The sequence below is a fragment of the Salmo trutta genome, chromosome 19 (assembly GCF_901001165.1).
Source record: "Salmo trutta chromosome 19, fSalTru1.1, whole genome shotgun sequence".
NCBI classification, from domain to species: domain Eukaryota; kingdom Metazoa; phylum Chordata; class Actinopteri; order Salmoniformes; family Salmonidae; genus Salmo; species Salmo trutta.
In genome coordinates, this window is record NC_042975.1 from 45,829,460 (window position 1) to 45,942,487 (window position 113,028).

The following is a 113,028-nucleotide window of genomic DNA, read 5'->3' on the forward strand; positions in this document are numbered from 1 at the left end:
CATATTGTGCTGTTTGCGTATTGTCTCGCTTGTGCGTAGAACCTGAATGGCCAATTCTCAGGTAACAATTTTAAGAGGACGCCACTGGATAGGTTTGAACATGAGAAAATCATACAGGTCCATTGTCTTTCACCATCATTAGCCCCTCTGTGACCTCTGCCTGTGAATTTTCTCAGTCCAGCATGTATACATGGATCGGATCTGGAACTCAAACAGAGTATGCAGGGTTGGGGAGTAAATGACATGTAATCTGATTACAAACAAACCAGATACTTACCAGCTAAAATATTGTAGTTCGATTAGATACTTTTGAAAAACTAGATTACTTGATTACTTTCTGTTCTCTCAATGACATTCAATTCAGCATTGAAAAAAGGTGCAAGTTTAAGTTTATTCCACCTGAGCGAGTCTGACCACTGACACGCCAAATGTGTTTATTGTATCATTTTTGTCTTCTAAAGCCTCTTAAGGGGAAAGTCCTCTAAAAGTAATCAGATTGTTTGGGTATGGAGAAGTTACATTACTGATATTCAGACAGGTGATTAGATTACATTTAGAAAGTAACCTACCCAACCCGAAGAGTATGTAGTGGTGTGTTGCAACACTTTTGTAACCTACCTGTTTATTGTCATGTTACTGGATATAGCTCTTCCTAGCTACTGATGCGCGGGTAAGGAATTGCCACAAGAATGACTCAGGTTTGATGGAAATTTACTGAAGGAACTTCTCAGATAATACAGGTATGATGATGATGGGAATTCACATGAAGATACTGGCATTCAGTAGATATTATTATACAATTGGAAATAACACAGGCTATGTCTATGTCCTCTTGCTCGGGCACAGAACGATGACCATGCGATGAGCAAACCTTCAACTACAGTGGAAAATACTAGACAACTGGCTGACTTAAACATGGCACGCCCATTAACCAATGAGCGGCTATCAATGCATACAAAACGTGCAGCATAGAAGACATGGGGACAAGGGCTATGCCATCTGTACTACACTAACCCCCTCCAGGAGTACCGAGTTCCTTCGGTACAGGTGACTAAGTTACCGGCTTAAACAATAAAGATTAATAAACAAAGTCCACAGTCTCTCTGACTTATAACTTGACTGGAAACTACACAGTCCACGTTCTTTCTTTTCCTTATTTAACTACTGTTGTATCTCACAGGTTTGTGAACCTTTTGTACATGCAGTGTCGTCTTCACTGTCTTGTTTTCCGTCGGGTCTTCGTCCGTGACTGACGTTTCCACTTTTTTGTGTTTTGTACTGTCGACGACAGCGTGCAGCAGGTTACCGCTTCTTTTCTTTGTTTTCCTGTTTGGCTCCTGTTCAGGAGTCTGAAGCTGTGTCGCTGCCATCTGGTGGTGGCTAAGGTAGTTGCTGAGGTTCCAGGTGTGTGGGTATCTCAGTGCAGACTACACTGCTGTAGGACCTGATTCATTTGTCGCCTGACCCACGCCTGGATAACCTCACTATCATAGGGCTTGAGGCGGTCGTGGTGCATTATTCCTCTGTGTCGTTTTCCTTGCATCTCATACAGCACAGGGCCACGACATGCAGAGACCACGTAGGAGGCCTTCCAGGGTGCTTGGAGTATATTTTCTTTTGACGCTGCTCAGAGATGCTCCTTTGAAGTTCTGTGTGCTTCCGTTAGACCTTCTTCCAGGTTGTAGAGGAACGCTGGGACTTCCATCCTGTCAGACCTGTCCTCTGCTGCATCAGACCAGATATCCCGAGGTTGATGGGCCTCTTGTTTCCGGAAATACACGACCGATCAAAAGTTTTAGAACACTTACACATTCAAGGGTTTTTCTTCATTTTTACTATTTTCTACATTGTAGAATAATAGTGAAGACATCAAAACTATGAAATAACACATATAGAATCATGTAGTAACCCAAAAAGTGTTAAACAAATCAAAATATATTTTATATTTGAGATTCTTCAAATAGCTGCTCTTTGCCTTGATGACTGCTTTGCACACTCTTGGCATTCTCTCAACCAGCTTCATGAGGTAGTCACCTGGAATGCATTTCAATTAACAGGTGTGTCTTCTTAAAAGTACATTTATGGAATTTCTTTCCTTCTTAATGTGTTTGAGCCAATCAGTTGTGTTGTGACTAGGTAGGAGTGGTATACAGAAGACAGCCCTATTTGGTAAAAGACCAAGTCCGTATTATGACAAGAACAGCTCAAATAAGCAAAGAGAAACGACAGTCCATCATTACCTTAAGACATGAAAGTCAGTCAATCTTGAAAATCTCAAGAACTTTGAATGTTTCTTCAAGTGCAGACACAAAAACCATCAAGCGCTATGATGAAACTGGCTCTCATGAGGATCGCCAAAGGAATGGAAGACCTAAAGTTACCTCTGCTGCAGAGGATAAGTTCATCAGAGCTACTAAAGGACACCAATAAGAAAAAGAGACTTGCTTGGGCCAAGAAACATGAGCAATGGACATTAGAACGGTGGAAATTTGTCCTTTGGTCTGGAGTCCAAATTGGAGATTTTTGGTTCCACCCGCCATGTCTTTGCGTGGGTGAATGGATGATCTCTGCATGTGTATTTCCCACCGTAAAGCATGGAGGAGGTGTTATGGTGTGGGGTGCTTTGCTGGTGACACAGTCTGTGATTTATTTAGAATTCAAGTCACACTTAACCAGCATGGCTACCACAGCATTCTGCAGCGATACGCCATCCTGTCTGGTTTGGGCTTAGTAGGACTATCATTTGTTTTTCAGCAGGACAATGACCCAACACACCTCCAGGCTGTGTAAGGGATATTTTACCAAGAAGGAGAGTGATTGAGTGCTGCATCAGATGACCTGGCCTCCACAATCCCCCGACCTCAACCAAATTGAGATGGTTTGCGATGAATCGGACTGCAGAGTGAAGGAAAATCAGCCGACAAGTGCTCAGCATATGTGGGAACTCTTTCAAGACTGTTGGAAAAGCATTCCTCATGAAGCTGGTTGAGAGAATGTCAAGAGTGTGCAAAGTTGTATTCAAAGCAAAGGGTGGCTATTTGAAGAATCTCAAATATAAAATATATTTTGATTTGTTTAACGCTTTTTTGGTTACTACATGATTCCATGTGTTATTTAATAGTTTTGATGTCTTCACTATCATTCTACAATGTAGAAATTAGTAAAAATAAAGAAAGAGTATGTATTCTAAAACTTTTGACTGGTAGTGTAGAACACCAGAAAAGGGCCTAGTATGTCCACATGGAGACGATCCAGAGGTGCTCCAACCTGGTAGTTTTGAAGCTTCACTCTTTCAGTGGGACCTGCAGCTTTCTGAGAATTGCAGTGCTGACATCTCTGTATAAACAGGTTGACATCTCCTCCCATCCCATACCAGCGGTAGCCAGTTCCTCACTGTAAAGTGGCTGTAGCCAGTTTACAGTTGGAGCTTCTAGCGTTGTAGCATCTGGCTGGCCGTCTTCCTGTGTTTGGTGGTTACTGGCTCTGTTGGGCTCCTTGGTCTCAGTCTCTCCAAGTCCAATGCACCTCAGCGCCAGCGGCACTACATCGTCTACATCAACCTTGAACCTTGCCAACGGTTCATGCAGTCTCTGGCAGTGTTTACAACCTTGGCATGGTAGGTCCGTTACATCCTTTGCTGCTTGATACCAGTCACATGCTCTGGAGCCGTCCCGTCTTGACATCGCATCGTCTTGACAGCCTGCTTGCTGTTCATTGTCAAAGTCATACTGGCTGAGCTCTTCCAAACATCGAGGTAGATGGCCTTCTGGGTGTTTGAACCGAAACAACTAAGTCAGGCAGCAGAGGTAATGAAGGAATTGGCGCGTGTAGCGGACAATGGCCAGTAACTCTCCTAGTGACACAGTACCTCTGCTGAGCTGGCATGAGCTGGGTGCTTGCATAGGTGATAACTCTCTTCTCCCCAATGTAGTTGCGACAGCACTGCTCCAATGTTGTGATTGGAGGCATCCGTGTCAAGGATGTACTTCCATTCTGCAGCTGGATACCCTAGTACTGAGGCTGTTATCAGTTTCTCCTTAAGCTGAGTGAAGGAATTCTGGTGCTCCTCGCCACAGGAACATAACTTCTTGAAGAGAATGTTGAGGGGGCTGGCCCGTTCTGCAAAGGCTGTAACAAACTTGCGGTAGTACTTGCATAAGCTTATGAAGGCTTGCACAGGGATGCAAACTAGTCACTTTACATCGCAGTTTTTAATCCGAAATAGGTGAACTACGTGATTCGTGTAGATCAGATAAAAACGGTTTCGGTGGCGGGGGACTTTGGATCACTACTGGCTGTAAGCGAACAAGTGATGCGCGTTTGGCGCAATACTGGCTGTATCCAAGGCTCAGCCAATCGTTCACATAACAGAATGCAGCGCTTGACTGAAGAGAGTATAGACAACCAATTTGCTAGTTACAGGATCAGCGCGCACTCTGGAAAGACAGCAGAGACTAGAAGGGCAGTTTGCCAGTTACAGCAGCTCGTCCCCTGAACGATAAGGACGAGAGGTAGGTGACAAGCCTGAACCAAGGAGATGGGGGTGAGGAAGTGTACTTCATGAGCTGTCACCGAAAAACAACTGGCATTTGGAAAGTTTGAGGTGAGGGAGAAAGTGTGGTGGAACAAGTATTGTTCGTATTTTTAAGTAACGTTATCTTGCTTGCTATTTGGATCGAGTCCTCCGTTAGCTATCCAGAGAAATGTTGAGTAACGTTAGCCAATTTAACTGATCAAATAATTTAGCATATGGTGTGGAAATGAACTGGCTAATTAACTCAGACAGATAGCGTTACAACATCAGATGAGCTAACATTAGTAAACGAACCAATTCGCTGTAGTATTAACTGGTATACGACTCCTTGCTGTTCCTCAAGTTATAATGCGTTACTTGCTTACTGGACCCTGGCAAAGCTAATGAACTAACTACTACCTGTGAACTAACGTTTTCTCACTAAAGTATGTGGTTAATTTTCACAATGAGAGAATTAGGTGAAAGGAGGCTTTGCTTGTTAATTTGACAAGTGGATTCAGGGATCAAGTGTAGCTGGAGCTGGGCCTGGCTTAAGCTGGATGCCACTATAGAGGTGAAAGGAACACCACACACTTTACCTTTTTCTCACTTTTTCAAGACAGTGGATAAAAAGGGGTATGCCAGGTGTACTCTCTGCCTGAAAGAGATCAATTATGCCAACAAAGGGTATCATGCTTTGCTGGCACATTGTAGAACAGACATCCACAGGCAGAAAGTGTACAATGTAATAATGTGCAGTGTAGCCCAAATATATTGCTTTTGTTGTGTTGAACTTGACAGTAACACTTGTGTGTGAGTGAGGGGGGATTATTACTTTTGCACACATGTAGCCTTGTGCACTTGATCGGTATCTACTATAGTGGCCAAATATTTTGAGCAAAAATAGAATTCCTGTTTGTGTCATTCAATTTCTACTTTAAGATGTTTTTTTCTCTAGTGCAATATTTAGATGTGTGGTCACAAGCGTTCTATTATAAAGGCTGTCATGGCTAACTGCAATATTAGTGTAGTGTTTTTTTTCTCAAGACTTGAATGTCATTTGCAGTAAAGTCTAGGCAACAAATAACATTGGATTGCTTTCTTGTTTAGCTGTGAGTTAGGTTCACATTAACCACGTTTTATTTTACTCAAGAGACTGATCATGTAGATCATATTGTTTGTTGTTTAATTAGTTGAAACCTGCATTTCCCACTAGCAGGGATTTTTGTTTGTTTGTTGCATTTTCGGTGCAAAAAAAGGTGTCAACTTTTTAGGCCCTCTCCAGTCCCTGCTTGCAGTTCTTGCACATTACTAGGAGGTTTCCAGGCTTGCATATCCTTGATCAGAGCAGGGTTGGGACATGCCTTCACAACTCATGACTTGGCCTAATAACAGGACTTCTTCCGTGAGCAGGTGACCCTTGGACGGCTTCAGCTTCAGTCCATAGCTGTGAAAACATTGGAAGACATGTGCAAGCCATTCTAGGCTCTCATCAACTCCTCTCCCCAGGATGATGATGTTATCTAGATAGATCAGTAGTGTTTCCCATTGGAGTTCATGGAGGACGCGCTCCATGGCCCTCTGAAACGTACTTGGGGTGTTGCAAAGGCCGAATGGCATACAGGTATACTCATAGAGCCGATATCTAGTGATAAACACCGTCTTCTCCCGGTCCTTTTCATCCACTTCTATCTTCCAGCAGCCAAATTGAAGATCTAATATGAAGAAGACATTGGCTCCTCCAAGGACATCAAGACTCTTCAATCTTGGGCAAGGGGTATGCATTCTTGGCTGTCAGGCTGTTGAGGCGGCAGTAATCGACACACCGGCGGACTCTACCATCCTCCCTATGAAACTAAGACGACATGGGATGCCCACTCTGAGGAGGACGGTGTGACGACACCTGCTTCCATCATGCCTTGAGGTGCATTTCCTCTTCTCCTTGGAACCCAAGAGGTGTCTGTCAAACCTGTTGACGTACTGGCCTAGCTGCTACAGTATCTATATTGTGGGTGACAGCAGACATGTAGCCTAAATCAGTGTTGGTTGTTGCAAAAAGGGACTTGCATGGATAGTTGCATTTGCAGCTCTCAACAGGTCCAGGCCGTGGAGGATGGAATCATGTATAGGGGCCACGTACACCTCCCATTCAAAGCTCCTGGTGCCGATCTGAAATGTAACTTTTAGTCCACCCATGGCAGTCATGTCTTTCCCTGAATCAGCATTCCGAAGGCGTGTCTTTGATAAAGGAATTTACAAGTTTAAAGTAATGACTAAAGAATTCCACCCTGAAACGTATTTAACTGTGTGAAATGTATTAGAATTGTAAGACTATAATCCAATAATGTGTGTGTAAGACAAGTTAAGACAAAAAACATTGTGTTACTCTGTAGCAATGTGAGAAATGTATAGTTGAGACAACAAAGGACAACTGAACTACAGATGACCTAGTTATAACTCTGTAAACTGACAACAGGAAAGAGGCCCCTTCCAAGGCCCCTCTAATCTAGAGAGGAGAGGAATGGCTAGAAATGGCTAGGCTTGAAGAAGATAATGAGAAACTATGTGTTAGTATTGTGGAAAAATACAGGCCACCTAAAGAGAGGTGGAGTTTCTACTGATGTGAGTTCATGTGTGTGTGTGTGGGTGTTATAAAAAGACTGTGTTTTCATTTTGAAGTCAGAGTACTCTCTGAATAAAGTATTGATCTATTGCAGACTGGGTCTTTGAATAATCCTTTATTAACCAGGGCATTACAATATCTGGGAATTATTTAAAGCTTGAGTGATAGTTGAGTTGGGATAAAAATGCTCGTGACAGTCTTCTTAAGAGCTGTCTTCTCACTCACAGGGAACTGCTGTTAAAGGCAGGGTAGCCTAGTGGTTAGAGCGTTGGACTAGTAACCGAAAGGTTGCAAGTTCGAATCCCCGAGCTGACAAGGTACACATCTGTTGTTCTGCACCTGAATTAACCCACTGTTCCTAGGCCATCATTGAAAATAAGAATTTGTTCTTAACCCACTTGCCTAGTTAAATAAAGGTGAACAAATAAATACAAATTCAATTAAAATGTCAGTGGTGTACCAGCTTAAATTGCAGTGGTCTGAAGGGATATGTCTGTTCTATGAATTATGATTGAAATGACACCCACCACCTTAATTTGTATTCAAGCGAATGCTGTGTCACAACCAATGATGGGCACAACACAAACACCTCAGACAATGTAAAATAGGGTCTAAGCTACAACATATGTGAAAATGAGTTCAATCAGAGCTTAAGTATTTTTTAATAAATATTTGATGTTAAAGGTAATTTTTTGTGCTTTTTAATAAAAACTGTATTTTTCAAGAAATGATCAAATAGTTTGAAAACCCTGTTTGTAAGCTTTCAAATTATATCAAACTCAATCATTTATATTTTTCAATGACATGGATGTCTCATGGTAGGGTGGGGTATGCAAAATAGGTAAACTTTGAACACTTCTTATCGCCTGAATGTTTTGGCATTCCGGTCCAAAAAGTCACTTTCTGACCACTTCTACCAAGAGCAAACATGTTTGGGAGGCTTCGTTCATTTGTAAAGGGGTGTAGTCAGAAAGTGATTGAATTCATATGGAACGACCAAGTTGTGAAGTATCCCTGCTATTCACAAATGGGGGGAAATTGGGGGGAGATTTCCAAATTGGAAATTGGGGGGAGATTTTCAAATGGGGGGAGATTTTCAGGAAAACGAACAATTTCTCTGCATAATTCATGTCAGAATGCTATTCCCTGCATACTGCTGCTTCTTTTACAGCTGTGGCTCTGAAGTTCTTAACATGTCATAAGTACTGTAATCTCTCATGCTGGCTGAGCCCTTGATTGATGTGAAAGCAATGCAGCCTCTCCCTGCCTCACAGGTGAGTAAACGTTGTGCAATGGACACTGGAAACTTTATCACAACCAATGAGGACCGTCGATGTGGTGGGGGCGTGTTCTATCTGCTGTCTCCTGAAGTCCACGGTCAGCTCCTTCGTTTTGTTGACATTGAGGGAGAGGTTATTTTCCTGGCACCACTCTGCCAGGGCCCTCACCTCCTCCCTGTAAGCTGTCGTTGCAAACTTAATGATTGAATGTGAGATGTGCACGGCCACGCAGTCATGGGTGAACGGGCGAGTACAGGAGGGGGCTGAGCGTGCAACTCCATGGGGCCCTCGTGTTGAGGATCAGCGTAGCAGAGGTGTTGTTGCCTACCTTCACCACCTGGGGTCGGCCCGTCAAGAAGTCCAAGACCCAGTTGCACAGGGCGCGGTTCAGAACCATGTCCCCGAGCTTAGTGATGAGCTTGGAGGCCACTATGGCGTTAAAGGCTGTGCTGTAGTCGATGAACAGCATTCTTACATAGGGTCAGTTGATTCATTGGGTTATTACTTACAGCTTTGTTGACCTGAGTATTAGATGGTTCATATTTCGGACAGCTCTAAAACAGTATGTATACAGTAGAATAATAAGCACAATACTGTAATATCAGAGAATTGTGCCAATTAATTAAAATTGAAAAACACAACCAGGAAAATAGTGACCAGACACAGGTTCTGCAGTTGAGGTATGAAAATAAAGACATGTGAGCTGAGGACAGGTGGGTAAATGTTTACCAACAGGTAGTAGACCATGTCAGAGAACAACAAGACAAATGTCAGGACCGGGAACACAGGTGTGGTATGTGAGCAGAGAAAGACTCTAGGTGAGTCAGAGGTGGGTTCCCTCTCAAAACGTTGTCAAGCAGGTGCATAGCGTGACAGGAATGATGCATGTCCAACTCTGAACGTATCCCCCTCTGACGTAGCAACAGCTCTCACGTCAGAGGAGGCTGGTGGGGGGAGCTATAGGGGGACGGGCTCAGTGTAATGACTGGAGTAAATGGAACGATATCAAACATATGGAAATCACGTTTGACTCCGGTCCATTTTATCACTCCATTACAATGAACCCGTCTTCCTATAGCTCCCCCCACCAGCCTCCTCTGCCGCACATATGTTCAACATCATACTAAACTTTATTTCAAGTGCATTTAAAGTTTGATTTGATTTAGTCCTATTCTTAAAATGGTATTTGTGGTTGAGATGAATCCGACGTGAATCCAACATATCAATTATTAATTTGTAGACAAACTGGATTTAAAGCCAGACTAAGTCAGTGGTACAGATGGAACTATCCAAGCAGTAGATACGTCTTTTAAATGTTGATATTTGGTTGTGTTACCAACCAAACACAATTCAATATTACTTTTGTAATATAACGTAAATTGCCTAAAGTTAAGTCTATCTTACAAACGTATGTAACATTAAACTTTAAAACAAGTACCAGATCCATGAACACATTTTGATTTTAGTCTAACTATATAATCCTTATTATTTAATCATATAAAGAATGCATGTTTAAGATGACATGCCTAGGTTGTCGCAGGTCTGTGGAGATTTTCACAATTGCTGTAATAATCTGTACAGAATGTCAAACGGCATTGATAACTTGCACAATGTACTTTTTAATGTAATCTCAACTACAATACAGGTCATTTGATTCTGCTATTAGATGAAGCACAGTGATAACACGTCATTAATCGGTTGTATACATCAAACAAAACATCTGACCTTGTATTCCAATTTGAACTTTACTGTGCTTTTAAATGTTTGAAAATTCAACAAACGTTTGGCTGTCTTTTTGAGTGGGTGATTATAGGTTATAATCTCATTGATCAATGTCTCAACCAAATACTACCCAATTATCCATGCTGAAATTACATAGTGTGCCCAGTGAGTTGGGTCTAACTCTACATTACTTAGATCCTGTACTTACTTTCAACTCCATTAATATAGAAATAAAATTGAATACCATATAATATTCAAATTTAACAGGCTAGTTAGTAATATGAGAACTGAAAAGATGTTAAGGGTCAGATTCACTAAGCAGTTACAACCTGCAAACTTTAACACCTGTTATATTCCAGAAATAATTATACATTTAAGTTAAAACAATATCATAAAAAGTTGAAAAAGTAAGCAGATTGACAATATGTAGGCTAACTTTTCTTTCTTAAAAGTTTTGTTTCCGTCTTAGTCCGGTACATATTTCAGAACAGGCTTTGACGTTTTAGGGGCGTGTCCCACCTGTCACCTAACGATGGTGAGAAAGTCACAGAAACTTCCCGTTGGCTAACAGCCTGTACATTTTCCTCAATAACAGTTGGGAAACATTTGTGATTTTATTTGTGCTGTATATGCTTATTTAAGGACCATTGTTGATATTATATTGGTCTGAAAGGGGAAGGACAATCGTAAACTTGCTTTATTTAATTATTCTCTCAGGGGGTCAGTGCTGAAAGTAGCTTAAATCTGGATTGTTGAATTGCCGATGAGAAACAAATGTTTTATGGAGATGAGGACAATCCCGACAAGGTTCCAGCTATGCGGTGTGGTGGAGTACGCTGTGTCTGTATGCAGTGCTTTACCAGGTAAAATCTATTCCTCACAGAATCTTTCTCTTCTGTTCAGAACATAGACCTACAGTAGGCTACCTATAAGTCCAGGGGTCACTGACTTGATATTGACTGTTCAATTAACACTGAGGATGAATAGCTTTTCTTGTTGTCCTTTATGGCAGTTTTTTTACAAGGATAATTAAATGTGGATATGAAAATGATATTAGATTGAGGTAGCCAGGATGAGATTACAGTGTTGTTGGTTTTTTCTATCAATTTGGTGCAATTTCCACGGCTATATGGTACATTTTCACAACTGTAAGCACAACAATCAAAATAGATCATCAAAATGGTTTAAAAACTCTAAGCACATTTTCAATTGACTGAGTACAACAAACCAAATCACTTAAGTAACTTGTTGCCAGTGTGATTCAATTGGAAAATGTGGTAAAATTCACTCTATATGCCACCATTTGGAATTATAGTATAGTCTACAATGCACTGCTGAAATACCTGGGTTGTATTTAAAAATATATTCCACTCATTATTTGTATTTCATTGATACACTGAGCTGATGAATTTCAAGCACAGACAGGCGATACTGTATCAGTTGACAAGTCACGTAGAAAAGGTGATTTTGTACAATGTTTCATGGGGCAGAAATGGCATACAACATTGTGCTATGCTTTTACAGTAGCCATCTGCTTTAAAATACCCCTATTTCTGATTATTTGTCTTGTGTACTGTATAAAGATAATGAAACTGTTAGACTGACATATTTCTCAAATAAAATAGATGTTGCATGTCAAGTTATAGTCAAATACTTTATGGAAGATGATATTCAGCACTTCAAAAAGAACAGTGTTGAAATGTGTATCTTGTATTTTTTGCTATTTGATTAAATGGTAGGTAAAATTACTAAATGGTGAGCTTATTATTTAGCAACAAAACCGACACGTGCGCAACTATACAAACTGAGTTGGCTTAGACTTGACATGTAAAATGTTGTTAGTCTCCTAATGTTTATTGAAAACATAAATACATTTGCACAATGAGCACTTGTCTCTCAAATACATAGTTACAGTTGTTGGTTAGCGAGCTAGCAAATGTTTTGCCATATTAGCATAGACATGACATCAGTCAAAACACTAAAAAACAAGACATGTTATCAATAACAAGATACAACAATCTGAAACGAGTCACCTACGATTACCCACCATGCAGATTGTCATTGTTGCTAGCCATCTGACCGTTCAGAATCATAACCAACGCATCATTTGTGACGTTGTCAGCCAACCCGTCTATATGTGACTAAACAAAATCTCAGAAAATATACAATGCCAGGGAAAAGAGAACGACAATTACCAGGAACTAATCTAATCGTACAAATTACAGCTTGTGGCATTGTAGATTTGAATGTGTGTGTGCTTGCGTGCATGTGAGAGATTGTGTGATCAGAGTAATTGTCACATCCTGACCATAGTAAGTTGTTATTTTCTATGGTAGAATAGGTCAGGGCGTGACAGGGGGGTTTTCTAGGTTAGTTTGTCTATGTTGTTATGTTCTAGTTTTGTATTTCTATGTTGGGTTGTTCTAGTTTTTGTATTTCTATGTTGGGCTTTGTTTGAGATGATCTCCAATTAGAGGCAGCTGGTCATCGTTGTCTCTAATTGGAGGTCATATTTAAGTTGGTGTTTGTCCCACCTGGGTTTGTGGGAGATTAATTTTGAGTACTGATGTTTCACCTCTGCGTCACGGTTTATTGTTTTTTTGTCATTCAGTTTATTTATGTATTGCATAGTTTCACAGTATAAATAAAATGTGGAACGACACACGCTGCACTTTGGTCCGCTTCTCCTTACGACAACCGTGACAGTAATTGTATTATTGTTTCGGGACACTTTTGATAGTGTAAATTCAGGTGTGTCAGAACAGGCATACAGTAATGCGTTTGCTTTAGAATTATTTACAACTTATGTTACGTAACATATTAGATTAAGGCTTCCCCTATTGTGTTAAATATTCATTTGTAACTGACACAGAAATAGCTACAAAGATATCACAGGTATTAAAAACAACATTTGTTTAATGTTTTTAGAGATTTGATTTGATTTGATTTGGATCTCTTTTAGTCCCCATTTGGACTAATCTTCCAAGAGTCCTTAAATATTAAAATACAATTAATATACGAACACATTTTCACATATAACACACTATTACAAACATACATAATATACTAACGTAATAAACCAATAAATAATCAATCTAAAATATATGAATTCTTCATCTACTGTAATCCCACAACATTTCTGTGTATTATATTTAAATTGTTTTAAAATAATGTTTAAATTTATATATTGAAAGGTTTCTGGTTTGCTCAGTTAATTTATTCAATTTCTTTATTGCTCTAAATCGAAATGTTCTTTTGCCTATTTCTCTTTTCTGTCTGGATAACGCATAGATGGTGGACAATCTATTCCTAGTATTTACGGAATGTCTGTCTCTTACCAACTGATTACCGTTGTGAATTGTACTTGGCCGTTTTAAATGATGTATATTATGAAATAAAATAAGCATGTTTTTTTCAATTATCTTGTCGATTGATGACCAACCAAGAACATTGCGTATGACTGCAACAGAAAAACCATATCTCCACCGCAAAACAATCCTTGCTGCTTTGTTCTGTGCAATCTGCAGCCTCCTAACTTCACTTGATGATGCATTTCCCCAGACCACAGAACAGTAGTTCACTTGACTCTCAATTAAAGCTTGTGTTATTTGCTTAAGAATTTTTCCTGGTAAATATTTAGCTATCCTTCTGATTATGCATGCTGTTTTAATAATTTTTTTACATAGATGAGTTATTTGAGATGACCATGATAAGCAGTTGTCTAGCTGCACTCCTAATAGTTTGGTTTCTGCCACTTCTTCAATTTGTACTCCTCCCATACTTAATTGTATCCCATGCTGTTTTGGCCTTTTCCTAGTGGAACAGACCAACATAACTTTGGTTTTCTTGGTGTTTAAAACAAGTTTATTCTGGCAAACCCACTCCCTAATATTCTCCAAATCTCCTTGTAAAGCTTGCTGTACCTGTTGAACCGATTGTCCTGCTGCATAAATTGTAGTATCATCTGCAAATATATTTAGAGATCATGTCACAGTTTAGCGTGAACCCCTTTTTACTCTACCCAACACAGGGTTTAATGTTCTCCAGCACACAACACAAGACCAGGACAGGTAAGTAAACTCAAGTAACCTCCCCTCAGGTAGGTTACCCTCCCTGACTACCTCAGGTAAATAGCGGGAAAAAGTGACATTGTATTTGGATACGGCACTGCAACAAGATAGTTATTCTAAGGGAAGGCACTGCAAACAATATGGTTAAAGGCACTACAATCTCGCTCTGGTGCTGCACACAATATGGGACCCACCCTTGGCCCTGCTCTACTCTACTCTGCCAACCCCTCTAATGGATTCTACTGCTATGGGACAAAATAGGGAGGGGGAAAGACAGACAAGACAACATATCGGGTAGAAAGGGTGGGGATAGGTTCTCGATTTCTAGGGCCCGACGAGAACCATATCCCCACAAAATACAATAAACGTCTCTGTATGGCGTTATCCAGATCCGCACAGCTCCCTGTCCTGGAATTCACCCGGTCTGAGACTGCATGGTGACGTCAACAATGGACCCGGCTCCGCTGCAAAATGAGGGGAAGACAGACGGCAGGGAAACCTGCCAACAATAGTGGCCTTCAGTGGCGTGGCAAAACTGCCCAGAAGAGAAAGAGTGGTGTAAGGGGAACACAGGAAAAATCATGTCCCTTACTTGGCGGAGCTAAAGCTCCTTGATGTGCGTTGTACCAATGCCTCTCTTGGTCCTCTGCTCTTGGATTACCACTCAGCTCCACAGCCCCAGTTTATTGTCAGCGCAGCTGCCCTCTTCCTCACTTGAATTTGCAAATAAGACTTTTCGTCCAGTGCGATCACAGCAAACACCTAAACAGACAAGACATGGAAACTTGCATAGGAGACCGATCCCCACAGAGAGAAATTTTCTGCTCAACTCCCAGCCCCAAATGCCACAAAACACAGGGCTTTTAAAGGAAATTACAGCCAATCTCCAGCTACCTGTCTGATTAGCCAACTCGCTGGAGGTGAGCCTGATCCCCCCAGCCCCGCCACAGGTCTGTGGAGTTGCATCTGGGCGCGGTCTGAAGGTCGGGTAGGGGCAAGGCCGCACATGGTTCCGATGAATTGTCCGCATTGGTCCCCCTTCCTCTGGGTGGATACGAATGACTGGCAGGCAGTCCAGGCCGAAAGGGGCCTAGAATGACAAAAGGCTGCAGTTGCTATCGGGTGGCTAGTTTACCCTGATCACATTGTCGGAAGTCCCCCAGTAACACCCGTTCACTAGCCATCAATGGAAGGTCCTTGTCGTACCGCTATTTGTCTCGCCCCTGCGGATAGAGAGTCCTTGCCTCGACCTGACTGTAGGCCCGTCATAGCTGGTCATGATGGTGCCTCACCCATCCATCTAGGTCAATCCAATCGGGGCCTCCACACCTGAAATCACATCAACAGGAAGATGGGCATGCCTACCACACATTACAAAGAATGGGGTAAGTCTGGTGCTGCTATGTTCAGTGTTGTTGTATGCCTGCAGAAGCATGGGTTACTGCTCTGGCCAGCGCATCTGCTCATCTTGCCCAAGGGACCCAAGGAGAGATAACAATGTTTGATTAAACCCCTCACAGGCCCCATTGCCCTGAGGGTGGTACAACATGGTTCAGATCTCCTTGATGCAGGGGAGAGGATATACATCCTTGTGGGTCAGTGCATTGAGTCGCTGGTAGTCTACACAGAACCTTCAGTTCCCATCCTTTTTCTTCACCAGTACCACTGGTGCAGCCCAGAGACTTGAGCTTTCTGTGATTACCCCAGAATAGCATCCCTGCCATTAGGAGTCTCCGCGTACAGGCTTGGTGGAATTGGTTGGTGTCACACTCGCTATGGATGGCAGTACCTGTGGGAATGTGATGTAGGACCGAATCAGACTTACCAAAATCTTCCTCATGGGCAGAGAACACACTTGACCAATGGGCTAGGTGTGCATTGAGCCTTTGTTGCAGTGTTGGCTCCAGTCCCTCTACCAGTGGGATGTTTACAGGGCTTGGCCATCAGGCTGTAGCTGGACTGTCTGCACATCCACCTCAATATTACCTGGTGTCTGGGTGTGTAGCACCAGGTCTCGCTCTCCACAGATCTGAGAAGGCTCCAAGAGGGAGCTGTGGCCAGTGGGCATCACCTTGGTATCTCAAGGCGGTAAGGTTATAAGTTTAGCAGTCGTAAGGGTAGCCTTCCTCCTTGTACTCAACACTGTGCGAGCAATTCGCCTCTCAACTCCATCACCAGGATCCTCCACGACATGACAGTCTTTGGAGGAGCTCCCTCCGAAAACTCTGGCCCACAGCAACTTCTCACTGCTAGCTGAGGTCCCATTGGGGTCCCCATTGGACAGGCGTTCAATAAATGGTCCCCCCTCAGGCTCATCGGTCTGCATGACTCATCTGCATGACTCATCTGCAGACAGTAAAAGCATTCTGCCACTCCTTCCTGGCAGCTGCCCCCAAGGTGGTGTTGAACCCAGTGACGCCCTGGGAGACTCCTTGGAATAACTCCTTCCAGTATTGGGCTATAACATTCATCCCAAGGATTCCTTGGTCTGCCCCCAGACAGTCATCCTTGACAATCACAACCCCCTTGACTGGAACTTTCACTCCTCCCACAACAAAATCATTGACCGCATAGCTGACATAAGGGATGTGTAGGCCATTGACTGCCTTCAACATGAGCCAGCGGAGGTCTGACAAATCCTGCATGGAGAGATGGCCAAACCACTTCTGAAAAAACTGAGACTGAACATCGTTACTTGGGATCCCTTATCCAACATACATGGTATTTTTATTCTGCTGTCTCCACTTCCACGTGAGGGCAGTTTCCCAGCAGACTTCTTTCCTAACAGACCTCGCAGGGCTTTCCGCTTGCTAGGTGGCTGCAGCACTGACCGCTCGCCCTACAACGGCCGGGGATTCCTGTTTTAAAAGGGCCTGTTCATCTCTCTGGGTGAAGCAGAAGCACTGGATGTGGCCAGGCTGTCCACACCCGAAACAGATGGGTCTGCCCTGCCGGTCCTACTGCAATGTGGCTCTCCTTCTATCAGAGAAAGGAACATGCTGCCCGTCTGTACATGCCCCCTTGGCTACTCACTCAGCCATGGCGGCGCAGTTGAATGAGTCTTCTGACGTCTGATTTCTCTCACTAGGGTCTCTGTCAGGTTGCTCAGCTGCTCCTTCATCTTCTGCAGTAGCTCAGTACGCATGTTCTCCTTCCATTGCTCCTAGTCTGCATTGGTCACAGCAGCTGGGGCGCCACCTGTAGGGGGAACAGTACGGCAAACCTGGCAGTCCTTTTCCGCCATCTCTCTGGCCAGCGACTCAGACTCCTGACTAACCTGAGTGAATGTCATCCCTTACTGTCGCCGTGCATACTTTTGGAGCTCCTGTTTCAGAGGGCCCTCCTTTAGACCTTTAACAAATTGGTTCCGAAGAGTTGATTCATCCTTGGCAGATCCGTCCGGTTCTGATTGGAGCCATCAGCTAAACAGCTCCTGTGTGTGCAGGAGGTAGTCTCCCATAGGCTCATCTCCCCTCTGGTTACAATCAAAGAAGCGGCACAGGAGAGTGATTGTAGGGGTGAGGCTGCCAAACTAGTCTTATAATGCAGCCCACGAAGAAGGTGAGATCCTCTGGGCTTGACTAAACATGGTTTGTCTTTGCACTGCCGTCTAGAGCCCCCATGATGAAATAAACATGCTGTTATTCTGCCAGTCCTTGCGACCTCAAAATGGCTTCGATTTGTGCCCCCCACTCCCAAAATCGAACTCCATTACTCTCAGAAGAACCTTTGGGAATCCAGGGTGAACACATGAACCAAGGCATTGCTACAGGAGTATACTGAGGTAGTGGGCCTGCCCCTGAAGGACTAGAGCCTTCTGCCCCCTGTGCTCCATCCCCTAGCTGATCCATAGCCCCCTGTGCAAGAGAAGTGCTCATGGAGAAATCCTGATGACAACGCCACTTTAAGAGGTGTCACAGTTTAGTGTGAACCCCTTTTTACTCCACCCAACACAATATTTAATGTTCTCCTACACACAACCCCAACACAGAAGACCAGGACAGGTAGTAAGTATGATCAAGGTAGGTTTTATTTTAAATTCATGGGTTAACATAGATTGGATCGCGTTTTCTGACCTCCCACAGCAGACTGTACGATTTCCCCAGACTGTTTCGACACAATAGCCTCCCCTCAGGTAGGTTACCCTCCTTCAGTTAAATAAGCGGGCATGCAGAAGTTACACTGCAACACACTGCACACTGAATTATTTTGATCTGGCACTGCAACAATATGGTAGAAGCCACTACAAATCTCACTCCACTGCACACTGAATTATTCTATGGCACTGCAACAAGATAGGATTGGTGGGTCCCCCATGGGACGGTTGAGCTAACGTAGGCTAATGTGATTAGCATGAGGTAAGTAACAAAACATTTCCCAGGACATAGACATATCTGATATTGGCAGAAAGGTTAAATTCTTGTTAATCTAACTGCACTGTCCAATTTACAGTAGCTATTACAATGGAAGAATACCATGCTATTGTTTGAGGAGAGTTCACAGTTATGAACTTGAACATGTATTAATAAACCAATTAGGCACATTTGGGCAGTCGACACAATTTTGAACAGAAATGCAATGGTTCATTGGATCAGTCTAAAACTTTGCACATACACTGCTGCCATTTAGTGGCCAAAATATAAATTGTGCTTGGGCTGGAATAATACAGTATGGCCTTTCTCTTGCATTTCAAAGATAGTACAAAAAAAATACACGTTTTTTTCTTTGTATGATCTATTACCAGATCTAATGTGTTATATTCTCCTACAATAATTTACCATTTCCACAAACTTCAAAGTGTTTCCTTTCAAATGGTATCAAGAATATGCATATCCTTGCTTCAGGTCCTGAGCTACAGGCAGTTAGATTTGGGTACGTCATTTTAGGCAAAAATTGTGAAAAAAAGGGCAGATCCTTAAGAGGTTGGGAAGGCACTGCAAGCAATATGGTGAAAGGCACAATGGTACAATGCCTCTCTCGGTCTTCTGCTCTCAGATCACCACTCAGGTCCACAGCCCCAGTTCGTTGTCAGCACATCTTAACAATCAGTTTGGTTTCACCACACCACTACTATCTCAGTAGTGCAGTCAAAGTAGTGTGATCAAACTCAAAGTATTTTCTTTCATTTGTGGTAAAGGATTGTCTCATCAGAGTTAATACAGAGTTTCTTTAACAATGAAGCCTCTGTATTACAGTCTTGATTTTTATGAGTCGTTAACATTGATCCTGTGATCTGTCGTTCTACAGAAAGATGACCAGAGCCACAGAACTCCTACACATGGGAACTAGGACACATCCAAGGCTCCTCCGGGTATCCTTCCTAGTCCTTCTTCTTCATGCAGCCATAGGTGAGGTCTTATTATAGGGTAAATCCGTTAGAATTCAATCACTTTTTGACAGCATCCCTTTTGATTTTTACAAAAGTTTCCAAACATGTCTGCCCATTGAAAAAGTGGCCAGAAAGTGACTTTTTGGACCTGAAGTTGACCCAATTTGCATACCCCATCATACCATGAGACATCCATCACTCGAAAAGATAAACGGTTAAGTTTAATATAATTTAAAAGCTTACAAACAGTTTTAAATTATTTTATAATTTATTTTATCTAAAAATACGCAAACTCCGTTTTTTTAAATATTTGCTTATGTTGTAGTTTAAACCCTATTTCACATAAATCTGAGGTTTTTCTGTTGTGCCCGCCATTGGTTGAGCCACAATATGCCCTTGGATACGGGGGTGTCATTTCAAAAATCAATGTAGAATTCATATTCCTTCAGACCACTGTAATTTAGCTGGTACACCATTGACATTTTAATTTAATTGACATTTTAACTTCTAATTACGAACACCAAGATGACCGCCGGTCCACCCACTGTCGAATTTGAACTTCAATGGTCATGTCTATTCTATTAGCTATATTTATATGATTTCAATAGGTTGCCTATGGAGGATTGACAGTATAATTTAAAACAACAGATATTCACATTCAAGTCAACATTCTCTGATGTGTGGACCTCCAACCATCTTTGTGGTACCATTTGTAAGTTTACATTTCAATTGTATTCTCATTTTAGTACATTTATCAGCCAAAACATGACACCCACCCTGTATTCAAGAACATGCTGTGGCTCAACTGATGGTGGGCACAACACAAAGACCTCAGATCATTTCAAATGCAAGTTAAGCTACAACCTATGCAATGTTTCAAAAAATCTATGTTTACAAGTTTTTAGATAATTCAAGTTCAAGGTTAAAAAAAATACATTTACATTTTTTTTTTTTTTTTTCAGAAATTGTAAAATCGTTTGACAACCCTGTTTGTAAGCTTTTAAATTGTATCCATCTCAACTGTTTTTCTTTTCCACTGATTAAGACATGGATGTCTCATGGTATGGTGGGGTACACAAAATGGGTCAACTTTGAGCACCTTTATCTCCTGAATGATTTGGCATTCAGGTCCAAAAAGTCCCCCTTCTAGTAGCATAGTTTCTTATGTTGTCATTAGGTTTCATGCGGAGAGATGTTGAATTATCTGTGTCTGTTGTCAGGACATTCGTTTGCACAAAGTTTTCCATCTTCACCCTCTCAATCCATCATTAACACATCCTTCACTCTCTGCAGCCTCTGCCCCACCTCCTCCACCCTCTGCCCCACCCCCTTCCCTATCTGCCCTGCCATCTTTGTCCTCACCGCCACCAAATGCACAGCTTAAAACAACAACCATACCAACTACACCAAATATTACCATGTCAACTAAAACTACCGCACTTTCTACACCAAATACAACCACAACAATTACTTCAACCACGACAACCACACCAACTACATCCACACCAACCACAACCATGTCAGCTACAACAACCACATCTACTACAACATCTACCACCCATTGTATTGTAGCATCAACCATGTCCCATACTGACACAGCAACTACACCCTATCCAACCACATCAGCTATAACCATGACACCTGCAGCTCCATCAACCATACCATCCACAGCTCCATTAACCATACCATCCACAGCTCCATTAACCATACCATCCACAGCTCCATCAACCATACCATCCACAGCTCCATCAACCATACCATCCACAGCTCCATCAACCATACCATCCACAGCTCCATCAACCATACCATCCACAGCTCCATCAACCACCACTTACATTCCTTCATCTAACACTCTAAACGCATCAACAGTCATGGTGCCCACCACCCCACCCCCCACATCACTTACAACCCCTCACCCATCCCCACTGCACACTGCCTCATCCAACATGACTCGGGGACCAATGACGTCCACTGTGCCATCTCCATCCACTACCTCTACGCTGCACTCAACCTCGCCCACCATGCTGTCCACTGCTAACAGTAAGTTAGATCATCCTACAGTAGCCTTTGTTAAAATCGGATATTTCAGTTACACGCATTGTATTGTACAGACTCAGCAAGCTTATCGGCTCCTGGCTCTCCATTTCAGTGACCTCTAAAAATGACACATTTCCGGGACACTCCACGCCTTTACCAACAACAGTCACCTCTAACGTCACTACAGGTAAGTCAACAGCCTGAGTAATGGTGGAGGGGTGTATCACAATGAGTAATCATATGATTTATGTCAGATGATGTCTTAGTATAATAGAGGTGTTTGTGTGGAGCTACGGTGTTTTCAGAAAGTATTCACACCTTTTGACTTATTCCACATGTTGTTGTTACAGCCTGAATTCAAAATGGATTAAATAGATTTTTTCCTAACCCATCTACACCCAATACCTGTAATGACAGTGAAAACATGTTTTTAGACACATTTGAAAATATATTCAAATACAGAAATATCACATTTTATATAAATATTACCCCTGAGTCAATACTTTTGTAGAAGCACCTTTGGCAGTGATTACAGCTGTGAGCCTTTCTGCGTAAGTCTATAAGAGCTTCCCACACCTGGATTGCGCAACATTTGCCCATTATTCTTTTCAGAATTATTCAAGCTCTGTCAAATTGGTTGTTGACTGTGCTTAATTTGAGCCGGATCCTGCCATAACAGGATCCGGCACCTCTCAGATTTGACTTTTGTTTGTTCCGGCACCTATTTTCCCAGACCCGGTACCTCTTGGAGCGGCAGGTAGCCTAGTGGTTGGGCCAATAACCAAAAGGTTATTGGCCCAAGCTGACAAGGTGAAAAACTGTCGTTCTGCCCCTGAACAAGGCAGGTAACCCACTGTTCCCTGGTAGGCCGTCATTATAAATAAGAATTTGCCTAGTTAAATAAAAAAACACTATTGTGGCTTCATTTATTAATTGTTTCACTATTTATTCTAATAAAAGCAATCAGTGTTAAATGAAGTTGCCTCCTCATTATTTCTCCCGCCCCCCCAGAAAGACCATCACGTTAAAGCGTGGTGATCCTTCTGTGTAATCATCCTATCCTGCCACACTGATTCCAGACCTGCTCTCTTACTTGTACATAGAGGTTATGGGGAGGGCCAGTGGGGTAAGTAACTGATCTTGACACAGGTCTTGGTAGTGGTGGTCAGCGAGTGAAGAGGTCCCTACGTAATCATGCCATGTAGCCGAGTCTAGTCCTCTCCCTACTGATTTTGAAACGTGGGAAAGCCAAATAAAAAACGTATAAGAAAAAGCAATTGAGTTTGATTACATTTTTTAAGTCCAAATGTCCAGAGAAAGATTGTGGATCGTGTTCCGATATTGTGATATGTGTTCTACTGCTACGTTGATGTCTAGAAAATTAGGCTATAATAAATTGGGACTTGTGTAAGCCCCAAAGCTATACTCAAGTATGTGGGCATACTGCAGTGACGTCTAAAATGCTTTGAATGAATCAGCACCTTGGAGAGTGCTGTCCGTTTCACCACCATAGATTGTAGGCTACTTATTGGAAAACCTCCCTGGTCTTTGTGGTTGAATCTGTGTTTGAAATTCACTGCTCGACTGAGGGACCTTACAGATAATTGTATGTGCGGGGTACAGGGAAGAGGTAGTCATTAAAAATTAATTGTTAACACTATTATTACACACAGAGAGAGTCCATGCAACTTATTATGTGACTGGTTAAGCACATTTTTACTACTGAACTTATTTAGGCTTGTCATAACAAAGGGGTTGAATACTTATTGACTCAAGACGTTTCAGCTTTACATTTTTAATTAAGTTGTAAAAAAACAACATCATTTCACTTTGACATTATGGGGTATTGTGTGTAGGCCAGTGACATCAATGTAAATTTAATCCATTTATAATTCAGGCCGTAACACCATTTTTTGGGGAAAAAGTCAAGGGTTGTGAATACTTTCTGAAGGCACTGTAAATGTTGCATCATGGTTACGCACTGATCCTCACCTATCTCCTCTCCCATCTCTGTTTCAGAGCCAGCAAAGGTGCATTGCAACTTCTCACAGCTCTGTGCCAATCAGTGTAAGTTTAATGAATCATGCTTATAATATGAATATATGATATTGCTGCAATAGTCTCCCATGTCCACTGTTATTGAAGTCTTTTTAAATGTTTTAATTTATCTCTTAATTTTATTATTGTCTATCTAAATGTTTTATTTGTCTAGAAAAGTGTCTCTTTTTTTGTAAGAGATGTGCTATATAAATAAAGTTTGATTGATTGATTATACACCGAACAAAAATATAAACTGTCACATACGATGACGCTAGAGAAACGAAGCAGGTACAGGGAGTCAAACATTTTATAAGGAACGGACATGGAACGAGACAGGAACAGCGTCAGCAAACGAGTAACACAGACAAAAACAATCAATGCAGCAGCGGAGAACAGAGCAGGGGAAATATAAGGGAGGTAATAAACAGGTGATGAGTGAGTCCAGGTGAGTCCAATATCATTGATGCGCGTGACGAGGGAAGGCAGGTGTGCGTAATAGAGGGCAGGAGTGAATGATGCAGGGTAGCCTGGCGCCCTCAAGCACCGGGGGGAGGGCAGACGTGACATAAACACAACATGTAAAGTGTTGGTCCCATGTTTCATGAGCTGATATAAAAGATCCCAAAAATGTTCCATACGCACAAAAAGCTTATTTCTCAAAAATTGTTTGCACAAATTTGTTTACATCCCAGTTAGTGAACATTTCTCCTTTGCCAACATAATCCATCCACCTGACAGGTGTGGCATATCATGAAGCTGATTGAACAGCATGATCATTACACAGGTGCACCTTGTGCTGGAGAAGTGTGCTCTTCACGGATGAGTCCCGGTTTCAACTGTACCGGGTAGATGTCATACAGCGTGTATGGCTTCGTGTGGGTGAGCGGTTTGCTGATGTCAGCGTGTGAACAGAGTGTCCTATGGTGGCGGTGGGGTTATGGTATGAGCAGGCAGAAGCTACAGACAATGAACACAATTGCATTTTATCGATGGCAATTTGAACTAACAGAGATACCGTGACAATATCAGGCCCATTGTTGTGCCATTCATCCACCACCATCACCTCATGTTTCAGCATGATAATGCATGGCCCCATGACGCAAGGATCTGTACACAATTCCTGGAAGCTGAAAATGTCCCAGTTCTTCCATGGCCTGCATACTTACCAGACATGTCACCATTGAGCATGTTTGGGATGCTCTGGATACATTTGTACAACAGCATTTTCCAATTCCAGCAACTTCGCACAGCCATTGAAGAGGAGTGCGACAACATTCCACAGGCCACAAGCAACAGCCTGATCAACTCTATGCGAAGGAGATGTGTCGCGCTGCATGAGGCAAATGGTGGTCACACCAGATACTGACTGATTTTCAGGACTACCTGGCATGATGACTCCTTGCAGTCCCCAGTCCACCTGGCCGTGCTGCTGCTCCAGTTCCAACTGTTCTGCCTGTGGCTATGGAACCCTAACCTGTTCACCGGACGTGCTACCTGTCCCAGACCTGCTGTCCCAGACCTGCTGGAACCCTGACCTGTTCACCGGACATGCTACCTGTCCCAGACCTGCTGTTTTCAACTCTCTAGAGACAGCAGGAGCGGTAGAGATACTCTCAAAGATCGGCTATGAAAAAGCCAACTGACACTTACTCTTGTGTTGCTGACTTGTTGCACCCTCGACAACTACTATGATTATTATTATTTGACCATGCTGGTCATTTATGAACATTTGAACATCTTGGCCATGTGCTGTTATAATCTCCACCCGGCACAGCCAGAAGAGGACTGGCCACCCCTCATAGCCTGGTTCCTCTCTAGGTTTCTTCCTAGGTTTTGGCCTTTCTAGGGAGTTTTTCCTAGCCACCGTGCTTCTACACCTGCATTGCTTGCTGTTTGGGGTTTTAGGCTGAGTTTCTGTACAGCACTTTGAGATATCAGCTGATGTAAGAAGGGCTATATAAATACATTTGATTTGATTTGATCCACACCCCTACCTTTTCTTTAAGGTATCTGTGACTTACAGATTAGGGCCTAATTCTTTTTTTTAAATTGACTGATTTCCTTGTATGAACTGTAACTCATTAAAATCTTTGAAATTGTTGCATGTTGCGTTGATATTCAGTGTATAATATGAATTTGACATGTGCTATAATCTAATTGAATGTGTATGTCTTACAGCTGTTTACTACTGGATGGTCCTTGCTGTGGACGTGACTGGAGACCTGAAGAGTGAAACGGACATCAGTGACTGGGTAGGTCACAGGATTGTGAATGATTCTTGACTGACTCATGTGTGATGAATTGTGTTGAATTTGTACATTTGCTTAGTAATACATCAAAAGTGACAGCACTGTTTTCCTTTTTCAGTTGTGGGATCTATTTCATACTCACTTGGACACCTGCGAGCCCTACCGACCTGAACAATCAAATGGCACAAACTCGACAGACACACTGCGAACCACCTCAGTCAGTCCAGCATATCCCACCCCCTACAACATGACAACACGGTTATACAACTTCACCATAACAACACCATCCCAGAACTTCACCACGACAACACAAACGCTGAACTACAGCTCGACCCCCTCGCACAACTTCAGCATGGCGGCCTTGACAACAAACATGACAACCATGCTTTACAATCACAGTATTACTACTCCTTCACACAATCACAGTATTACTACTCCTTCACACAACCATAGCACGACTACTCATTCTCCCAGCTGTACCATGTCTGCCACCACTAGGTAAAGTATTCAGTCACGTGTCATAATTGTTCATTAATATCTATATAAAGTAGATATATAAATATACATACAGTAGATATATTCAGTAGATGTGCAGAATATGAACTAACATCTCTGTTCTAAGCTAACTCTGTTCATGAATTGTCTGTTCTGCAGTGAAGAGCACGAAGGTGGAAACATGACTGCCGCCAGCCTGTTTCAAGTAAGACTACATCTCTCTCCAGACAAACCTGCCTTAATGTGCATGTGAACCTAAAGGGGGTACTTTTGCTTTTTCTGTGAAAGCATGTGAGTTGAATCAAAACTCGTATCTTTACAGGACATTGAAGTGACATGCGTCAATAAAACGAGGATCAGGTTAGTTGAAATACTAATTTCAATACTACAGGTCAGCATCCTCTGTCTCGCTCCACGTCTTAATACTGCCCCCTATACCTCCAGGAGGACTAACTGCACTGTGCTGCTGAAGCTGAGGAAGCCCACATTTCCCTGCTGTGTTCAGCGGGCCATTTGGTTGGCTGCGGAGAACAGCCCCATACGAGCCTATATTGTGGGAAATAGAGTGGGTGAGTGACACTGACCTGAATGTAAATCTGAAATCTCTCTCAGAAATGTAAATATCCTTATAAGAGGCTCACGTCTGTTCCTTGTTGATTGTAGGTATGGGTCTGTCTCATTGCGCAGGCCAACTGCCTCCAAGTAATGGTTCTGCGAAGTGCAATGGCTCCCTCAATGGGACCCTCCCTCTCCCAAACACTTGTCAATCTCCAGGGCCTGTTAATATCTCATGGTAAGCTGGACAAGTACATACTATGCTGTTGTTTTTGTGTTTGTAGAATTTCTATAGAGTAAATAGGGTATCCATCTTCTCATACGAACATGTTTTATCTTACAGTGGACATTGCGGGACTGTTTATGTTCCTCTTGGGAATCAAACCCAAATGGACGATGGCAAGCCCCCTTTATTTACCCATGTGATAATACTCGTTATCCACATTTACACTGGCAAACAAATTCATTTGCCGTTTCAACATTCGGTGGGGTTTTAAAACACATATGTGTCTGTATCTTGATAAGTACCGTATTCCTGCTTTTCAGAGGCGAAGACTTTCTGCAACTGCTCTGCTTATTGCGATGGTACAGGTAAGATAAATATTTAAGAAATCAACTGATAAGTTCGCTGATACTGTGATGGACCCACTTTTTCATCTCCCACCATGTGATAACTCTCTCTCCCTCCCTCTCTTTTTAGCTGCATGCTACACCTTGGACATACAGATCACAGATTCTGCTAGGCACATTTCAAACATCTTCTCTCTGGTGAGTTAGTGCAGATATGCATATACAGGTAACTGCCAAAATAATGGACGCTTGAGTAAATGAGGGATACAAAGTATATTGAAAGTGGGTGCTGCCACACAGGTGTGGTTCCTGAGTTAATTAAGGAATCAACATCCCATCATGCTTAGGGTCATGTATAAAATGCTGGGCAGGTCATTATTTTGGCTACCATGGTTATGCCCCCATAGGATGACAATACCCCCATCCACAGGGCACAAGTGGTCCCTGAATCTTTGTCGAGAATGAAACGATGTAAACCATATGCCATAGCCATCTGTCACCAGATCTCAACCCAATTGAACACTCATGGGAGATTCTGGAGTGGTGCCTGAGACAGTGTTTTCCACCACCATCAACAAAACACCAAATTATGGAATTTCTTGTTGGAAGAATGGTGTCACATCCCTCCAATATAGTTCCAGAAACTTGTGGAATCTATACCAAGGTCCATTGAAGCTGTGCTGGCTCGTGGTGGCCCAACGCCATATTAAGACACGATGATGCTATTTCCTTTTTTTTATCAGTTACCTGTATGTGTATATATGTGTGTGTGTGTATGTGTGTGTGTGTGTGTGTGTGTGTGTGTGTGTGTGTGTGTGTGTGTGTGTGTGTGTGTGTGTGTGTGTGTGTGTGTGTGTGTGTGTGCGTGCTTGCGCACTGTCTGTGTGCATGCATATACACTGAGTGTACAAAACATTAGGAACCCCTTCCTAATACTGAGTTGCACCCCATTTTGCCCTCAAGAACAGCCTCAATTCGTTGGGGCATGGATTCTACAATATGTTGAAAGCATTCCACAGGGAAGCTGACTCATGTTGACGCCAATGCTTCCCACAGTTGTGTGAAGTTGGCTGGATATTCTTTAGGTTGTGGACCATTCTTACGAAACACACACGGGAAACTATTTTTGAGTGAAAAACCCAGCAGCGTTGCAGTTCTTGACACACTCAAACTGGTGCGCCTGGCACCTGCTACCATACCCCCTTCAACGGCACTTAAATCTTTTGTCTTATTCATTCGCCCTCTGAATGGCACACCTACGCAATCCATGCCTCAATTGTCTCAAGGCTTAAAAATCCTTCTTTAACCTGTCTCCTCCCCTTCATCTAGACTGATTGAAGTGGATTTAACAAGTGACATTGTGTAACGGTCGTCGTACATCATGGACCAAGGCGCAGCGGGTTGAGTGCTCATCTTAATTTTATTAGAACACGTAACAAACAAAACAAGAAAACGATCGAACGAACAGTGTTGCAGGCTAACACACAGCAGTACAACAACAACTTCCCACAAAGGGACAGGTGAAACAGGGCTACCTAAGTATGACTCTCAATCAGCAACAACGATGTTCCTGATTGAGAGCCATACCAGGCTAACAAAGAAATACACAACATAGAAAACCATAGAAATACAGAACAAGAACATTACCCAAAAACCCCGGAACACATAAATCAAACACCCCTCTTACATAAATACATATCCCATTAAACCCCGAACCACATAAAACAAATACTCCCTGCCACGTCCTGACCAAACTACAATAACCAATAACCCATTATACTGGTCAGGACGTGACACATTGATAAGGGCTCATAGCTTTAACCTGGATTCACCTGGTCAGTCTGTCATGGAAAGAGCAGCTGTCCCTAATGATTTGTCCACTCAGTGTATATGTGTGTGTGTTTAAAACCTACCAGCCTGTATTAATTGCTTCTTCATTCATACCTTCCCCAGGTTAAACAGCTAAGACATCCACCACCCTGTCACAACACCTCAGCGACAGAGTATGTCCTAATTTCTTCATTCGTTTTAATACAGTTTTCTCTCTGCTTAACGGCAAATATTCTCCCACTTTCTAGTTCGGTCATTACAGCCTTAATGAACCCCATCAGTGCCTATAGCACCATACCTCCCACACCACGCTTGGTATTTTCCTGACATAATTCTCTGTTACAGTCCCCCTTGTCCTCTGCTCATCATATCGACTATCTTTCAGGTAATTGTGCATTTGGATAATAGCCCAACACCACAATGAACTCTCATTGTTTAATGTTGCTCTGTAAATAAACCATATGCTAACTTATTGTCACACGCTCTTGGTGTGACATCATTTGTAACCTTAAGACCTGTTCTGTGTTCTTTTCACACAGCATGCTTATGTGAAATGCTTTAGCATGGAGACAAAGTGAGTTCCCATAAATCCTTGCAGGCCCAAAACCTTTACAGTACATTCAAGACAGCTGCCCTCGATGTGCAGTGACGGTGGTCTTAATACTTATTAATAACTATACTGTTACTGTTTTCTTACCAGTCTCCAAAGCTGCAGGGTTATCGTGGGCCTTGGCCATTCAATGCCTATAAGTGCAGTTAGTACTGCATTGATGACTGTGTTCAATGATGAGCATGGCATTGACTATGATGGAAAGGTGACACGAGCAGGTGAGTAGCCCTACCATGGAAAGTGGAGGCAGAGAGCATCTGTATAGTTATTCATATACATTATACAGTATGTGTCTGGCTGCTTGTTTGTGTTCATATATCTCACACAGGAACTTGTAGCTGGCCAGGATCCAGTGGAGATCTATTGAATTCGACCTTCAGCTCGGCGGAGAGCAGCCTCAACCACTCGGAGTTCTGGATGACTGTAGAGGAGAGCCATGGAAAATTTGTCTGGTCAGTCCAATCTGGCGTTGTGTGCTTCAAAGATGGCAAAACCCTTGGTACACATTTTGTAATCATGTAAAACACTGTAAATGATGGAGAGTAAGCACGTCGCACATTGTTATTTGTACATTTAAGTTGTAACACTTCATCAATTACTGTATATGCACTAAAGATGTACATTTATCTGTTCTTTTCTCTTTTTAGCAAACAAGGAGAAATTGTGTGTGTGCTCCCGGATGAAATGTGTGACAGATACCCCACACCTCCTCTCACTTCACCCAGCCCAATAGCCAACATTACTTTACCTGCAACAACAACACTGTCTCCTCCACCCAACAACACTCTACAACAAAACAACACCTCCCTCCCATTGAACACAACATTACCTCCACCAAACACCACCTCTACAGCTCCAAATACTACAACATCCGCTCCAAATACTACAACATCAGCTCCAAATACTACATCAGCAGCTCCTAATACTACAACATCAGCTCCTAATACTACAACATCAGCTCCAAATACTACAACATCAGCTCCAAATACTACAACGTCAGCTCCAAATACTACAACGTCAGCTCCTAATACTACAACATCAGCTCCAAATACTACAACATCAGCTCCAAATACTACAACGTCAGCTCCAAATACTACAACATCAGCTCCTAATACTATAACATCATCTCCAAATACTACAACATCAGCTCCTAGCACCATAGTCACAACACAAACCAACACAACGACAAGCATCCACCCCATTCATCCATCGCTAAACACCTCCACAACCAGGACCATTGCCACAACTACCCTGGGTAATACCACTGCAAACTCATCAACACCCATCCTTCCACCAGTAAACACCACAGCAGCCTCCCCAAAGACCACCACGACAGCTGTGATAACAACCACCGCAGGTAACCACTGGGATCCTAACCCACTCTGATCTTTGATCTATACTTGTCATAGCTGCTGCTGTTACATTCATTTCCAATGAACATTTAGACCCATAGCCAAAGTTTCCCTCTGATAACATACTTATTTTTATTATGGATCCTTTTTCCCACAGCACAAAACACCACAGAAGCCAGTAGTGAAGAGCAGGCCAACCATTTGCTGGATCTGACAAGTGACGTGTCCAAGCTCAACTCCTCCCAGGTGGACCAGCTGGTGTCCCAGCTAGAGGCTCTGCTGGCTGGGCCCAACGTCAGCCTGGCTCTGGGGAAAACCTCTGTCACGGTCGTTAGCAACCTGCTGGGTGCCTCCTCTGACACCCTGGCCTCCTCCTCCACCAAGTGAGCTGACTGGAGCTAAACAATGTACAGTTGTTCAGTTGTGCTGCCTGTTGAGCTGCCTGTTGTGCTGCCAGTTGAGCTGCCTGTTGTGCTGCCTGTTGAGCTGCCTGTTGAGCTGCCTGTTGTGCTGCCTGTTGAGCTGCCTGTTGAGCTGCCTGTTGTGCTGCCTGTTGTGCTGCCTGTTGAGCTGCCTGTTGTGCTGCCTGTTGAGCGGCCTGTTGAGCTGTACCTGAAATAATTACTTATGCAAAGCCTGTAAAGAGACTGTGGCTAAATTTTCTTGAAACTGAAAGAAAACTTAGCAATGGCTTTGCTAGGCTGCACATCAGTAACAGTTCATTTTTCTACCAGGATCATTGGGATTGTTGATACTGTGGGCCTGAAGTTGGTCGTTCAGGAAGATTCTACGATTTTAACCGAATCGGTCGCTCTCGCTGTCAAAACGGTGGACGGCACTAATTTCCAGCGAACATCTTTCTCCATCCGAGACCCCAACAGTGTGCAGGTATGACCTAAACCTTCTAGTAAGGAAACACTGAATAGGAAATACTGTAACCTTGGTTGCCCTCAAAATGCATGCAAATCTAATGTAAGACATCCTTCACTCTGCATGTATTATCTTTGCACAGTACAGTATGATCTGGTATGGTCTGGTATGTAAACTCATAACCCCTGTTTATTGCTATGTTTTAACCATAGAGCAATGTGTCCCCTGTAGATCCGTGGAGACAACAGAGCCAGGAGGAGTGTGAGAGCAGAGGCGTCCTCCCTCCCTCAGGGGTCTGTCACGTTCCCCTCTTCCCTCACAGCGAACCTCTCCCCTGAGCAGCAGCTACAGGCCTCCAGACTCCAGTTCAACTTCTACCAGAAGAGCACTGTGTTCCAGGTACCCCAAACCATACCATATTCAACTGTACGATCTGCTAGAGTAGAATTAAAGCCTAACACAGTTGAAAAACCCCTACACCCTAGAGGACTAGTATAGTAACTGTCAGATTCTTTCCATACGGTTTCTCAGGACCGAGCCCTGGGAGACAGCAAGCTGAATAGTGGAATCCTGGGAGCCAGTGTGGCCAACCTGTCAATCAAGTCTCTGCAGGAGGACGTGGTCATCACCCTGAGAAACACTGAACCTGTCTCAGTGAGTCAAGCAAACACACACTGTACATCTGAGTCAAAACCGTATTACCTACGCCCTGGATGTGACATCTTTGAGAAAGTATTTCATGTCTGTCACCTTGTTCTCAATGAATCTCAATGAATCCTTGACACACTGTCTTCTATTGATCATTTGTCCACACAGGCACATTTCGTGGTGTCATGTGTTTTCTGGGACTTTGGCATGAATGGTAAGTGTTCCGCTTGTGTCAAATCAAAATCAAATGTTATTGTAAACAACAGCTGTAGACAGTGAACAGTGAAATGCTTCCTTGCGGGTCCTTTTCCACCAATGCAGAGATAAACATACAAAATATAACTTAGAAATTGTCAGACGTGAATCAAATACACAGTGAATAATGAATAACAATAAAGACTTAAAATGACATGGCTATATACAGGGAGTACCAGTTAGTACCGAGTCGATGTGCAGGGGTACAAGGTGATTGAGGTAGCTATGTACATATAGGTAGGGGTAAAGTGACTGGGCAACAGGATAGATAATAGACTGAGCTGTAGCAGCAGCATATGTGGTGAGTGTGAATGTGTATATGTGTGTGAGTGTGTGTGTGGCGTCAGTATGCATGTGTGTGTTGGTGTGTGTTGGGGTGTTAGTGTAAGTATGTGTGAGCATGTGGGTAGAGGCCAGTGTTTGTGCATAGAGTCAGTTCAAGAGAGTTAGTTAAAAAAGGGTCAATGCAGGTAGTCCGGGTTGCCATTTGATTAGCTATTTAGCGGCCTTGTTTAGCAGTCTTATGGCTTGGGGGTAGAAGCTGTTCAGGGTCCTGTTGGTTCCAAACTTGGTGCACTGGTACCGCTTGTCTTGCGCTAGCAGAGAGAACAGTATGACTTGGGTGACTGGAGTCTTTGCAAATTTTTTGGCCTTCCTCTGACACCGCCTGGTATAGAGGTCCTGGATGGCAGGGAGCTCGATCCCAGTGATGCATGAAACGAAGGCTACCTCTTAAAATGTAATAGACTTGTTTTTTTAAAATCTGATAGATGGCTCAGGAGGCTGGAACCGAGATGGCTGCTCTGTCAGGAACAGCACAGATAATGAGACTGTCTGTGTCTGCAACCATCTCACCTGCTTTGGTGTTCTACTGGTGAGTCCATTCTGAGACAGGGTTGTAATGGGATCTCTCCCATTCAGTCTTTGTCAACAGAATGATTTAATGTGTATAACATGTTTTTGGTGTTTCTTCTCACAGGACATGTCCAGAAAGGGCATAACCAGTTGTCTCCAGGCCACAATCCTCACCTACATCACCTACATTGGCTGTGGTATCTCCGCCATCTTCCTCTCCATCACTCTGCTCACCTACCTGGCCTTTGGGTGAGTCTGAGCACAGGATATCCATGATGACACCCACCTGGAGGGCTGCTCTAAACACAAAGACATATAAACAAGCTCGAATCAATGTAATATCAATCTTAATACGTTTCAATGTGTCCCTGTAGGAAACTGCGTAAGGACATCCCATCTAAGATCCTGATCCAGCTGTGTGTGGCTCTGTTGTTTTTGAACCTGGTGTTCCTGGTGGATGGTTGGCTGGCCCTCTACCCTGACGCTGTGGGCCTCTGCATCTCCACCGCCTGGTTCCTGCACTACTTCCTGCTGGCTTCCTTCACCTGGATGGGTCTGGAGGCCGTCCACATGTACCTGGCCCTCGTCAAGGTCTTCAACACATACATACCACGTTACATGCTCAAGTTCTCGCTCCTTGGCTGGGGTAGGTGGGAAAAGAAATCTGTCTTTTTTTTGTCTCATTATGGTGAAGGACAGCCACCATGTAAAAGTAACAGTTTCTTACAGTTCAATGTAGTCTGTTGTCTCTCAACCTAGGAACTCCACTCCTTGTGGTCATTGTCGTTATTGCTGTTGATGAGGACAACTACGGACTAGTTGGCTATGGAAAGTACGTAAATGGCTCCCGTACAGATGACTTGTGAGTCCCATGCTTTTTGTTCACTATTTAACATGCCGATTTACAGTTGGAGTCTTTGTATGAAGCATCATGAAATGTATACTCACATTTGCGTAATAGGATAGCTGATACGTCTACACCTTATTATCCATATATATATGATTTATATATATTATATATATGTTATACTGTATTGTAAGCCATATATCTTCTCTCCATTCTTCTCCCACAGCTGCTGGCTGAAGAACGACATTGCCTTCTACGTAACCGTTGTGGCTTATTTCTGTGTCATCTTCCTGATGAACCTCGTCATGTTTGTGGTAGTGATGGTTCAGCTGTGTCGGATAAAGAAGCAGAACCCCGACAACATGAGGCACCGTAACGGGCTGCAGGACCTGCGCAGTGCGGTTGGGGTCACAGTACTCCTGGGCCTCACCTGGGGCTTTGCCTTCTTCGCCTGGGGGCCCGTCAACCTGCCCTTCATGTACCTCTTTTGCATCTTCAACTCCTTTCAAGGTGAGATTTAGAGCTCCTCCAGATTTGCCTAAATGCCGTGTTGTCAGAGAGGACAGACGACGTGTGGGGTTTCATGGGGAAGTGTGTAACCAGTTGGTACTTCATCTGGAGCTTGTGTTCTTTTGCAGGGTTCTTCATCTTTGTGTTCCACTGCGCTGTGAAGGAGAATGTGAGGAGGCAGTGGAGGACTTATCTCTGCTGTGGTAAACTGAGACTGGCAGAGAACTCAGGTAAGACCTGTTGACCTACACCTTGCAATAAAACAGTGACCCACGTGTGGTTTGTTTATGAAATCACAGTGCTCTAGGGTAAAAGAGCAGAACGTTTCCATGTGAACCTAAATTGAGATATTTTGTGTAATTTAACTGACATATGAGGTTTTCATCTCATTCTTCTTTTCTCATCACAGAGTGGAGCCGCACCGCAACACAGAAGACGGGGAAGAAGTCATTGCCAGTGACCAGAGCCACGTCCCTCTACTCCGACAACTCCTCCCAGTTCAACAATTCCTCCATCTTCTCCTTCTTGTCCAATGACTCCTCAGAGCGACCCAGTGGAGGAATAGGTAAGCATTGGGAACCAGGGAGAGGGAATCAGGGTTTGTTAACAACCAATATGAGTCTACTCTTGTGTCATGTCATCGTATTAAAACCATTGTATGCAGAGCTGGGGATGGCTTAGCAAGCCTTCATCTCCATCTCACTAATTACCTATGTAACCTCTGAACTCTGTGACGGGCTCTGAGATGACCTTTTCCCTTTGACATCCTTTTACCCAGAATTGGAGCTAGCTATCTGGTTCGAGCTCTGGCTACAGCTATAGAAGCTCAGTTCTTTTAGCCTCTTACTAATGGTGCACAGTGTCTGGTGTGTGTTTCAATGTTTCAGTATCTGTGAAGGGTGCGTGTCTATGTGTGTGTGTGGCGTACTCTACAGCAGTGGTGTAAAGTACTTAAGTAAAAATACTTTAAAGTACTACTTAAGTCGTTTTTTGGGGTGTTTGTACTTTACTTTACTATTTATATTTTTGACAACTTTTACTTTCAATTCACTAGATTCCTAAGAAAATAATGTACTTTTTACTTCATACGTTTTCCTTGACACCCAAAGTACTCGTTACAATTTGAAGACTTAGGAGTGCAGGAAAATGGTCCAATTCACGCACTTGTCAAGAGAACGTCCCTGGTCATCCCTACTGCTTCTGATCTGGCAGATTCACTAAACACAAATACTTAGTTTGTAAATGATATCTGAGTGTTAGAGTGTGCCCCTGGCTGTCAAAAAATAATAATAATAAGGAAATCGTGCCGTCTCATTTGCTTAATATAAGGAATTTGATGTATAGCATTTACTTATGACAATTGAGTCATTTTTCTACCACTGTACTTAAGTACATTTAAAACCAGATACTTTTAGACTTTTACTCAAGTAGTATTTTACTGGGTGACTTTCACTTTTACTTGAGGTATCTTTACTTTACTCAAGTATGACAATTGAGTACTTTTTCCACCTCTGCTCTACAGTAGAATTTAGTCAGCTTAACCAAGCCAATCAAATAGTTACTGCATCTAACTGCACCCCCACCAATACCTCTAGTTGCTGGCTGCCAGCTTCCCTGTCATACATCGGTCATGGGTGACACTGCTCCCTTGTTGCTTGTTTTCTCTTCTTCATGAAAAAGGCCTTTCATCGGTTCTGCTGCCAGACGTTGGAAAAAACGTCATACATATAGTTATAAACAGTGAATCACCAGAATAATTTGGCCCTTGAATATAGGACACTGGAAGTCTATCCACCATAACTAACTGACTTTATATGTGGTCCTTCAACGCAAAGGAGTTAATCTCAGAATGACCAGAAGTATGTGTACACCTGCTCGTCGAACATCTCATTCCAAAATCATGGGCATTAATATGGAGTTGGTCCCCTCTTTTCTGCTATAACAGTGTCCACTCTTCTGGGAAGGCTTTCCGCTAGAACATTGCTGCGGGGACTTGCCACCATTCAGCCACAAGAGCATTAGGTTGGGCACTGATGTTGGGCGATTAGGCCTGGCTTGAAGCCGGTATTCCAATTCATCCCAAAGGTGTTTGATGGGGTTGAGGTCAGGGCTCTGTGCAGGCCAGTCAAGTTCTTCCACACTGATCTCGACAAACCATTTCTGTATGGACCTCGCTTTGTCATGCTGAAACAGGAAAGGGCCCTCCCTAAACTATTGCCAAAAAGTTGGAAGCACAGAATTGTCTAGAATGTCATTGTATGCTGTAGCGTTAAGATTTCCATTCACTGGAACTAAGGGGCCTGGCCCGAACCATAAAAAAACAGCCCCAGACCATTATTCCTCCTCCACCAAACTTTACAGTTGGCACTATGCATTCGGGCAGGTAGCGTTCTCCTGGCATCTGCCAAACCCATATTCGTCCGTCGGACTGCCAGATGGTGAAGCGTGATTTAACACTCCAGAGAATGTGTTTCCACTGCTCCAAAGTCCAATGGTGGCGAGCTTTACACCATTCCAATCAACGCTTGGCATTGCACATGGTGAGCTAAGGCTTGTGTGTGGTTGCTTGGCCATGGAAACCCATTTCATGAAGCTCCCGACTAACAGTTCTTGTGCTGACATTGCTTCCAGAGGCAGTTTGGAACTCGATAGTGAGTTTTGTAACCGAGGACAGACGATTTTTATGCGCTTCAGCACTCGGCGGTCCGTTCTGTGAGCTTATGTGGCCTACCACTTTGCGGCCGAGCCGTTGTTGCTTGTAGACGTTTACGCTTCACAATAACAGCACTTACAGTTGACCGGGGTAGCTCTAGCAGGGCAGAACTTTTACGAATTGACTTGTTGGAAAGGTGGCATCCTTTGACGGTGCCACATTGGCCTTACTGAAGAGCTCAGTGACTTTCATTCTTCTGCCAATGTTTATCTATGGAGATTGCATGGCTGTGTGCTCAATTTTATACACGTCAGCAACAGGTGTGGCTGAAATAGCCGACTCCATTCATTTGAAGGGGTGTCCACATATTTTTATATATATATAGTGTCCCTCTCTATTGATTTGAATACAGTAACTTGTGTGCAGGATAAGCTGTAACTCTGATGTGTCCTATTGCAGGTAGTCCATTTGATGACAGATCCATCACTGCCCTAGAAGAGCCCAACTCAGACGTGGTCCTCAACGAGATAAACAGCCAGTTTAGGAGTCAGAGTTAGAAAGCACCCTGACACCTGTGAAAAACTAGGGGCTCTATTCAATCTGTATCACTGAAGTTCACGTTACAGATTGCGCAATAGAAATATCAAGGTCATTTCCGATTGCGCCGACATATGCAGTGTGAATGCCATCTTGGCTAACGCGGGAACGTTGCCTTTAAATTTCAATCGCGCTGTAACGCTGAACTTCTGCGATACGGATTGCATAGTGGCCTCCAGGTAGGCTGGTGGGGGAAGGGACTTAAGTGACACGGTGTGTTTCATATTAGTTTTGAAGAATTTATGAAATAGTTGCATGTTAGTGTTGCATTTTGTAGTTTAACGGAAGGGTGTGACAGATCACACTGAAGAGATGGGACATCACCAAAGAGCTAGCATGCTCATGGATTCCATCTGGTTGACCTGGCAATAGTATCATGAACTCAACTGGGCTGGCACCTATGATTGTGAATAATACACGTACTGAAAGGGTATCTAGCACAGAGAAAACCCCCACTCATCGATCCTCATGAGGTGCATCCTTAGATCGCATTCTACATACTTCATTGTTTTTCTCTGCATTCTTCAGACCCGTAAGTTAAATGAAGGTTAAATAAAGAATATATACAAAAATAAGCTAATACCAACATCTGTTTTCATTTTTAAGATATAGCTCTGTATACCACTCCTACCTTGTCACAACACAACTGATTGGCTCAAACGCATTAAGAAGGAAAGAAATACCCCAAATTAGCTTTTAACAAGGCACACCTGTTAATTGAAATGCATTCCAGGTGACTACTGTATGAAGCTGGTTGAGAGAATGCCAAGAGTGTGCAAAGCTGTCATCAAGGCAAAGGGTGGCTACTTTGAAGAATCTAAAATATGAAACATATTTTGATTTGATTAACACTTTTTTGGTTACTACATGATTCCATATGTGTTATTTCATAGTTTTGATGTCTTCGCTATTATTCTACAATGTAGAAAATAGTAAAAATAAAGAAAAACCCTTGAATGAGTAGGTGTGTACAAACTTCTGACTGGTACTGTATGTAAAATTTCTTAAGAGGCATTACAATAATGAATGTATAATTAAATGTCATTTCACCAATAACAAATGTATAAATTAAAACAAATGTTTTATTTTAAGCTAATATGATATAGTATTTTTTACTGATATTCACTGATTTGACAGACACATGCATGTATACATTCATTTTCATGCACATTTAAATTCATACTACTCACATTAACTAAATGTATAAACCAGTGAACAAAAACAAACTGTCCATTACAGTTAGGGTTTCAAATGGAGGGTATATTACTGGAAACCTTCAAAGTTGACCAGTAAACTACCAGAATGTTTGTAGTAACTTTTTAAAGGATTAAATGTAATTTATCACAAGACATCTAGTGGACCTTTTGGGTACTTCAGATTACCACAGGTGTCTGTCATTATCTCTGGCCATCTGTGTGGCCTTCTCGCATGTAAAACATTTAAAATACTCAAATAAGATGATTCAAAAATTATACAAATCTGTAAAGCATTATCCTAAATATAAACCAGCAATTTAATGAATACCATTGGTGTTTAATATGAGAGTTTCAACATAAAATATCCTTTATATTTTCTTTACACACTTTTATTTATTTTACTATTTGAATATGTATTTGTAAATTTTTTGGTGCCAAACTGGTGGCAGTTGTGAAAAAAATCTATAGTTGGAAGAGTTGCAGAGTTTCAGAGTTAACAGAAAAACCTCTTTAAGGAATACCTGGGATAGGATAAAGTAATCCTTCTAACCCCCCCCCCCCCCCAAAAAAAGATATAGATGTACTATTGTAAAGTGGTTGTTCCACTGGATATCATAAGGTGAATGCACCAATTTGTAAGTCGCTCTGGATAAGAGCGTCTGCTAAATGACGTAAATGTAAATGTAAAATAATGTCATTGTTGATTAGATGCTTTTTAAAATTAAATCAGGCAATTTTCTCTTCAACCATAGTCTATCCACTAGAAATTCATGGACAATATGGACACATATCTAAAAAATGATTACTGCATATGAATACATTTTTTCAAAAGTTATTCAAGTATAAATTACCAAAGTTACCATTGCCATAGATTACCTGTTAATTAATCTGCCAATTTTGGTAAATTACCAGTATGCAACCCTAATTACAATAGAAACACTCCCATGAACAGTACCACCAACTTCCCACCTGAACCCAGATTTCTCATAAAAAGCAGGTTTACTCAATAGTCTCTTTTCTTCATTTGGGCTTGACTGTCCAAAACTCCCACAATGCACTCTGGTAGACACCAATGGTTAAGGTCATAATCCAGTGGGTGGCAGAATACAACGGCTTGATGATGATGCTGTTGTCAGTGTGAATAACCTATTAGATAATGTATGGTAGTATAGTTCTGCAGTATAATTCTGCAATATATTTCTGTAGTATAGCTATGTAGTGTAGTTATGCTGTGTAGTTCTGTAGTATAGTTATGTAGTGTATTTCTGTAGTATAGTTATCTAGTATATTTATGGAATATAGTTCTGCAGTATAGTTATGTAGTATAGTTCTGCAGTGTAGTTCTGTAGTATAGTTCTCTAGTATGGTTCTCTAGTATGGTTTTGCAGTATAGTTCTGCGGTGTAGTTCTGCGGTGTAGTTCTGCGGTGTAGTTCTGCAGTAAAGTTCTCTAGTATAGTTCTGCAGTATAGTTCTGTAGTATAGTTCTGTCAATCTTTATTAGTAGAGTACACACTCATGAATATAAACTCCAGTAGATGATGTTGAACAGCAGGTAGGTCATGGGGAAGATGACTCTGGAGTAGGAGTCGATCATGTAGCTGTTACTCATGATGAAGCTGAGGTTGTGTTTGATGGATTTTTTGCGTCGTAGCCTGGTGCCCTCTGTGGGCGGGGGCTCTGCAGCGGAGTTCCTCGACGTGGCCGTCCGACTGCGCTCTGTGTTGGGGGTGCTGGGCAGCTCTGGGAAGGGTGTCAGGTCAATGTCATTGTCATGGTAACATCCATCAAAAGCCATAGTTTGAGTGGCATTGAAATCTGCAGGGATCTGTGGAGAGAGGAGGGAATTTACGGTACATGATTTTCTGACAGTGGAACACATTAAGACCAGTAGGGGGAGATACAGACATAGTTAGTGTCACAGCCTAATTTGGTGCCATTATTGTGGCTCTGACATTGTGGTAGTATGGGTATATTCCATATTTTATAATACACCAATTTACAGGAACCCAACTGTGACTTATTTGACCCCATACTCTATAAGTTTCAGTGACCTTTCCCCCCTTGAGCTTCTTCATCTCCTCCACAGTGGTGAAGTAGTTGACAGCGGCGTACTCAATGACGGACAGGAAGACGAACAGAAAGCTGGCCCACAGGTAGATGTCCACAGCTTTTACATAAGACACCTGAGGCATGGAGGCTGACACGCCTGTGATGATGGTGGACATGGTCAGAACTGTTGTGATACCTGGAGGGGGAGAGAAAAAAAAGGGAGATTAGTTGAGGCTGATCTTTAAAAATACAGGACCATGTCAACATAGACAAACCTTGTGTAAAATAGGTTGAATTTGTATCTTTGAAACAACGTCAAGACCTTTAACTTTAAATCCACTATAAAAAATATATAAGCTGGGAGAATTGATCTATATCTACAGCAAACTTTTTCTCCTCAATTCCGTGATATCTAATTGGTAGTTACAGTCTTGTCCCATCACTGCAACTCCCGTACGGACTTGGGAGAGGCGAAGGTCGAGAACCATGCGTCCTCTGAAACACGACCCTGCCAAGCTGCACTGCTTCTTGACACACTGGTCGCTTAACCCGGAAGCCAAAGGGTTGGAGGAAACACCATACAACTGGTGACCGAGGTCAGCTTGCAGGCACCTGGCCCGCCACAAGGAGTCGCTAGAGCGCAATGGGACAAGGACATCCCGGCCAGCCAAACCCTCCCCTAACCCAGATGACGCTGGGCCAATCATGGGTCTCCTGGTCACGGCTGGAACTATCCAAGTAGACACATGTAAATGTTGATATTTGGTTGTGGTGTCAACCAAACACAATTCAATATTATTTTTCTAATATAGTAAATAGCCTTAACTTCAGGCTATCTTAAACAATTTATTTTATTTACTGAACCTTTATTTAACCAGGCAAGTCAATTAAGAACAAAACTAATGTGACATTCAACCTTAAAGTATGTTTTTGTGGACTGTAGTGTACTGTAGTATTAACTGTAATGTTTTTGTGTTATTATCTTTGCCATAGAAGTGTGGGCTTTCTCCTTGAGGAAACCTACTGGAGAAATACTGAAAGAGCACATTTTCCATAACCTGTAGGTAGGACTGGAGTCTGAACGAATAGTTCAGCGCTTCCGCTCTTTTCTATAACGTGTATGGAACACAATCTATGCTCTATACTTGGCATGTACTTATGGGTGGCACAAATTGTGATATGGCAGAGAGGAATAGGCAGGGTATATGCAAATTCAATATTGTAGTATTTACTTTAGTGTACTGTTTTTGAAGACATTACCGTAGTATTTACTACAGTGTTTTTTGGGGGATAATATTGTAGTATTTACAATAGTATTCTACTACAACATTATATAGTAAGTACTACACATGATCGAAGGATACTACAGTATGTAGTATAGTATTTTACAGTATACTACAGTTTACTACAGAATTCTACAGTAAGTACTGTAGTATTGAGTGTTGCAGAGTGAAATAAGGCCAGCCTTTGTTGCGGCATCATGATCCTCCAGCAACCTGCCGTACTCCCAGCACACCCCCCCCCCCCTCCCCTCACACACACACACACCCTGCTGCATTAGCAAAGTCAACATCTATTCACAAATCTGAGTGCAGCATTTACTCTCTCCTTTTATCTCGCTCTCTCTTGCTCTTCCCTCGCCCTCCCTTTTTCTCTTTCTCTCCTAAACAAATACGCAAACAAGCTCTTACACACATGCACACACAGGGACCTCGCCTGATACAGGCGACTTTAGTCACGCGCAGAACTGAAATGCTTTGTCACCGTGCTCAGTTTCAGTTGTCCTCTCTCTGGGTTAATGAGTCTCTGAGCAGTTCTGCTCTACTGTCAAAGCAGCAGGTTCACGTTCACTCGCCCACATAAAAGGAACACAACAGGAAATTGTTGCACAACCTCCCCCCCCTTTCACCTTACAGTAATCACAGAGATGTGACATGACTGAGTAAGGTAAAGCCCCACCACCCACTTTACTTTCTGGAGATGAATCAAGTATTTTGTACAGAAAAGGATGGCTTTGTGATCCGTCTCTGCTCAGTCTTTAAGCTTTGATTATTTTCTGGAGATCCCCCTCAAAACCCCACATACTAGTGAGAGTATCAGTACTGTACCCAGTGAGACCCGGGCGGGCACAGCCCTCCTGTCAATCCAGAAGGACACCCAGGAGAGCATCACCATCAGCATGGTGGGGAAATAGGTCTGCAGCATGAAGAAGAAGATGTGCCTCCTGAGGATGAAGTTTATGTAGAGCCTGTTATACCAACCTGAGAGAGAGAGAGAGAGAGACAGAGAGAGAGAGAGAGAGAGAGAGAGAGAGAGAGAGAGAGAGAGAGAGAGAGAGAGCAGGGATCTGATATCTCGTTTTTGGTGGAACAGTTTACTCACCATCCTTCTGGGTAATCAGAGGTCATTATGAAACACAGGAGGGTATCTAGTCAAAATTATAGTCACATGGGACATCACATGGCTATGATGTAATGGACACTAGAACTACTGAGAGTTTAGCAGGATTCCACACTGACACTCTGTGGAGGAAAATCCCCTAACCTCTCCCTGTCCTCAGGCTGTCAGAGTGGAATCAGAAGCAGGAGGGTTTGGGGTGTTGGCTTTGGATCTTACAGAGCCGTTTTACATAATAATAAGGAGGAGTAGGACAGAGGAACAGCACCGTAGGCCCCTATGCATCAGGCTACAAAACAAGCACACATACCCGTGCTGCTGTAGAAGGCAAGCCCGTAGGAAGGGTGGAATTCTTCAATAAAAAACTGTGAGAGAACGATCTCATCAGTCCTTAATGAATCGTTCCCGTTCTTCCAGTAGAGCATGAGGTCGTTCTCATTGTATGCATCTTCAAGAGAGGAGAGAACAGGGGGAGAAGGTGACTCCTTCATGTGGCCTCTCTTAGAAGAATCATGGGCTATGTCCCTCAGAGGAGAGGAGACACTGAGATTCACTACTACCACCTCTCGTCTGAGACCAGACCCATGCTTTCTGTGTGTGCGTGTGCATGTACGTGCATGCGCGTGCGTGCGTGTTCATTTGCCGATCATTTGTGTGTGTCTGTGCGTGTGTCTGTCTGTTTGTCTGTGTGTCTGTGTTCTAGTCTGGGTAAGGTGCACTGCCTCCTGAGGTTGGGTTTAACACAATCACGACAATTGCAACATCAGTGTGATAGAATGTCTCTGATGAGAAATGACCGACTTCAATTTAACTGTAGCTGCTGCTCCTTATAAGGATGAATCAGGACAGGTAAATCCTGCATCAAAAAGACATGCATTACAGACACAAACTGAGCTGACCACGACTTTTGATTGTTATTTAGCCTATATGAAGAGAGGGTCAATGCTACCTTATGTGCTTATTGTGTTGTACGTAGACATATGTTAGGTCTATGTGAGGACGTACATGGCATTACACCCAGGGCAACCACATAGCCTCATTGTTTTATACTCACAGCTCTCCAGTTCCAGAGAGCATTTCTGTGTGTCCAAAGGAAAACTACTGAAGTCCATGGCGCAAAGAGCAGTCACAGTGATCCTGAAACACAGTGCCTAGTTAACGATACAGCAGTTGCAGAAAACATACCGTGGCAACATAACGGGGTCTGCAGAGAGATCAGAACTCTCTCTATGATTGGTGATGCACTTCCTCTTTTCTTGTTGATATTGTAGGCTGAAAGACACAAGATGGTCTACTCCCCCATGTTACTTTTGTGTACAAAGCACCAATACTATAGAATATTACATGCTAAAGGCCTTATGGTCCCCGTGTTAAAGGAGGGCCATTCTCTGTGTACCTGACACTGTAGAGAATGTTGCCGTCAGGGTACACCCTCAACATGATGTTCTCCATGGTCGTGTCATGGATGAAGGAACGTTTGGAGTGGACAAAGAACACATCCGGCACCCAGATCTTCTTCACCAGCCGAGCGTCAAATGTCCGGCTCTTTTTGCTGCTGGAAGGAAAGGCCAGCCGGTCGTCCTGCCAGTAGTGTCTCAGGTACAGAGTCATGGTGAAGTCCTGCACAAACACACCAAAGCTCAGGTCCAATGGACAAACTATCACAATCAAAATGTGGGTAATTGCGCAATGATGGCAGTAAGACTCAATAATGGTTCACCCAGATTCTTTGTATATAGGGTGACGAGCAACAGGATCATGCAGGTTAATAGTGTTTACAGTGCTAGTGTTAATTGTGACCAGAACATCAATGATCCATTAAAGTTAGAGTCTAGATCATAATGGAAACAATAACATAACTGTCACAGTCTTGGAAATTAACGGACCAAGGCACAGAGTGATTATAGTTCCACATATTTATTTAAGTGACACTAACAAAATAACAACACTTACAAAGACCATGAGGACATAGTGCCCAGACACACTAACAAACAATCAATATCCCACAAAACACAGGTGGGGAAATAGCTACTTAAATATGGTTCCCAATCAGAGGCAACGATAAACAGCTGCCTCTAATTGGGAACCACATTAGCACCAACATAGAAATAGATATACTAGATCACCCCCTAGTCACGCCCTGACCTACTACACCATAGAGAACCAAGGGCTCTCTATGGTCAGGGCGTGACAATAACAATAAAGTGGTCATCCTGCCTCTGTTTTGGTAAAAAGCTGAGGGAGAGGCGTGGAGAAATGTGACCACTCTTAAATGGACGCAAGGACTGACCATCCACGATATCAAAATGATAGTTTTAAACGTGTTTGGAGGCTATATAGTGTTTGTTTACATTTACATTGTTTACAAACATTGGAGTAAAACACCGTATTATTCTGGGTTCTGACGGGCTATGACCGCATGACTAAGCTTATGAGGCATTTATAAGTTATATTCTTCAAGAATTAACAGGTGTAAAAAAAATATGTAGCAACTCAGTATTCTAGCTTCAAAATCAATATATGTTTTGACTGTTATGCCCCGACATTAAATTGGGGGCAATAGAGTGGAACGGGGTTCCAGTGTGAGAGAGAGCATGAGAAGTTGTCTTACTGTGTGTGAGAAAGAGAGTGAATGGCAGTGTGTTAGTCACATACACCGTTTAAGATGCTTATAGACACTTACCATGTTGACTTCAGATATACTGTCAATGCTTTCCACCTGCACGTCTATGCCCACAGGAATAGCTGCCCCTACAAGGGTGAGTAAACAGCCCAAATCAGTAAACAGCTTGAGATTTCATACGTCTATCCTGACAGGGCAAGCGCATTGAATGTTAGGCTTTTGGCCGTGTCATAGTCATATGGTAGTCGTGACGCAAGGCCTTAGAATGTCTGACTCAGCCGGAACGACCTTTTATGACCCAGCCTCACTGGTTTTGATTAGCCTAAGACCTATCACCCATATATCATCTCATCTGTCTGCATGTGGTCTTACTTACACCAGGGTTTTTTTTTAAATTTAAATATCCTCTCTAAGGCCTAAATATTTGTAAATCAACCCAAACACTATAAAGTTAAGACAAACAGATAGTCAATAAGAGAAAACCCCAAACAATGGTTTCACAGAGGATCTTGGCGCTATGCTGGGTCTCAAAGGACATCCCTGAAACCCTGTGGTCCCACTGGAGGCTGTGGTGTTGAAGGACTACATCAGCTAAGCCCTATGTTGTGATTAATTATCCTGTCCATTTCCACGTAGATGCAGGGTCATGACATCACTCTTCACGCTAAACACAGCTGCAGGCTAATGGGCCCCACACAACGTCAAAGACACACCAGTAGTCCCACACCTCCCCTCCAGACAGACACAGCCTTCTCCTCACTCAGGGACGCAAGAGATGCCGTGTCAGCCAATCTCACGAATGGCTTTTCTCTCCTTGTCTCCTTTCCTTCATAAATCCTAATCGTATAATACCTCTTGCATTAATCTACAATCAAGTCACAGCCATCTATAATCACAGCGTTGGTCAGGAGATTTTCCTGATCATGTGACCCGTCCAGAAATAGCTAAAAAAGGGTTCTTCGGCTGTCCTTAATTTCAATTCCACCAGATCTACAGTTGTCTGTGACCTGCCCAATTTAATTTCAACGTTGCAGGGATTATCTTCCTCAATCAACCCCACGTCGCTTAGACCACACAGACACAAACACAGACAACGCACAGAGATAGTTCGGAATAGAAAACGTCCAAATGGAAACACAAATGGACAGAAATCCATAACATGCCATCACACTATATTTACAAATATGTACCTAAACAGTCATTAGTACTGCCTACGACATAGAATGTTATGTAAATACATGTTTCAATGACAGTTGATTTACAGTGGGACCCCACACACTGACACACATGCAAGCATTCATAAACGTGATCAATAGTTCATTATAAACTGGGTGGTTTGAGCCCTGAACGCTGATTGGCTGAAAGCCATGGTATATCAGACTGTATACCACGGGTATGACAAAACATTCCTTTTTACTGCTCTAATTACGTTGGTAACCAGTTTATAATAGCAATAAGGCACCTCGGGGTCTGTGGTATATTGCCAATATACCACGGCTAAGGGCTGTATCCAGTAGAGTAGTGGCCTGAGGGAACACACTTAATGTTTTGTGAAAAGTGTTGTGAAATGGAATGTCACGTAATATTTTGAACTGTATATAACTGTCTTAATGTTACTGGACCCCACGAAGACTAGATGCCTTGGCAGCATCTAATGGGGATCCTTAATAAATCCAAATACAAAATCCAGGCACTCCGCGTTGCATCGTGCATAAGAACAGCCCTTAGCCGTGTTATATTGGCCATATACCACACCACATCGGGCCTTATTGCTTAAATCTAACACTGTCTGATCATCACCCAATGAACACACTGCTGTAGTACTGTATGCATGGTACTCTTTGCTGTCCTGGACTTTCCAATAAGATGCAGCATTTGGTATTGTTTCAGAAAGCGTGGCCCATAATCCAGATTACTCTAGTTCTAAAAACATCTGTGTACTCGGCCGCAGGCTGTCATTGTCTGCTAGGCTCTGCAGACAATCTGGGTCAGTGACTTTTTGGTTCCATGAGAGAGAATACAAGCTAGCGTCAAATTCTGCCTCTTACAGAACCTAAACTCTGTGGCACGTTATGGACTATCTATAATTCTATATCTGTAACAAATGATGGTAGGTAGAGCTCTATTACTCCCCCCCCTTTCCTCTTCCCTCTCTCTGATAATGACCCTTGATTTTCCCCATTCAGGCTTAATTAATGAGTCCAACCCAACACGTGGTGGGAAAAAGCACACACATCCAAACCACACATTATCATAGTTCAACCACATGAAAATATGTTGATTGCCCACCAGGCCAAAGGACATTGGGTGGGTGGTCTTACCTCCAAAGCCAGGCCGCATTGCAAAGTCATGGTCCTCGATTCGGAGCAGCTGTTCAGATTTAATTAGCAGGGACTTGGTGCTGTCAGACTTCTTCATCTTAAAGTCTATTCGTCTGCGGAGCAAAGAGGACACAGATCGGCATATCAGATGTTTTATTTCCTAAGAAATACACACTCACACCAAATGGCACACACGCGCGCACACTAAAGGAAGCGACATCTGCTCTGGGGTTTTTGCTGTTGAGAATAATTAACTGCACTTTAACCATCTGATTAAAACCAGAAGTAAGAGTATACGTGACGTGAGAGCTCTTCGCTAATGATTTAGCAGCAAACTGAGTCAGTGCTATTGATGGTTCAATAATTGGTCCTGGGAGATTATATAGACTTCCCAAAACTCTCACATAACAGTTAGTCTGGGTCAAAGGACATAATGAATACCTCCAATTTGGTTGACAACACACTCTGCATCATCACTCGCAAAGTTTCTAAATAGCATCATACGATAAACTGCCGTAAACTGATATTCTCATTTTCATAAGACATAAATATGTCTGCTCTAACAAATCATTCCCATACCACCCAAACACAATCATCTCCCCTATTATTGCTAATGATATTCAAGTGTACAGTCAAACCCCTTATTAACACAACCCCCCCCCCCCCCCTATCATTACCCACAAACTACTGCTATTCTCTTACGGGGTGCCCCCACCACAGCTTCCCTGACATTACCTCTAAGCCCATGTGGTCACCTCACCTGCCCTTTATCCAGAATGCACTGCTGTAACGTCATCTGTCCCAGCACACATTGGAGATCATGCATGCCACCATGGTAAATTCACCATCAATATTCTATTTTTTTTTATTCATAAAGGTTTGATTAATACCGACGATTCAAGAATAGTATTATGTGATGAACAATACATCTCCCCAAAATGACCTTTTAACCATATCAATCAGAAAACAGATGAACAGAACAGTAACATCCTGTGGTGTGTGTACTACCAAATGTAACTTTCTACCAGAACTAAACACAATCCGCTTTCAAACCAAACAGAACAGATAAGCAAACTGAACCCTTGACAAGAACATGAGACAACAACTCCAGTGGGACCGCACCCCTAAACTCTGGCTCACCCTCCATGTTGGTTCTTGCTGTTCTCCCCAAGGTACACGTCCTTGTGCCTCATCTTGTTGGGTTGGTGGCTGCCGTTGAGCAGCGTGACAGGCCACAGCCAGGCCAGGCACATCAGCCTGAAGGCCAGGAGCACCAGGTTCATGTCTGAGGCTGGAAGAGCAGAAGCAACCAGGAGGTGCTCCCACTGCGTCTTGAGTCTATCTCCCAGAAATCCTCCAGGTCAGTGGGACGCCACAACTGTCCCCGTCCGGCGGCCCATCCATATCCCAGCAGCAACCATATACACCTCACCAAAAACACACGCAGAGCTCTGAAAGAGCTGTGTTATCCAACCCTCTGTTACATGCTGCACGTTGATCCAGGCATCCAATGATCGGCTCCAGTGCCACAAAACTTTCCCCCAGCTTGTGTTTTCGCCTGCCCGTGCCCTAGTGCCAGTTCCCCTGACTCGTGTTTCTATGCTACTCAGGGCACATCCTGTTGTTCCTGCCCTCCTCTCTCCACTCCCTCTGATTAAAACCAAATATCAATATATTCATATAATGACAAAGGAATGACGTTAATTCCTCTGTAATCTTCTTATCTGTGGTCGCTGAAATCTTTCAGTAACCTACAAACTGGAGCCAGGGGAGGGCAGGGAGTGGATAATACACCCAACAGTTTCTAATCAGGATTTTTTTCTCCCCCCCAGATAAAAAGAAAAAGCTTGTAGCCCACATTCAGTGTATGCATCAAGGGTTTTCCATGGAATTGCATGGAGATTGTGATGGCAACAGGAATAGATTTCAACACACAGTGATCTTCAGAAGTATTGGGACAGTGACACATTTTTGTTGTTGTTTTGGCTCTGTACTCCAGCAGTGTGGATTTTAACTGATACCAAAAGTATTGGGACAAATTCACTTATAGGTGTATTAAACTAGTCAAAAGTTTAGCATTTGGTCCCATATTCCTAGCATGTAATGATTACATCAAGCTTGTGACTCTACAAACTTGTTTCTACGTTAATGTTGACTCTACAATGATTAGTGATAGTCCTGAATTAATTGTGAATGATGATGAGTGAGAAAGTTAGACGCATAATATCATACCATGTTTAGAAACATATTCTATTGTTATTTACAATAAAAGTGATTCCAAAATGACACAATACATTATTTACCATTAATTTTTATTGGGCACAAAATAAAAAAATCTGAAACACAACCAAAACAAACAGAAAATGCATCCAACAAGTGTGTAGAGTCACAAACTTGATGTAATCATTGCGTGCTAGGAATATGGGACCAAATAGTACACTTTTGACTACTTTAATACACCTAGAAGGGAATTTGTCCCAATACTTTTGCTCCTCTAAAATTACAAGAAGTGCTGTAATTTATAAACGGTTCACCCAATATGGATTCAAATACCCTCAAATTAAAGCTCACAGTCTGCACTTTAACCCCATAGTCCAATGTGCTGGAGTAAAGCGACAAAACAACACAAAATGTGTCACTGTCCCAATACATTTGGAGTTCACTGTATGTCTGTTCCACATGCTTATTCTGAACTAATTTGTATAAAAGCTGCTATGCTTTTTGGATAGCTTCTATGGATTTCTTTAAACCACTGACTGTAAAAGAGGTTTATATATGCCAGTATTTTCAGTTGCTTTTCTGTCTGCACAACAACACTATTTATTGTACTCCTGTAAACCAACCCTGTTTTCAGTGTCTCCCAAATGCCAGTGATTTAAACCTCACTGTCATGCACTCTGCTACCCCCAAATATTTACATCATATCACTTCATCCTCCTAGACCCTCCTCTTAACATCTGCAAAGCATCAACATCCAGCTAATCTGGAAGAATGTGGATAGACTGCCGAATGCCAACCATTGTATGTTGAGCATCTGTGAGACAAAATGAGGTGAGGGAGAGATAGAGGAGCTATATTTGAGATAATGAGCACGGATAAGGAAAGAGGAACAGAGACCTCCAAATTGGTGGATTATTACAGGAATATTAATAAGTAATAGTGTTTACAAGGGCATAAGCATGGGTGGGTTTGGCCCAGGCCCGTCCACTGGGGAGCCAGGCCCACCCAATCAGATTTTTTTTCTTCTCTACTTGACAGTGTTCCAAATGGGACATAATTAGTATTTTTACCTAAACACAGTACTTTACTTGGGCAGGAGCTCACTGGAGCTGATTACCAGCGCCTAAAATGTTCTTCTGCTTGAGATCCTGCACCTCCTATAGAATATTAGCTCAAAAGTATTGAGGAGTCCCTGTGCCCGAGAACGCCAAGGTAACCTGCCTAAATGACTACTGCCCTGGAGCACTCACATCTGTAGCCATGAAGTGCTTTGAAAGGCTGGTCATGGCTAAAATCAACACCGTCATTCTGGAAACCCTAGACCCACTCCAATTCACATACTGCCCCAACAGATCCACAGATGACTCAATCTCAAACTCACTCCACACGGCCCTTTCCCACCTGGACAAAAGGAACACCTATGTGAGAATGCTATTCATTGACTACAGCTCAGCGTTCAACACCATAGTGCCCTCGAAGCTCATCACTAAGCTAAGGACCCTGGGGCTAAACACCTCCCTCTGCAACTGGATCCTGGACTTCCTGACGGGCCGCCCCCCAGGTGGTAAGGGTAGGTAACAACACATCCGACACGCTGATCCTCAACACGGGAGACCCTCACCCCTCAGGGGTGCGTGCTCAGTCCCCTCCTGTACTCCCTATTCACTCATGATTGCATGACCAGGCACGACTCCAACACCATCATCAAGTTTGCAGATGACACAACAGTGGTAGGCCTGATCACCAACAACGATGAGACAGCCTATAGGGAGGAGGTCAGAGACCTGACCGTGTGTTTCCAGGACAACAGCATCTCCCTTAACGTGATCAAGAAAAAGGATATGATTGTGGGCTACAGGAAAAGGAGGACTGAGCACACCCCCATTCTCATTGACGGGGCTGCAGTGGAGCAGGTTGAGAGCTTCAAGTTCCTTGGTGTCCACATCACCAACAAACTAGCATTGTCCAAGCACACTAAGACAGTCGTGAAGAGGGCATGTGTAAGGGGTGCGTACTGGCGGCAGAGAATTCAGGCGCAGGAGAGCAAAACTGATTTACAACGGTGCAGTTTAATAAATAAAACCATCATTAACAGTACAATAAATCAATGGGTAAAACCCTTCACACACCACCATAACGTGCACAAGCACTACAATAAACAATTCCGGACAAGGACAAGGGGGGGAACAGAGGGTTAAAAACACAACTTGTAATGGTGGAATTGAAACCAGGTGTGTGGGAAGACAAGACAAAACAAAACCGGTGATGTCGACTGCCGAATGTCGCCCGAACAAGGAGAGGGACCGACTTCGGAGGAAGTCATGACAGTACCCCCCCCGATGCGCGGCTCCAGCAGAGCGTCGACACCGGCCACGGGGACGACACGGAGGGCGAGGCGCAGGGCGATCCGGATGAAGACGGTGAAACTTCTGCAGCATTAAAGGGTCCAACACGTCCTCGACCGGAACCCAGCACCTCTCCTACGGACCGTACCCCTCCCCCTCTATGAGATACTGAAGGCCACTCGCCCGACGCCTCGAATCCAGTATGCAGCGAACGGAGTATGCCGGGGCCCCCTCGATGTCCAGAGGGGACGAAGAAACCTCCCGCACCTCAGACTCCTGGAGCGGGCCAGCCACCACCGGCCTGAGGACAGACACATGGAACGAGGAACGAGTTAATACGGTAATCGGGGGGAAGCTGTAACCTATAACAAGCCTCGTTCACTCTCCTCAGGAATTTAAATTGCCCCACAAACTGCGGACCCAGCTTCCGGCAGGGCAGGCGGAGGGGCAGGTTTTGGGTCGAGAGCCAGACCCGGTCCCCCCCTCACTGTGGTGGCGGTCTGCGTTCTCTTTTTGGCGCACCACGGCCCGCTGAAGGTGAACACGGACAGCTTCCCATGTCTCCTCCTCGCTCCTGAACCAGTCGTCCACCGCAAGAGCCTCGGTCTGACTCTGATGCCAAGGCGCCAGAACCGGCTGGTACCCCAGTACGCACTGAAGGGAGAGAGGTTAGTGGAGGAGTGGCGAAGCGGGTTCTGTGCCATCTCGGCCCAGGGCATGAACGCCGCCCACTCCCCTGGCCGGTCCTGGCAATAGGACCGCAGAAAGCTGCCCACATCCTGGTTTACTCTCTCCACCTGCCCATTACTCTCGGGGTGAAACCCTGAAGTCAGGCTGATCGAGACCCCAGATGTTCCATGAACGCCTTCCAGACCCTAGATGTGAACTGGGGATCTCGATCAGACACTATATCCTCAGGCACCCCATAGTGCCGGAAGACATGCGTAAATAAGGCCTCCGCAGTCTGTAGGGCCGTAGGGAGACCGGGCAGAGGGAGGAGACGACAGGACTTCGAGAACCGATCCACAACAACCAGGATCGCGGTGTTACCCTGTGAGGGGGGAGGTCGGTTAGAAAATCCACCAACAGGTGCGACCAAGGCTGTTGTGGAACGGGTAAGGGGTGTAGCTTCCCTCTGGGCAGGTGCCTAGGAGCCTTACACTGGGCGCACACCGAGCAGGAGGAAATATAAACCCTCACATCCTTGGCCAAGGTAGGCCACCAGTACCTCCCGCTCAAACAGCGCACTGTCTGACCGATTCCAGGATGACCAGAGGAGGGTGACGTGTGGGCCCAATAGATCAACCGGTCACAAACAGCAGACGGGACGTACAGACGCCCAGCGGGACACTGGACGGGAGCGGGCTCTTCACGTAACGCCTGCTCAATGTCCGCGTCCAGCTCCCACACTAGTTTCAGAAGAAAGGTCTTTGTTTCTGGCCATTTTGAGCCTGTAATCGAACCCACAAATGCTGATGCTCCAGATACTCAACTAGTCTAAAGAAGGCCAGTTTTATTGCTTTATTAATCAGCACAACAGTTTTCAGCTGTGCTAACATAATTGCAAAAGGGTTTTCTAATGATCAATTAGCCTTTTAAAAGGATAAACTTGGATTAGCTAACACAACTTGCCATTGGAACACAGGAGTGATGGTTGCGGATAATGGGCCTCCAAACGCCTATGTTGATATTCCGTAAAAAATCTGCCGTTTCCAGCTACAATAGTAATTTACAACATTAACAATGTCTACACTGTATTTCTTATCAATTTGATGTTATTTTAATGGACAAAAAAAATGCTTTTCTTTCAAAAACAAGGAGATTTCTAAGTGACCCCAAACTTTTGAACGGTAGTGTATATTATTCATTTATTTTTAATTAAGCATAATGATAATGCCACTAAATTGCTGGGGAAAGCTGTTTCGGGCTTTTGAAAAACGCAAAATTCTCCAACTTCCAGACGGGGGCTTGTGGTATAGGGTAGCCTAATTTAATGATGGCCCTGCTGGCCCTGCCATCAATGGATTTCTGCCCATGCCACTGAATACTATAGTAACAGCACTCTTCTATGATCAAGATCATTCATAGAATACACCTGTGAATATATCCATGAAGGGAATAGAAATGTCCATGTATTCTACATGTTTCTGTATTGGTTGTGTGGATTATAAGGTTGGACTAAAATAGTGGTCTCATAGCTGCTTTTATATTACTAGATATTGGCTGTGCAATGTCCATAGTTCAAGGCTATCAGTGCATGTTTTCCAGTTATTTAAAACAATGATTTCCTTTACTGACTAATGTAGGCCAGTCATGAATGTCAGGCCAGTTAAATGTTGGCTCTTATCAACCAGAGAGTCTGCTAATGTCACCACAAGGGGTTTGGATTACTGCTGGTAATATTCATAGGTATAATTGCCTAGGAATGGATGGAAACAAGGTTTAGTCACTGGAATATAACCAGAATTAAACCATATTACACACAGAGAGAGAAGAAAAGACATTATAGTGATGACTAAACACACATTATTAGAAAATACAAAAAGAATATACCAGAGGAAGTATAAAAGTGAGTCAGGAAAAGACTGGTAGAGAATCAATGATCAAATGAAAGCGCCCACAGCATAATCCCAGTCCAGTGGCATGCTCCTTTAATCTGGGATTAGCGTTGATTGAGGGCAGAGATGAGTGCTGCCATCTTTAAGAGGCATTGACGTGGAGCTGGGGGTTTCCCCTCACACGCGCCTCCTAAGGACCGTAAAGGAGAGGTGTAGCTACACATCATGGAGTAAATACATGATCATCTCTCAATCACACACTTTAGTGCTCACTGTTGGTTGATCTTGGCAACAGAGTGAGGCCTCCACACTAAAACATGTTTGCTATGATAGACAGATACTCTGGCGTATTAAAACCCTAACCACTCATTATTGACACACAATTCTGCTTTGAAATGATCGTGCGTTTCTTCTGTGCTCATCTCTGTTTATCAGCTACTATGGGATAAGTAGGACATTTATCATTAGTGACTCATCATAATGTGACATTGTTATGGTTTTATTTCACCCCTTGGAGGCCAATGACACTGAACACAAGGAACTAACGTGAGAAAACATGTTGCATCATCCAATGTGAGGGCAAACTTCCTGAAAGGTTCCTGAACATTAGGTGCAGTCAGCCACAACAATAAGTAGATTAGGATTCAGGTTTAGTGTGGTCTGTGATCGTGTGTGTATAACACAGTGACAGTAGTGCCCAGTGGGAGGCAGACAGAAACAATAGTGACTGAATATGTTCCACATTGAACTATAATTGGCCTTGTGGTTAACCTCATGCCTGCCTGCTGGTGGCAGGGCACTGTGACATCCCACTTTTCTTGTCCAGACCAGTTCTCTATGATTAATAAAGGTATTGAAGGCTTGAGGGATAAGGAACATGCCTTTCACGGAACTAGAAGATACAAGAAAAATATACTGTTTCAGGGGAAACTACAATATGAAAAGAGCAGTATACCTAGTCTACTGTGTGCGCAGTTATTACTCAGAGAAGGTGTGAGATGTTAAAGTGGTGACATACAGAGTGACATTGATTTCTTTCCATCAGATGACAAGAGATTCTATGAGGCACTGAGTGTGAGTGGTGGGGAGGTCTGACCGGGAGATAAGAGGGAAAGAGGCATTTCCAAGTAACACAGTGTAACCATTGATTGCACCGTGCCTCGATGTCTCTGTAGATGGGTTTGTATTTCAGAAAAGCCTGTCTGCCCTGCCGCTCCCTCCTTCTCGCTCTCCCTTCCTCTTACAGTCCCTCTCTTCTCACTGTGAGAGGAGCTAGTTTCTCTGACAGGGAAACTGCTTTTCTGCTCTGACACAAGTGGTTCCAGGTGGGCCCTTTCGTATGTCTGCGGCAGTGAGTTTCAGACTCATTGGCTCTCATTTGTATTGGCTCTCATTTGTGTTTACAAGGATATATTCCACCTGGATCCTTTAAAGTGACGCAAAGCAAAGTGACAGGCAGGTAAGAAGCAAAGAGGCGTTCCCAAGTAACACATTGTAACCAATGACTCCACCCTGCCTCTGCCTCTGTAGAGGGGGGGTGTATTTCAAACCAGCCTGTCTGCCCTGCCGCTCCCTCCTCCTCGCTCTCCCTTCCTCTTACAGTCCCTCTCTTCTCACTGTGAGAGGAGCTAGTTTCTCTGACAGAGAAACTGCTTTTCTGCTCTGACACAAGTTGTTCCAGGTGGGCCCTTTCGTATGTCTGCGGCAGTGAGTTTCAGACTCATTGGCTCTCATTTGTATTGGCTCTCATTTGTGTTTACAAGGATATTTTCCATCTGGATCCTTCAACCTTTAAAGTGACAGCAAGGGCTTTTGATCTACACCATCCCATAGGCTGAAATGTGAGATCTAAGAGAGACCAAGACAGTAATTGTGATTCAGAGCTCCTAATTGCTTTAAGATTGCTACTGATTGGAATCAGGACGTGAGTCAACAACAACCATACTTGTGGCTTTGTGAATGAATGAGAATGGTAAAGGCACTTGCTCAAGCTTTTTTGAGGTTGCTGTGGATTCTCACCTTGGCAAAGTGTAAGATCCCAGGTAAGGATAAGATCTCTCTATCCTCTTTTAAAGGTAGTAGTGCAAGAATTGTCAGGATAGGCTCATGGGTCAAGGTTCAAGGCAGGGGATGTCTTTAGTGTAAGGAAACAAATAATCTGACTACTGTATGCCTTTAAATACTTACATTTGATCTAATCTTAAAATACATCTCTATCTAAAAACATTCCTTACCCCAGGACACTTCAATGGGTGACTGTCCAGGAAAATAAAGACAAGCAAACTTACTTACCTGGCTCTGATGGAGGTGATTATGCCAAAATGTAAACCTTTTTGCATGTTGTGTCCCATCAAATAATCAGATCTGTACAGAAACAATGTACTCCTTTTTATTTATTTTCCTGGATTGTCACCAGTTTGAAGTGTCCTGGGGTAAGGAATGCTAGTCACCAGTTTGAAGTGTACTGGGGTAAGGAATGATAGTCACCAGTTTGAAGTGTCCTGGGTTAAGGAATGTTTCCCTTTTTGTTCAAGCGGGGCTGAAGAGCGTTTGGGTACACTTTCTTTCTCTACATCTCTTATTCATGGAACAGATGCTTTTTGCACTGTGTCCCTTTCACTGCACAATAAATCATAGTTCTTCTTGGCAAAACTAAAACGAGACAGACATCTGAAAAATAACAAGAACTACTTTAACATGTGGTCCTAAAAGGAGAGGGATTTTCCATAAGACAAATCAAGTGTAAAGTATTAGTTTAAAGAGAATGGTTTGGCCAGGAGTTTTATGAATACAAACAACCATTCCTATACAACAGAAAATACATATTGTCACTGCACTGTTCCTGTAACTTGTCGATGAAGTCTCTATCCATCCCTCAACAAATCTGAGGATTTATGAAGTAAAAACATCCTTCAAGGCAATGCTGAGCCTCTATTGCTGTACATGTAGAAATATGTTGCCCACATCCCTGTAAATCCTTGAGAGGTGGTCAGTCAGTGGGCAGTGAGCAGGAGTCGAGATGTGTTCTCTGTGAGGAATCCAGTAGCCCACGGCGTCTGTGATAGCTGGCCCTCTGGCCCTCGGCATGCCTCTGTTTGTTCTGGTTGGGAGACTAGGGAGGCCGGGTCCCACTGTCCTGTCCAGTATTTAGACTGGCCAGACCATGCTGGGACCCAGGTCAGCTGTCTCTTCTGTTTGGAATGTTGCTGAGGAGATGAAAGACTTCTACTCTGAGGAGAAGCTCACAGTCTCACAGGGACATCCTTGACTCTTCACACAGTTGCACACATGCTTATTCTATATAGTCATGCACTATATTTGACTCTGAGTGGGGGCCCTGTCTATGAAGGACTTCACTGGTGTTACCACTGTTGTTTTGGCAGTAAAAAGCCCATAAATTCACCTATGAACATGGATGTTACATTTACTCATTCACAGTGCAATGTCTTGTTGCAACCACATTTAGTGCAAAACAAATGACTGAAAAAAACAGATGTTGAGAATAGGCTGTGTGATTACCAGTTTCAAGGGTATTATCTAATACTTATCCAGTCAAACTCTGCATTTAACTCAAAAATTGTAATGTATGTATGTAATGTTTGGCTTTAGAAGTGCCACCATAACCATAGGTGCCGGCACTCACTGTGAGTTGTGTGGTGGCTAAAATGCTGGGACTGCATGTTACAGTTGGCTAAAACAAAAACATAGTGAATGTTTCAGAACCGTGAGAATAACACAACCTATAGCAAGATGGAAAGAGGGGGAGAAAAGTTCACAAATTACCATGTGGATTCGGTACACGTCATACGTGATATACCGATATGGAAAGGACATACTGTGAGTAGGTGTTGTGGGCTGAAAGAAAGAGATAGGAATGGAGAGAACATTTTGTTCATTCCGCCTTCTACTGCAGTGGGCTAAATAGGGGGTCACACATAGTGTTTCTGGGTAGTCTTAAATCTACTTTGAAACAAAATTATATACCTCAAACACATAGTTATGGGCTTTAAAAAATAATACACCTGTACCATGTCAGATATGGAGTTGAAATGTATTACATTTTGAGTTTGCATCGAAATATTGCACTTTATATATGTCACCGAAGATTGAAATATAAAATATAAGAAAACTGTTTGACATAGCAACACTGGATTTTTTTGCGGGTTTTTTGAAAGAATGTTAACTAATTATTAAATGGAGGTCACATTTCCCCAAACTGTTATCTCTCTACTTCTCCCTTAGATGCCCATTTGACATGCCTGTTCTCAGAAGACTGTGTGCTACCCTGCAGCTTCAAACCCGGTGGAAATGAGATCATCAGCTGGTACCGCCAGGAGGTACTCCTCCTCAACCACTCCCATCAGGGTGGAGACCAGTCGGACCAGCCTCCCAAGGACCACCGTACCAGGATGTACCTGCTTCAGGACCAGCTCTCCCGGGGCAACGCCTCGCTCCACCTCAGCCAGTGTGGCATCAAGGACCGAGGCCGCTACAGGTGTCAGGTCAACAGCACTCTGGGACAACAGGAGTCCTTTATCATCATGAAAGTGGAGGGTTAGTAGTACCGCTGGCGCTAGTATCGAGGCTAGAGTATGCTGCTGAGTATCCACTTCACATATCAAATTCTTTCAGCGTAGCTTGTGGTAAAATACCCTCTGTTAAGAGACATGAATCATTGTTTGTCGCCCAGCTGCCGCTGTATTGGAGCTGTTAGAGCTAGAGCCAAATTGCTAAACTGATGCCAAGCCAAGAGTCGAGTATTTGCTTTTGTTGTTGGTTTTGTGACTTTGCTGTACAAAAACCTTTTGAATGGTTTTTGCTCTCAAATTCACTGTTTGTAGTCAAACCACTCAAGGCTGTTACTTTCTAACCTTGGCTCTCTCTCACTATTATTCCAGCTCCCATCAAGATGGTTACTATGGAGATAAGTAAGAACAGAGAGATTCAGTGCCTGTCTAAGGATATCTTCCCTGCTCCCCGTGTGCAATGGTCCACTCTGCCACCTAAAGCCAACCTGAGATCCACCACACATATGGCACCCAACACTGAGGGCCTCTACTCTGTTCAGAGCAAACTGAGAATGTTTGGAAATACCCCCACTTACGTCTGCACCGTTAATTCCACATATGGATCACAGTCATGGAAGAGCTCACTACAAAAAGGAGGTACGGCATAATCAGCATTGTGTTTCTCTTTCTCTCTTTCTCTCTCATTTTGCAGATGCATAGTTTATGGTTGATAAATTCTCATAAAAACAGTAATACACTGCTGGGATTATTTAACCTTTATTTAACTTGGCAAGTCAGTTAAGAACAAATTCTTATTTACAATGACGGTCTACCAAAAGTCTACAGGCCTCCTGCGGGGGCTGGGATTAAAATGAAAAACTACATAAAGAGAGACCTAAGACAACAACACAGCATGGAAGCAACATAACATGACAACAACATGGTAGCAACACAACATGGCAGCAGCAAAACATGGTAGCCTCACAAAACAGGGTACAAACATTATTGAGCACAGACAACAGCACAAAGGGCAAGAAAATAGGGACAACAATACATCCCGCAAAGCAGCCACACCTGTCAAGATGGCCACCATTGTTCCTATAACCAAGAAAGCAAAGATAACTGAACTAAATGACTACCGCCCCGTAGCACTCACTTCTGTCATCATGAAGCGCTTTGAGAGACTAGTCAAGGATCATGTCACCTCCACCTTACCAGTGTCATGACGTGGCCCTTTCTGGGTGTAGATCGTGGCAAATGTAAGAACACCATAATACCCTCCAAGCTCATCATCAAGCTGGAGGCCCTGGGCCTCAACCCCACCCTGTGCAATTGGGTCCTGGACTTTCTGATGGACCGCTCCCAGGAGGTGAAGGTAGGAAACAACATCTCCACCTCGCTGACCCTCAATACTGGGGCCCCACAAGGGTGCGTGCTCAGCCCTCTCCTGCACTCCCTGTTCACCCATGACTGAGTGGCCATGCACGCCTCTAACTCAATCATCAAGTTTGCAGACGACACAACAGTAGTGGGCTTAATTACCAACAACGACGAGGCAGCCTACAGGGAGGAGGTGAGGAGATGTGGTGTCAGGAAAACAACCTCTCACTAAACGTCAACAAAACAAAGAAGATGATCGTGGACTTCAGGAAACAGCAGAGGGAGCACCTCCTATCCACTTCGAAGGGACAGCAGTGAAGAAAGTGGAAAGTTCCTCAGTGTACACATCAACGACAAACTGAAATGGTCCACCAACACAGACAGTGTGGTGAAGAAGGTGCAACAGCGCCTCTTCAACCTTAGGAGGCTGAAGAAATTTGGCTTGTCACCCAAAACCCTGACTAACTTTTACAGATCCACAATCGAGAGCATCATGTCGGGCTGTATCACAGCCTGGTACGGCAACTGCTCCGCCCACAACCGCAAGGCTCTCCAGAGGGTGGTGCGGTCTGCACAACGCATCACCGGAGGAAAACTACCTATAGCACCCAATGTCACAGGAAGACAAAAAAGATCAAAGACAACAACCACCCGAGCCACTGCCTGTTCACCCCTCTATCATCCAGAAGGCGAGGTCAGTACAGGTGCATCAAAGCTGGGACTGAGAAGCTGTTCTTCAGTCTCTATCTCAAGGCCATTAGACTGGTAAACAGCAATCACAAACTCAGAGAGGGTGCTGCCAACATGGAGACCCAAACACTGGCCACTTTAACAAATGGATCACTAGTCACTTGCACTGTCGGAACCAGAAGCACAAGCATTTCGCTACACTCGCAATAACACCTGCTAACCATGTGTATGTGACAAATAAAATTTGATTTGATTTGTCAATAAGAGTGTCCATGATTGAGTCTTTGAATTAAGAGATTGATTGTATGTTGCAGCTCGTTACAGTCGCTAGCTGCTGCGAACTGAAAAGACGAGTGACCCAAGGATGTTTGTGCTTTGGGGACCTTTAACAGAATGTGACTGGCAGAACGGGTGTTTTCTGTGAAGGATGACAGCTGCAGTAGATATCTCAGATAGGGGGAGTGAGGCCTAAGAGGGTTTTATAAATAAGCATCAACCAGTGGGTCTTGCGACAGGTATACAGAGATGACCAGTTTACAGAGTATAGAGTGCAGTGATGTGTCCTTTAGGAGCATTGGTGACAAATCTGATGGCTTAATGGTAAAGAACATCTAGCCGCTCAAGAGCACCCTTACCTGCAGATGGTCATCTGAATCAGGGTTAGTTTGGCAGCTGGGGTGATAGAGGAGCGATTACGATAGAGGAAACCAAGTCTAGATTTAACTTTAGCCTGCAGCTTTGATATGTGCTGAGAGAAGGACAGTGCACCGTCTAGCCATACTCCCAAGTACTTGTATGAGTTGACTACCTCAAGCTCTAAACTCTCAGAGGTAGTAATCACACCTGTGGGGAGAGGAGCATTCTTCTTACCAAACCACAATGTCCTTTGTTTTGGAGGTGTCCAGAACAAGGTTAAGGGCAGAGAAAGCTTGTTGGACACTAAGAAAGCTTTGTTGTAGAGCGTTTAACACAAAATCTGAGGAGGGGCCAGCTGAGTATAAGATTGTATCATCTGCATATAAATGGATGAGAGAGCTTCCTACTGCCTGAGGTATGTTGTATGCAGTGGCTGGGACAGCAGATGTTCTGACTTTATACACCACACTCTTTGAGAGAGGTAGTTAGCAATGATGACTAAGTGCAGAGCCAGAGACAAACTGACTGATTTATATACAGGTGCTCTCAACTCCCAGACAGACTTGCGTGATGCGTTGATGCCTGAGAAAATGAATAATTCATTGATTTCAGTGTAACACCCATTGAATATAGCTCGCTAGTCCTTGTAGTCCTCTGGTTTGTTTAGCCATCCCTATGGGAAGAATGAATGGGGAAAGAATAGGATTTTGGAATATAAGGTCTGAGGTTAACACAGGCTTAGGAGATCTTATACATTTTGTTCTATGAGACAATAGCAGTCAGTTAGCATAACCATTATGAAGCCTGTGTGATTTGTGTGTTTTTAATTATTACATAAATTCTTCAAAATTCACAAAAAGTAACGTTAGCTGGTGAAGATTATTTCATAGAACAAAACGTATAAGATCTCCTAAGACTGTGTTTACCGCGGACCTTATTTTTGGCGTTCATCCAAAAACCCTACAAAAATGTCATTCATTTTCCTCATAGGCTTTGTCCAACGAACCATGGCTGAGTTAGTGCCTACAAAAAGACGCCATTACTATTTCTCTCTATTATGAATTAGAACACTAGAATGGAAAATAACCTTCTTATGATGGGATTAAGGTCAGACATTTTGGTCAGGGAGTTGGTCAACCATGGTTTGCCAGTGCTGTGATAAGATATGGTGTAAAATAATGAATTTGAATAATGTACATAATAGATACATTATTCAAATTCATTATTTTACACAGTATTTTTGTCAGCTAGCTAGACATGACGTGTTTCAAATTAACTGCCAATATGCCAACATTCCATTCAAACAATGTGGTCAATCTACAGTCATACACTGGCTGTAATCAGTTGATGTTAGGACTGAGACAAGTTGTAAATGGACCATAATAGCACTCACAGCTTTCCAAGAAAAACATTTAAGACATTTCTGATCTGTTTACATACAGTACCAGTCAAAAGTTTGGACACACCTACTCATTCAAGGGTTTTCCCTTATTTTTACTATTTTCTACATTGTAGAATAATAGAGATGTCAAGACTCACTAGAGTGATTGGGTGAAGTTAGGCGCAGGAGACCAACGATGCGTAGTAGGGTGTTTATTTCCTAATTCCGACAAATCCAATCAGGAAATGAACAAGGAAAACGAACCAGACAAAAATATAAATGTCCACCTCAACAGGGTCGGAACACAGTCCAGAAACCAAAATAACGTTCTTCCACAACATGAATCAGGAAAACAAAAACAACCCCTAAACCCCACGACAGGCAACAACGAACAATCCCGCACAAAAACCTAAACCCAGACAGCAAGACTAAATACCCCACTAATTACCTAACACAAAACCAGACAAAACCAAACGAAAAGGAAAAGAGGATCGGTGGCAGCTAGTAGGCCGGTGACGACGACCGCCGAGCGCCGCCCGAACAGGGAGAGGAGCCATCTTCGGTAGACTTCGTGACAAGAGAAGACATCAAAACAATGAAATAACACATATGGAATCATGGTGTAAGCAAAAAAGTGTTAAACAAATAAAAAAAATATTTTAGATTTTAGATTCTTCAAAGTAGCCACCCTTTGCCTTGATGACTAGGAGACAGGAGACAGAGGGCTGTAAGACAGAGGATTAATCCTTGATACATGAAACGTGGGATGTGTACGGAGAGTGCAGGGCAACAGAAGATGAACAGCAGAGGGGCTAAGGATCTTGGAAAAAGGGCTGATAAAACGGGGGGAAAGTTTGTGGGACTCTACCCGGAGGGGCAGATTCCGAGTGGACAGCCATACCCTCTGCCCAAGAAGACAGTGGGGAGCCGGGGTCCAGTGGCAGTCCGTCTGTCGACGGTACCTGGAGGTAGTCTTGAGAAGAGCGGACCGAGCTCTCTTCCAGGTACGGACGAACATCTGGGCAGAGGGTATGATGACCTCTTGCTCAGGGAAGAGCGTGGGCTGATAACCCATGGAGCACTCGAAGGGCGAGAGCCCAGTGGCCGAGCAGGGAAGGGTGTTCCGGGTGTACTCCAGCCACACAAGTTGCTGGCTCCAGGTGGTGGGGTTGGCCGAGACGAGGCACCGAAGAGTCGTATCCAGGTCCTGATTGGCACGCTCTGACTGGCCGTTGGATTGGGGATGAAACCCGGAGGACAGGCTGGCCGACGACCCAATGAGTGTGCGGAACGCCTTCCAGAACCGGGACAAGAATTGAGGACCATGGTCGGAAACCATGTCCACTGGAAGTCCATGCATCCGGATGACGTGCTGCACCATGAGCTGGGCCGTCTCCTTGGCCGAAGGTAGCTTGAGGAGGGGAATGAAATGGGCAGCTTTGGAAAACCTGTCCACCACCTTGAGGATAGTGTTGTTGCCATCAGACGGAGTGGGACCAGTGACGAAGTCCAGGGATATATGTGACCAGGGACGGTGAAGGACAGGAAGAGGTTGAAGGAGGCCAACCGGAGCTTACCGAGGAGTCTTGTTCTGAGCACAGACCGTGCAGGAGGCGACGAACACGGAGATGTCCGGAACTATGGTGGGCCACCTGCCACCCTGGCTCCAATGGGAGGGTTAGGGTTACCTGCCACACGGACCTGGTTCTCTATTCTCCAGACGAGGGTAGCCACCAGGCACGAGGTAGGAAGAATGATTTCGGGGTCCGAGGGTGTAGAAGCGGGGGAAAAGCGGCGTGAAAGCGTGTCCAGCTTAACATTCTTAGACCCCGGGTGGTAAGAGATGGTGAAGTTGAACCGGGTGAACAACAGGGCCCATCGAGCTTGCCTGGAGTTGAGATACTTGGCGGTGTGGAGATATTCCAGGTTCTTGTGATCCGTCTACACTATGAATGGAAGTTCCGCCCCATCTAACCATTGTCTCCACTCCTCCAAGGCCATCTTCACTGCGAGTAGTTCTCGATTCCCCACATCATAATTCATCTCTGTGGCGTTAAGGCGATAGGAGAAGAAGGCGCAGGGATGCAGCTTAAGTTCCAGGGCAGAACGCTGGGACAGGACAGCCACCACTCCGACATCCAAAGCGTCTACCTCCACCATGAACTGACGGGACGGGTCCGGATGGATCAATATGGAAGCTGTGGTGAAGCGGTGCTTAAGGTCCAGGAATGCCCGGTCAGCAGCTGGGGACCACATGAATGGGACCTTCGGAGATGTGAGTGCTGACAAGGGAGACGCCAGGGTGATGTAAATCCGGATAAAACGGTGATAGAAATTTGGCAAATCCTAAGAAACGTTGCAATCTACTACCGATCTCACCTTTCCCGAATCCATCTGCACATTCCCAGCAGTGATGATGTAACCAAGGAAGGAGATGATGGAGTGATGGAACTCGCATTTGACAAACAGCTGGTTCTCCAGGAGACGCTGGAGGACTTGTTGGACGTGGAGAACGTGTTCTTGAGCTGAGCGGGAAAAGATGAGGATGTCATCGAGGTAGACGAACGCGAACCGGTTCAACATATCCCGGAGAACGTCATTAACCAGGGCCTGGAACACAGCACGAGCATTGGTCAAACCGAATGGTATCACCAGGTATTCATAGTGTCCGCTAGCAGTGTTCAAGGCTGTCTTCCACTCGTCACCTTCCCGTATCCGTACCAGGTGGTAGGTGTTCCGAAGGTCTAACTTAGAGAAGATAGCGGCCCCCTGGAGTGGCTTGAAAGCCGAATTGATGAGTGGTAGCGGGTAGCGGTTCTTAACCTTGATGTCATTGAGGCCCCGGTGGTCGATGTATGGGCGCAGAGTTTCATCCTTCTTCTCCACAAAGAAGAACCCTGCGCCGGAGGGGGAGGCAGAAGGACGGATACCCCCTGCAGCCAGGGACCCGACAGTGAACACAGCCATCCCTGGGGTGGTAGTGCCCGAGAGAAGGTCAATCCCGCAGTCATAGGGTCAATGCGGAGGAAGCGAAGTGGCCCGGGCCTTGCTGAAACTCTCCCGTAGATCCTGGTACTCCACTGGAATGGCAGAGAGGTCCGAGGCTTCTTCCGAGCCCACAGGAAGACTTCCTGGGGCAGGCTGCGCTGAGTTCAGGCAATGGGCGTGGCAGAACAGGCTCCAGCCAATGATAGTACCAGCAGTTCATTTGATAAGGGGATTGTGGCACTGGAGCCAAGAAAACCCCAATACTACTGGAACCGGAGCAGACTTGATAAGCATAAACTGTATAGATCACTGTGATTCCTGGACACACACAGGGGGATAGGAGTAGTAATGTGGGTAACCCTGCCTATAGAGCGCCCATCCAGTGCTCTAACATCCACGTGACTGGAGAGGGGCTGAGTGGGGATGCCCAGCTCAGACACCAGGGTGGTGTCCATGAAACCCTCGTCGGCCCCAGAGTCAATGAGAACCCGAAGAGATTTAGACTGGTCGCCCCACAACAGGATGGCATGGAGAGGGGGTGCGAGTAAGGGGAGAAGAAAAACTCTCTGTATGGCCCACCAGAGCACTCGCACCTACTGATGAGCCTGGTCTTATTAAAAGACAGGTTGACACATAATGACCGGCAGCTCCGCAATACAGACAACTGTGGGTGTTAAGTTTGCGTAAGTGTTCGGCTGGAGACAGCCTAGCTCTGCCAAGTTGCATCGGCTACGAAAAAGGACCTCAGAGACTCTCGGGGGAACTTGGGTAAGCTTGGATTCTCTCGGGGATGTAGACGCCGGGATCTTCCGGAGTTCCTCGGAGGTAAGGTGGGATCCTTAGGGTGAGAGATTGGGACCGGAATCAGACCTCCTCTCCCTCCTATGTTCTCGTAGCCGCCATCGATCTGGATGGTCAAGGCAATGAGAGAATCGAGATCCGGAGGCAGTTCCCAGGCTGCAAGCTCATCCTTAACGTCCTCCGATAATCCATGAAGGAATGTGTCGAACAGGGATTCTGAGTTCCAGGCACTTGGCAGCCAATGTGCAGGAATCAACCGCATAGTCCAACACACTGCGGGAGTCTTGGCGAAGCTGGAGTAACTTCTGGGCAGTCTCTCTCCCGGATAACGGAGAATTGAAAACCTATTTCACCTCATCCTCACGAACTCCTCCAGGCTGAAACACTCGGTAGATTGTTGTTCCCACACCGCAGTAGCCCAGGCAAGAGCACTCCTGGACATTAGCGGTCCGAGGGGAAGGACGAGGGCAGCAGCTCAAAGATGGAGGAGGAGGAGGTAAGCGGGGTTATCGGGAAGCCGGAGTGGCCTGGAGAGACGCACTGCTGACAGCGGTGTTACTGGGGGGCTGGGAGGCTACTGTCATGGCCGACGGACTCACAGATAATCCGCGGAATTGCTCCAGCAATGTATTCAAGGCACAGTCATGGCGTTCTGCCAAGGTCTGGAATCCGTCCATAAGACCTCGGAGTAACTCCTTGTGTCTCCCAATGGTGGCTCCTAGCTGGTCCGAGTCTGCTGGATCAGTCAGACCTCAGGAGAAGACCCAGATGCAGACAGTTCGAAGCAACAAAAGTTTATTACAAAAACAGGTGGCAGGCAAACAACAGGTCAAGGGCAGGCAGAGGTCAGTAATCTAGAGCAGAGTCTGAAAGGTACAGAACAGCAGGCTCAGGGTCAGGGCAGGCAGAGGTCAGTAATCCAGGGAAGTGTCATAAGGTACGGAATAGCAGGCAGGCTCAGGGTCAGGGCAGGCAGAATGGTCAAAACTGGGAAAGCTAGAAAACAGTGAAAAGAGAGAAAAACACGAGTACAGGAAAAATGCTGGTACGCTTGACAAGACGAACTGGCAACAGACAAACAGAAAACACAGGTATAAATGCACAGGGGATAATGGAGGAAATGGGTGACACCTGGAGGGGGGTGGAGGCAAGAACAAGACAGGTGAAACAGATCAGGGTGTGACAATGACAGCTTTGCACACTCTTGGCATTCTCTCAACCAGCTTCATGAGGTAGTCACCTGGAATGCATTTCAATTAACAGGCGTGCCTTGTTAAAAGTTCATTTGTGGAATTTCTTTCCTTCTTAATGCTTTTGAGCCAGTTGTGTTGTAACAAGGTTGTCACGATTCCCACCGACGGTGGCGCCCCCTCCTGCTCGGGTGGCGCTCGGCGGTCGTCGTCACCGGCCTATTAGCTGCCACTGATTCCCCTTTTTGGTTTTCCCTTTTTTTTGGTTTTGTGCACCTGGTTTGAGTGTGGTTAATTAGCGGGGCTATTTATGTGAGCTGGTCCGCTTCCGTGTTGTGCGGGATTATTTCAATGTTAACGTTTCATGTTCGTGTCGGCGCTAGTCTACGCCGTGTGTACTTTCTCCCCTGTGTTTGGGAATATTTTGTTTCAGTAGTGAGTCTACATTAAATACGCCACTACCCTGTGCTCGCTGCTTCCTGTGCCTCATTCCTTCACCACGACTGCCAATCCGTTACAGAATCCCGCACCTCCTAAAAAGGCATGGAATCAGCAGGAGACGAGGAGCGCTCAGGACTTCGCGTTGGAGTTCAGGACCTTGGCTGCTGGGGCGGGGTGGAACGACAGGGCCCTCATAGACCACTATAGATGCAGTCTCCGGGCGGACGTCCGTAGGGAGCTGGCCTGTCGAGATGCAGCTCTATCCCTGGATGAGCTCATCGACATGTCCATTCGTTTGGACAATCTGCTGGCTGCCCGCGGGCGTTCGGAGAGGGTCCTGCCCGTTCCACCTTCGTGCACCCCCGCCCCTACCCCTATGGAGGTGGGGGGGGGCCGTGCCAAGGGACACCGGAGGAGCTGGCTCCTCCTGCCCCAGCTGTGGTCGGAGAGGACACACGGCCGACCGGTGCTGGAGGAGCCAGTCTGGGAGTCGAGAGGGCAGGCAGAACACTTCTCGGTCACCCCAGGTGAGTCGGCACCAGATTCACCCAGAACCCCCTGTTGGTCACGTGTTCTTACCTGTTTTGTTTCCTAATTTTTTTCCCTCTTCCCAGCATAGGGCGCTAGTCGATTCAGGCGCAGCTGGGAACTTTATGGATCGTGGACTTGCCATTAAGCTGGGCATTCCGCGGGTGCCGTTAGATTCCCCCTTCCCCGTGCACTCCCTAGATAGCCGACCATTAGGGTCAGGGCTAGTCAGGGAGTCTACGGTGCCACTGGACATGGTAACGCAGGGGAATCATAAGGAACGCATTAGTTTTTTCCTTATTGATTCGCCTGCGTTTCCGGTGGTGCTGGGGGTCCCCTGGCTGGCTGGTCACAATCCCCGTATTTCGTGGAAACAGGGGGTTCTCCAGGGGTGGTCAGAGGAGTGTTCAGGGAGGTGTCTAGGAGTTTCCATAGGTGCCACGTCGGTGGAGAGTCCAGACCAGGTGTCCCCCGTGCGCATTCCCCCTGAGTACGCCGATTTGGCGATCGCCTTCTGTAAAAAGAGGGCGACTAAATTACCACCCCATCGACAGGGGGATTGCGCGATAGACCTCCAGGTTAACGCTGCACTTCCCAGGAGTCACGTGTACCCCTTGTCACAGGAGGAGACAGCGGCTATGGAGACATATGTCACTGAATCCCTGGGACAGGGGTACATTCGGCCCTCCATCTCACCCGCCTCCTCGAGTTTCTTTTTTGTGAAGAAAAAGGAGGGAGGTCTGCGTCCGTGCATTGATTACAGAGGTCTAAACGCTATCACGGTGGGGTTTAGTTACCCACTACCTCTCATCGCTACGGCGGTGGAATCATTTCACGGAGCAAAGTTCTTCACAAAACTGGATCTTAGGAGCGCGTATAACCTGGTGCGTATCAAGAAGGGAGACGAGTGGAAAACAGCCTTTAGTACCACATCGGGCCATTATGAGTACCTCGTCATGCCGTATGGGTTGAAAAATGCTCCAGCCGTCTTTCAATCCTTTGTTGACGAGATTCTCAGGGACCTGCGCGGGCAGGGCGTGATAGTCTATATCGATGACATTCTGATATATTCCGCCACCCGCTCCGCGCATGTGTCCCTGGTGCGCAAGGTGCTTGGTAGACTGCTGGAGCATGACCTATACGTTAAGGCTGAGAAGTGTGTGTTTTCCAAACGAGCCGTTTCCTTTCTGGGTTATCGCATTTCCACCACGGGGGTGGTGATGGAGTGTGACCGCGTTAAGGCCGTGCGTAATTGGCCGACTCCAACCACGGTGAAGGAGGTGCAGCGGTTCTTAGGCTTTGCCAATTACTACCGGAGGTTTATCCGGGGTTTTGGCCAGGTAGCGGCTCCCATTACCTCACTGCTGAAGGGGGGGCCGGTGCGTTTGCGATGGTCGACGGAGGCGGAGGGAGCCTTCAAGAAGTTGAAGACCCTGTTCACCGACGCACCCGTGTTGGCGCACCCGGACCCGTCTCTAGCATTCATAGTGGAGGTGGACGCATCCGAGGCTGGGGTGGGTGCCGTGCTATCACAGCGCTCGGGTACGCCATCGAAACTCCGCCCCTGCGCTTTCTTTTCGAGGAAGCTCAGTTCGGCGGAGCGTAACTATGATGTGGGGGACAGGGAGTTGCTAGCGGTGGTAAAAGCTTTGAGGGTGTGGCGGCACTGGCTTGAGGGGGCTAAACACCCCTTTCTCATCTGGACCGACCACCGAAACCTGGAGTACATCCGGGCAGCGAGGAGACTGAATCCGCGTCAGGCAAGGTGGGCCATGTTCTTCGCCCGGTTTAGGTTCACTATCTCCTATAGACCGGGTTCCCTTAACACTAGAGCCGACGCGCTGTCCCGTCTCTATGACACGGAGGACCGGTCCATCGATCCAACTCCCATCATTCCAGCGTCTAGGCTGGTGGCACCGGTGGTATGGGAGGTGGACGCGGACATCGAGCGGGCATTAGTGTTGGAACCTGCGCCTGCGCAGGTTCCCGTGGGTTGCATGTATGTGCCGCTCGGTGTTCGTGATCGTTTGATTCGATGGGCGCACACGCTACCTACGGCGGGTCATCCTGGTGTGGCGAGGACAGTGCGGAGTCTCAGGGGGAAGTACTGGTGGCCCACCTTGGCTAAGGACATGAGGTCCTATGTCTCTTCCTGTTCGGTGTGCGCTCAGAGTAAGGCTCCTAGGCATCTACCGAGAGGGAAGTTACAGCCCCTCCCCGTTCCACAACGGCCATGGTCGCACCTGTCTATAGATTTCTTGACAGATCTTCCCCCCTCTCAGGGGAACACTGCGATTCTGGTGGTTGTGGATCGGTTCTCTAAGTCCTGCCGTCTCCTCCCATTGCCCGGTCTCCCTACGGCCCTGCAGACTGCGGAGGCCCTATTTACCCACGTCTTCCGGCACTACGGGGTGCCGGAGGACATTGTCTCTGATCGAGGTTCCCAGTTCACATCCAGGGTCTGGAGGGCGTTTATGGAGCGGCTGGGGGTCTCGGTCAGTTTGACCTCCGGTTTTCACCCCGAGAGCAATGGGCAGGCGGAGAGGGTGAACCAGGAGGTGGGCAGGTTTCTGAGGTCGTATTGCCAGGACCGGCCAGGGGAGTGGGCGAGGTACATTCCCTGGGCGGAGTTAGCCCAGAACTCACTTCGCCACTCCTCTACTAACATGTCACCCTTTCAGTGTGTTTTGGGTTACCAGCCGGTCCTGGCACCATGGCACCGGAGTCAGACCGAGGCTCCTGCGGTGGAGGACTGGGTACAGCACTCCAAGGAGACCTGGAGAGCCGTCCAGGACTCCCTAAAGGAGGCCAGTGGACGGCAGAAGAGGAGTGCTGACCGCCACCGCAGTGAGGCACCCGTGTTCGTACCGGGAGACAGGGTCTGGCTCTCGACCCGGAACCTGCCCCTCCGCGTGCCCTGCCGGAAGCTGGGGCCGCAGTGTGTGGGGCCATTTAAAGTCCTGAGGAGGATAAACGAGGTGTGTTATTGGTTACAACTCCCTTCCTATTACCGTATTAACCCCTCGTTTCATGTGTCTCTCCTCAGGCCGGTGGTAGCTGGTCCCCTGCAGGAAGGTGAGGTGCTGGAGGTCCCTCCACCCCCTCTGGACATCGGGGGGTCCCCGGCGTACAGCGTACGGGCCATTCTGGACTCGAGACGCCGGGCGAAGGGCCTGCAGTACCTCGTGGACTGGGAGGGGTACGGCCCGGAGGAGAGGTGCTGGGTGCCGGCGGAGGACGTCTTGGACCCATCCATGTTGAAGGATTTCCATCGCCTCCGTCCGGATTGCCCTGCGCCTCGCCCTCCGGGTCGTCCTCGAGGCCGGTGTCGGCGCGCTGCGGGAGCCGCGCGTCAGGAGGGGGGTACTGTCACGATTCCCACCGACGGTGGCGCCCCCTCCTGCTCGGGTGGCGCTCGGCGGTCGTCGTCACCGGCCTATTAGCTGCCACTGATTCCCCTTTTTGGTTTTCCCTTTTTTTTGGTTTTGTGCACCTGGTTTGAGTGTGGTTAATTAGCGGGGCTATTTATGTGAGCTGGTCCGCTTCCGTGTTGTGCGGGATTATTTCAATGTTAACGTTTCATGTTCGTGTCGGCGCTAGTCTACGCCGTGTGTACTTTCTCCCCTGTGTTTGGGAATATTTTGTTTCAGTAGTGAGTCTACATTAAATACGCCACTACCCTGTGCTCGCTGCTTCCTGTGCCTCATTCCTTCACCACGACTGCCAATCCGTTACAAAGGTAGGGATGGTATACAGAAGATAGCCCTATTTGGTAAAAGACCAAGTCCATATTATGGAAAGAACAGGTCAAATAAGCAAAGAGAAACGACAGTCCATCATTACTTTAAGACATGAAGGTCAGTCAATCCGAAAAATGTCAATAACTTTTAACGTTTCTTCAAGTGCAGTTGCAAAAACCATCAAGCGCTATGATGAAACTGGCTCTCATGAGGACCGCCACAGGAAAGGAAGACCCAGAGTTACCGCTGCTGCAGAGGATAAGTTAATTCGAGTTAACTGCACCTCAGATTGCAGCCCACATAAATGCTTGACAGAGTTCAAACATCTCAACATCAACTGTTCAGAGGAGACTGCGTGAATCAGGCCTTCATGGTCGAAATCCTGCAAAGAAACCACTACTAAAGGACACCAATAAGAAGAAGAGACTTGCTTGGGCCAAGAAACACAAGCAGTGGACATTAGACCGGTGGAAACTTTCCTTTGGTATGATGAGTCCAAATGTTTTATTTTTTAATTCCAACTGCTGTGTCTTTGTGAGACGCAGAGTAGGTGAACGGATGATTTCCGCATGTGTGATTCCCACCGTGAAGCATGGAGGAGGAGGTGTGATGGTGTGGGGTGCTTTGCTGGTGACACTGTCTGTGATTTTTTAGAATTCAAGGCACTCTTAATAACCAGCATGGCTACCACAGCATTCTGCAGCGATATGCCATCCCATCTGGTTTGCGCTTAGTAGGACTATAATTTGTTTTTCAACAGAACAATGACCCAAAACACACCTCCAGGCTGTGTAAGGGTTATTTGACCCAATTGAGATGGTTTGGGATGAGTTGGACCGCAGAGTGAAGGAAAAGATGTCTTCACTTTTATTGTACAATGTAGGAAATAGTAAAAATAAAGAAAAACCCTTGAATGAGTAGGTGTGTCCAAACGTTTGACTGGTACTGTATATTTTAGAGGCTATTTATACAGAAAATTGGTGTAAAACCTGTATAAACTGTATTACAATTATTTGACAATATTTTATGTTGACAATAATTCCATTACACCATTTCTGATATATCCAATATCTTACTTTTATTTTCCTGCAGGTGTGTTTTGGGTCAAATCTGGATTATATTCCTCTATCGCCATTCGTTCCAATTAGAGTGGCTTGTATTTCGCCCTGACCAATATGGCTGCCATTTTTGCCACCATTCTGGAACTTTGAGGGTTTATAAAAGCCCCTCTAGTAAATGAATAGGATCTCTATGGTAAAACCGCCCTCTAGTGTTTAAGAGAGTGACTACAGCAGGAAGTCTGCTAAGGGACGGTGATATATATCTTTTACATTTACATTTAACAGACACTCTTATCCAGAGCAACTTACATAAGTCAGTGCATTCATTTTTGTACTTTTTTGTACTGGTCTCCCGTGGGAATCGAAACCCACAAACCTGGCGTTGAAAGCGCCATGCTCTACCAACTGAGCCACAAATAAAATGCTTTCACTGGCTCACAATTCATAAACTTATTTCATCAACAGAGTTGACTGGAGAGGCAGGGCGAGAGCTGTCCATCCCTTGCATGGCTCCACAGAACTTCCAGAACTTTTTCCTCACCTGGACCTTCGCTAGAACCAATGATAAATCCAAGGTCATCCTCAGCTATGTCAGCCAAACCAGACGGACCTCCAACCTCTGGGAGGGCCGGGTTGAACTGGAGCAGGACCGAGTTTTGATGGGCGATGGATCCCTCCTTCTTCACAACCCAGAGAGTCAGGAACACACAGGAACCTACACCTGTACATTCTCAGGCTTCCAGAGCAGACACATGGTTCAAACCCAGGTCACCATCAGGTCAACATTACGGCGGTCGTTGACAGGTACATAAAAGTTATACCTTTAAAATATTTACACCCTATGTGCTTATTATGCATGCAAGGTTATTGATGATAAGTGTCCACATCTTTTATTAATGCTGAATTTTTCACACATTTACATTGTCCAAACGTCTAGAAAATTTGCCAAATGCTGAAGACCAGGTTGGGCGTACAGGGGAAAGTCACTCCAAGATGTGGGTTATTGCTGTAGTAGTTGCAGTGGTTGCACTAGTAACAACAGCGCTACTACTGTATAGAAAAAAAAGAGGTAAGTATAAAGACAGGTCTTGACCCGGGCCTGCAGTGGCAGTATATCAGCGTATCAAAGAGATGTCTGTTAACCTACTGTTCACTCTACTATAACTAATGTGATGGAATACCTGAGAGTAAATGAATCACTTCGGAACACCATGCATTCTGTACTCATACTCACATGGCAATGAAGGAAGTGATGACTCATATGATTTATGTATTCCCTAGCCAACCAAGGGAAGGCTGATAGGACTACTCTGGAGGACACAGAGATGCAGCCAATGGAACCTAGTAAGTGTAGGTCTATTTTAGTAGTTGTCAGGACTCATCATTATATGGCCTTTGTCCTATTATAATCCAATCCAGCAATCTTACACTATATATACAAAAGAATGTGGACACCCCTTCAAATGAGTGGATTCGGCTATTTCAGCCACAACCGTTGCTGTGTATAAAATCGAGCACAAATCCATGCAATCTCCATAGACAAATATTGGCAGTGGAATGGCCCGTAATGAAGAGCTCAGTGACTTTCAACGTGGCACCTAAATAGGATGCCACATTTCCAACAAGTCAGTTTGTCAAATTTCTGCCCTGCTAGAACTGCCCCGGTCAACTGTAAGTGCTGTTATTGTGAAGTGGAAACACCTAGGTGCAACAACGGCTCATCCGTGAAGCGGTAGGCCACACATGCTCACAGAACGGGACCGCCAAGTGCGGAAGGGTGTAGTGCGTAAAAATCGTCTCTCCTCGGTTCAACACTCACTACTGAGTTCCAAACTGCCTCTGGAAATAACTGTTCGTCAGGTGTGGTGTACAGCTTGCCGCCATTGGACTCTGGAGCATTGGAAATGTCTTCTCTGGAGTAATTAGTCACGCTTCACCATCTGGCAGTCCGACGGACAAAACTTGGGTTGGCAGATGCCAGGAGAATGCTACCTGCTCCAATGCATAGTGCCAACTGTAAAGTTTGGTGGATGAGGAATAATGGGCAGGGGCTGTTTTCATGGTTCGGACCTTAGTTCCAGTGACGGAAAATATTAACGCTACAGCATATAATGACATTCTCGATGATTTTGTGTTTCCAACTTTGTGGCAATAGTTTGGAGAAGGTCCTTTCCTGTTTCCGCATGACAATGCCCCCGGGCACAAAGCGAGGTCCATACAGAAATGGTTTGTCGAGATCGGTGTGGAAGAACTTGACTGGCCTGCACAGAGCCATGACGTCAACTCCATCGAACACATTTGGGATGAATTGTAAAGCCGACTCCGAGTCAGGCCTAATCGCCTGACATCACTAATGCTCTTGTGGCTGAATGGAAGCAAGTCCCCGGAACAATGTTCCAACATCTAGTGGAAAGCCTTCCCAGAACAATGGAGGCTATTATGGCAGCAAATGGGGGACGAACTCCATATCAATGCCCATGATTTTGGAATGAGATGTTCGATGAGCAGGTGTCCACATACTTATGGTCATGTAGTGTATCTGATTTTATCCCCATTCTGCAAGGCCAAAACAAAAGTGACTTGTGTAGCCTTCAGCACAGATACCTTTAGCCTTAACAACATTCATAAAACTCCAACTCTTCTATCGCTTGAATGAATTTATCTGTATACTAAAGTTCTTATTTATTCATGTTTGGTTGAAGTACACTGAAAGGAAATACTGCTGGCTTTAGAGTTATTCCTTCATTGGCTAATACCCATTGCCCTGCCTTACTAATTGGTCTTTCCGTCTCTCCCTCACAGTTAAAACATCTGATGATTTGCCAATGGATAACTGCCAGCTGACAGCAGGACACAACAACGGCCATACATAGCTCTGACTGACAAGACGTACTAGATGACAGTCATACTGTTCCTAATCACAGACCTGACATCATCAATCAACCATGCATTTGTAGCTTGACTGATAGTTAGAAAATATGCCCATGGACAACAACCCACATGTTTTGCTCAAGCGGGAAAATTATACCACATAGGGATGCATTCCAGTGATTTCATTGGAGAGTACTGTTCTACAATGGAGCACATCTGTGTTCTAAACAATTGAATAACTGTACAGTCTTCATCATTTACATAAAAGTTTTGAATGAAGTGTTCATTGTAGCAGTCATCTGTGAGTGTCTGAACAGTTGTCAACTCTGAGATACCTTACCCTTCTAAGGTATCTAGCTAGCTACAGCAGGCTACCAAGACAGAAATACACATTGCCATGCTGTTCGTAGTGGAGCGTAACATTTTCGTCCTGAATTTGAGCTTTCGTTTTAACAATATGACCACACAACTTTGGTGTTCTATATAGGACAAAATGCGTACGCTGTGACGGTATGTTTTGAGTTAAGTGAAATGAGTGATGTAACTATATTTAGGATAGTACTGGTTATGCTGTATGTTTGAGTTGACCTGCACTTGTTTTTCTTTGAAAGGATTCACAAGCATGAACACGTCTTGGCATGGGTTTGTTGACATTTGCTTTAGTAAAGGTTTTATAGACATAGGTGTTCTCCCTCATTCAACTGTCTCTACAAAAACACAAAAATATCTTCAACCATCTCATTATCTTAAGGTGTTGCAGGCATAGTTTGATATTTAAGATTGTGAAAATGTTGTGCAGTTATTCTCTCTTAGAAAAAATGGTTCTAAAAGGGTTCTTCAGCTGTCCCCATAGGAGAACCCTTTTTGGTTCCTGGTAGAACCCTATTTTTGGGTTCCATGTAGAAGCCATTGTGGAAAGGGTTCTACATGGAACCAAAAGGGTTCTAACCTGGAACCAAAAGGGTTCTACCTAGAAGCAAAAATAGTTATTCAAACGGTTCTTCTATGGGAACAGCCGAAGAACCCCTTTAGGTTCTAGATAGCACCTTTTTTTCTAAGAGTGTACCCCTAGATGTGTGAGTAGAAGTATATTTGTAAAGGAAACAAAGGAATAACAGGGTAATCTTGTTATTTACCCTGCAACTGGCTGAAAATGTCACTACGGGTAAGAATACTACAAATGTTGATTATCAGAAATGTTTGATTGCAATTATATAACATTATCCTCTGGAATCTAAACTTCTATTAAAGAATATGTAGGCATTATAAAAAAAAAGTCCATGTCTTGTCTATCTGGTGACCTGTCTCTACTCTGAGGACTGTGTGCTGCCATGTAGCTTCAAACTAAATGAAGACGAGGTGATTCATTGGTACAGACAGCAAACACCCGTCCATAGCTACTACGATGGCATTGACCAGTTACAATTTCAGACTGAACATTTGAGTGGAATGGCATCTTTGTTTAAAGACCAGCCTTTTCATATAAATAAATCCCTCAGGAGGGTAGATGTTTCAGATGAGGGCATATACACTACCGTTCAAAGTTTGGGGTCACTTAGAAATGTCCTTGTTTTTGAAAGAAAAGCAATTTTTTTGTCCATTAAAATAACATAAAATTAATCAGAAATACAGTGTAGACATTGTTAATGTTGTAAATGACTATTGTAGCTGGAAACTGCAGATTTTTTATGAAGTATCTACATAGACATACAGAGGCCCATTATCCGCAACCATCATTCCTGTGTTCCAATGGCACGTTGTGTTAGCTAATCCAAGTTTATCATTTTAAAAGGCTAATTGATCATTAGAAAACCAGCTGCATTAAGTACTGCAGTGCATCTCCTCCTCATGGACTGCACCAGATTTGCCAGTTCTTGCTGTGAGATATTACCCCACTCTTCCACCAAGGCACCTGCAAGTTCCCAGACATTTCTGAGGGGAATGGCCCTAGCCTTCACCCTCCGATCCAACAGGTCCCAGACGTGCTCAATGGGATTGAGATCTGGGTTCTTCTCTGGCCATGAGAGAACACTGACATTCCTGTCTTGCAAGAAATCACGCACAGAACGAGCAGTATGGCTGGTGGCATTGTCATGCTGCAGGGTCATGTCAGGATGAGCCTGCAGGAAGGGTACCACATGAGGGAGGAGGATGTCTTCCCTGTAATGCACAATGTTGAGATTGCCTGCAATGACAACAAGCTCAGTCCTATGATGCTGTGACACACCGCCCCAGACCATGACGGACCCTCCACCTCCAAATCAATCCCACTCCAGAGTACAGGCCTTGGTGTAACTCATTCCTTCAACTATAAACATGAATCCGACCATCACCCCTGGTGAGACAAAACCGCAACTCGTCAGTGAAGAGCACTTTTTGCCAGTCCTGTCTGGTCCAGCGATGGTGGGTTTGTGCCCATAGGCGACGTTGTTGCCGGTGATGTCTGGTGAGGACCTGCCTTACAGCAGGCCTACAAGCCCTCAGTCCAGCCTCTCTCAGCCAATTACGGACAGTCTGAGCACTGATGGAGGGATTGTGCGTTCCTGGTGTAACTCGGGTAGTTGTTGTTGCCATCCTGTACCTGTCCCGCAGGTGTGATGTTCGGATGTACCGATCCTGTGCAGGTGTTGTTACACGTGGTCTGCAGCTGTGAGGATGATCAGCTGTCCGTCCTGTCTCCCTGTAGCGCTGTCTTAGGCGTCTCACAGTATGGACATTGTAATTTATTTTTCTGTCCACATCTGCAGTCCTCATGCCTCCTTGCAGCATGCCTAAGGCACGTTCACGCAGATGAGCAGGGACACTGGGCATCTTTCTTTTGGTGTTTTTCAGAGTCAGTAGAAAGGCCTCTTTAGTGTCCTTAGTTTTCATAACTATAACCTTAATTGCCTACCGTCTGTAAGCTGTTTGTGTCTTAACGACCGTTCCACAGGTGCATGTTCATTCATTGTTTATGGTTCATTGAACAAGCATGGGAAACAGTGTTTAAACCCTTTACAATGAAAATCTGTGAAGTTATTTAGATTTTTAAGAATTATCTTTGAAAAACAGGGTCCTGAAAAGGGGACGTTTCCTTTTTTGGCTGAGTGTAGTACCGGCAAAACACCAGTCTCAACGTCAACAGTGAAGAGGCGACTCCGGGATGCTGGCCTTCTAGGTAGAGTTGCAAAGAAAAAGCCATATCTTTAAAAAGGATTAAGATGGGCAAAAGAACACAGACACTGGACAGACTAATCTAAGTTTGAGGTGTTCGGATCACAAAGAAGAACATTCGTGAGACGCAGAAACAGAAAAAAAATTAAAAGATGCTGGAGGAGTGCTTGACGACCTCTACATGGTGGAGGCAATGTGGTGGTCTGGGGGTGCTTTGGTGGGGGTCAAGTGGGACATTTGTACAGGGTAAAAGGGATCTTGTTGAAGGAAGGCTATCACTCCATTTTGCAATGCCATGCCATACCCTGTGGATGGCGCTTAATTGGAGCCAATTTCTTCCTACAACAGGACAATGACCCAAAGCACAGCTCCAAACTCTGCAAGAACTATTTAGGGAAGAAGCAGTCAGCTGGTATTCTGTCTATAATGGAGTGGCCAGCACAGTCACCAGATCTCAGCCCTATTGAGCTGTTGTGGGAGCAGCTTGACCGTATGATACGTAAGAAGTGCCCATCAAGCCAATCCAACATGTGGGAGGTGCTTCAGGAAGCATGGGGTGAAATCTCTTCAGATTACCGCAACAAATTGACAACTAGAATGGGCTGTAATTGCTGCAAATGGATGTTTCATTGACGAAAGCAAAGTTTGAAGGACACAATTATTATTTCAATTAAAAATCATTATTTATAAACTTGTCAACGTCTTGACTATATTTCCTATTCATTTTGCAACTCATTTCATATATGATTTCATGGAAAACAAGGGCCTTTCTATGTGACCCCAAACGTTTGAACGGTAGTGTAAATGCGTTACACCAATCCCATTATGGGTAATCAGGAAACCTTTGTGGATGTTATTAAGGTGGAAGGTTAGTTCCTGCTGTTACTGTGTGAAATATGTCTCAAGTAAGTAGTGCTGTGTTTTATCATACTTTTAAAAACACTTTTTTTTTAAAATTCAACAGAGAACACTTTTTTCTTGCGTCCCACCCTAATCAACAGCCAGTGGAATCGTGTCGCGCGAAATGCAAAACCTCATAAATGCTATAACTTCAATTTCTCAAACATATGACTATTTTACACCGTTTTATAGATACACCTCTCCTGAATCGAACCACGTTGTCCGATTTCAAAAAGGCTTTACAGCAAAAGCAAAACATTAGGTTATGTTAGGAGAGTACCCAGCCAGAAATAATCACACAGCCATTTTCAAAGCAACTAGCATGCATCACAAATACCCAAAACACAGCTAAATGCAGCACTAACCTTTGACAATCTTCATCAGATGACAATCTTAGGACATCATGTTACACAATACATGCATTTTTTGTTCGATCAAGTTCATATTTATATATAAAAACAGCATTTTACATCGGCGCATGACATTCAGAAAATCTTTTCCCTCAAATGCTTCCGATGCGCTACAATTTACAAAATTACTATTCGAAAACATTGTTAAAATGTAATATTGTCATTCAAAGACTTATAGATTAACATGTCTTGAATGCCACTGCTTTGCCAGATTTAAAAATAACTTTACTGGGAAATCACACTTTGCAATAAACGACGTGGTATACCCAGCAAAATAGGCTAGGCTATACATGTTGGAGCCATCTTGGAATGATCAACCATCAAAAATACTATTGTAAATAAAACCTTACCTTTGATTATCTTTATCAGAAAGCACTTCCAGGGATCCCAGGTCCATAACAAATGTAGTTTTGTTCGAAAAAGTTAATAATTTATGTCCCAATTGTTAGCGCGCTCCGAAGGCTACTGAAAATGTACCGTGCTGAGTAGGACTTGTCGTCACGAATGTACAAAAAAATAATATTTAAGTTCGTTCAAACATGTCAAACGTTGTATAACATAAATCTTTAGAGCCTTTTTCAACCAGAGCTTCAGTAATATTCCATGGGGACATTTGCATTGTCTTTCAAAACGTTTCGAAAGGGGAGGGTAGCCATGGGCGGCCGCGTCATAATGGTAAATGGCCCTCCACACACTTTCCACAGCCTCTCTTTCAGTCAGTTTTGATAGTAGGAGACTCAAACCACTTTGTAAAGACTGGGGACATCTAGTGGAAGCCTTAGGAAGTGCTAAATAATTCGTAAGCCCCTGTGTGTTTCAATGGCAAATGTTTGAAGTGATATCCACACATCAGATTTCAGTTTCCTGTCAGGATTTGTCTCAGGGTTTTGACTGCCATATGAGTTCTGTTATACTCACAGACACCATTCAAACAGTTTTAGAAACTTTAGGGTGTTTTCTATCCAAATCAAACAATTATATGCATATTCTAGTTACTGGGCAGGAGTAGTAACCAGATTAAATCGGGTATGTTTTTTATCCGGCCATGCAAATACTGCTCCCTATCCCCAACAGGTTTTAAGGTCCCAAAAATTGGACAAAACCAGCCTGTGACACTTTGGGTGAATGTGTCTCTATTTCAGAGGAATTTATTGGAGTGGCAGGCTGAGTGCTGTCCATCCCCTGCATCGCTCCACATAACCTCCAGAACTTCTTCCCAACGTGGACCTTCACCAGAACCAATGAGCCTACGACAGCAGAACCAGACGGAGCAGGACCAGGTTCTGATGTGAAATGGAGTCCTCCTTCTTCACAACCCAGAGAGTCAGGAACACACAGGAACCTACACCTGTACATTCTCAGGCTTCCAGAACAGACACATGGTCCAAACCCAGGTCACCATCACAGCCAGATGAGCCACTGCCGGTAACATGTAGGAGGAACAATTAAAGAAATATAGGACGAATATTAAAAGTAAAATTACCATGATATTTCCAATTACTGGTGTAACATGCTGTGAATGATTCCTGCAGTGTCAACACTTCTGTGGCAGTGCTTATGGTACCATATATATTAATGTAAATAAATAATATATTTTTGTACTTTGCCTTATGTGCTGTGATTTCACATGGAGGAATTTACAATTTGGGAAAGAGGTTAATGCCAGCAACCTTTTTTAAGTGGTCAACAAAGGCCGGACACACACTCAGGCAGTTTTTATGGCACACGCTGCATGGTTGATTGGTCTGTGATCTCAATTACTGTGGCCTGGCTTAATGGAGTAATGTGTATTGTGTACTGAAGCAGACAGTGGCTTGGGAGGTGCACCTTAAATAAAGGACACCTTGGGTCAACCTAAAAAAAAATGGTTCAACTGGTTACAAGTAAATGAGTTAAAAAAAAACTATATATGATTCAATGTCAACTGTTATATTTGATTATTAATAAATCTATATTTCAATTTGCAACCTATTTCATTCAACACACAATCTACATTTCTCCTTTGGTTAAACCTAATAAATAACAAATACAAACAAATATTTTATGTAAATACAACCCATTCTTTAATCTTGTTCCAAGTCACTTTTTACTTAGGAGTTACCGATCCAGATTTCCTCAACTGGGTTACAAGCAATTGAATCAGTTCCCTGTAAATTAAGAAATAACATTTGTTCAATATCTTAAAATAATGTTTTCAAACATATTCTTTAAAGAAGACTTTCACATTTAGTAATCACAATATCATAACTAAGCTGCATTAACACAGAAACCTTATCTGAGTCTCTACTATCACATGGTTTGTCCTCTGACAAATCAATTGTAAATTTCGGTGTTCCTCAAGGTTCCGTTTTAGGACCACTATTGTTTTCACTATATATTTTACCTCTTGGGGATGTCATTCGAAAACATAATGTTAAATTTCACTGCTATGCGGACGACACACAGCTGTACATTTCAATGAAACATGGTGAAGCCCCAAAATTACCCTCACTAGAAGCCTGTGTTTCAGACATAAGGAAGTGGATGGCTGCAAACTTTCTACTTTTAAACTCGGACAAAACAGAGATGCTTGTTCTAGGTCCCAAGAAACAAAGAGATCTTCTGTTGAATCTGACAATTAATCTGGATGGTTGTACAGTCGTCTCAAATAAAACTGTGAAGGACCTCGGCGTTACTCTGGACCCTGATCTCTCTTTTGAAGAACATATCAAGACTGTTTCAAGGACAGATTTTCTCCATCTACGTAACATTGCAAAAATCAGAAACTTTCTGTCCAAAAATGACGCAGAAAAATTAACCCATGCTTTTGTTACTTCTAGGCTGGACTACTGCAATGCTCTACTTTCCGGCTACCCGGATAAAGCACTAAACAAACTTCAGTTAGTGCTAAATACGGCTGCTAGAATCCTGACTAGAACCAAAAAATGTGATCATATTACTCCAGTGCTAGCCTCCCTACACTGGCTTCATGTTAAGGCAAGGGCTGATTTCAAGATTTTACTGCTAACCTACAAAGCATTCCATGGGCTTGCTCCTACCTATCTTTCCGATTTGGTCCTGCCGTACATACCTACACATACGCTACGGTCACAAGACGCAGGCCTCCTAATTGTCCCTAGAATTTCTAAGCAAACGGCTGGAGGTAGGGCTTTCTCCTATAGAGCTCCATTTTTATGGAATGGTCTGCCTACCCATGTGAGAGACGCAGACTCAGTCTCAACCTTTAAGTCTTTACTGAAGACTTATCTCTTCAGTAGGTCCTATGATTAAGTATAGTCTGGCCCAGGAGTGTGAAGGTGAACGGAAAGGCTGGAGCAACGAACCGCCCTTGCTGTCTCTGCCTTGCCAGTTCCCCTCTTTCCACTGGGATTCTCTGCCTCTAACCCTATTACAGGGGCTGAGTCACTGGCTTACTGGTGTTCTTACCTGCCGTCCATGGGAGGGGTGCGTCACTTGAGTGGGTTGAGTCACTGATGTGGTCTTCCTGTCTGGGTTGGCGCCCCCCCCCCCCTTTGGGTTGTGCCATGGCGGAGATCTTTGTGGGCTATACTCGGCCTTGTCTTCGGACGGTAAGTTGGTGGTTGTAGACATCCCTCTAGTGGTGTGGGGGCTGTGCTTTGGCAAAGTGGGTGGGGTTATATCCTGCCTGTTTGGCCCTGTCCGGGGGTATCATCGGATGGGGCCACAGTGTCTTCTGATCCCTCCTGTCTCAGCCTCCAGTATTTATGCTGCAGTAGTTTATGTGTCGGGGGGCTAGGGTCAGTCTGTTACATCTGGAGTATTCTCTTGTCTTATCCGGTGTCCTGTGTGAATTTAAATATGCTCTCTCTAATTCTCTCTTTCTTTCTTTCTCTCGGAGGACCTGAGCCCTAGGACCATGCCTCGGGACTACCTGGCATGATGACTCCTTGCTGTCCCCAGTCCACCTGGCCATGCTGCTGCTCCAGTTTCAACTGTTCTGCCTGCGGCTACGGAACCCTGACCTGTTCACCGGACGTGCTTGTTGCACCCTCGACAACTACTATGATTATTATTATTTAACCATGCTGGTCATTTATGAACATTTTAACATCTTGACCATGTTCTGTTATAATATCCACCCGGCACAGCCAGAAGAGGACTGGCCACCCCTCATAGCCTGGTTCCTCTCTAGGTTTCTTCCTAGGTTTTTGGCCTTTCTAGGGAGTTTTTCCTAGGGAGTTTTTCCTAGCCACCGTGCTTCTTTCACATGCATTGCTTGCTGTTTGGGGTTTTTGGCTGGGTTTCTGTACAGCACTTTGAGATTTCAGCTGATATACGAAGGGCTATATAAATACATTTGATATGATTTGATTTGACATGCGTTACCAGTGGTGATTTTAGCATGTAAATATTGGTGGGGCAAATGCATTATTTATTTTTTATGCATGCCAGCAAAGCCACAACATAACGCAACACTAAACAATACATTAATTGCACTATAACGGTCACAAACGGTGCCCACAAACTGTTAGGGCCTACATAAAGCTGTCCCAACAGCAGAGTTTCTTTCCAGCACAATGGAGTGAATCCTTACCACCGCTACACCTGGCTATCTGTCACGTCTTCTGCCGAAGTTGTTTCCTCTCCTTGTTCGGGCGGTGTTCGGAGGTCGGCGTCGCCGGTCTTCTAGCCATCATCGATCCACTTTTCATTTTCCATTTGTTTTGTCTTGTCTTCACACACACCTGGTTTCAATTCCATCATTACATGTTCTGTATTTAACCCTCTGTTCCCCCCCATGTCCTTGTCCGGAATTGTTTATTGTAGTGCTTGTGCACGTTATGCTGGTGTGTAACGGGTTTTGTTTACCCATTGAATTATTGTTCTGTGTACGGTGGTTTTATTTATTAAACTGCGCCGTTGTAAATCAGTTTTTGCTCTCCTGCGCCTGACTTCTCTGCCGCCAGTACGCACCCCCTACACTATCAGTGGAGCCTTGTCTGGCAGTGAAACAGTTCATTCAGCCTCATTTACTGCCTTTTAAAAAAAACATAGCTGATATGGCTGACTTGCTTAAACAAATGTGGTTTCTACTGACAATTGAGATGTACAAACTATGGCATAAGGGAAAGATGAGTGGATAAGAGGCAATCCGTAATTTCGATTAAGACATTAAACAGTGAGCTAAGACGGAAGTAGTCAATATAACTATTTGTTCAGCACTTTTGAAATGTACAGTGACAAAATTCAGAACATGCGCCGTTCTTATAGTATTCTCCCTGTACACCAAGTCAGAACCGTAGGATAAATAAAGGGGGCATATAAGCAGACAATGAAAGCTCTTACAATATTCAATGATGACATTTCTCTAAAACACGCTATAGACTGCATGTGCACCACCAAGTCAGAACAGTAGGCTAAGTTATGAGCGAGAAAGGGACCAAATTATTAGGGTGGTGCAAATGGGCTACTAACAGCTTACTACACAACATACACTTAGTATTACTTTCTTAGCTACAGTATACATATCTCCCTGGCATATTACATCATTTATGCAGCAGTATACAATAAAAAATGTTGTGCTCACTTGAACAGGAAGATGGCACGGCAGTCCTTCTTGTGGGCAAATTTTGTCATCAAACTTTGTCATCAAAGTTTGGCATTCTCTGGATTTATGGTGCTTTCAAGACAACTGGGAACTCGGAGAAAAACAAGGTTGAATCATGACGTCAGTGATCTTCAGGTCGGAGATCTTGAAAGAGGCCCGATGGATGACCAGTTGTCTTGCACTCACTGAAGTCTGAGATTTCCCAGTTTGGAGTTTCCAGTTGTTTTGAACGTAGCAGAAGACATGCTGGCCAATGTCTTCAACATTTTCTGGCCCATGGTGTTTGCATGTGAATGTTTATCCTTTCAGCTTGTAAAAAAGACTCTTAAACTCAGACTTGGACCACACACCCTCTCCAACGAAAACTGTAGCAGGCTAGTGATTGCTTTGCAATGCTTGTAGTTAGCCACTGATTCCTTCCAAACCACTCGTTGTTGAATTTGTGATTTCCAACTTGTTGTGTAATGTTTATGTCCAAAGGTCGATGTGCACAGATACGTTTTATCTATAATTTCTCTTCATATGACAAGGATTGAAAATGATTTGCCAGTAGATTGTTGACTTGATTAAATAAGGATTTGTTCTTAACTGACTTGCATAGTTAAAAAAAGGTTAAATAAAAAATGTAACAAAAAATGTATTCATGATGATGACTGCTTGCTAACTCAGATTTTGAAAGTATGATGTTGACATGATCAGTCCAATCAAAGCTTTGTGATATAACGTGATTTTACGTGATTTTACATGTGGCCAATGACCTTGAGCCTTCTTGGAAGGGCATTTCTAATATAAATCTATGGCAGCACCCAAGGGGCTTGAACTTTCTAGCTCTCCCTGTAGATTTTGCGGTGACGTAGTGTCCCCATGAGTGACAGAACACTGAGCCAATCCCGGCACATCAAGAGAACATTACCAACCCCTACGCTCTGTATTTTCTGATGGCTGCCCCACTTGCACAGAAAGCACTGAGCTAGGCTGAAACAAATGCCTTTTGGAGTTGACTTACTCAAGAAAGCAAAGTAGAGACCATGTTTGTATGTGGCTTTATTAACTCAATGATTTGTTTTACATTGTTAGCAAACTGATTTGTGACACGTATTAATGCCAAAATAACATGCAAAACAGGAAACAACAACTGTATTTTTTGTTAAACAGGTGCGCTCATAACAGGTGCCCTGAATGACCACTTGTCATTACAGCTGCTGGCAGTGTTTATGTTTTGCTAATAAATAGAGTAGACCACAATAACTGGAATGACATTTACACTCACGGCTGGGCAAAAAGCCACGCCCCCAATAAGCCACGCCTCCAACTCTTCTGATAGGCTGCCGCTGCTACATTGTCCTCACCGCTATTCAATGAGGTGCTGAAAGAAATTGAGAAGCTTTCATTCAATGAAATAGAATTACATTGATACTGTATGATGATTTTTTGGGTTATTTAATTTCAGACAAATTGAATAGAATAGGCTGAACGAACCAAAATTTAATTTTTGGTCATTCCAATCATTAAAAGCACTTTAGATTAACAACAGTGCAGTCTCACTTTTTACAGTGTGTGCAGGTTAATGGAACAACAGCTTTAACGGTTGCACAAAGTGCATACTCAGGAGCACTCTCAAACATAACACACACAAGCATGCGCGCACACATGCAAACACACTCCCAAAGACGTTGTCTTTCATATTGTACAAATTTTGAGGTTACATGTTCTGCTATCTCTCTTGAAAAGCAGTTTTATTTGATGTAATTATGTGTGCAACCACTGTGGTGTACACATAATGTCCATTCATGGGTAGGCGGGTTAAAGTTTTACTCTCTTGGTCAATAAGACCTTGTTTCATCAAAGCAAGAGCCACTGAGACATGGATTCAAGATCTGGAAACAGACTCTCTGACACATGGACCTGCCACTGTGTTCCTGATCTTTCTGAGGACATGACTGACTCTAAAGGTACAGTATGACTAAAGCGCTTCTCTCTCTATCTCTCTGTTTGTAAGCGGAACAAACTCTATGGATAGATTTCAGGGGAGAGCCATTGCTAAGCTGTCCCCTGCCTTTTGGTAGGCCATCATTGTAAATAAGAATTTGTTCTTAAATGAGTTGCCTAGTTAAATAAAGGTTAAATAAAATAAAATAAAATAAGTGGGCATTGTTACTCGGGTTCTGTGCATCTCTTGATTTAGAACATTTGAATGATCCATATCGACACAAAATGCTATAATAGCAGTTCAAATCATGATTAATTGTATTCTATTGGGTAATTATAGGCGACATCTCTATTAGGAAAAAGTTGCAATGCCCATGAAATAATTTATGTACAAGTGTTTGTGTATTGGTGTCTAAATTTAGTGGCCAGTACATAGTGCACAGTAGATAGAACTGCAGTGAAACTTTCCAAAGCAAAGATAAGAGAGACATTTCTTTGGGAATAATGTCTCAGGTAATGGCAGGAAAGGAACTGCATCTATTCATGAATAACTTGAATGAACCGTTTTATTGAACATCATCAGATTAAATGTCAATGCCAATATTTTGGCCTGGACCTTTATTTTACATTTGATCGTATATGTACATAGTTTCAATCACATGATATCGATATTTTTTTTCTTCATATTAGTGCACAACAGTCTTATTATTGTGTGGGAGGAAAACATCTATGGGGATTTGCTGTTGGCCATTGATTTCAAAAAGGAAAAAGAGATCAACTGAAGATGTAATACAGTGCGTCGGAAAGTTTTCAGACCCCTTGAATTTTTCGCCATTTTATTACGTTACAGCTTTATTCTAAAATTGATTAAATTATTTTTTTTACGTCTTCAGTCTACACACAATTCCACATAATGACAAAGCAAAAACTGTTTTTTAGACATTTTTGCAAACATATTGTCACGTCCTGACCAGTAATAGGGGTTATTTGTTATTGTAGTTTGGTCAGGATGTGGCAGGGGGTATTTGTTTTGTGTGGTTCGCGGTGGTTGTGTGTTTGATTTATTATTCCGGGGTTTTGGGCACTGTTCTATGTTAATGTATTTCTATGTTTAGTCTAGTTCTTTGTATTTCTATGTTTAGTTTATTGGGGGTTGAACCCTCAGTTGGAGGCAGGTGTTTTCTCGTTGCCTCTGATTGAGGGTTCTATAAATAGGTATTTGTTTGTTTTAGTATTTGTGGGAGATTGTGCTGTGTATAGCTCTGTGCCTTACCGGCATGTTATTTGTTGTGTTTTTTTTGGGGGGGTGTACGTGTTGTTTTGGTTCACCTTCTTGTCCATTTAATAAAAGAAGATGAGTGCACATTTCCCCGCTGCGTCTTGGTCCACTTTACCCTACGACAACCGTGACACATATTACAAATAAAAAACTAAAATATTACATTTACATACAGTACCAGTTAAAAGTTTGGACACACCTACTCATTCCAGGGTTTTTCTTTATTTTTACTACTTTCTACATTGTAGATTAATATTGAAGACATCACAACTATGAAATAACACATGGAATCATGTAGTAACCAAAAAAGTGGTGAATAAATCAAAATGTATTTATATTTGAAATTCTTCAATGCAGCCACCATTTGCCTTGATGACAGCTTTGCACACTCTTGACATTCTCTCAACCAGCTTCATGAGGTAGTCACCTGGAATGCATTCCAATTAACAGGTGTGCCTTGTTAAAAGTTAATTTGGGAATTTCTTTCCTCAATGCGTTTGAGCCAATCAGTTGTGTTGTGACAAGGTAGGGGTGGTATACAGAAGATAGCCTAATCAATTTAATTTGCCACAGATGGAAACAGGATGAGCTCAATTTCAAGTTTCATATCAAAGGGTCTGAATACTTTTATTTTTAATACATTTGCAAAAATGTCTAAAAACCTGTTTTCGCTTTGTCATTATGTGGTATTGTGTGTATATTATTGAGGAACATTTTTTATTTAATCAATTTCAGAATAAGGCTGTAATGTAACAACATTTGGAAAAAGTCACGGGGTCTCAATACTTTCTGAATGCACTGTTTATCAAGTTAAAACACAAATTACAAATGCTGTGGTTTTCCAAAAAGGCCAGTAGATGGCATTTATTCCCCTTGATCAGATACATACCCAACAGTGATTGGACAATTGCAGGCTCTAATTTTCAAACATTGCTTTTCAGAGGCCTTTGTGACCTGTCTATTCCATGAGGACTGCATGCTGCCCTGTAGCTTTAAACCCACCGGTGCTGTAGTCATCCACTGGTACAAACATCAGATCCCTGTCCATAACTACTCCTAGTTCATTCCTCTTTCATGCAGCATTTCTCAATAGACAGTTCACCACCTTCTTTCTGACATCAGTATGATTCCACATTTCAAATTCTCTCCAGACGTGTAAAGCATTAAAAAGCTGGCACCCGCTGGGTACAGTTTTGATTTACATTTGGTTGAGTTGACAACTAACATAATTTCAACGTGAAATCAACAAAAAAATATCCCCTTGTCATTGGATTTAGGTTAAAAGTTGATAACTTTTTTGAAATCACATTACAATTTTTGGGTTGAAGTGACGTGGAAACAACGTTGATTCAACCAGTTAACTCACAGTGGGCAGGCTTTGTTAGCCATGTCTACACCTGTCTCAATATCCCTGTGTTAAATTTGTCTGTTTATTTGTTTTGTAATATTTGTTCCTCACACCTCTTTAGGAGAGCCAAGCGGAGTGTGATTATCTATAGAGTTTAATAAAAGCTTGAGCCTAGTATTGAACATTACAGCGTTTTGTGGGACAGTGTTTGTTAGGGTTCCATAATTAATTAGTCTACCCTCATGGTCGTGACAGCAGAGTGGAATAAAACACTCTCTTTTTCCACTGTAACACTTAATTAACTGGGCCCTGCCGGCAGTAGTTTACAGGGCACACAATGTTTCCACAGGGACCGTGGTCATATTTCCATAAAAACCGAAGTTGTTTTAACAATGCAAGCATCACTCGATAAAACAAAAAACATTACTGATATACAGTAATATGCCATGATTGGCCATGGAAACTCTAGAGGGCTCGTGAACTAATGTTATCAATGTAAAAAAACAACAACTCATGGTTCATACTTTATTCACCACTATCAAGAACACTTTATTTCTATTTTGCAACTCTCATCCAGTCAGTGAGAATAGAGATGACTTGGGAGGTCGTCTCCTGTTTGTCTCAGGATGTCTAGTCTGCCCCAGAAACACAGAACTCCACCAGCAAAACCCCAGACTCCAAAGGTCGGTACACAGTGGAGAGCACAGTAAGGATCGTAGATCATGTCTCTGACCACACCTACTTCTGCTCTGTCATCTCTGCAGACAAGGCCCAGGTATGGACAGCCTCTATGAGGCAGTAAGGTATGGATCAACATCCTTGGAATGCAGTGTTATGTTTATAAAACCAAGTCTCACGAAAATTCACAGGGAGCAAGTTGTTCACTCCTAGATTTAGCCTGAAAGGGCATTTTACCAAGAACTGACTAAGCTTGTATTTGATATGCTCCTTGGAACAGGAACTAGGAATTATTGGTCAGTCTATTTAGTGTCTCTAGAGAAAACCTTCAACCTGTCCAGAGATATAGTGGCATTTAAAGGCACGTTAAATATGTGCCTCATAAAAGTGTGGTACTTATGGTTAAATATTGTGCTTTTTAGGGGTCATGAAGTTGTTGACAAAGGGGAGAGGTATCATTGACACATGATTTGTGATGTTTAAACTTGCAGAGGAATTGATTGGAGAGTCGAGAGCTGTCCATCCCTTGCATGGCTCCACATAACCTCCAGAACTTCTCCCTCACATGGACCTTCACCAGGACTAATGAGCCCACAGTCATCCTAAACTACGACAGCAGACCCAGACGGACTTCCAACCTCTGGGAGGGCCGGACTAGACTGGAGCATGACCAGGTTCTGATGGGCAACGGATCCCTCCTTCTTTGCAACCCAGAGAATCAGGAACACACAGGAACCTACACATGTATATTCTCAGGCTTCCAGAGCAGCCACGTGGAACAAACCCAGGTCAACATTACAGTTACTCCAATAGGTAGGCGCATACTCATTAAATGTATAGGTTTTCTACACTATTCATATACACTGCTCAAAAAAATAAAGGGAACACTTAAACAATACAATGTAACTCCAAGTCAATCACACTTCTGTGAAATCAAACTGTCCACTTAGGAAGCAACACTGATTGACAATAAATTTCACATGCTGTTGTGCAAATGGAATAGACAACAGGTGGAACTTATAGGCAATTAGCAAGACACCCCCAATAAAGGAGTGGTTCTGCTGGTGGGGACCACAGACCACTTCTCAGTTCCTATGCTTCCTGGCTGATGTTTTGGTCACTTTTGAATGCTGCCGGTGCTTTCACTCTAGTGGTAGCATGAGACGGAGTCTACAACCCACACAAGTGGCTCAGGTAGTGCAGCTCATCCAGGATGGCACATCAATGCGAGCTGTGGCAAGAAGGTTTGCTGTGTCTGTCAGCGTACTGTCCAGAGCATGAAGGCGCTACCAGGAGACAGGCCAGTACATCAGGAGACGTGGAGGAAACCATAGAAGGGCAACAACCCAGCAGCAGGACCGCTACCTCCGCCTTTGTGCAAGGAGGAACAGGAGGAGCACTGCCAGAGCCCTGCAAAATGACCTTCAGCAGGCCACAAATGTGCATGTGTCTGCTCAAACGGTCAGAAACAGACTCCATGAGGGTGGTATGAGGGCCCGACGTCCACAGGTGGGGGTTGTGCTTACAGCCCAACACCGTGCAGGACGTTTGGCATTTGCCAGAGAACACCAAGATTGGCAAATTTGCCACTGGCGCCCTGTGCTCTTCACAGATGAAAGCAGGTTCACACTGAGCACGTGACAGACGTGACACAGTCTGGAGACGCCGTGGAGAACGTTCTGCTGCCTGCAACATCCTCCAGCATGACCGGTTTGGCGGTGGGTCAGTCATGGTGTGGGGTGGCATTTCTTTGGGGGTCCGCACAGCCCTCCATGTGCTCGCCAGAGGTAGCCTGACTGCCATTAGGTACCGAGATGAGATCCTCAGACCCCTTGTGTGACCATATGCTGGTGCGGTTGGCCCTGGGTTCCTCTTAACGCAAGACAATGCTAGACCTCATGTGGCTGGAGTGTGTCAGCAGTTCCTGCAAGAGGAAGGCATTGATGCTATGGACTGGCCCGCCCATTCCCCAGACCTGAACCCAATTGAGCACATCTGGGACATCATGTCTCGCTCCATCCACCAACGCCACGTTGCACCACAGACTGTCCAGGAGTTGGCGGATGCTTTAGTCCAGGTCTGGGAGGAGATCCCTCAGGAGACCATCCGCCACCTCATCAGGAGCATGCCCAGGCATTGCAGGGAGGTCATACAGGCACGTGGAGGACACACACTACTGAGCCTCATTTTGACTTGTTTTAAGGACATTACATCAAAGTTGGATCAGCCTGTAGTGTGGTTTTCCACTTTAATTTTGAGTGTGACTCCAAATCCAGACCTCCATGGGTTGATAAATTGGATTTCCATTGATTATTTTTGTGTGATTTTGTCAGCACATTCAACTATGTAAAGAAAAAAGTATTTAATAAGATTATTTCTTTCATTCAGATCTAGGATGTGTTGTTTATGTGTTCCCTTTATTTTTTTGAGCAGTATACATCGCTACAAACACACAAAGACAGGCAGATAGTTAATGAAGAAACACAATCTGTTTCACAGTGGAGGATGAGCACAACAGTGAGAGGGGAACAGCAGCCTCTGTAGCCTTCTTTTGGCTTCACAGTTTCTGTTGCAATTCCACGGTGGCTAAGACACAGAGGTAAGTGACTACAGACCTCTAAAAGAACGTGACACCTGATTGTATTTTCACCTATCTTTCCAGTAGGATAGTAAACGATGGACAATTGTAAAGAAGGGCGACCGTTGCCTCTAATGGAGACCCTCACATGCAGGTAACCGTAGACTAGAGGGTCATAACAGTAACACGTTTTAAACCGTTCTTGAGGAGGATGACTTGCTGTTCTAAAACACCGTATTGTTGTGGTGTAGATACAGAAATAATCATGATTGGATCAACTTTACACCAACAAAATGGAGCAGGTCTGGATGAAACAGGATCCGCTGAACATAGACCACATACACCAACAAAATGGAGCAGGTCTGGATGAAACAGGGACCCCTAAACATTGACCACATAGCCAAGGATTGTACATATCTGTACCACACACACCAGAGGGTGATATAATACAACCATATGCTCCAAGACCGGATGAATTTGCAAATGATTTTCCAGAGACAGCAGGAGGTTATTCACCAGGATCACATTCGCTGCTGAGTGAGATGCTAGACACAATCGGACCACAAACACAAGGCGATGATGGACCAGAACCACACATAGCAGAGAGTGATGGACTAGGAAATGATGCCTCTATACTTGGAACCTTTGCAAGACTTTGATGCAACAATATCATACGCCCAAGAAGGGGATATATCGGGACCATGTACATCAGGAGATGATGAAGAAGTAGGACTTCGTCACCGCCACACACATAAGGAGGTCCCGTCCGACCAAACACCAGAGGAATCGATTCCTCTGGACCAGATGACTCAGAAAGAGGTGCACATGTCCAGGACTAGGTAGTGATGCACCAGGACCTTACATAACAGAGGGTGGTCTCCCAGAACTAGACAGCATATCATATTGGAATAGTGATTGAGGAGATACAGTACTTCTCACAGTGGTCACAGCTGATGGATACATGGCTACATCATTATCCTCACAGAGTCCATGTCTAATGCAGACCAATGTGTCCAGACCTATGAACAAAGCTACTGTAGTTGCCTGAGCAAAGTTTGGGATGGGTTGGAATAATGTTGGAACGTAGCACAAATTCCTTGCCCTGTTTGATATTTGCCTTGAGTTACGGTAACCTACTTACATATTCTGACTAACATTTTAATATATTTATTAAAGATATCTGGGCCAAGTTGTGTCTTTTCCTGACTCCTTGTTCGTTGCTTGGGCATAGTCACAGGAAACAAGACTGCAGGCTGCCCTGTGTTAAATGAGGTCAACGTATGCATGTTTATCCTGGCCTCACACTGTGGAGGTAACACATCCCATCGGTTGCAACTCGTCCCTGAAATGTATGGAAATGATTGACTGGTCACGTTGCCCTGGTTCTGTGAAAGATGGAATTAAGTTCCCTCATTGCTTAGTAAACCGAATGAATATTTTGACCACAAAACACGTATCTTGCATTGACCCTATCATATCTAATGATAACTGAAACCCCAAAGTTAATGTAAGGAGATGACAAGCAGTCTGGATGAAGAACTAATGAAAGATACGTGTGTGACCCCTGGGTCAGCAGAAAGGGGACATTTGATCTCCCTACAGAACACACAATCTCCTGCTTTTGTTCTGACTGCACTGGTCAGTAAGGAATAAGCACTGTGTGTGTGACCATCACATGAACAGAAACACACGAAGTAGTCGGAGAGAATTGCTTGAAAGCATCAGGACATTAGCTCACAGAAGACACAGGGAATTTGTGATCGAAATCACATGAGTTGAATTATCAGTTTCACTTCTCACTTATATCTTCACAACACACACACAGCCACATCCATTTTTCCTTAAAGGCACCTATCCAATCACATGCACCCTCAAGCAAAACAGACACAAATTCTTCCTTGCAACACTACGTAGTTACTTGCTCTCCAACAGATTCCAAAAGGATGGCCAGGCTGAATTATGCCAGGAAAACCCTTCCCACTGGGCAAAAACTGGTTGAATCAATGTTGTTTGCAAGTCAAATGTTTCTTCTTCAATGTGATGTTGAATCAACGTGGAAAACTGATTGGATTTGCAAAACATCAACATAAGAGAATTGTGTCTTTTTTTCACCCAACATTTAACCTAAATCCAATGACATGGTGCAATTTTTTGTTGATTTCACATTGAATTCACGTTAGTTGACAACTCAACCAAATGTAAATTAAAACTAGACATCGAAATGGCGTCTGTGCCCAGTGGGTTATCCCTGTGTATACACAGGAATTAGGATTAATGTACAGAACCAGTCAAAAGTTTGGACACACCTACTCATTCAAGGGTTTTCCTTTATTTTTTACTATTTTCTACATTGTAGAATAATAGGGAAGACATCAAAACTATGAAATAACACATGGAATAATGTAGTAAGCAAAAAAGTGTTAAACAAATCTAAATCTATTTTATATTGTAGACCAGGGTGTCACGAACATAGTTGTAATGATGGTTGGACCAAGGCGCAGCGAATGTTGAGTTCCACATTATTTATTAGAAAGAGAAACTAAGCAAAGACAAATAAACAATAAAGAACCGTGACTACAGAGATGCTACGTGCACTAACTCAAAACAATATCCCAAAAAAACAGGTAGGACAAACAGCTACTTAAATATGTGTAATGATTATCTTTAGGAGAAGTAGAGGAGTCAGGCGCAGGACACAGTGATCAATGTAAACAAACGTGTTTACTTGAAAAATCAATAAATCTTCTCCTAGGAAAATACATATTGCGGAGAAACATCTCCGACCACACAAAACAGGAAACAATCACCGACAAGACAAACAGGAAATGCAGAGGTTTAAATAATGAACATAATTAGGGAAAATCAAAAACAGGTGTACACAATAAAGACAAAACCAAACAAACAGTGAAACATCGATCGGTGGCAACTAGTAAGCCGGTGACGTCGACCGCCGAACGCCGCCCGAACAAGGAGAGGGGCCGACTTCGGCGGGAGTCGTGACAGTACCCCCCCGACGCGCGGCTCCAGCAGCGCGCCGACACCGGCCTCGGGGACGACGGGGAGCAGGGCGATCCGGACAGAAGCGGTGAAAATCCTGGATTAATGATGGGTCCAGGATGTCCTCCACCTGTACCCAGCTTTGCTCCTCCGGGCCGTACCCCTCCCACTCCACGAGGTACTGAAGGCCCCTCGCCCGACGTCTAGAGTCCATAAGGGCTCGTACTGTATATGCCGGGGCCCCCTCGATGTCCAGAGGGGGCGGAGGAACCTCCCGCACCTCCGACTGCTGGAGCGGACCAGCCACCACCGGCCTGAGGAGAGACACATGGAACGAGGGGTTAATATGATAATCAGGGGGAAGTTGTAACCTATAACAAACCTCGTTCAATCTCCTCAGGACTTTAAATGGCCCCACAAACCACGGACCCAGCTTCCGGCAGGGCAGGTGAAGGGGCAGGTTTCGGGTCGAGAGCCAGACCCGATCCCCCGGTGCATAAACCGGGGCCTCACTGCGGTGGCTGTCGGCACTCGCCTTTTGCCGCGTGATGGCTCGTTGCAGACGTACATGGGCAGCGTTCCACGTCTCCTCCGAGTGCCGAAACCATTCATCCACCGCAGGAGCCTCGATCTGGCTCTGATGCCATGGTGCCAGGACCGGCTGATACCCCTTTTCAGTGTGTGCTAGGGTAAGGTTAGTGGAAGAGTGGCGCAGGGAATTTTGGGCCATCTCTGCCCAGGGGATAAATGATGCCCACTCTCCCGGCCGGTCCTGGCAATAGGACCGCAGAAACCTACCCACCTCTTGGTTGACTCTTTCCACCTGCCCGTTACTTTCGGGGTGGAACCCTGAGGTAAGACTGACCGAGACCCCCAGGCGTTCCATAAACGCCCTCCAGACTCTAGACGTAAATTGGGGACCCCGATCAGACACTATATCTTCAGGCACCCCGTAGTGCCGGAATACATGGGTAAACAGGGCCTCCGCAGTCTGTAGAGCCGTAGGGAGACCGGGCAAAGGAAGGAGACGGCAGGACTTAGAAAACCGATCCACAACGACCAGGATCATAGTGTTACCCCGCGACGGGGGAAGATCCGTCACGAAATCCACCGATAGGTGTGACCACGGTCGTTGCGGAACGGGAAGGGGTTGTAATTTCCCTCTGGGCAGATGTCTAGGTGCCTTGCACTGTGCGCATACCGAACAGGAGGAGACATAAACCCTCACGTCCTTGGCTAACGTGGGCCACCAGTACTTCCCCGTAAGGCAGCGCACCGTCCGACCGATACCAGGATGACCAGAGGAGGGTGATGTGTGGGCCCAACAGATCAAACGATCGCGAACATCAAACGGCACGTACACGCGCCCAACAGGACACTGGGAGGGAGTGGGTTCAGCACGTGACGCCCGTTCGATGTCCGCGTCCACCTCCCATACCACCGGTGCTACCAGGCATGAAGCTGGGATTATGGGAGTGGGCTCTGTGGACCGCTCCTCTGTATCATACAGCCGGGACAGTGCGTCTGCCTTGACGTTCTGGGAACCTGGCTTGTAAGAAAGAGTGAAAATAAAGCGTGTGAAAAACATGGCCCACCTAGCCTGGCGAGGGTTCAGTCTCCTCGCTGCCCGAATGTACTCCAGATTTAGGTGGTCAGTCCAAATGAGGAAAGGGTGTCTAGCCCCCTTGAGCTAATGTCTCCACGCTTTCAGAGCCCCGACAACAGCTAACAACTCCCTATCCCCCACATCATAGTTTCGCTCCGCCGGGCTGAGCTTCTTCAAAAAGAAAGCACAGGGGCGGAGTTTTGGTGGTTTACCCGAGCGCTGAGATAGCACAGCCCCTATTCCAGCTTCGGATGCGTCCACCTCAACTATGAACGCTAAGGAGGGATCAGGATGCGCTAGCACTGGAGTCGTGGTAAACAGAGCCTTCAGGTTACCAAAAGCTCTGTCCGCCTCAGCCGACCACCGCAATCGCACCGGTCCCCCCTTCAGTAAGGAGGTAATGGGAGCCGCCACCTGGCCAAAACCCCTGGATAAACCTCCGGTAGTAGTTGGCAAACCCTAAAAACCGCTGCACTTCCTTTACCGTGGTTGGAGTCGGCCAATTACGCACGGCTGAAATGCGGTCAGTCTCCATCTCCACCCCTGACGCGGACAAACGGTACCCAAGGAAGGAGACGGACTGTTGGAAGAACAGACATTTCTCCGCCGTGACGTAAAGGTCATGCTCCAACAGTCGACCAAGCACCAGTCGTACAAGAGACACATGCTCAGCGCGGGTAGTGGAGTATATTAGAATATCATCTATATACACCACTACACCACGCCCATGCAGGTCTCTGAAGATCTCATCCACAAATGATTGGAAGACTGATGGAGCATTCATTAACCCATACGGCATGACGAGGTACTCATAGTGCCCAGAAATAGTGCTAAAGGCCGTCTTCCACTCATCCCCTCCCTTGATACGCACCAGGTTGTACGCGCTCCTGAGGTCCACTTTTGTGAAGAAGCGCGCCCCGAGCAATGACTCTGTCATACTGGCGATCAGAGGCAGCGGGTAACTGTATTTAACAGTGATCTGGTTCAAACCTCGATAGTCAATGCACGGGCGTAAACCACCATCCTTTTTCTTCACAAAAAATAAACTCTAGGAGACAGGTGAAATGGAGGGCCGAATGTATCCCTGTCCCAGAGATTCAGCGACATATGTTTCCATAGCCGCCATCTCCTCCTGTGACAGAGGATACACGTGACTCCTGGGAAGTGCAGCGCCCTCCAGGAGATTTATCGCACAATCCCCCGGTCGATGGTAATTGAGTCGCCTTCCTTTTACAGAAGGCGATTGCCAAATCGGCATATTCGGGAGGAATGTGCATGGTGGAAACCTGGTTTGGACTTTCCACCGTAGTGGCACCTAAGGAAACACCTAAACACCTCCCCGAACACTGACTGGACCATCCCTTGAGAACCCTCTGTTGCCACGAAATAATGGGATCATGAGAAGCCAACCAGGGAAGACCCAACACAACGGGAAACACAGGAGCGTCAATCAGAAAGAGACTAATTCTCTCCTCATGACTCCCCTGCGCCACCATAGCAATGGGAGCTGTGACCTCCCTAATAAGCCCCGACCCCAACGGACGACTATCTAGGGCATGTATAGGGAAGGGAACATCAACAGGAACAATAGGAATCCCTAATCTATGGGCTAAGGACCGATCAATAAAGTTCCCAGCTGCGCCTGAATCTACTAGCGCCTTATGCTGGGAATGCGGGGAAAACCCCGGAAATCCTATAGATATCCACATGTGAGCAACAGGGGGGGTCTGGGTGAGTCGTGTGCCTACTCACCTGAGATGCACCACCAGTGTTCCGCCTACCACCTCGACTCCCTGGAAAACCTCCCCAGCACCGACCAGCAGTATGCCCTCTGCGGTCACCTCTAGTGCCTGGAATGGTCTCCCCTCCGGTCTCCCTAGTACCAGCCCCTCCCAACTCCATAGGAGTTGGATCTAACTACACAAACTACACCTGTAGTGATCGATCAGGGCCCGTTCATTCCATCCCGCACCAGCCGCCAGAGTCCTAAATTCCAGTGCAAACTCCTGAGCGCTCCTCATTTCCTGTCTTAAATGTAACAAGCGCTCTCCTGCCGCTCTCCCTTCTGGTGGATGATCAAATACTGCCCGAAAGCGGCGGGAGAAGTCCTCGTAGTCCTCCAGAGTCGGGCCTCCCTCTTCCCAGATGGCGGTGGCCCACTCCAGGGCTTTACCAGTCAGACAGGAGATGAGAGCGCTCACTCTCTCGCCTCACGAGGGTGCCGGCTGGACAGCCGCCAGGTAGAGCTCCAGCTGGAGTAGGAACCCCTGGCACCCGGCAGCTGTTCCATCATACGCTCCTGGGAGCGAGAGCCGAATCCCACTGGATACAGACGGAGGATGGGTAGAAATGTGTTTATCAGGAGGTGCAACTGGTGGTGGTGCGACTGGTGGTGGTGTGGCTGGGTTGACGGGACATCCTTTTCTCTCCACTCTCTCCATGGTCTGCAGCACGCAATCCATGGCAGTCATGAGAATCTGGATCATGCTCGCTTGCTGCTGAACGCGCTCCTCTATATGAATAGGAGGGCTGGCTGCTCCTGCTGACTCCATCGCTGGTCGGTGATTCTGTAATGATTATCTTTAGGAGAAGTAGAGGAGTCAGGCGCAGGACACAGGGATCAATGTAAACAAACGTGTTTACTTGAAAAATCAATAAATCTTCTCCTAGGAAAATACATATTGCAGAGAAACACCTCCGACCACACAAAACAGGAAACAATCACCGACAAGACAAACAGGAAATGCAGAGGTTTAAATAATGAACATAATTAGGGAAAATCAAAAACAGGTGTACACAATAAAGACAAAACTAAACGAACAGTGAAACATCGATTGGTGGCAACTAGTAAGCCGATGACGTCGACCGCCGAACGCCGCCCGAACAAGGAGAGGGGCCGACTTCGGCGGGAGTCGTGACAATATGATCCCCAATTAGAGACAACGATTACCAGCTGCCTCTAATTGGGAATCATACAAATGACCAACATAGAAAATCAAACCTACAACCCCACATAGAAATAAATAAACTAGATCACCCCCAGTCACGCCCTGAACCACTTCACCATAGAGAAACAATGGCTCTCTATGGTCAGGGCGTGACACAGGGGTTCTTAAACCTTTTCATCCTGGGACCCAAATGAGAAATTCTGTGTTTTCCTGGGACCCAAGCTTATGAAGCATCGGTACATTTCATTGCCCTTATACCTCAAACAAATGCAATATAGACAAATAACAATTAAATGAAATACCCATATTCAAATTTATTTTTCCCCATTAAAAACACTCTTCCATATCTGTCTCGGTTGGAACTGTTGCTGTTAAAATACAATAAACAATTTTCATTCTGAACTGGAATAAACTGATTGATCATCTAACACAGATGTAGACCAGAAAACACACACACACACAGTTCTAATGAGAGGTGTGTGGCTGGTTGAAGTTTTCAACAAGCAGGTCTATTCTGGGCTCAGTTTTTGACAGTGCAACCCTGAAGTCATGCTCAGCATTGATTTTGTTTCTGTACTTGTTTTATAAGTATGCCAGAGTTGAGAACCCTGACTCACATAGGTATGTGGTGCCAAACTGGATCAGAACATCTACTGCTTTCTCAGACAGGCAGGAGACCGCTTCCTGCTGTAGATGTGTGTGTGTGTTTGCCTCAAAGCATCTCGCTTCAATCAGTTTATTCCAGTTCAGAATAAAACATATTACTTGTATTTTAACAGCAACAGTTCAACAATAATTTCTACAGCAAGATGCACAGTAGACCTGATCATGTTTCATCGTCATATGTACTGTTACTTATGGTTGCACTATCAGTAGCTAGCTAACTTGCTTTGGCTAAAGTTAGCTAGCTGGCTATTAGCTGTGTACAAGGGGATTGTTTGAAAGAGAAACTCACATCGACTACTACAAGAGATAGTAAGAATTGACACAAAACAGAGCAAACTAGAATGCTATTTGGCCTTAAACAGAGAGTTCACAGTGGCAGAATACCTGACCACTGTGACTGACTCAAAATTAATGAAAGCTTTGACTATGTACAGACTCAGTGAGCATAGCCTTGCTGTTGAGAAAGGCCGCTGAAGGCAGACCTGGCTCTCAAGAGAGGACAGGCTATGTGCACACTGCCCACAAAATGAGGTGGAAACTGAGCTGCACTTCCTAACCTCCCGCCAAATGTATGACCATATTAGAGACACATATTTCCCTCAGATTACACAGACCCACAAAGAATTTGAAAAATAAATCTAATTTTTATCAACTCCCATCTCTATCGGGTGAAATACCACATTGTGCCATCACAGCAGCAATATTTATGACCTGTTGCCACAAGAAACGGGCAACCAGTGAAGAACAAACACAATTGTAAATACAACCCATATTTATGTTTATTTATTTTCCCTTTTGTAGTTTAACTATTTGCACATCGTTACAACACTGTATATAGACATAACATGACATTTCAACTGTCTTTATTCTTTTGGAACTTTGGTGAGTGTAATGTTTACTGTTAATTTTTTATTGTTTATTTCACTTATGTTTATTATCTATTTCACTTGCTTTGGCAATGTAAACATATTTTTCCCATGCCAATAAATCCCCTTGAATTGAATTGAATAATACTCCCTTATTTCTGCTTATCATCACCTGTTATAAAATGACAACAATGCCTTGCTAGCTGACTTACTCTTCCACTGTCGAAGCATTGTTTCCTGAAGCATTCTGCCCTGTTCTGAAAGAACTCTCTGGGTTTACCGTCATGTTGTGGATGTTTGGTCAGGACATGTCATTTTCATTTGTTCCGTTTTGAGAGGCTCATTACTAAGCACTTCCCCGCACAAAACACATTGTGGTTGCTCCTCGTTATTTCTCAAAGTTTGTATTAATCCGTTCACCTACTCTGCGTCTCACAAAGACACTGCGGTTGGAACCAAAAATCTAAAATTTGGAATCATCAGACCAAAGGACGGATTTCTACCGGTCTAATGTCCATTGATTGTGTTTCTTGGCCCAAGCAAGTCTCTTCTTCTTATTGGTGTCCTTTGGTAGTGGTTTCTTTGCAGCAATTTGCACATGAAGGCCTGATTCATGCAGTCTCCTCTAAACAGTTGATGTTGAGATGTGTCTGTTACTTGAACTCTGTGAAGCATTTATTTGGGCTGCAATTTCGGAGGCTGGTAACTATAATGACCTTATCCTCTGCAGCAGAGGTAACTCTGGGTCTTCCTTTCCTGTGGCGGTCCTCACTAGCACCAGTTTCATCATAGCGCTTGATGGCTTCTTCAAATTTTCGTATTGACTGACATTCATGTCTTAAAGTAATGAAGATGGTGCCGGAGGGGTTGGCTGCCGTTTTATGGGCTTTTATTAACCAACAACGCTATTTTTTATTTTTTTTTGCATTGCTTGTAACTTATTTTGTACATAATGTTGCTGCTACCGTCTATTATGACCAAAAATAGCTTCTGGACATCAGAACAGCGATTACTCACCTTGAACTGGAGGAATAATTGTTCTTTAATGAGTTGGACGAGAGGGATTTTCTCCAGACACCCGACAAGGCCCTCATCCACGCCATTTGCAGGAGAAAGAGACAGAGGTATCACGGAAGGAGATCGGGGTGCCTTGTAAGGATATAGCAACGAGTGGCTAATCTGCCTTTGCCATCGGTACTATTGGCCAACGTACAATCGCTGGATAATAAAGTGGACGAACTACAAGCACGTATATTCTACCAACGGGACATTAAATACTGTAGCATCTTATGTTTCACCGAGTCGTGCCTGAACGACGACATGAATAACATACAGCTGTTATACACTGTATCAGCAGGATAGAACAGCAGCCTCTGGTAAGACAAGAGGTCAATGTATATTTGTAAACAACAGCTGGTGCACGATATCTAAGGAAGTTTCGCCTGAGGTAGAGTATCTCAAGATAAGCTGTTCCTAGAGAGTTTTCATCTATATTCGTCATAGCTGTCTATTTACCACCACAAACCAATGCTGGCACTAAGACCGCACTCAATGAATGAGCTGTATACGGCCATAGGCAACAGGAAAACGCTCATCCAGAGGGGAAAAAACTCGAGACCCCCTTTACTCCACACACAGAGATGCGTGCAAAGCTCTCCATTTGGCAAATCTGACCATAATTCTATCCTCCTTATTCCTGCTTACCACCAAAAACTAAAGCAGGAAACGCCAGAGACTAAGTCAATAAAAAAGTGGTCAGATGAAGCGAATGCTAAGCTGCAGGACTGTTTTGCTAGCACAGACTGGAATATGCTCCGGGATTCTTCCGATGGCATTGAGGAGTACACCACATCAGTCGCTGGCTTCATCAATAAGTGCATTGATGACGTCATCCTCACAGTGACTGTATGTACATACCTCAACCAGAAGCCATGGATTACAGGCAACATCCCCACTGAGGTAAAGGTTAGAGCTGCCGCTTTCAAGGAGCGGGACTCTAACCCGGAAGCTTGTAATAAATCCCGCTCTGCCCTTCAATGAACCATCAAACAGGCAAAGCGTCAATACAGGACTACAATCAAATCGCACTACACCGGCTCCAATGCTTGTTGGATGTGGTAGGGCTTGCAAACTATCACAGACTACAAAGGGAAGCACAGCCACGAGCTGCCCAGTGACACAAGCCTACTAGACGAGCTAAATTACTTCTACGCTCGCCGATGTGAGTAGCATCTTTAAACAGGTCAACATTCACAAGGCCGCAGGGCCAGACGGATTACCAGGACGTGTACTCTGAGCATGCGCTGTCCAACTGGCAAGTGTCTTCACTGTGGCTCAGTTGGTAGAGCATGGTGTTTGCAATGCCAGCGTGGTGTGTGCAACGCCAGGGTTGTGGGCTCGATTCCCACGGGGGGCCAGTACAAAAAAGGCAGAGGTGTAAGTTTTCATGATTAACATACAGGAACTCAAATCCTTTTGTTCACCCGACCATCACAATCAAATGCAGACCGCATTTCCTCCCAAGATAATTATCTTTGATCATTGTCACAGCCTCATATATTCCCCCTCAAGCAGATACCACAACGGCTCTCAAGGAACTACACTGGACTTTGTGCAAAGTGGATACCGCATATCCTGAGGCTGTATCTATTGTAGCTGGGGACTTAAATAAAGCAAATCTTAGGAAAACGCTGCCGAAGTTTTATCAACACAATGCCTGCCCAACTTGCGCATCAAGAACTCTCCATTTATTGCTACACTCCCTTCTGGTACGGCTACAAGGCCCTCCCCCGCCCTCCCTTCGGAAAATCAGATCATGCTTCCATCCTTCTTCTCCCTTCCTAGGCAAAAACTCAAACAAGAGGTACGCATGGTAAGGACTGTTCAACGCTGGTCTGACCAATTGGAATCCATGCTTCAGACTATTTGATCACGCTGACTGGGATATGTTCCTGGTTGCCTCTGAGAATAACATTGACATATACACTGACATGGTGACTGAGTTCATCAGGAAGTGTATAGGGGATGTTGTTCCCACTGGATAGGATTAAAACCTATCCAAACCTGAAAACCGTGGATAGATGGCAGCATTCGCACAAAAGTCAAAGCGTGAACCACCGCATTTAAACAGACAAGGTGACTGGGAATATGTTTGAGTACAAACAGTCCAGTTATGCCCTTCGTACGGCAATCAAACAGGCAAAACGTCAGTACAGAGACAAAGTGGAGTCACAATTCAACAGCTCAGACACGAGACGTAGAGTATGTGGTAGGGACTCCAGAAAATCACATCGCAGAACCCGACGTCTTGATCCCTGTACAAGCTAAACAGCTTCTTCGCCCGCTTCAAGGAAAACACACAGTGCCGCTGATGTAGGCCATCACCGCTCCCGTGGACTATGAGCTCTCGTTCTCCGTGGCCCATGTGAGTAAGACATTTAAGCGTATTAAGATACCTAGTCAGTTTTACAACTGAATGCATTCAACTGAAATGTGTCTTGTGCATTTAACCCAACCCCTCTGAATCAGAACAGCACAGGGGGCTGCTGTAATTGACATCCACGGTGCCCGGTGGGTTAACTGCCTTTCTCAGGGGCAGAACAACAGATTTGTACATTGTCAGCTCGGGGATTCGATCCAGCAAACTTTCGGTTACTGGCCCAACGCTCTAACCACTAGGCTACCTGCCACCCCCTCAGAGCATGCCCAGACTAGCTGGTTGGAGTGTTTACAGACATATTCAATCTCTCCCTATCCAAGTCTATTGTCCCCACTTGCTTCACAATGTCCATTGTTTCTGTACCCAAGAAAGTGAAGGTATCTGAGCTAAATGACTGCCTCCCTGTAGCACTCACTTCTTTCATCATGAAGTGCTTCTTGAGGCTAGTTAAAGATCATAGCACCTCCACCTTACCCGACACCCTAGACCGACTCCAATTTGCATACCGCCCCAATAGATCCACAGATGATGCGATCGCCATCACACTGCACACTGCCCTAACCCACTTGGACAAGAGGAATACCTATGTAAGAATGCTGTTCATTGACTACAGCTCAGCCTTCAACACCATAGTACCCTCCAAGCTCATCATTAATCTCGGGGCCCTGGGTCTGATCCCCTCCCTGTGCAACTGGGTCCTGGACATCCTGACGGATCGCCCCCCCAGGTGGGGAAGGTAGGCAACAACACCTCCACTATGCTGATCCTCAACACATGGGCCATACATGCATGCTCAGCTCCTTCCTGTACTCACCCATGACTGTGGGGCCACGCATGTCTCCAACTCAATCATCAAGTTTGCAGACAACACAACAGTGGTAGGCCTGATTACCAACAACAACGAGACAGCCTTACAGGGAGGAGGTGAGAGCCCTGGTGGAGTGGTGCCAGGAAAATAACCTGTATCTCAACGTCAACAAAATGAAGGAGCTGATCGTGGACTTCCGGATACAGCAGAGGGAGCATGTCCCCATCCACATTGACAAAGCCACAGTGGAGAAGGTGAAAAGCTTCAAGTTCCTCTGCGTACACATAACTGACAATCTGAAATGGTCCACCGACACATACAGTGTGGTGAAGAAGGCGCAACATCGCCTCTTCAACCTCAGGAGGCTGAAGAAAATTGGCTTGGCCCCTAAGACCCTCACAAACTTTTACAGATGCACCATTGAGAGCATTCTGTCAGGCTGTATCACCGCATGGTACGGAAACACTGTCCAAGGCTGTCCGGAGGGTGGTACGGTCTGCCCAATGCATCACCAGGGCCACACTGCCTGCCCTCCAGGACACCTACAGCATCCGGTGTCACAGGAAGGCCAAAATGATCATAAAGGACCTCAGTCACCCGAGCCACAGCCTGTTCATCCCACTACCATACAAAAGGCGAGGTCAGTACAGGTGCATCAAAGCTGGGACCAAGAGACTGAAAAACAGCTTCTATCTCAAGGCCATCAGACTGTTAAATAGTCACCACTAGCCGGCCTCATCCCAGTACCCTGCCCTGAACTTTGGTCACTGTCACTATCATTGTGTTTACTTCATAGCTTCCTACACAAATAGCTAGCTAGAACAAAGTGTTAATAAGATAAAAATGTATTAAAAAGATTTAAAAGCAATACAAACACCCGGTTACTCTATCATGCACCTTAGAAGCTGCTGCCCTATGTACATAGTCATGGAACACTGGTCACTTTAAAAATGTTTACATACTGTTTTACCCACTTCATATGTATATACTGTATTATAGTCAAGGCCATCCTATTTAACTCTTGCTGTACATATACTATTCTACAGACATACTACATATTCTATCCATATACTGTCCATATTGTCTATACATCCCATCACATATACAGTGCATTCGGAAAGTATTCAGACCCCTTCCCTTTTTCCACATTTTGTTACATTACAGCCTTATTCTAAAATTGATTAAATAAAATGTTTTCCTCATCAATCTAAACACAATACCTATAATGACAAAGCGAAAACAGACTTTTAGAAATGTTTGCAAATGTATAAAAAATATTAAAAATTAAATACCATATTTACATAACTACTCATAGCTTTTGTTAGGAGACTCGAAATTGAGCTCAGGTGCATCCTCTTTCCATTGATCATCTTAATTGGAGTCCACCTGTGGTAAATTCAAATTGATTGGACATGATTTGGAAAGACACACACACCTGTCTATATAAGGTCCCACAGTTGACAGTACATGTCAGGGCTAAAACCAAGCCATGAGGTCGAAGGAATTGTCCATAGAGCTCCGAGACAGGAGAAGGGCCTTGGTTAGGGAGGTGACCAAGAACCCGATGGTCACTCTGACAGAGCTCCAGAGTTAATCTGTGGAGATGGGAGAACCTTCCATATGGACAACCATCTCTGCAGCACTCCACCAATCAGGCCTTTATGGTAGAGTGGCCAGACGGAAGCCACTCCTCAGTAAAACGCACATGACAGCCTGCTTGGAGTTTGCCAAAAGGCATCTAAAGGACTCTCAGACCATGAGAAACAAGATTCTCTGGTCTGATGAAACCAAGCTTGAACTCTTGGCCTGAATGCGAAGTGTCACATCTGGAGGAAACCTGGCACCATACCTACAGTGAAGCATGGTGGTGGCAGCATCATGTTGTGGGTATGTTTTTCAGCGGCAGGGACTGGGAGACTAGTCAGGATCAAGGGAAAGATGAACGGAGCAATGTACAGAGAGATCCTTGATGAAAACCTGCTCCAGAGCGCTCAGGACCTCAGAGTGTGGCGAAGGTTCACTTTCCAACAGGACAATGACCCTAAGCACACATTCAAGACAACGCAGGAGTGTCTTTGGGACAAGTATCTGAATGTCCTTGAGTGGCCCAGCCAGGGCCCAGACTTGAACCCGATCAAACATCTATGGAAAGACCTGAAAATAGCTGTGCAGCGACACTCCCCATCCAACCTGACAGAGCTTGAGAGGATCTGCAGAGAAGAATGGGAGAAACTCCCCAAATACAGGTGTGCCAAGCTTGTAGCATCATATCCAAAGAAGACTCAAGGCTGTAATCGATGCCAAGGGTGCTTCAACAAAGTACTGAGTAAAGGGTCTGAATACTTAAAAATGTCTAAAAACCAGTTTTTCTGTGTCATTATGGGGTATTGTGTGTAGATTGATGAGGGGGAAAAACAAAGACGATACGCTCATGTATCACTGAAAAAAAGTGTTATGAATGCACCACAAACATCTTTCCAGGATGTTGCTGCATCCTCTTCCCAACAAAGCCTCTTCCAACACCACGGGTAGGGTAATGGTATTCATCTGCGAAAGTGGAGCTTTGCTTTAATGTCAAGTCATATTGTTGCTACCTTAGCTATTGTGCGTACTAGCTAACACATGCAGGCAGTCTCAGGGTCAGCAGGCAGTCTCAGGGTCAGGGTAGGCAGAGGTCAATAATCAAGGGTGGTGTGACAAGGTACAGAACGTCAGGCAGGCTCAGGGCAGGCAGAATGGTCAAAACCGGAAAAACAGGAACTAGAAAAAGACAGGAGCAAGGGGAAAACCGCTGGTAGGCTTGATGAACAAAACTAACTGGCAACAGACCAACAGAGAACACAGGTATAAATACACTGGGGAGGATAGGCGACACCTGGAGGGGGGTGGAGACAAGCACAAAGACAGGTGAAACAGATCAGGGTGTGACAGCAATCACATTCAATGTGTAAAAATATGATAGCTAACGTTAGCTATCTAGCTAGTTAAGCACCTGCCACTAGCTAGCTAGCTAGTCGGTGGCACTGAAAGGTTGAAACTGATATAGCAAAGTTTCAGTCTATGAACTGATAGTTGCCTAAACAGAGAGCTCCTGTAAATATACTGAACAAAAATATCAACTCAGCGTTCAACAATTCCGAAGAGTTTACTGAGTTACAGTTCAGATAAGGAAATCAGTCAATTGAAATGAATTCATTAGGACCTAATCTATGGATTTCACATGACTGGGCATGGTTGCATCCATGGGTGGGCCTTGGAGGGCATAGGCACACTCACTTGGCAGCCAAGCTTGCCCACTGGGGAGCTAGGCCCAGCCAATCAGAATGAGTTTTCCCCACAAAAGGGCTTTATTACAGACAAAAATACTCCTCAGCGATGCTGTTTAATCAGTCTTTTGATATGCCACACCTGTCAGGTG

At 44.5% G+C, this 113,028-nt stretch overlaps 3 protein-coding genes, 1 long non-coding RNA gene and 1 other non-coding gene across 6 annotated transcripts; 3 read left to right on the forward strand and 2 right to left on the reverse strand.

Annotated features, from left to right (window-relative positions):
* The first annotated feature begins 10,532 nt into the window (after window positions 1–10,532).
* Window positions 10,533–21,215, forward strand: LOC115153717 (uncharacterized). Its single transcript, XR_003867747.1, has 3 exons — window positions 10,533–11,001; window positions 19,456–19,556; window positions 20,831–21,215. It is a non-coding gene; the product is annotated as an uncharacterized LOC115153717 (long non-coding RNA).
* A 104-nt stretch (window positions 21,216–21,319) lies between these two features.
* Window positions 21,320–39,082, forward strand: LOC115154760 (adhesion G-protein coupled receptor G2-like). The gene is made up of 31 exons (XM_029701310.1): window positions 21,320–21,577; window positions 21,687–21,761; window positions 23,594–23,641; window positions 25,793–25,866; window positions 25,982–26,361; window positions 26,518–26,563; window positions 26,681–26,718; window positions 26,803–26,927; window positions 27,022–27,151; window positions 27,257–27,312; window positions 27,460–27,504; window positions 27,614–27,681; window positions 29,437–29,486; window positions 29,659–29,698; window positions 29,853–29,887; window positions 30,014–30,141; window positions 30,252–30,375; window positions 30,571–31,280; window positions 31,433–31,658; window positions 32,010–32,163; window positions 32,377–32,544; window positions 32,677–32,799; window positions 32,962–33,007; window positions 33,819–33,922; window positions 34,028–34,152; window positions 34,278–34,549; window positions 34,663–34,765; window positions 34,977–35,260; window positions 35,389–35,490; window positions 35,670–35,825; window positions 38,373–39,082. Exons 1-31 carry the CDS (start codon window positions 21,409–21,411, stop codon window positions 38,468–38,470), a joined length of 4,302 nt encoding a protein of 1,433 aa, XP_029557170.1. The 5' UTR covers window positions 21,320–21,408; the 3' UTR covers window positions 38,471–39,082.
* A 2,085-nt stretch (window positions 39,083–41,167) lies between these two features.
* LOC115154761 (gamma-aminobutyric acid receptor subunit rho-3) lies at window positions 41,168–50,722 on the reverse strand. Its single transcript, XM_029701311.1, has 9 exons — window positions 50,239–50,722; window positions 49,099–49,211; window positions 46,838–46,905; window positions 45,551–45,774; window positions 45,209–45,291; window positions 44,465–44,602; window positions 43,866–44,018; window positions 41,760–41,953; window positions 41,168–41,533 (listed from the first exon to the last, which is right to left on the reverse strand). Exons 1-9 carry the CDS (start codon window positions 50,379–50,381, stop codon window positions 41,222–41,224), a joined length of 1,428 nt encoding a protein of 475 aa, XP_029557171.1. The 5' UTR covers window positions 50,382–50,722; the 3' UTR covers window positions 41,168–41,221.
* On the reverse strand, window positions 42,755–42,807 carry LOC115155101 (U7 small nuclear RNA). The gene has a single exon (XR_003867995.1). It is a non-coding gene; the product is annotated as a U7 small nuclear RNA (small nuclear RNA).
* A 7,032-nt stretch (window positions 50,723–57,754) lies between the features above and the next one.
* On the forward strand, window positions 57,755–79,712 carry LOC115154762 (uncharacterized). 2 transcript variants are annotated; one of them, XM_029701312.1, is made up of 7 exons: window positions 57,755–58,263; window positions 60,464–60,775; window positions 61,120–61,386; window positions 76,031–76,369; window positions 76,503–76,634; window positions 76,847–76,915; window positions 78,368–79,712. In XM_029701312.1, the coding sequence occupies exons 1-7, from the start codon at window positions 58,185–58,187 to the stop codon at window positions 78,436–78,438; spliced, it is 1,269 nt and encodes a 422-aa protein (XP_029557172.1). In that variant the 5' UTR covers window positions 57,755–58,184; the 3' UTR covers window positions 78,439–79,712. The 2 variants fall into 2 exon arrangements, with proteins under 2 accessions (XP_029557172.1, XP_029557173.1); XM_029701313.1 differs by having other exon boundaries at window positions 57,758–58,263; window positions 76,847–76,909.
* Window positions 79,713–113,028: the final 33,316 nt, after the last annotated feature.

Excerpts from the sequence above, each read along its gene's own strand:
- LOC115154761 (XM_029701311.1), bottom strand. The coding sequence starts at position 50,381 with ATGAACCTGGTGCTCCTGGCCTTCAGGCTGATGTGCCTGGCCTGGCTG. Across the intron at positions 46,906-49,098 it reads AATGCGGCCTGGCTTTGGAG|GGGCAGCTATTCCTGTGGGC; the intron begins GTAAGACCACCC and ends TCACCCTTGTAG. Across the intron at positions 44,603-45,208 it reads CTCTCTGGAACTGGAGAGCT|ATGCATACAATGAGAACGAC; the intron begins GTGAGTATAAAA and ends CCTCTCTTGAAG.
- LOC115154760 (XM_029701310.1), top strand. The coding sequence starts at position 21,409 with ATGGTGCCCACCACCCCACCCCCCACATCACTTACAACCCCTCACCCA. Across the intron at positions 31,659-32,009 it reads CTGGCCTCCTCCTCCACCAA|GATCATTGGGATTGTTGATA; the intron begins GTGAGCTGACTG and ends TTTTTCTACCAG. Across the intron at positions 35,826-38,372 it reads GCGACCCAGTGGAGGAATAG|GTAGTCCATTTGATGACAGA; the intron begins GTAAGCATTGGG and ends GTCCTATTGCAG.
- LOC115154762 (XM_029701312.1), top strand. The coding sequence starts at position 58,185 with ATGAGAATGGTAAAGGCACTTGCTCAAGCTTTTTTGAGGTTGCTGTGG. Across the intron at positions 76,635-76,846 it reads ACTGTATAGAAAAAAAAGAG|CCAACCAAGGGAAGGCTGAT; the intron begins GTAAGTATAAAG and ends TGTATTCCCTAG. Across the intron at positions 76,916-78,367 it reads GCCAATGGAACCTAGTAAGT|TTAAAACATCTGATGATTTG; the intron begins GTAGGTCTATTT and ends TCTCCCTCACAG.